Source organism: Phaseolus vulgaris, chromosome 11 (genome assembly GCF_000499845.2).
Source record: "Phaseolus vulgaris cultivar G19833 chromosome 11, P. vulgaris v2.0, whole genome shotgun sequence".
Taxonomy (NCBI): domain Eukaryota; kingdom Viridiplantae; phylum Streptophyta; class Magnoliopsida; order Fabales; family Fabaceae; genus Phaseolus; species Phaseolus vulgaris.
The window spans coordinates 9,665,931-9,792,591 of NC_023749.2; the positions used below are offsets into that span (position 1 = coordinate 9,665,931).

The window sequence follows — 126,661 nt, forward strand, 5'->3', positions numbered from 1 at the left end:
GTTCTGGATCCTTTGGCATGTATACGACTGATTCGGTAAAGCTAGTTAGCACTTGGTTTGGTTGATCTTTTGACCGGCGGTTTTGGGTGTCGAGTTAGGAGTTAAATTGTATGTATGTTTGTAAAAGGGTTGGACCACCCCCGAAGTGATTCTCATTTATTGATATTTTTCTGGAATGTATTATTTTTAATTTTGGATTTTCATTTCCAGAAGAATGTTTTCGAAAATAAAAAACTATGTTGAGTGTAAGTTAAAAATGATTGATTGTAGGAATAACTTGTCAAAGAAAGAAGGTGGATCACATCAATTACACATAAACTTAATTTATATTATATAAATAAAGGTCATTTTTATTTTATACACTAATTTTATAACAATAAAATATAACTTGAAAGAGATATTTTTCTACTACGTGAAAAGATGAAGAATCAGTTTTCTTCATTCTTTCAAAGCTTTTGACAAAACTTATAGTAACCCAGAAAATTCTAGTAGTTGCTAGATTCTAGCTCTTTAACACTAACACTGACTTGGGTGCAGAGGCTTTATTTATTCATACCACATATCCACGTTATGATTGAACACAACAAGTACGATGTCAAAAGTGTGCTTTTCAACGCACCAACTTAATTTGTGGAAAAAATGTGAGTACTTTTACTATTTGTTAATGTTTCATTTTACTTATTTTCTTGCATGAATCATGAACTTGTTTGTTGTCATCAAGAATTAGTCAAAAACAGATCAAATACTTATAAGATAATTTTGACAACAAATAACATAACTTCAATATTTGATACCCTTTTGCTAAATTAGTTATAGTCTTCAAAGCTTCATTTTCATGCAAATTAGCATCACAAATACATAATTTTTTTAAAATGAACTATGTATTTTAATTTTGTAGGTCTTACCATGTCGTGCAAACTTAATCGTTCTATTCAAAAATTTACTTTAATACTAAAATGGTTGGAACAAGTGTTTAAGTTGACCTTATAACTCTTATAATTCACCTTATACATCAATCTATAAATATTTTTTCTATTCATTTATCTACTTGAAGTATAATTTCACTAAAAAAAAATCATTAAATAAAAATAAATTTTAAAAATAAAAAATAATTAGTTGTTATATTGACTAAATTAGAAACTATTTTAAAGACTAAAAAAAATTATTAATTTTTAACTAATTTCTATTATTGATAAATAATTTTTAAATTGGTATCTAATTAGCTACCAAAGTTATAACTACCAATTATTTAGATTCTAAATTTGGTAGAAAAACATTGGTAGTTAATTAGATACTAATTTAGAAATTATTTATCAATAATAGAAACTAATTTAGAAATCAATTTTCTTTTTAATTTCTAAATTGATTTCTAATTTAGTCAATATAGCAACTAATTATCTTTAGTTTTTAAAATTGGTTTCTATTCAATGAAATAACTTTCGTAATCAAATTGGAATTTTCTTTTAACCAAAAGATAAATTATTATACTAAATATTTCGACATGTACAACTTCAATTTTTGCACATATCTTATACCAAAATAAATAACATTCCCAAAATTTCATGTTTGATGTTTTGTTAGTTGTTTAATTAATTAACATAAATTAGATTTGAGGATTAACATAACCCTTTTACTTAAAGTTAATTATTGGATTAACAAATATGAGGATCTTTATACTTAATTGTTTCATCAAGATGATCATTTGGTGCTAAAGAACTTGGTTTCAAACTTACTTTTAAAAATAACTTGGTTTGTGAGTTGGTTTCAGTGGTGGTTGGGTCATCTTAACATGATTTTTTGGTATATTAGAATAGCTAAAAAAACCTATTTAAATAATTTAAAATTTTGCAAACTCGTGAAATCCACACATTAAACCAGATTAGGTAAATTAACCCATGTAAACTCACAATTATAAATTGTCCAAAACTTTACCTAGTACAAGGGACTAAATTAATATGAACAACTTGTGTTCCGTGACTCTATACCTACCTACCCTTAACAACGGTTAACGATTTTTTTTTATATATAGAAATTTGAAAATAAGCCTTTTTTATAATTTTAATATGTTTTGAGTAAAAAATTTATATTTTCAATTCTTTAATTAATTTTCTATAAATGATAATAAAAAAGAATCCAAGTTAATTTTAATTATGTTATTTTGAATATAAAATAAATTGAAAGAGTAATATTTCAGACCTCTCATTAACATTAATAATACTTATATTAATAAAATTAATTTTTATTTAATATTTTTTGAATAGTGAATGAATACCTGTATTCATAAATAATTGGAAAAAAAAAGCATCAACATTTAACAGAGCAAATATCCCTCTATATAGGTAACTCTAAAGAGATTTTCTAAAGGAGTGAGAATTGAATTTTTGTACCTAAAAGACAGTGCTTTTGGGAAGAAATGAAACTGCAGCATGAGCTTGGTTATGTATGTGTGGATTCCAGTGCATGCTATAGCTCTTGTGATATGTTGATAAGCTCTACCAAGGTATCTTAACTACAATCTGTAGACACCAACTACTAATATCAGCCAAGGACCCCTTTCATTTAATGTCCTCACTTCATTGTTTCTTCTATTTATAACCTCCAAACTTACCACTTCCTCTTCAATTTTCCTTTCCCTTTTTCCATATATTTGTCAGCTTCTTCTTCCTCATAGCTCATGGCTTCTGTTCAACTTATCACAGTTCTTCTCCTTGCCTTAGCCCTAGCTAAATTTGACCCCTCAACATGCCAAATACTACAAGGCAAAGTCTCCTGCGTTGACTGCACTCTTAACTATGACTTATCTGGTTTGTCAACTTTCATGCATCATCTTATTTTAGTCTTCTGAAGGTGTTTTTTATTTTGGTGTTTGTGATGTTATGGGGGTTTTAACTGGTTTTGGGTTATGTACATACATAATCTGTATTTTGTATTAGGGTTCAGATATCAATATTTCACCTTTTTTTTTCCTTATAAAAGAAATTACTTGCTTTACTTAGATTTAAACAATTTTTTATCTATTACTCTACTTCTTAGCCAAATAGCACGGCTATGTTTTGTTTATTTTAGTTTTTTACTGTGATGCCAACAGGTTTAAACCAAAAAATCTTTTGCACATTATCCACATTTTCTACTATTAAGGATGCTGATAGGTATTTTTTGTTGGCGTGAATCAAGACTAGTCATGTTTTAATTGCTAGCAGTTTCTTGCAATAACAGGAATAAAATATGCAAAAAAATTAGGCACTCATAATAACCTTTGGTTCTGGTTATTGTGTTCTAGAGTGGTATGTTTCTGGTTTTTAGTAGCAAGTTGGTTAGAATTTGTATAAGGTTGTACAACCCTAGGAATAAAAGATGTGTGAATATATGTGCAGGGATTTCATTCTTTCTTTTCTTATTTAAGGTTTTGGTTCGTCTAGTGTAACTATATAAAAGCCTTTTACACGACATTTGAGTTTTGAAAGTGTGTTCTAGGAATCATATATGGTTGTTTGATGTTTCAGATGTGAAGGTGTCAGTGAAATGTGATGGTGTGAAAAAACTGGGTGTGGCTACTACAGAAAATGATGGTTCCTTCAAGGTTGAGCTTCCCTCAGACAAAGGGAATTGCCTTGCAAAAGTCCTTGGTGGACCAGTTCAGCTTTATGTCTCAGGGAAGGACCAGATATCAGAAATTGTGAAGGGCAAAGAGCAAAACAGCTACACCATTTCCACTCCTCTTATTTTCAGGACATCATGCCCCCCAAGAACAAGTTGCAAGGGTGGGACAAAGGTTGGTTCTTCCAAAACTGTGGATCTTCCTCTCCCTCCAGAGTGGGGTTTGGCACCAAGTAGCTACTATGTTCCTTTCTTCCCTATCATTGGAATACCTTGATCATTATGTGTTCAAGAGACTTCAGGTGATTTGCAGTCACTTTATAGAGAAAAATAGACCATTTCTATGGTCCTGCTTGTTGTTACATATGATTATAGATGTGATATCATATGTAGTGTGAAAGATAATGCCACATATAGTTGTGGTGTGCTATGTAGTGTCTCATAGTTTGTGAGGAAAGTTAGTTTCTCAACTTATGTTACCTTGTTGCTCATCATAAAACTGTTTTCAGTTTTTTTTTCCTTCTCTTCTCTTACAAAATTGTAATTTTTTAGTGCTTATAAATATATCAAATTATAATTTAGTTCTTTACAATTTATATTCATTACTGTCTTTTAAGGAAAGTGCATGTTGTTGCTATCGTAAATCTGTTTCTATTAATGATATTTGCTACCAAATGATACGAAATATCTAATGAAGTGATTATGAGTCAAAAGCTATCATATTTTCCAAAAATAAAATAACGTCTGTTCTGGTTTCTGACACAGCCAGCAAGGCAATACCTTACCATAGAAATGGAATTGTATGAGATGTGAAAATGGGACCACGACCAATAATTAAATTCTAAAGAAGCAACTTTCACTATCCAAACATCTTCTCTAGATTTTAGATTCATTAGAAATAAAGAAACTTTAGGAAATTAATAAATAAATTTTATAAAATATTTTATAATATATAAGTGGATGTATTTTTTATAAAAAAAAATAATTAAATTAAAAATAGATGTGATTGTCATCTTGTATCTTATGAATTGATTTATAATTGATTAAAAATAAAAATATTTCATGATATATATGATATATAAATATGTATAATTTTTCATCTTATAAATCAGTTTATAATTAACTAAAAATAAAAATATTTTATGGTATATAAGTAAATATAATTTTTCATCTAATAAACTAATTTTTTTATAAAAAAAAGTAACTTTGATGTTGTTCCTTTCCCCAGTCGTATTTTGAATGCTTATTTATTAACATATATTTTGAATATGTTTTCTTAATTGTTTTTCAATTCCGAATGCCCAATATTTGACCTTGAGTTTACATTAATTATATGAAGGTACGATAGGTGCGGATTGCATTTCCTGAATCCCACTTCATAAGAACGCATTAATTTCTCCAACTAAAGTATTAAATGAGATTTTATGTACAAGTTTTGGGTAGAACATTACACTTACAATGCCATAACTTAAAATATATACAGAATTTATTAAATTCTTAGATTAAAGAAAAGTCGAGTTGATATTTTTTTTTATCAAGAAAAAAATAAGATAAATAGAAGTTTACTACCGGTTACTGAATGGTCAAATGATCAATGGCCTTCCGGTCAATTTAAGTCCAAAGAGAAACCTTAAACCTTCATTTAATTAATGCTAAATCAGTTTATTAGCAAAGCATGATTAAAGTGTAATTGTCCTCCTTTTTTGACCCAACAAACGGGCTCGTAACAGCAAAGGTCTAAACCAAAAGGTATAAATAGCAGAGACATTCATATGTTAAAGGTAATTTTTCTCTCTCAACTTTTACCTGTATATTCTACTCGGACAAACTTGATCCCCCAATCATTCGATGGGAAGCGTAAGACTTGACTAGAAGACCATTAAACTTGAAGGTCAAGAAGACCAGAAGGTAGAATAAGTTACTTTAAGTAAAAAATAAAAAAATTCATACAAAAATCCTATAACTCCTCAAAATATTTGTACTCCTAGAAAAACAAATCAAGTCTTTCATCCAAAACATGTGTTATTAGGATGCTTTTCGATGAGCTGTAGACAGAGAGTTTATAACAACTACTCAAACATAGTTTGATACAACCCAACTCGACAAGCAGATGACCTAGGACACAACAAACACTTCACAATTAGGTCAGTCATAACAGCATACAAAACCAGGTCCCACCAAACCTCAAGAGAGCCTCAATAGAAGAACCAGACATGGATCGAAATATCAACTGTTCCTCCTTCTAGTCTTTTTACAAGACAAGTTTAAATAAATAATTTGGGCTCACTTTGGGGGTTCCAATAGAAGAATAAGCTAGATTAGGGTGTATTTAGTATTTTTTGGGCTTATAGCCAACCCAACAACACCTCCATGTGCCACCCCATGTACACTCCTTTAACCTAGCTTATAGAAACCTACCATATAGTGCGGTTTTGACCTAGGATTGACCTAGCCACCCCTTATATTTCCCTCCTCTCACTCTTGCCTATCAAGGCACCTTCTCATATAAATAGGGTGTATTGCCTCATGTATTAGACATTTGATTTTAAATATAGAAGAGAAATTATTCTTGAGTGATTAGTGAGCTTTCTCTCCTAAATTGTTCTTGGGTCTTATCTTGTGAGTAGTGCACCTCAAGTGGCGGCTCCTCATCAATCATCTTGAAATTTCCTCACCTTCCAAGTGGCGTGATCATCCCCTTCATCCCTATAAGCTTTCTTATCTTTTCTCTCTATTCCTTTTCTTCATTGCGCCATCATCCTTCATCTTTATGTCTTGTTATCTTCTTTTGCCATTCGATTTTCACTTCTTTTTTCATTTTTTTCATTTAATTCCACGAGTTATCATTATCATATTCACTCTATAATTCTGTTTTTCTTTTTTGCTCTCTAGAAGAGAATCTTCACACTTACTTAACCACTTAGTTAAGTTCGTGTCCAGTGGCAATCTTTGTTGAGCTTATCACCATAATTGATAATCAAAAACTCATACACAAGAGAGTAACCCATAAAATGTGCAATCCTAAATTCAACTCACATCATAGTTGCTACCAAAGACATTTATACTTAATACAATTGAAGGGAGCACAAACGGAAGTTTTTTACACGTGTCACAACCACTTTTTTTTAAATAAAAAATACTGCAAGAGGAAGTTTTACATGTGTCGCTCATACGACCATTCTGAAGGGTTGAGTGGTTCACAACTAGCCCAATGCTCAGAAGGCCTTTCTTCACGCTTTAATGGAAGATAGTTGATCCAATTATGAATGCATTATTAGGGTTTCAATTTGGATGTTTTTCTGCAACTATGTTTGCAGACAAATTTGCAAAACAAGCACAGAGCACATAAACAATGAAATTTTTTGAATTTGAAATTTGAGTCCGGATGAATTGTGGCGTCGTTTTTGTGCTACGTATACCTTTTCTTCTGGATCAATTTGGCACTGCATTTTGCATTTTGCACTATCTTCAACCTTCAATTTTTCTGCTTCTCATTCGTCTCTTGGATGCATTTCATATTGATCTTCATTCGATTTCATTATTTGTTGCGTGCTATTCTCATTCTATTGTTGGGTGCATTTCATATTCATGTTCTTCTGTTATATTCTGTCAAATGTATTCTTTATTGCATTTCATACATTTTTACTTCCTCATTTTTTTCTTCTATTAATTTAGATTATGCACATTGATATGGTCGTGTGCGTTTTTTTTACAGTTAATGATTTTGTCGCATGTATTTTTTTCTGCATTTCATATGGATGTTCATGGTGTTTAGATTATTTAGAAATGCTGTTTAGGATTATTCTAACTGAAACTATTTTGTTATGTGTATGTAGGGGTGGGCAAAAAAATCCAATTATAATAAAACTGCTCTATTTTTACATTGATCCAATCCATTTAATATCCATTTGTTTAAATTTAGTTTTTATATTGATCCACATTTTATCAATTTTCTGGATCAGATATCCATTTTACTTAAATGGATTTTAGAAACTAGAAAATCCAGATTTTCAATCTGTATTTAATTCCTCTACACCGTATGACCTCCAGTAACTCTTTCACGTGCATATACTTCTCCATTCTTCTTCCTTTTTCATTTATACTTTATTATCCTTTTTTTTTTAATTCTTAGAATAATTTATTTCTATTATTGTTATTTTCTTTTGTTAAAACTAAAGTTCTTTCTATAAAAAAAACTTAAAGGTCACAAAATCATATATTAAAATTTAAAAAAAAAATTGTCTGGATTTTTTACTCTTTTTTTTTTCACAGACAAATTTTTTATTTTATTTTCTTCAATTAAGTATTGTATAAATTTGCACTTGTCTCCATGTATATACACTTGAGAGAGACCATATGCAAACAGTAATATACCAAAAAATTTTATCAAAAAATATATTTACATTTAAAGGATATTCTATACAGTAAAATATAAATTCAATGGTTGATTTTTCGCTCATTACTTTAGCAATAAAATTAAAAAAATCACCAATTTTATGTCTAGTTTGTAATTGTATACAATTACTTTTTCTGTATCACTGAAACTGTAATGTTAATTTTTAGTATTATTAAATTATAATTTTATTATATTTTCTTAATATTTATATGATATTAATTTTTTTTACATCTTATTATATTAATATTATAGTAAGTTTTTAGAAAATATAGATTTAATTTAAAAATCCAATTTAATTTATTTTTTTTTATAAAAATATGGATTTAGATTTAAAATCTGATAAAAATATTTGGATTTGGATTGGATATGAATTATATTTTACAAAATCCAATCCATAGTGCAGTTTTGTATTTGTAAGCTTTTAAAGTTTGACAATTTTATATTCAAACATTTATTCCTGTTTTGAGGAGAAGGAAGGATTACTAGAACAGTAGTTATAATTTTTGATATTATTAAATTATAATTTTATGATATTTTTTATATTTATATAATATTTATTTTTTTGCATAATTTTATATTAATATTGTAATTTTTTTTTAAAAATATAAATTTAAAATTTAATTAATTGTTTTTATAAAAGTGTGGATTTGGATTTGATTTGAATTGGATTTGGATTTATAAAAATTCAAATTGATTTATAAAAAAATATGGATTTGGATTTAAAATCTAATCCAAATATTTGGATTTAAAATTAGTTTTATAAAAAATATGGATATGGATTTAAAATCCATTCTAAATATTTGGATTTGGATTGAATTTTGTTGAAGTGAATACTTGCTTTACTACCAAATCCTAAATACAGTACAACCCTAATGAGCTACCTACCAGGTGATCAAGCATACAATCCTAAATTATTTAATGTCCCACTTAAAAAAATTACCTCAAATAAATAAAATTTCTAAATTTTTCAAAATTCTAAATAAATATAAATCCAAAAAAATTTAATGTCATTTTTAAATAAAAATCGAAAATCAATAAAATTCCTAAATTATTCAAAATTATAAATAAATAATATCCTAAATTATTTAATGTCATTCTTAAAAAAAAAAATCTAAATAAAATCAATTTCTAAGTTCTATATTATTACAAATTCTAAATTATTTTATTTCTTACTTGAATAATAATCTAAAATGAATAATATTTCTAATATTTTTAAAATCTTAAATAAATACAAAATTTAAATGATTTAGTGTTCTACTTAAATAAAAATCTGAAATCAATTCAATTCTTAATTTATTTAAAATATTAAATAAATACAAACTCTAAATCATTTAATGTCATATTTAAATAAAATTACAATAAATAAAATTCTTAAACTATTTAAAATTATAAACAAATACAATTATTTTATTATTGAATATCATAATTAAATAAAATTATATAATAAACAAAACTCTTAAATTATTCAAAATTTTAAACAAATACAAATTCTAAATTATTTAATATTCTACGTAAATAACATATTTGAAATAAATAAAATTATTAAATTATAAAAAAACTTAATAAAAAATAATTTTAAATTATTTAATAAAAAATTTAAAATATCCAAAATTTAAGATAAACACAAATTCTAACTTATTTTACTTCATACTTACCTAGAAATCTCAAATAACTAAAATTTTAAGTTTTTTAAAATCCTTAATAAATACAAAAATCTGAAATGATTTTATTTCCAACTAAAATAAAAATCTAAAATAAATAAAAATTTTATGTTTTTAAAAGTCATAAATAAATAAAAATTCAAAAATTTGTAATATTATTTTCTTAAATAAAAATCAAAAGTCAATAAAATTTCTAAATTATTCAAAATTCTAAATAAATTTATATTCTAAATTATTTAATTATATTCTTAAATAAAAATTAAAAATTAAAAAAATTTGTAAGTTTTTCAACATCCTAAATAAATATAAATTCTAAGATATTTTATTTCCTACTTAAATAATAATCCAAAATAATTAAATTTTCAAAAAATTCAAAATTCTAAGTAACTAAAATCCTAAATTATTTAATGTCCTACCTAAATTGAGCAGCCTAACATATTACGGGCCGAATGAGCCACGTCACTTGGTATCATTGGTTGACCGATTGGGTGATCAACCACATTACGGATTGAATGAGCCACATCACTCAACATCATTGACCGATCGACCAGGTGATCAAGCACAGTAAAGAACAAATTGACAAATAAATGACAAGAAAACATCATATAAATCAAGGTAACCTCTCTACAAATCTGAGTCACGCCCCGTCAAATCTTGGTGACACTCTAAGAAATCAGCTAACACTAGTTTATTGAAGATATGTGTTAGATACAACCCATGAATCAAATGGTCATTACCAAACACTATAAATAAACCTTCTACAAAGATTAATGTACGTTTTGATCAATTACGTCATACACTCTTAATACAGAGTACTTACTTGATTGTCGGAGAACCTTCTACAGGTTAACTCTCAAACGAGCACCAAGGAGGAACGACCGAGTACGAGAGAATGAGTACGAAAAGAGTAAGGATAAGCGACCAAGACATCAACGATGATTGTTACTGTTAGTTCCAGTTACAGGTACTATCTATGCCCATTTTAGTTTATACAAGTACACACACATACATACATATATATATATATATAATTATATAAATTATATTACATTTTTATACAAAACAATAAAATAAAATGCACCAAATAAATCAACAAAACTTGAAGAAGGATGAGAGAATTTTTATATGTTAAATGACTTCAAAGAAGACGATAAGATTGTTTTAGAATCAGAGGTTAACATATCAAATAATCAAATTCGAGTTATTTACTTGGTTGAATTTTTTTTTTTACATAATTGTTTATTATTACTTATTTTTCTTAAAATTTGTCTTTAAAAATTTATTTATTTACATGTATTATTCATGTTTATGTATTGTTTATTTAATTTATATTCATTTTAGCATGTTTAATTTTATTTTGTTTATTCATGTTTATGTATTGTTTATTTAATTTATATTCATTTTAGCATGTTTAATTTTATTTTGTTTAGTTGTAAACACGAATGTTTATTCTTATATATTAATATTTGTTTTGTAGTTTTATTTATTTATTTATTTATATATATATAATTATATAAATTACATTTTTACTTTTTTATAATTTATATTGCACGTGCTAATTAATTAGTAATATTTGAAAATTTTTATTTGAAAAAAAAATTAATAAATAAATAATCCTGTATAGTTTAACTTTCGTGCATTGTACGGGTTAAAAAACTAGTTTACTACAAAACACTAGATTACTGGCACAAACCAGAAATCATACACTTTAGATTTGATTTCCTAAGACTGACTCTGCTTCTGTTTACTACAAAAGTTTTTTCTCTGTTTTGCTCCTATGCCACCATCTACCATGCAGATCTTCCCATCTAACTTCCTCCATACTAATTGAGTTGGTATGATATAACTCATTTACATTTAATTCGAAAATTATTGATTTTGTTTGCAAAACAATGGATTCAATAAATTAATTTATTTATAAGTAAACTCATTATTGAAAAAAAATTATAACTAATAAAATATAATATGTAAAATTAAGACTTAATAACTAATAATTTTATATAATTTATTTATTCCGCAAGAAATTAAAGAATTCAAAATATTACATTGATTATCCATTCCAATTTTTTTTAGTTTTTTTTTTCTATTTTTCCATCAACTTTTTAAATGTTCATATAAAACATAGCATATAGTAAATTAAAAAAGATAAAAAAAATTAATTTAATGTTATTTTTATAATTAAATAAAATTTCTTTCAATTTTTATAAGTTATTGATTCGATTGAAAATTAAAAAAAAACTAATTTTAAAAATTAAAAATAATTAGTTATTAACTAAATTAGATATTATTTATAAATTAAAAAAATATTAATATCTATAATAATTTATATTATTAATAAAAAAAATTATAAAATAATTTTTAAATTGATATCTAATTAGTTACTATTTATTTTATTCATAATTCTTTTGATTTATAAAATAATATTTAATTTCATTATAATTAGTTATTTTTTGTTTTAAAAAAAATATTTTTAATTAATAATATCTAGTAGTTGAGTTATCTAAATTCAACCGGATAACCTAAGTAAATAAAGTCTCTTTTTCATCATTATAAAATTTATCTATTTTTTTCCATCCAACTTTATATTCGTTAAAAGTAACTTTTGGGTATATTTTTATTTTTTTATCTCTATGCCTACTCTTGAGGGAAGGAAATATGCCAAACTCTATAAATGTCAAATCTTTAACATTTGTTTATACAAAAATCACTTTTTTGATTGATTTCCACATACAATGCACTTTAATCATTTTCAAACGTTAAATCATTACTTAGTCATAGATACATGATTACGTTTTGTATTAGGCAAAGTGAAACGCCGAATCAAATAGTTGTGTGTTTTGTTCAAAGCAACACACTCAACGACATGTTTATTAGTGCATTTAGTTTGGTTAGGTTTGAAATAATCAGTTTTAACAAATTGATTTCTGTAACACCTAAAAATAACATCATATCATATGTAAACTTTAATAAATTATTTAATTTATGTATAAAATCACTTATTTACAAATGAGAGAAATGAAAAATTATCAATTTTATATTTTACAAATATATGTTTGTCATCACATTTCATACACGGACAAACAGATGCAAACAGATGCAATGATAAGTTATTGAAATAAAGTTTTAACATACAAAATTATAAGTAAAATAAAAGAACTAATTTGATTAGTAATTCATAATTAATTTAGTTTCCTTTTAACTCAAACACAGTCATACAAAATTCAGATACCAACACAATAATTTGATTTTGTATCGATCGGTAAGAAAGAAGAAAATAGATACAATATACATAGACAAGAGAATGATTGGTTCTAATTGTGAAAGTTCAAAAAGTTGAAAATAGAAAGAATTTATTCTTATTGATGAAAAAAAAGAGAAAAAATCATGTTAAAAATCATGAATAAGTGAAAAAAAGAAAATAAGGAAAAGTGTGAAGTCAAAGAAAAATGGTGATTAGATAACATATGTGTTATAATTGGATTGTATGTTCTTCTTTTTTAAAATGTGCATTTTGTTATTTGAAAAATCAATACTTTTTGGAAGTCCAACCTCATTATAACCCTGGAAAAGACCTCAAGATTTATGTTTCTAATATGTTTGTGATTTGAAGATGAAATGAAAAGCAACTGTGATTTGTTATAATTCGGTGAAAATAGAGAAAAACATTTACTTGTGAACATATGAGAATTCCTTAATGAATTGTCATTTATTTGTTTTGATTTGATCTTGGAAGTTGATTGTATCTAGATTTTTTTACATTTGAATTTGGAAGCATCATAAGTTTTTAATTTGATCTGTTATTTAGTTAATTAAGTTGCTTTGATATTTAAATTCAAATATATGAATTTACTTTGTTTGAGGACAAGCAAGATTCTAAGTTGGGGAGAGTGATAACTGCCAAATTTTAGTAATATTTCATATTAAAATATCGAAACTTATGAGTATTAATTGCAAAAATAAATATAAAATAATCCATAACTTATAAATTTATATCTTTTTACATATTTTATGATCTTTATTTAAATAAGAACATTTTATTCCCAAATTTGGTGTTAATTTCAGGTTTCTAGGGAAGAATGAAAATGATTGGGCTAAAGAGGAATAATATAAGCTAGAAGGCCCTGGAACACACAAAGGCATAAAAAGCCCAACTCAGCAACAGAGAATCTCGCTCAAGCGAGCCCATTCTCGCTTGAACGAGAATGCTCTAGAAGCATTGGGGAAAATCGACACTTTGCTCGCTCAAGCGAGTTATATCTCGCTTGAGCGAGAAAGCGCCAAAAACATTGGGTCTTTTTATGTTTTACTCAACAAGCCCATCAACACGAAGCAAGAAGTCGGTTAAATATGGGGCTTGAGGCTCAACCCTTGTGTGCAAGATTGAGAGAAAACATCATTGAGTGACTTGTAACCCAATTGGGAGAATAGAAGGTGCTAGAAGGTGTATGGCTAATTCTACCCTATGAATTTGGAGTAATATGTTCAATCTCTCATGTATGGAGGGGATATTTAAATATGATATAATATTCTATTCTTGATTGATTATTGGTATTGTTGTTTTGTTTCTAATGCTTGATCTAGAATCTTAAATCTGACTGGAAAATATTTTTATGTTTCTGACCTAAACAATAATACTTAACATATTTGAGTGCTAAAAATATACTTGAAATGTTAATTGCTATCAACGTCTAAGATTAATTCTAAGTGTTTTTTATAAATATGTGAGGAATCGATATTTAAGAAACATTCTTAATAACTTTATATGCGAGGAATCAATATAAATGAATTTTATACGGGCATCAATTTCAATAAAAGAACATAATGTTACCATGTTAATCAAAATAAATGTGAGTGAGAAAAATGAAACCTAATCCCTATTTTTCCAATTGAAGCAACAACTCTTTGATTTGTTTTCTTGTTAATTCTTGTTATCGTAACAATTCTCAAACACACTTTTATTATTTTGTTTTTATATTTAGCGATTTTTTTACTTGAATAGTCAATTGTTCCTTGTGGGATCGATATCCGTCCTTAGGAACATATTATTACTTCTAACAACGCGGTGCACTTACATAAAAAGTCATCAACACCTTGGGCCAGCTGCAGTTGTGGACCAAGCATGCTTGGATGACGCGAGGACAATCCCACCTCAGTCCTTTTTTGTGTAGGTTTAGTTGACCGACCTCTTTTCTTGGCACGGTTGTTTTTTGCGGCACCACGTCGACATGAGGGTTTGGGTTTCCTGTCCTAATCATCTCAAAGCTACTTAACTTTCTGGTGGTCGCTTGCCTCCTCAATAGTTTCATGTAGTTTGTTGACTCTAGGTCCACACAAGTCATGATGGCTACAAAACACAAACAAATTAAACACGTCGTCAACATAATGAATACAATCGGGTACACAAGAATGTTAGAAAGGATGGCTTTAAACTAGAGGGGGGTGAATTGTTTAAAGAGGGTTTTCGCAAACTTTTAAGTCAAGAATGAAATTATCTCGAGAAACAAATGATAAAGAATTCAGTTTGCCAAAAACTCAAAACAAAAAACAACAGCACCAGAAAAACAATCGATTATTTCGCAGAAACAATCGGTTGTTTATATCAATTTGCAAATATCAAAACTGAATTTAAAGAGATTAAGGAGAGAAAGAGAGAGAATGCACACAGATGTTTATACTGGTTCACTCTAAACCCAGAGCTACATCCAGTCTTCTCAGAAACCACAGAGGAACACCACTAAGCAATCAAACCTAGATCACTTACAACACAACCAAGAAAGTGACCTTGATCCCCTCAAGACACACACTTCTCTTGGCCAACACACCAACACTAAGAATGTTGATCTTGATCCCCTCAAGAATACACAACACTTCTCACAACCACACAAAGATACTTGTTCAACAGATACAAGGATTACACTTGTTACAGAAGCAATTCTGAAATCAATACAAGAAGAAATCCTATCTCACACTCTTTGATCAATCTCAATCTCTAAGCAATCTCAACTCTTTGAAAAACTCAAAACACTTGTGTAAAACTCCTTAATCTCAAATCTGTTTTTCTGAATATATTCAAAGATGTTGTTTGTTATCAAATCTTAACAAACTATTCATTGCATTTAAGGATTGGTCAAAACATTAAAGACTGGAGCGTAATCAGTTAGAAAAACATTTAATGCTCAATCAAAGTATAAATCATTTTTCTGTTATGGTACCAAAACAAACAATCGGTTGTTTCCACGAATCAATCGGTTGTTTTGGTTTTAACAGCTCAACCATTTGAAAAACAATTTTCAACCTTTTCTAAAAAACACCTAAGTATAAAACAATCGGTTGTTTTGACAAAACAATTGGTTGTTTCGACAAAACAATCGGTTGTTTTTCACTTAGTTTGAAAAACACTTTTCTTTTAAAAAGATTGAGAATGCCTATGCTTTGGATTCAATCAAGAGTGGATTACATAAAAAAAATCTACCACAGATCCTATCTAAGACAGCTCAGCAACAACAAGCACAACCAAGCCTTCAACATCCTTCAAAGGGTTTGGATTCTTCAAAGCTTGAACACCACTTGGTTCAACAAAGAAGTCACATACCAGTAAGATTTCTTCACCTCTTGGATGACACATACAATGCTACCAACTCCCGAGTAGGTAACTTATTTGGGAGTTGGTCAAGAACACAAAAATATTCTTTATCTCGAAGAGTCATCGAAGATCTCGCCCAGGATATAATTCTTGTCAGATTTTGAGTTCAGTGAAAAGGAAATTTTGTTCTCCCTTCCGCGTCATAAAAATAGGGTTTGTTGTCCGGCTCCACAAATTTTTTGAAATAATTTTCTTTGAAATTTATATATAACAAGGTGTAGGGTGAAAATAGAATACTCCCTGATCGACTAGACAAAGACAGCCAACTCATTGGAGTACTCAAATGAGAATTATAATAGAATAAAAAAGATTGAGGAGTGGAGAGTATTTTGAAAATGTCATAGAGAATCCTAAAAGCTTGTAGGGTCGCCCACGAGTTGGGATGAAGTTGGGTCGGTGCCACATTAAGAATTCTTAAGACTCTCATGGTAAACACATCAAGGGGAAGGGTAATTTGTAAATCGGTAAAAAATGTGTTATAAACAAAAAAGAAATCTTGGGGTGCACCTTCCCGACCGTGACATACTCAGTCGGTGTAGTTGCAAATATCGGCAATTACGTCATCCGAGGGCGAGTTAGGTTTCAAGAAGGATACTTTGGATAAAAATTTATCCAAGTCATTTGGACCCCTGAAGCAAGAAGAGATATCCAAGACGCGTGGATAACCCCATGCGTAGCTCGAACTGTCTGACCTAGGGTCAACCGTGTGGTCCGAGACACTCACGTTTGTCGCATCACCAGATGTGGTGTGGGCAAGCTCAGAAGGCTGGATATTTAATATACTATTGCAAAAATTGGTAGAGGAAGACATTACTAACTTTGGTGTAAGAAAAATGAAAGAAAGTTGACAGACTCTGTTGGAGCAAGTTAAGCAAAACTATATTAGCCGTGATCAATACGTAAACCCTGCCTCGTTCAAATGAGGCTTTATTTATAGAAAACCAAAGAGGATAGAGATTATCATGTGTATCGTTCGGCACTGTTGGATCAGCACTCATCCAATGGCTCATATCACTCGGCATGTGAAATGACATGAAATTTCAACTGTTAGATCTTTCTGATTGAACAGTACCCACTAAACGGTGACTATTTTCAAATAAGTAAACATCACATCTTCGCTAAGCATTTAATGCATTCAACAGTCACATCTTGCCTCAGGAACTCCAATAGTCATTTTACGACTCTTCATAAATTAATTTCTTTGAGCATAGGGAGCAAGTGTATCGATCGGTACCAGACAAGCCAGTGTTGGCCTCGGTGACTGAACGCCCGAGTCAAAGAAGATACCAATTTACGCAATAAATGATAGTAACGATAGTTGCAACGACACTTAATGAGTCATAATTTATATTTTGAAATATCTGTAAAATATTTTCGACAAATCAGCTCAATACTGATTAACTGAAAGATGGGATCATGATGCATATCAGTCAATGACTATATCCGGCCCATCATGGCAAGGGCTCATAACCAATGCAATAAATAAATCCCTCCGTGGAGGTATGAGGTACGTTTTTACCAATTACTATTATAGATTTTTTACACATAGTACTTACTTGAGCATCGAAGTACCTTTTTCAGGTCACCCCGACCAACCGAGCATCAACATTTGTGGAAGGAGACTTGAAGGAAGGAATCTGAGGATCATCGACATATAAGCAATTGTACGTACAGTCTCAGGTACTATCTAAGCTATATTTTCCTATACAGGTACAAATTTCATTTCAATCCACACTACTTTGATTTTATTTCAATCATATTGACTTTAGATAGATTCATTTGCCTCATAGTACCTTGATTTCCTTTCAACTCTCAGTACCTTTGATTTCATGTCAATCATAGTGATTACATATGAATCTGTTGTCTTTCGAAAGAATCATTAATCAAATTGTGGTCACATAAATCCATTTGTCTCACGATACCTTGATTTCCTTTCAATCCCTTATACTCTTTGATTTTTGTTCCTGCTAGGGAGATGGGATCTAGAGAACTATTGAAGTCTTCTTCTCCTTCCTTCGGTCGGTCAGGTGACTGGGTGGTGAGCTGAGATTCTTCTCGTCCTCCTGCTTCTCCTTCGGCACTCGACCTCAGTTGAACACCGGATGGTGGGGGTACCTGCGAAGGCACTCCGATGCTCAAGTCAGTAAAGCGGGTGGTCAACTCCCAGGTAGATGAATAGTAATAAATGACATACCTTACTCCTTGGAATGTGTGCTATTTATATTATTCTAATGGACCTACCGTGTTGGGCCCGTTTATCGAGGTGGATACCGCTTAGGGTTGCATTAACTAATTCTTAATGATAGATTAACTTCACTGATCTTGGTTTGAGCGTTAACTGTAATAGGGGTCGGCCGTCGGCCAGGTTCTCTTGGTATGGGTCGGCCATCGGCCAAATCTCAGTGGTCTCGGCCTAGTCTTCTAAGGTCTCGGCCGGGTAGGTCATCAGCCTCGCCACCCCGGCCAAATCTCTTAAGTCTCAGCCAGGTTCCCCTGGTCTCGATCAAGTCGACTCGGCCTCGGGCAGCCAGGTGGACCTCGGCTTCGCCCATACCGGTACAGTTGCCCCCCAGGCTCAAGGGCAAATATGTTGGATGTGCCCGACGAGTCTTTAATGATGGGTGTCGGTCGGTCTCCCTTGCTCGTGCAGCTATTCCATTTCTCGAGGTGTGACGTGACCTAGGGGCGTGACATGACCCTAGGTGACATGACATGACTGGCATTTATGAGGGGTTTTTTGGGTGGGAAACGTAGCGGACTGTTGGATCTCTTGGATCTAACGGTTGAGATTGATGCGTCGGTTCAGAATCTGAGGCCCATGGGCCTTATAAATAAGGGTCTCCAATAGTGTCGAGACCTTGCATTTTCTGAGCGAGTTTTGTTGGGTCTATTAGTGTCTAAGTTCAAGAGGGGAGGGGTGAATTGAACATATAAAATTTTCGCAAATACAAACAGTTTTCAGTATATAAGAGGAAAAAGAACATATTGTTTTTAAACGAAACAGATTGATTCTTCAGAACAGTCTAACACAATTTGAACTTGTTCAAATTAAAATTGCAATCAACAGAGATGTATAACAGAATCAGATTGGTTAAATTTTACCAGTTTGAAGAATACAGATTATGCCAAGAAAACAATCAAGTTCATTCAACACAAGGTTTCAAAGGAAATGAATCTTTGTCGGGATTTAATGAATAAGACTATTTGTCCTTAAATCAATGAAAACCTCATATACCAATACTGTGTTAGTGATTAGAGAACTTTAACAAATCAGGAAGAACAATTTTTTATTAAACCCAGAATTAACAGATTTGATTTCAAATGAACAAATTTCGTTCTTGACGGAATTAAGCAAAAACCATAAACGAGTGCAGGGATGAGAAGAAAGGTACATGCAAGCTTTTATACTGGTTCACTCATAAGGAGCTACATCCAATTTCACCTTACTCCAAGGTGGAATCCACTAAAACCAGTATCAATCACTTACAAACACAACAGTTCTTGGACACTACAAGAACAATACAACCAATGCTGAAAAACCCTATTTCAGCACACCTTGCACTCCAAGAAACCCTATCAAGGAGTGACTAACACTTACACCTTTACAAACCAGAATAAAGGAAAGATAACACCTGAAAAGAAGATGCAAGAACTCAAAACCAGTAGTTCAGTTTGCTGCAGAACTGCACCAGCACCTTCACCAAGATCAAAGTTTTCCTAGAACAAGCACACTTGAAAATCCCTTTGGAAAACCTTTCAAAAACTCTTTTCAATCCTTATTCTCACATAGAAAGTGTTTAATCTCTGTCAAAAACGTGATTGCTCAGCATCCTTTCATGTGAGAGAAGTTTTTCTTTATATAGAAAACAGTTTCTAACTTCTTTTCAAAAAACAATTGAAAAGTTGTTATGAAAACAACAGATTCGGTTTTAAACTAAACAGATTTATTTTTAGGAAAACTGCCAACTCAGCTAACTGAAATAACTGACTGAGTTGTACCTTTGGTGCCCTAACCAACTTTCGAAAATCCTTTCGGCACACCAAAAATAAACCTATTCTTTTACAGAGAAATAGATTTATTTTTGTGCAGTATCCTGATTTTTTGAGAGAACTCTAAAAAGCTTTTGGAAAAACTTTTAACCACTTCAAGTGCTTGATCTATGCTTGGTTAGGCATTTAGGATAGGTCATGTAGCAAAAGGCAACCTTGAATACACACAACCCTAAAGTACAAGATCATCTAAGACACATTGCAACCTACAAAGCAAACTAGCTAACATCTACATCAAACACACTAAGGCTAGGTAGAGATGAGCTTCATCCATCTTCAACAATCTCCCCCTATTTGATGGAGACAAAACCCCTTTGTTTTGCATACTTTGATGATCAAAACCTGCACTGTACTAACTGCCAAAACCTGCACAACAACATTTAGAAATAAAACCAGAATATAGCAGTGTGTGAGTTTTGTGCTACCTCCCTGCAGCTTGAACCAGAACATCAACTTTTGTGAGTTGTTCTTCTGTTCTTCTCCCCCTTTGGATTCATCAAACAAAATAAAGCATGGGATAAAGACATACCATAGACATTCATAACAGTTCAAACAAAAAGCCAGTATAGAGTTCTTTTACAAACCAAAAATAAAACCGACTAAAACCAGTGCAGAATAAAGACAAACAGACTAAAACCAAATTGTTCAACGAGATATAAAAGATAAAGACTATGAAATAGGATCACTTGTTGTGGTAGTAAAGCTTAGCTAGCTGCTCCTGAACTCCTTCAATTTGGTCATCCAAGTGTTGAAACCTGGCTTGAGTAATTTCATAATGTGCCTTTTGGTCATATGTGAGTGTGTCCAGCCTGCTTAGAACTTGTCTTCGAACATGGATAGAGGTTCACATCTATACACAAGTTCCTCATATGCAACCAGTGCATTTTGGCTTGTAGCAGCAACATCCTCCTTTGCAGAAGAGTGGGCTGGTGACTCATCCATGTGCTGCACACCATCAGCATTTTCTTCTTCTTCATCTGCTGGATCAGCTGCTTCATTCTCAGCTCTATTTGCAGCATTCCTTCTAAATATCTAGTTGTCATCCTCCTTTTGGAACCCCATTTTCAAGAGAGTGGAGTTGTCTATTTCACTTGCTGCCTTAATGGTGTCATTTCTCTCATTTGCAGTATCAACTTCAAAATAATCAATTAACTTTGACACAAAAATTGAATATGGAAAACGATAATCGGGAAGCCTTGTGGATTTGAGCATATTCTCTACCATTGTACTCACCCAATTTACCTTGAGTTGGTTCATTATACAGTATAGCAGAATCAAATCCTCTTCATGAAGAGTAGCATGATTGCTTCCTCTAGGAGTGAGTTGCCAAGTAATTATGTAGGCCAGGAGTCTTGGAATTATTGTCAGATTTCCAGCATGAAATCTAGCCATTGGTTCAGCAGGATTTCTAACACAGCTCCTATAAAACTGCATTTTGTTGAACCCTTGAATTCCAGCAGTATTCCCTTTGCTAACCTTCATTCCTGAATACTTGATTCCTCCCACATTGCTCCATATTTCCCTTGTAATTTTCAGCTTCACACCTTTCACATGGGAGACCAGATTTTTGCCATCTTGAACCAGATTGCTGTAGAACACTTTCACCAAGTCTGGATAGACATTTCCAGTCATTTCTAAGAAGTTTTTCAGCTTTTGATGCTTGAGCAGAGTTTTTGCTTCAATCAGATTTTCTTCCCTTAACCATGAGAATTCCAACACCTTGGGCACATTGACTTGCTTTCTGCTTGTCTCATGGATGAACCTTGTCATAGCTTAAGAATCTCCAGCAAACCAGTTTTCCAGAATGCCTTGGCTGCTGTTAGATTGCTCTTTGGATTTCTTCTTTCTGTGTGAAGAGGATGTCATGCTTGATCTATTGTTACCTGCACTTAGTCACCTAAAGATAAACCAGCTAGAAGAAGGGTTAGTAACAGTTCACATGATCATTTCAAGATAGAAACTAAACAAAGTAATTTGTTTGAACCTGGACAGCTCGTAGCAGAGATGAGAAGGTGTGAAAAACAATTGATTAGTGCCAGGTTTATACAGAGCTTTAAATCAGATTTCAAAAATCACAAATTTTAAAGGAAATCAATTTAATCAGATTTCAAGACTTATGGGTTAAAAAAATCAAATCAATCAGATATGCTCCAGATTTTATTCTTGATTCAGGTGTTGATTTACGTAAGAATATATTGGAACCAGATTTCAGTTTGATAAATCAAATCTGTTGCACCTACACAATATCCAATCAGTTAGGATACCCACATGCTAATTATCATAGACCTGCTGGTTAATAACCGTAAAAGCAGTCAAAGATAAAGAGAGCGAGAGAGAAAAACAAATCTTTCTCTTTTCTAGTCACAGCTGTGATTCTGAAACAGAGAACAAAACATGTTAAAATATAAAGTAACAGATTGAAATTTTTACTGCAAAGGACAATTTAAGCTAATGATACCCAATTCATTTAGAAGAAAATAAAACCTATCTTTAGTAAGAGGTTTAGTAAAAAGATCAGCCAATTGAAATTCAGTGCCAATGAATTTGATATCACAAGTTCCATTAGGTATATGTTCTCTTAGAAAGTGATGTCTAATTTCAATATGTTTAGTTCTTGAATGCATGACAGGATTCTTAGACAGATTTATAGCACTAGTATTATCACAATTTATAGGTATCTTGTTTAATAGAATTCCAAAGTCACTTAGTTGCTGCCTTAGCCATAAGGTTTGAGCACAACAACTTCCAGCAGCTATATATTCTGCCTCTGCTGTAGAGAGAGCAACACAAGCCTGTTTCTTGCAATGCCATGAGATTAGACTTGATCCAAGCATGTGACAAGTCCCACTTGTGCTTTTCCTATCAACCTTGCAACCTGCAAAGTCAGAGTCTGAAAAACCAGTTAAGTTTAAAGATACATTGTTAGGATACCATAATCCAACATCCTTAGATCCTTGCAAGTATTTCAGAATTCTCTTTGCTGCATTGTAGTGTGATTCCTTTGGATCAGATTGATATCTAGCACATAAGCACACAACAAACATAATGTCGGGCCTGCTAGCAGTTAAGTATAACAAAGAACCAATTAAACCCCTGTACTTGGATTGATCCACTGATTTTCCTGCACAATCTTGTTCCAGCTGGCAGCTTGTTGAAATAGGAGTGTTGATTACCTTGCATTGATCCATATCAAACCTCTTAAGCAGCTCCTTGCAGTACTTTTCTTGACTTATGAAAATTCCATCCTTGAGTTGTTTCACTTGTAGTCCAAGGAAGAAATTCATTTCCCCTAACATTGACATCTCAAACTCACTCTTCATTGTTTTCACAAAGTCTTCACACATCTCAAACTCATCTCTTCATTGTGATGCTAACCGAGCAAGTGCGCTAGGGCGGTCGGCCGTTACTTGCGATGGTAATCGAGCAAGTTAATTTGGACGATCGAGCCGAGAGAGGTGTTGGCAGGGTATGCCGGTTAAGGCTTCGTCCAGACCAAACCTGGGGGTCGGTCTCGACAGGGTATGCCGGTTAAGGCTTCATCCAGACCGAGCCGAGAGAGGTGTTGGTAGGGTATGCCGGTTAAGGCTTCGTCCAGACCAAACCTGGGAGTTGGTCTCGGCAGAGTATGCCGGTTAAGGCTTCATCCAGACCGAGCCGAGAGAGGTGTTGGCAGGGTATGTCGGTTAAGGTACTGGATAGAGAGGTGTTGGTCGGCCTTGCATATACCGTCCGTAAGGTACTGGATGACGGGTATCATCCAGTTCTCGGCCTCGGCCTCGGTCTCTTCTATAGCCAGGAATTCGGCCTCGCCCTCCGTCACGCTGGGGTGCCTCAACCATATTTGTATGACTGACCTCTGGTGGCTCTTCTTCTTGGTGACCGACAGCTTGGAGAGGATGTCGGCCCTTTTATTGTCCTCCTTCGGTATGTGCTCCAAGGGTGCTTTGCTGAAGCGGACGATACTGCTTTTGGCCGCGTGGTAGTACCGCTGCAGTAAAGGTTCCTTTACTTCGTACTCTCCATTGACTTGGCCAACCATTACCTGGGAGTCGCTTTTGCATGTGACTTCGCGTGCTCCCATGTCGTAGACTAGGTTCAGCCCGGCAAGCAGGGCCTCGTACTCGGCCTGGTTGTTGGTCGCCCGAAATCCAAACTGAAGAGCTTGCTCTAGGAAGAGGTCACCCGATCCCTCCAAGACGACTCCAGCTCCACTCGGTGTGTAGGGTATATCGAACTCGGAGAGTTCAACTGACCAGCCTATCATCCTCCCTGCAAGGTCCGACTTAGATAAAATTTTAAAAATAGCGTAGTCGATTCTTACAATTATGGAGTGATTCTGGAAGTAGGGGCGCATCCGTCTTGCCGTGAGGACCAGGGCGAGGGCCACCTTCTCAATCATTTGGTATCTGGTTTCGGCCGAGTGGAGGGTTCGGCTAATGAAGTACACCGGTCGCTCCTCGCCCTCGATTTCCTGTACCAGTGTAGTGCTGACTGCTTCTTCCGAGACTTCCGGGTATACCAGGATCGAGTGGTCAGGTATCAGCTTCTGGATGACGGCCGGAGATGTCAGGAATTCTTTGAATTGTTTAAAGATTTCCTTAGACGAATTTTTTTCCTTTTCGAAGTAGTTGGACCATCGGCCTCGTCCTCTCGGCCAAGCGGGGGACGAATCGAGAAAGGGCGGTCAGTCGCCCTAAGAGTTGTTATACCTCCTTCACGTTGTTTGGACTCCTCATGCTGAGTATGGCCTGACATTTGTCGAGGTTGGCCTTTATTCCTCGGTGGGTGAGCATGAAACCTAGGAACGTCCCTCCCTCCACCCCGAAAGTGCATTTTTCGGGGTTGAGCTTCATGTTAACTCCCCTAAGGGCCCTGAAGACCTCGTCCAGGTCCTTCAGATGTTGCTCGAACGAGTCAGACTTCACGACTATGTCGTCCACGTATACTTCTACCGCCCGGCCAATTAGGCCTTTGAAGATTTTGTCCATGAGGCGCTGATAGGTTGCCCCTGCATTCTTAAGGCCGAACGGCATGACCTCGTAATAGTAGTTAGCGTCGGCCGTCATGAAGGCTGTTTTTTCCTTGTCCCTGGGGTGCATGCTTATCTGGTTATAGCCAGAGTAAGCGCCCAGGAAGCTCATAATTTTATGGTCGGCCGCCCCGTCCACGAGCCGGTCAATGTTTGGGAGAGGGTAGGCGTCCTTCGGACATGCGCTGTTGATGTTTCTGTAGTCGACGCACATCCTCCAGTTACCGTTCGGTTTGGTGACCATGACAACGTTAGCCAGCCATGTCGTGTATCGGGCCTCCCTTATGAACCCAGCCGAGAGGAGCTTGCCGACCTCCTCCTTCGTCGCGCGTCGCTTTTCGTCGCCCAAGTCCCTTTTCTTCTGGGAGATCGGGCGGGCATCTTTGAATATTGATAACCGGTGGGTGATGACATCCGAGCTCACCCCCGGCATGTCGGCCGGCATCCATGCGAACATGTCGATATTATTTTTCAGCACGGCATGCAGGATCTCGGTCTCGGCCGCTGCCAAGGTTGTTCCTACAGTCGTGTTGTGCCTACAGCCGTGCTGTGCTCTTCGTCGAGGAGGGAGACTCTCCTTAGCTCTTTTCTTGCCTCCAGCCTGTCCTCGGTCTCAGGGATCGAAGTCCACCAAAGCCACGGTTGGCTCGACCTTTCTCGGTCGGTCTTTCTTGGGGGAGCGGTCTTTTCGGGAGAACTTTCTCATCTTGAGAGGAGAGGTGTCGGCCCTCAAAGGCTTCACCCGGAGGCTTTCGGCGTAGCACTCTCATGCTTCTTTCTGGTCTACGTGGACCGTGAGGATGTCCCCTGTCCTCGAAGGGAACTTCATTGCGAGGTGAGGGGTTGATACTATGGCCATCAACCGGTTGATGGATGGTCGGCCGAGAAGGATGTTGTAGGAGGTGTTGGCGTCGATGACCAGGTATCGGATTTTGATGGTCCTGATGTTCTTCCCTTCTCCGAAGATGGTGTATAACTCGATGTAACCCTTGGTACCCACCCTCTCGCCCGATAATCCTACTACGTGGTCGTCGTATGACATCATCTCGGTCTCGGCTATCCTCATGGCCTTGAAAGTTTTTCAGTAGAGGATATCTATCGAACTCCCCTGGTCCACGAGGGTCTTCCGTATGGTGAATCGGTTTATATCGACCGCTATTACCATCGAGTCGTCCTGCTGGCGATAGTCTACACCCTTAAAGTCCTCGTCCGTGAAGGTGATGGGTGGCATCCTCAGTCGGAATGTTACTGTGTTTACGTGATGTACCGCCCAGAGGTGCTTTTTCCGGGCGTTGTTCGTGCTTCCTCTCCCGGCGAAGCCTCCGGCTATAGTGTTGATAACCTCTCGGTTACCTCTCATATCGGCCTCCCTGGGGGGGATCGTCCCTTCGTGGGGGGTTGTCCCTTGCAGGCTGTCGGTCGCCTCTGTTATCTTGGTGATTCCGGCCGTGATGAGACGCCCGACGGGGTGGGTCTCGGCCATTCCTGACGAAACGGCAGAGATGCCCAGCCTGGATAAGTTCCTTGATCTTATCCTTAAGGGCTTGACACTCCTCGGTTGAGTGTCCGGTGTTTTGGTGGTACCGACACTGCTTCCCCCGGTCGGCATTATTTAGGCTGACCATTTTTCTTGGAGGAGGGATCAATTCGGCGTTGAGGGCCTCGTCCAAAATCCTCCCCCTCTCGGTCGTCAGGGGTGTGTATCTTGAGAACCGGATCGGCCGGTCTCGGTTGTCTCGGCGTCGGTCATTTCTTTGACCCGACCGCCCCTGACGGTCTTTTTCTTCCTTTTTTTTCTTCCCGTCGGCCTCAGCACGGGCCTGATTGCGGAATTCTCGGAGCTCTTCCAACTACATATACTTAGCAGCTCTCTTTCTCAACTCGTCCAAGTTGTCGTCCGGCTGCATGCACAGGTTGTCGGCGAAGGGCCCCGGACGAAGGATTGTCAGCATGTGGTGCATGGCAACGTCCGGGCTCGGATTTTGGATGCTCATTGCCACCTTGTTGAACCTATCCACAAAAGTTCTCAGTGATTCGCCCTTCTCCTCGCGAATGCCTACCAGGGCGATGGAGGTCAGATGGTGCGGCGGGCTGGTCGCAAACTAAGTTTCAAACTTTGCGACGAGCGTGGCAAAGCTATCGATGGAGTTGGGTGAGAGCTTGGTGAACCAACTAAGGGTTGCACTCTTCAAGGATGTGGGGAACATTCGGCATAACACGGCGTCGTCCGAGGTGTAGAGACTCATATGGGTGGTGTAGGCGTCCATATGCTCGTCCGGATTGGTCGACCCGTCATATCGGTCTCGGTTGAAACCCTTCCATTTCTCAGGCAGTGGGACTTCGATGATGTTGTTGGTAAAGGGGTGTCGGCGGTTTGAGTCGACCGTTAGGGTCGTCCGGGTGGATCTCATTAAGCACGACTCGTCGCCCATCTCGGTTTCCCGGGGAGGGGGTCGGCCTCTCGTCCCCTCGGCCACATCTGGGTTGTGGGGAGAGGTGTAGGACTTGCCGACAACATTCGTCGGTGGGACAGAGGGTCCTACCTCCCCCAGCTTTTTCTTCATCTCTTCGTTCTCCCTACGGAGAACTTGCAACTCCTACTCGTTTTTCTGAGCAGCCTCCTCGGCTTTTCTTCTCATCTCGGCCATCTCTCTTTGGAGAGACAACAGCAGCATTGTCTGGTCGGCTTCGGTCATTCTTTTCATGCTTCTGGTTGAGACCATCTACTTTTTTCCTTCAACTAGTTTCCCTCGGCCCCACGGTGGGCGCCAATTGTTCCTGCTAGGGAGATGGGACCTAGAGAACTATTGAAGTCTTCTTCTCCTTCCTTCGGTCGGTCAGGTGACTGGGTGGTGAGCTGGGATTCTTCTCGTCCTCTTGCTTCTCCTTCGGCACTCGACCTCAGCTAAACACCGGATGGTGGGGGTACCTGCGAAGGCACTCCGACGCTCAAGTCAGTAAAGCGGGTGGTCAGCTCCCAGGTAGATGAACAGTAATAAATGACATACCTTACTCCTTGGAATGTGTGCTATTTATATTATTCTAATAGACCTACCATGTTGGGCCCGTTTATCGAGGTGGATACCGCTTAGGGTTGCATTATCTAATTCTTAATGATAGATTAACTTCACTGATCTTGGTTTGAACGTTAACTGTAATAGGGGTCGGCCGTCGGCCAGGTTCTCATGGTATGGGTCGGCCATCGGCCAAATCTCAGTGGTCTCGGCCAAGTCTTCTAAGGTCTCGGCCAGGTCTTCTAAGGTCTCGGTCGGGTGGGTCATCGACCTTGTCACCCCGGCCAAATCTCTTAAGTCTCAGCCAGGTTCCCCTGGTCTCGGTCAAGTCGACTCGGCCTCGGGCAGCCAGGTGGACCTCGGCCTCGCCCATACCAGTACAATTTCATTTAAACCATTTATGGCATATGAATTTATTCTCTTCTAAAAGACTCATTAAGTATGTTCCTACTAACATCTAATCCACTCGAATCGGATCAGGGTAAGTCCAAACATTCATACCGTGTGACTATAAGCGGTCACAGTGTGTATGAACTCCCTCTTCAACTTCTCACTAACTGATATCTTAGTTTATGTGACTTGGATCATCAATGAAGTTAGAGGATCTCTGCTCATAGGCTTTTTATACCAAAACACGACATCTCATAAATTATCTCGAATGTATGATATCAAGTTCAAGCAAGTTTTCATCAATCACATACAACACATATCAATCACTCATACATCATTGAAGATTTCTCAAATCAATCACATATATATCTCAAATTCATACTCATATAAACTCATAATCAAATTCAGTTTAACTAACTTTATGAGCTAACATACATACAATTACTAGATTAACTTATTATCTAAATCAGTTATCTAAGGTTTTATTAAAAAAATAAATATAGATAGTTTATTTTATTTGAAATTCTTTATTCTAGTAAAATCTTTAACTTCAATAGAAAAATCATTACATAATCCAGAGACTCTCTTTAAAAAAAATCTGATCGAATAAAAATGTAGTTTGATTCTCCTAATGAAGAATGTGATTAAGTTTAGAAATAAATGAATTATGAGAGAGAAATTAAAGAGAGATAGAAAAGGGAAAGAGAGAGAAAAAGAAATGGTGAGTGGGGTGGGGCGTTTACGATCTCATAGTGCTTCTGTTATAAAATGAATTATACCAAAGGAATAAGTTAGAACTTATTTTTAAGGGTTTCTCGAAAGTCTTTTTAAATAATAAAAACCAATTTCTTGACTATAAAAGTAAAACTATTACCGTTTATAAATCTCGTTTAATCCATAATTATTATCATAACATAAATAAGTTTAAGTTTAAGTTTAAGTATAATGATGAAGGGTTAAGACGGATGAATTTTATTTATTTTTGTTAAATGTCAAAATTTAAAGTTTTCTATTTTTTTAAAGTATTTCTTATGAAACAATAGATAAAGAATGTATTTTTAATTTCATTTTTATACATTGTTGATGGAGAGCACGAAAATAACTTATCATAAAAATCCAAATCAAAGGGTAGAGTATTTGGACAAACAAAAATTATAATATTTTTATTTTATACTGATTTTTAGTTAAATCTCTGCATTATACTTAAGTCTTCTGTATTTATTTGTTCTTACAAAAATCCACTTTACTTATTTAGTTATTGTATTTTAAAAAAAAATTCTCTTTTTAATTAAAATATTAAATTTAAGTTTTGAAGAGTTCACGCCAACTAAAAAAAAAGTATAATATATAAGAAGATATAAAGTTTTATAAGATTTATTTATAAGAATAAATTATATATAAAATCTACTTTATTAATAGTAGTAAAACTATACCAGGAAAAATGTTTAATTATCTTATTGTATATATTAACGTGTATACTGGTGGAGTTGAGATTCCAAAATTATTTTATTATATTCAATATAATTCAGTATTGGATTGGCACAATTGGATTATAAATAGTAAAATAAAAATAAAAATTATAATTTTAAAATATTACTTTATATTTTTTTAATTTTTTAAATTATATTATACTATTAATATTTGAAGAAATTTAATATTTTTAAAAAAATATTTGAGTAATAGAATAATAAATTAAATAAAATAAAAATTATATTACTACTAATATTAATAATATTTAGTTATTTTAATCACATGAGTTAATTAAATTTAATTCAATAAAAAAAAAATTATCTAAGTTGGGAAAATTAATTAAGATTGTCGAATGATAATCTAATAATAATCATGAGTAATGGCGTGAATATTGCATCTTTGTGACATGATCATTAGCATATATATATGGATATAATAATAATATGACCAATATTTTTTAATGAATATTGACAGTGTAAATTAAAAGTAGAAGGTTTAAAAATATTGAAAACGAAAACTAAAAATTTGCAACACGCTTTGAAATTCTTTTACGTACAATGGGGTCTTGGTAACTTGATGACGTATGCAATTACGTATATCCTCGCATGTGCTTACATATGATATACATAGGAAGTAAACAGATAAATTATAATACTAATAATGTTATTAATAATAATTTTATTAATTTTAATAAAAATAATTTTAATAACATAATATTAATTATAATTTATTTAATAATATTAATAGTAATATTATTATTAATGATAATAATTATAATAATATTAAAAATATTTAATAAGGTTAATAGTATTAATAATGTTATTAACAATAATAATGTTATTAATAATATTATTTAAATTATTTAATTAATATTTTTATTTTAATACATATAGTAATATAAAATAAAATTATTATTATTATCTTCATTATTAGGACATCAAATTAATAAATTAATATTTTTATTTTAATATATATTACTATAAAATAGGATTATTAGTATTACTATATATTATCATAAATTATTTATTAATAATAAAAAAGTATTAATATTATTATAATAAATATTTTTATTAGTAGTAGTATCATAATTATTAATATTATTATTATTATCATAATTATTAATATTATTATTATTATCATAACTATTATTATTATTATTATTATTATTATTATTATTATTATGTGAAATTGTTAAATTGATTTTTTCATTTTATTATGTATCTATATAAAATACAATTATTAGTATTATAATTATAAAAAAATATTAAAAGTAAGAAAAATACTATTATTATCGTAATTATTTTTATTATTTTTAGAATTATTATTATTACCTTAATTAATATTATTATTATGGAACTTGTTAGATAGATATTATCATATTGATTAGCAATAAATTATCAATAAATATAAATTAGTGTCAAATTATCAATCAATATTGATTGACGTTCAATTATGATGAATTTTTTGTTGTGCATTTCGTAAAATAAATAAAAAAAACATGTTGGTAAAATTAAAGTACAATCCGATCATAATTTTTCATTGATAAATCTAAATATTTTTGTTGTAATTGATGTAGTGATTGTGTCTCTTCTAACAAGTTTAAAAAATACAAAACACATTCTTTCACGCTAAAATGTAGTTGCATGATCTCATTTGTTCCAGAATTCATGCACTACAACCATAGTATTCACTTGAGTAATTAAATTGTCACTATCCCTTTTGGATGATGAGAGAAATTTGTCCATACACTGCTTTAATTGTATTCGGGATGACAAAATGTGACGGACCAGTTCATTGAAAAAAACGTGAGTTGTCAACCTGATGGTCTGTTTAAGCCCATCTTGCATAATTCACAGCCCGCACGGATCAAGTGTGGGACGGACTGGTTTGCATGACCATGTTACTACTTAAGTGCAATAACATCATAGTACTTAAGTGCAATAACATCATAGAAGACATTTCTTAAACAACAATAAATATATTCATAAATTTAATACCAATTTTATTTCTACATCCTTTCAATGTAACAACTATATGATTAGAAAAGTTCATATTAATTGTAAATACTATATATATACTTTATATTACTTAAAATCACATGCAAAGTTATACCTATAAACTTAACTACCATATATTTCACACGTCATTAAGTGTCAATATTAACTTTCTTTACTTGAAGGTAGTATACAAACTAAAGAAATATTCACTCACTACTTTCAAAAATTATACACCATTATCATCTTTCATTTACAAACATTCAAAGAAAATAAATAAAAAATGAAATCTTTAATAGGGTTTTAACTACCAAGACCACAACTTTGATCAATTTAAATTAATTTTCAACTTTTTATCTTCTCAATTGTATAATCTGTCTACATCACACGGTTTTGTTTATTCTCTAAACTTTTCCATTATTCATTTATATATATATATATATAATTAGTATTTTCTCATGGAAAAAATATTTTTTTATTCTATGCAAATAAAAATTAATTATTTAATAAATTATTAACAATTATACTAATCATTTTCTTAAAATAATATAATTTTTCAAAGCTGTTTCAAATACATCTTATGCTAAAAGATTGTCCATGAGCAAGCATAATTTTTCATGATTTACTAAAAATTTAAATATAGTTAATATTTTTGTGTAAACAAATATATAAAACTTTTTATTTAATACCTAGCTAGTTTATCTTTTATCATATCCAATTTAAATAAAGTGACACTTTTATTACTAATATTTTTTCGAAGTCATAGTTAATAAATATTTGTTAATGTCTTAATTGGCCCTTCCTTCAATACTTGACTCCATCCCTTGTAATGATGTATAATTAATCTTATACTCTTAAAATGTTGAATAAATAATTTTTGTTTTATCTAAAAAAATAAATTTCATGTTTTTGACAAGGTGCCCCCGAATTCAAAACTAGAATCTCAATTGCAAATAAAAAAAGTCAACACACGTGAAGTGGAATTAATGCAAATGTCAACTGTGTTAGATTCAATGTTTTTCAATCTTACATTATTAGTTATGAGGCCAAAAAGAAAAATAAGAGGAAACTTCACACACTGATATATTTTTATTTAATTAAAGAGAAAAAAAATATTCTTAAAGCAAAAATTATGAAATTACCTCAGTGTTTTATTTTTTGCTTTAATTTTTTATAGAAAATAATAAATAATAATTCTCATTAATGATTTAATTTCTCATAAAAAATAAAAAATACTTTTTTAGTATTATCATAATTAGATCAATCATTCACTTGGAAAAAGGTGCTGGATTGACCCGTTACTAATTCAATTAGTTGGTGCGAATTGCATTAATCAATATATATTATTAAATTTTATAAATAATATATCTTTTTTACATAATATTTCGTCAAAAATTAATTTTACTTATCAAACTAAACAATTTATATTATATGTACATGTAGGTCTAGAATAAAAATAGTTAATAAATAAAAGATCGTTATAACAATTATCAAAAAGTAAAAAGAGCAAAAAAACAAATGATCTGATATGAAGATTAAAATCAATTTTTAACATAAACTTGAGATAACAAAAGTATACTTAAACCTTACTTACAATTTATAAAAGTTGCTATTTTCCAATTCCACGCGATGATAAATGTGTTTGGTGCGTCAACTTAGATTTGCGATGTTTATTTAAAAATTAATTATTTTTATACATAATAAGGAAAACCTTTGTGCACGATTTTTTTATTACACTATTTTGTTTTAATGAGTTAAAACTTGATACTTTTATTAATTTTTTTATATTTTTTTAAATGATAATATATTATTAATTTATATTTAAATTTTAAATTTTAATTTGAATGAAAATAATACTAGAGAAATAATATAAATTACATATTTAAACTAAAGAGGAAGAAAGAAAAAGTAACAACATCATGAAATATTGATTTGTGGAGTAATTTTAAGTGGATGAGTAGTTTATTTTTAATATTTTTTTCTTTGTTATGGTTTATACAATAGTGGTAAGGATTTAGAAAATAACTTTAGGGTAGAAGTGATATATTTTAAATTATACTTAAAATATTTTATTATTAAAATGAGAAGAATATATAAATGAAAAATTCAGTTATTCAGATTTATTTAAAAAAAATCACTATCTCTCTAAAAGTTTTCTTTTCTCTTTCTTTGTCTTCTCCCTAAGATTCTAACATTATCGCTCATTAGATCAATGATCGGAGTCTGCGCATTGAACTCCTGACAGTAAACTCTATGATATTATTACCCAATCAAAATTTGAGATAGAGTAAGTTCATTTTGGCTCATTTTCCTTTGAGTTAGTTTTGATCTTATTAGGTTTGCCTTTGGGTCAGACTTGCATGTGATGTTTTTATCTTTAGAATTAGTCTGTGTTGGCTCAAAGTCCTAATGATATACTTAGATTATTTTATCAGGACTCTGTGATGCAAGTTAAGCTACCCTTGAACAATTTTAGGATTTGGAGCTTTTAGTGAGCATCTGCTTAAGTATCTAAGGTTATAAGATCTGGATATGGGGGTGACGTGGTCACCAATTCCAAATTTTGTTTGCGGGATTGATTATTTTTTAGTAATGTAAAGTATTGTTTGAAATCAAATGTGAATATGTTGATTTTGATATGGATGATTCATGGTAGATGTGTTTGTCTGAACATGAAAAAATGGTTGATTTGAATATGATATAGTGTAATTTAATATTGAAGTGAATGAGTTATTGAATTTGTTCTTGTTTGACTCTGAATGATTTAAATTATGTTAAATATAATGATGATATATATATATATATATTTATTGATAAATTTCATTGATGGAAATACTCCTACCATGTTGAATAAGATATTTATGGCTTGAATTGTTAAATTGGATTGTATATATAAGATGAAATTTGGTCGAAATCATGTATTTTTGGTAGAATTACATATTTTTTTACATATCTCGCTCAAGCGATAATAGAGTGAAAGGATGGAGTACTCTCGGGTCCATTCTCGCTCAGGCAAGACCACTTTTCATGCAAAAATTGGATAAATTTTGGATTGCTCTCGGGTTCAATCTCGCTCAAACGAGAGGATTTTCGCTTAGGCAAGACCCATTCTCGCTCAAGCAAGTTAAAAAAAAAACTTAAAGTTTTATTTTGGCTTTTGAGAGCGTAGTTTATTATTGTTTAATGTTTTTAAGTGCAAATTTTAAATTTTATTTAAAAATATGATTAAAGAAACTTAGTTATGTGTTTAAGTGAATTTTGTGATATATTTGAATTGTTTAGAAAATTTAAGATGTGATGTGATTGAATGATGTACTGATGTATTAAATGAAATATGCAATAAGGTGAAAGTGTGATCAAGACAGTATTTTTAGGAAAAGAAATATTGTGTTGAGATTGTTATTATGGTGTATTGATTTGTGAGTATACTATGAAGGAGACTATCTTGACTCTACTGATATAATGAAATCACATATATGAAGTTATTCAGTTGGTGAGAGTTGAAGGAGGTTCATTTAATTGAGTCTGAGATTTGAAAGAACTTATCAGAGCAGATCATATGGATTATCCTGTCATATGAGATGATGATGAGATATTGAGATGATTATGCACATGGTTGTGTGGATTCACAATGTGTATGACAGGTGCAGGTCTCTGGATGTTATTTTCAATACACAAGTCTTCTAGAAGTACAGTTAAATGTCTAAGCATGTGGGTCAGTATGACCTGAATAATGTGAATAATGAATGTTGATAAACATTTTATGACTTTTGTGCAAATTATGAGATTTTATAACATTATGTTTGTTAATTGAAACTAAAATTATATATAAAAAATTAATAGCTACCTTACCCTGTTAGTTGTTGTATTTTGTTTCTTTATTTGTTATGATCGTGAACACGAGAGCAAATGAGATTGCAGGTAAGAGAGTTCCATACGGAAGGACCTCTCTTTTGAAATGTTTTGTTTTAAATATTATATAAATATCAAAATCCCTATAAACATGAATATATTTTGAGACAAACATATATATATATTTATATATATTTATATGTTAAATAGATATTGTATATACTATTTATCAATTATTTTATTCTAAACTTATTTAATAAATAAAAACAATTATGATTACGATAAAATTATAAAAAGTGTTTATCAGAAAAGAACAACAGTTATAAAAATGTATGGTTATTTTTAAGTTTAAGAATATTTTTAACAATTTTTTTTCTTGAATTATCTTCAACTTTTTTACATTTTTATTTTTAACAATTTGATTTTTTTGTAATTTATCGTGCAAATATTTTTGTGTTATTTCCTACACTTAATGCTAGAGATTACTACTTAATGATCCCAAGGTAACCTAGAAAAGAAATCCCACGATATAACAAATGTCAAAATAATTTTATTTATTATAATTTTTTTTCTAATCATAGATTTAGAACTATTGGAAAATTTTGATCATAAGCATTAGTTTAAAACTAAAACTTTAAGAAGATTTATTTGAAATTTTGTAGAAATTAATTTATATGTAAAAAATTATAACTTTTAAAGAAAATTATTTTATTTTATTTTTTCAATAAACTCACTTTAAATATTACAGTAAAACTTTACATTTCAGTACTGAAATCTTATATTAAATAATTTATAAAATAAAATAAAATAAGGATTAGATGTCAAAACGGAACCACAATGAAGATATCTTTAGCTAATTAAGCAAATCTCAAGAACAATTATTTTAGTAGGGTTTACGATTTCAATTCAGAATTAAAGAAGGAAACATAAATAATTTACTTTTTCTTCTTTTGACTCAGAAGACACAGTTTTCTAAGAAAAGAATATTTGAATTTGGTCGGAATAAAATCTAACTAAAATCGAATTGAGTTCTTAAAAGTAATGTCGGGTTAGTTTGATTCAAATTTAAAAAAATTATTTATGAAAATAAATTTTTTAAAAAATAGAAATTCCAAAAGAGTAAAATATTTTTTTATTAAAATACATGAAGATATTTATTTTTAAAATAAAAAATTTAAACAAATACATAAAAAAATAAAAACGCTTCTTTTTTTTAAAAAAAAAGTAAGTACAAATAAACTAAAAAAAAATTATTTGAACTAACTATTACAATTGATACATATTTTTATGTCGATTTTAAATTCAAAACTTTAAACTCTTAAGACATCAACTATATAAAAAGTTTGTATCTTTTATTATGATTATTCAATTTAAAAAGTTTGTATCTTTTATCATGATTATTCAATTTTTATAGAAAATTGACATTTTTTCGAATCTAAAAAATTTATCATAGAAAATTCACTTTTTTTTTTTACTAGTTTGCATTTAATCATCATAAAAAATAATATATTTTATAACGGTTAAAATTAACCCATCATATAATGTATTATTTTTTATCATAATAAAATATGTTATTTTTTAAGATAAATAATATTTTAACCGTAATAAAATATGTTACTTTTTAAATTGTTAAAGATAAATTAATTATAGAAAATATTTTGTTTGCTATTGTTTGTGACGGATCTTCTAACATAGAAAGACACAAAGAAGTGAACTTTCTATAACTATTGAACTATTGAACAAATAATTTTTCCCATAATTACAAATATAACATCATGATGGCTGATTAACCATCATCATAAAAAGTTATCATAAAAATCTCATTTTACACTAATGACTACGCCGAATTACTTTTCAAGTTTTATTCAAATCAAGTATTTAAAAATACATTGAGTTTGTAACAAGAACCAATATCATGTTGTTATAAAAGAAACCGTTTTATACTTGGCATTACTCTTCTCTAAAAATAAAACAAATTCTTAACCTAGAAGCACGTTGAAAAACTATAATTAGAGATTACCGAACCTTTTTTAAAAAAGTTAGACTATTAAATTATGAGTTTGAAGAAAACTTAGGAATATTTCAAATTATTAATTGGTAGAAACATGGATTTTAGAGTAGATACGATAATGAGTCATTAAGGAAGTGTTTAGTTTTAAGTTTAAAAGTTATAGTTGAGGAAGTTAAGAAGTATATTATAATTTTTAGTTAAACTTATATTCTTAAGTTTTATTTAATTATTTTATAATTTAAATGTTTTAACTATGTATATACATAAAAAAAATAAAAAAATTGAGGAGCTTAAACTTAAGAGTTGTGGCAATACTTTATCAAGAAAGTTGGAATGTTGATCCCTACTTAGGTTTATTTTATGTGGAAAATGACATTACCAAGATTTGGATTTTGTGTTAATTGATTAAGAAAGAGAAGCCACTAGCACATGTAGTAATCCTTCTTAATCTTTGGTTTAGATCACTTGATTTGGTCCCTTATACTATTTAGTTATGGAATATAAAAATATAGACAATAATATATTTGTATTCAACTGAAAAGAAAAGAAAAATTAAAAAGATTTGACTATAGAAAAATAAATTTAAAATTCTTTGAATAAAAATCCAATTTCTTTTTTATCTTTTCGTCCTCTTTCTATTAAACTAGAAAAAGATAATTTTTTCTTTCCAAAAACTTTTTTTATATATATTTTTACTTTAAATTACAAAACTATCACGGTAATTCCAAATAACCTTTTTTAACATTCTTACAAATGAATATTGGATAAAATAGTTAAAGATATCTAAAGTATTTTAATTGAATCACAAAGTTGAAAAAACAAAAGTTGTATATAAGCACATACGACATGTTTACGTGAAAATAAAAAGTCAAAATAGAGACCATTACATTTGCAACAATGAAGAGTCAAATTTATACTAGAAGAAATTATTGATAAATTATTTATCTCCATAATAAACCAACGATATATTAATTCTTATCATCTTTACTACGTTTTACTTATATAATTGAATTTTTATGTGTAATGAAACAAAATAATACTTTCTTGGAGTTAAATATAAACAAAAATTTTTTATAGTGTAATTGGCTTAAGTAAACTTTTTTTTAAAAACTTTTTTTAAAAGAATTTCATGTATTGAATGGAACTTAATGATTCTAGGATGTCTCAAGATGTCGATCAATTGATATATTTAAGTGCATCAAGGTAAAAGGATGATTAACAATGCTAGATTGCACGAAAAATTAGGTAATATATCCTTAATAATGATGCACGTACTAATTTTGACATAACATGGTCAATCACAGTCGTATAAATAAACTCAACAATCAAGATAAATGTATGTCATTATGACACATTTATTGTCCTGACTAGACACTTACTTAAGTATATGAACATTTGCAATTACACCCCAACTGAAAGTTGAAAGTAGAAGGTTAGAAGCGGAAAAAAAAATAAAAGTATAACTGAATAAAGAAACTAATTGTTGAACCAATCACGAAATTATCTGATACTAAAAAAACACTTAATGAACACCTTTTATTTAATACTGATCTTATTTTTCAGTGATTACTATTATTTACTATGTAAAGTATCAAAAAGTGGAATTTAAAAAAACTGAGATTAATGAAATTAAATAATATTGATTGACTTGGTTTTGAATTAATTATTTTTTTATTACATGTGGCTTGGGTCAAATTTTAAGTGATTAAAATCGTAAAACAGTTGTTTTCTTTAAAGCAATTATACAATAAAAACTAGGAAAAAGTTATTTTATTAACCGAGAATAATAAACTAGATTATTTTGTGGAGAGGAGAAGAAAACCATAGTGTAGACATATATGACTTGTTCCACTTTGTGAGATTGCCCTGCAAAAGAAATGTTCATTGACATGTTGACAAATATCTCTGCAAAATTAGGCTTCACAAGAATTAATTAGGTTTGGTTACACAACCTAGCTGACTTAAACATAAAATGATTGCATTTGCATATACATATACATATACATATACATATATATACATACAAAATGAGAAAAAAAAAGGTTTTTTTTTCCTGTCTTGTGGTTTTTGTGAGAGGAGGACTTATTCAAAATAACATTTTATTGGATATATAGGTATGTAGCCATCATAAGGTACCCAACATGGATAACATAGACGATTTCTCCTTCCCATAACCGCGTCAAAACTTTCCATCAAAACTTCCCAATTTTCTAAATTTACACGGTGAATCTCTCTGCCCCACCACCACCCTCTCTTTTTCTCTCTCAATTCCCTTGTTCATGCATATATATGTCTGTGTATATATATTTACAGCATTGGAATATGCAAAAAGTAAAGGACACATAATAAGTATCATAGGAGTGCGAGCTATAGTTTCATATGACAAACATCATGGAAGATCATCCACCTGGTTTTCGCTTCTTCCCAACAGAAGAAGAGCTTGTTGGGTTCTACCTGCACAACAAGCTAGAGGGTTTAAGAAATGCTGCTGCCATAGATAGAGTTATCCCAGTTGTTGATATCAATGCTCTGGAGCCCTGGAACCTCCCAAGTATGATACATATATAAAAAATAAACAAACTTGTACACTACTCTAGTCTCTCTTCAATGCTATTTGTTCGAGTTTTGTGCATGATTCACTCATTTTTTATAAAATGGTTGTTTGCAGCGCTTGCTGGGGAGCTTTGTCGTGGGGATACAGAGCAATGGTTTTTCTTTTCACCTGGGCAAGAGAGAGAAGCCAGAGGAGGGAGACCTAGCAGAACAACAGCTTGTGGGTACTGGAAAGCTACTGGTTCCCCTGGCTATGTTTATTCTTCAGATAACAGAGTCATTGGGGTGAAGAAATCCATGGTCTTCTACAAAGGAAAAGCCCCTATGGGAAGAAAAACCAAATGGAAAATGAATGAGTACAAAGCTATCTCAGTTCCTCACCAATCCAACTCTGTCATCCCTGAGGTATATACAATTCGAAATTTTTCATAAACTAGTAACAATTACATTCACATGTGACATGGTATATTACTTTTGATATTGGTTATGACAATCTTTCATATATATGGTGTGCAGTTGAGATGCGAATTCAGCTTATATCGGGTATATATTGTATCTGGAACCTTTCGAGCATTTGATCGACGTCCATCAGAGAGTGAAGGAACAGAGTCACGTGTTCATCAAAGTTCATCTCAAATTTCTCAGCTCCCAGAAGGTGGAGATTCAAGTAGCACAAATTGGAACCAGGTTCAGCTCCAAGAACCCTTATGGGATTTGGAATGGGAACACTTTAATTGGGTCTGACTCAAAACCCTTAGCTGAAACAAGACTCAAGAAATCAATGACTGGTTTAGATACTACATCAACCATAGATAATGAAGCTTCTCCATCTGTTAAGAATAGACAACCATATCCTATTAAGATATTAAGAGGAAGTTTAGTTATTTAACCCCCAATTTGTTTGCAGATAACTTCTACTTATCCAATTTCAAGTTTTCACACCCACTAGCTTTTGTAAATTATCATTATCATAGCAATTAATTAAATATCAACTCTTTGGTTTATATATATTGTTAGCACTTTCCATTTAACAGCTAAACACTCACTTTTATACATAATTCTATATAATTATAAAATAATTTAATACTTTTGCATTATTGTAATTAATTGAAAACTTTATTGTATAAGTTAAAAAGTTTATCATATATATAGTATTTTTATAAAGAAAATTATTAAATATATTAGAGGTTATATATGAAAAAACGTGAGAGCGTATTCACTATTTTTTATATTTACCTACATAGATCCATTTCGCATAACACGCAAACCGTGCGAGTCAGGGGCGGGCATGCCAGTTTGCTAGCCTGCATAATAATGAAAAGGATATTTCTTTTTGCACCCATCAATTTCAGAAATCAATTTTCGAAAGTCAAAATAGTTGTTCTATATTTTGAAAGGTAAAATAGTTGTTCTAGTCTTTCTGGAATGTTTTTTTTTCTCTTATGAATTTTAATTTTTAAAATTTACTTTTATATTATGAAAATTAAATTCAGAAATTGGATGGATGGAAGAAGAAACACCTTAATAAAGAATACAACAAAATTTCTTCCTCCATCTTTTGGTTGCAAACCTACATGTCATGTCATTCTTTATGTGACAGATATAAATCCGACCCATATTTTGGAGACCATACCAAAAAAATCAATACACATACTAAAATATATATAATATTACTAATATAATTTTAAAAATGAAATTAAAAGTAATTTATGAAAGAATTGAGAAAGATAAAAGAAAATATTTATTTATTCCTACTTATCCTATTAAAAACTGAAAATGACCTTTCTCCAACCAGATAACAACACGTGCGTTGAATGCACAACCAACCACCTTCTACGGGTTAGTATGGTCAACCTGATGTATGATTGGAGATACTTTAATTTTGTTTAGTGTTACTATTTTTTTTAAAATTATAAGTTTAAAAAAAAGGTATATGTTAATGATCATTTTAATTTAATAAATAATATTTTATAAGGTATAGTATTATAATTATAATAAATTTAATTATTTTAAATTATTACAAAATATGTTTTAATTTAAGGTTTACGTATTTATTTTCTTAATTTTGATTGCATATAATATTTAATTCATATAACATATTAAATTCATTTTATCTTATATATTAATCCTTAATTGGAATAGATTTAGATTATAATTGAATCAAAATTTAAATTGATATACGAATAACAAATCCATCCAAACTAATGCTTCCTCACAGCAGTACTTATTTCCCTGAACAATCGCTAGCCATCCAATTCAAAATTTTAACTTTACCTAAAAAAATCAAAATAATAATAAGAAGGAGAATTAATGTAAAACAACCATATAAATTAATAACTGACATACATTTAATGTTTTACGTATATTTATCCAATAAATAATTTACAAAATAAAAGTAAATATATGAAATTGAAATATTTTAGGCCCATTCAAAAGTGTTTTTTAGTGTAATCTATGAAATTAAAATGTTTTAAGTCCATTTTAAAATGTTTTCTAATTTTATGTTTTCATATACCACTTTTAGTTACAATAAATACAACAAAGATAAGTTAATAAAAATAAGATAATTATAAGTTAAGTATGACTCAGTTTTTTTAATCTAATTAATTTTAGGATTTTTTTTTACCTTTCATTTAATTTAGAGACTTAAAATAAAGAAGAGTAAAGAAGTGTTATCTTCTTCTCCCATTAATATGTGATTATCATAAAGTATGAAAGACTAGTAAATTGAAAGTCATTTTTTTCTCATAGGTACCATAATAACAATGACAATAATGGTATCCCTTTACTATAATTTTCTCATATTTTTGTTACTTCTTTATATTTTTCTTTTGGTTAATAGAGAAAGTGGAATATATATACTAAAGAAGAATATTGAAGTATTTCGGGTGTATTTGAGCTTTGAGATTTGAGTGTTGTGTGTGATCAATTGCCCTCTTCACGTTATTATTTTGAATTTTACACAATAGTTGTCATTACTTTTGTGGGTGTAAGTTATACGTTATTTGTTGTTACACTTTTTTTTTATGCATGTTTATTATAACAAACTAGTTTTAGAGAGTATAAAACATGTTAGGAAAATTTTGTGTTAAGAATGACAACTACATATTTAACCATTTGATGGAAAAATCAATTTGGGAATGTGGAAGACATATGATGGTTGTGTTAACTTAATAAAACTTGGAAGTAACACTTTTTTTAAAAGAAAATAAACACGTCATGATGACAAATTCAAAATGAAATGAGATTAATGATAATTTTTGTTATTCAATTATGTATAATTGATGATGTGTTATACATCATTACAGTCAAAATTAGAGTTCTTGTATTGTATATAACAAAGACAATGATCACTCATCTTCAACTATTTCAACAATTGTAAGTTCTTTATAAGGATGAAGTGACCTATATTTGTGAGTTTACTTCATGAGTTACATAATTAATAACTATGGAATATAAATTCTTTAGTGAGCAATGAGTAATGATGGTGTTGTACTCTTTACCTCCCTCATACAAGCACTTTTGGGATATTGTAATATATGGGCGTGAATGTTTAGACAACGATGACATGAAATTTTCTCTTTTTAGTTGTTAGAAGATGGAGCACGATAGTAGTAGATGTCATGACTATATTATTAACTTGTAAGGTAGAGTAAGATTTAGAAAGATTGATTTGAGTAGTTCTAATAGAGGCAAGTCTATATCTAAATCTAGAACTTTAAAAGTAGAATGTCCAAGACTCAAAGAAAAGAATGAGACCACTTTAAGTAATACAACAAATATAATTAAATATACTAAAGATGTTTCAACTATTTTAGTTGGTGATGCATGGATTATTTATTATGATTACTCTTACCACATGTGTTTTAAAAAGGATTGATTTACTACTTACCGATCTATTGACAGTAGTGTTTTCCTTATGAGAAATAACATGTCATGTAATTAACCACGTTATAACAAATCTAAAAAAACACAAAAAATAAAAATAAAAAAAGTCTTACATAAAGCATGAATCCCAACAATTTAAAAAAATCAATTTAGTAGATGTAAATACGAAAGAAGTAAAAAAATAATAATTATACCCTGAAACACAGAATATATATAAAAAATAAACATTAAGTCTTTGTTTGGTTGGGATGAGAGTGGAATGGGAAGGAAGAAAGGGGAAAATGAGTGAAAAGTTTAGATATTTGGATGTCGAAAAAGTTAGTTGAAAGCGAGTAAAAATGAGATGAAAACTTGTAAATAATTTGATTGATGTGACTAAAATGTAAAAAAAGATTTAATTGTATAACTAAATTATTTATTGAAATATCCTTGTTTAAAATTAGGTAAGTTTTTGTTTTAAAATAAATATAAAATTTTATATAAAAAGTTTTGTAGTATTTATATAGTTGTGAAGGAAATTTTTAATTGAAGAAAATATTGGGAGATTAATTTTTACATCCAATATTATTACGTAAATGAACAAATATTGGTAATTATAATTTGTAGCAATGTTTATCAAAAAATAAATACTTCATAATAATCGTGCATGAAACATGAAATTTGGTTGATAAACGCGTTTAAACAATAAATTACAACAATAAAAATAAAAGAGTTTGAACAAGAGCACAACGGATAGTTGATTAACTGAAATTTCATAATCAATTACATTCAGAAGTCTAATTGATTATATGTGCACATAATCGATTAAGTGACTGACCTTAATCAATTATGTATTAAAACTTAATCTATTATACATTGTTTAATGTATTGTAATTGTGGAACATTTATGAATTTAATCTATTGTTATGTTTGAGTTAATGTATTCATTGCAACATTTACGTGGCCTTCATTTAAAATATTTTTTTAATTTTTTTCTGTGTAATATTAAAATAATGCAATATAACACAAATAGAGGGTTAATAAATATTTGTGAACACTTCAAATAATGTATGACCATTGAATCACTACTAGGTGACCAAGTTTCTATGCAATGTATCCATTATACACCAAAAAATAGAACAACCCATGTAAGATGTTTTGTAGTGTACCCATTTGCTAAGAATAAAACCAACAACCCGTGCAAGATGTTTTTGTAATGTGACTATTTGCCAAAAATAAAACCAACAATACATGTAAGTAAAAGCTTTTATTTAAAAAGATTCACTCTTACTAGAAACAACATAGTAAAATCATATTTAACACTCAATTTCACTCAATTTATTTCACCTTAGAGGCATGTTTTCCCCATTCTCTTTCATTTTCTTTCAACACAAATCAATCCAAATACACTAAATCAAACCATTACTTATTCATATTTTTTAGCCTCAACTCGATGCAAACAAGAAATAATCCCAAACAAATAGAGGCTAAAAAAAATCGTACTTTAAATAACTGTATTGGTCTGTACTGGACAAGTCATCTCACTCGGTCTCGGTGACCGACCGTATTAAAATACATTTAAGGCACTCAATAAATGACAATTATGAAAACTTCCTACGAATCATGATCATGTCACACCGAATCCATGTGACATCCTCGATAAATCAGCTAATACTATACTGATTCAGTGGAAGATATTGATTTATTAAAGATATTCTTCAAATATACCAATATGCCAACATACCAACATACCAACATATCTCCCTATAAATCAAGGATCATGCTAAAATCAAATTAGTTAACACTGATATTTGATAGATTTGGTCTATTACAACACAGACTCATAACTAAACATTATAAATACACAATCTATAGAGGTGTAAGAGACGTTTTAATGAGTTTTCACTGTACACTTTTAACACACAATACTTACTTGATCGAACACCAACAATTAAAGGAAGATACTTGAAATAAGAAGTAAGAACACAACTGACACATCAACAATTGTACAATCAGTTTCTGATATTATATAGGTTCACTTTGTTTATACCGATACCATAACAATTTATAACAATTTCATGTTATTTGATCTAAAAATTGTACTGTGATATTATATTTTTTTATTGTCATTCGAATTTTTTGTTTTTTTCTTTATTTTACAACATTCATTTGAGTCAGAACAAGTTTCCTTGATTAATTTGAATTCTTAAACCTGAAATCACATTAAAGAAAAATTTTCATCCTAAATTTCACAATTTGGCAAAATAAGCATGAATTGAATCTGAACAAAAAGATAACAAAGAAAAAAAGCGAAAGGCAAAATTAAAAACCATGAATAACTAAGGCAGCCATAATAACACCAAACCAAGATATTCTTAATTGTAAAATAGAGCAAAATAAAATTATTAACGCTAAAGAAGAAAGGTAGAAGTAACAATACCATAAATTTACAGAAACACCAAATTTACAGAAATTGTTTGAAAGAATGTGAGGTAGAAAAAAAAAGTGGATAAGTTGAAGAAATATTTTTACAAGTTACAGATATAATACTTACATTTTAAGAATAAAATACGGTGATAAAAAAGTAATAGTAAGTTAGAAATTTTTGGAAGATGTGACAGTTATATTAATCAAACAAATTATTATTTATTTAAAGTTAAAGTGGTGAATTGGAAAAAATAATATATATACTAAAAGAGAAAAAAAAAACTCAATTACGTGTTATATTATAGATCATAAATTATAAATTTAGAAGTTAAAAGGGGTAAATAGGGAAAAGTAATGTGCTCACCAAAACAGAGATATTTTCTTTACTTATTTTAATATTATGTTATTATAGATTGTATAGAGATAATATAATAATAATAATAATTAAATAATAGTGATAGGTAGGTACGAATTTCCATTTTGAAGCTGTTAAGCATTTGTTTTGTTAACAACAATGTTGTTGTGCTAACTAACCAATTCGAAGATCTAGCTAGAGAGAAAGGGAGGAGCCGCAGAGAACGATCTCCCTGATCTTCTGGATAGCTCTTCGCCGATGGCGATATTCTACGCCTTGGTGGCCAGAGGCACCGTAGTGCTGGCGGAGTTCAGCGCCGTCACCGGCAACACCGGCGCTGTCGCCCGCCGCATCATCGAGAAGCTTCCGGCGGAGTCCGACTCCAGGCTCTGTTTCTCTCAGGATCGCTACATCTTTCACATTCTCCGATCCGACGGCATCACCTATGTCTGTATGGCCAACGACACCTTCGGAAGTGAGTTCTTCTTAATTGTAGTCTTACTTCCATCGTTGTACGATCCGATTCACTTTCAGTTAGAACGTAGGATCTATTTAAGAGACGCGGCGGGTGTTAGATGCTAGTTTGAACTCTTTATGAGTGAGATGCGTTGTTTTGCTTGGACGAAAATTTCCGCATGACCTGTTTTTTAAAGCCAAAGAAAGCAGAAGTGAAATTGAGAACGTGTGTAAGAGAGAAGGAAGAAGTCAAAAACCCTAGGGTTTGACTGAAGAGGAAATAGGCAGGGTTGGCCTTGATATCTTTAATTGTATATAATTGTTCTTTAGAACAGGGAGTGTTTGGATTTCACTGCTTTTGTGTATAAAAATATTGTGAAATTATTAATAATCACCAGCTTTGGTCTAGTAAATTGAACAACGATGTGATTGAAGTCTGCAAGCTTGTTTTTCTTTGTCAGTTCTTCATTGACTTGGAAATTCAATTGTTTTGCTGATTGTCTTTGTTGAGAGGTGTCTGTAGCTTCTTCTGAATATTGAGGATTGACATCCTCTTAGTATGAGTTCCCCTGTTGTTCAAGATTTCCTGATATTGACATGGTAGTGACGTGACGGTTGACAACTAACAATACTACACATTTAATGCCTCTGAAAGACGCTTTGTAACTATAGGATTTAGGAACCATGTGAATTTTTGAATGTGATTCAAAACAGACCATCTAATCCCTACTTTGAGCAACCCTATGACGTCCAATATCTTACCACCTGGACATGATTTAAACTGTTTTTTATGGCTAAGCGACTGAAGAAGGAAATTGAAGAAAATGAGTGAGATTGCATAACTTTAGCTTGTTAGATTAGGGGAGGTCCTGTTGCGGGATAGTCATACACACTAATAATGAACTCCAAAAGAGTGTAGATTCAACCTCAGGCCATGTGCCATGCCATCTCACACGAACAAGTCTTTTACTGCAGCAAATGAACTTTTTCAAAAACCAAGGGCTACCCTCTGTGTTAAGTTTCACAGTTTATGTCTTTTTTAGCTTCCTACTGCTTGAAAATTCCTAATTTGTATGTACTAATGCGCTCTTAGATCACTAAGAAAATTAAGGCTTTGATAATAGTGCTTCTATGGCAATCCTGGTAGGGTCTGTTTTGTAAGTGTTAATAATGGGATATCATCCTCAATGCTTTATTACATTTAACAGTACTCTGTGTTTTATTGTAATTGAATTAACCACTAGTCTTTCTGCATGAAAAACCTTCCTGCCAATGCCTAAAAGGATAGAGTTAATGTTATCTCATAAAGGAAGAGGGGAGGGGTAGGGTTAAATTAGGACCCTTTTAACTACAGATAACATTATTCTTTAGTGCTATATTTACTTTTGAACCAGAAGACGTTCTCAACTATTCTCCTCTCCTTATCAACTAAGTCCAGATTGTCAGATTTGTTCCAACCAAGGAATTGATCAATGATTTCTAAATCTATTGGCAAGAAGTAATCATATGCTTATAGTTGATAGAAAAACATGGATATAATCTTTTTAAATGCATGTTTGATAATTGGTATAGACTATTTTTGGGAAAATCGTCACTTCTTTTTGAAAGCTGTCATGAAGCTGACAAAAATTAAGTGATTATTCCTCCCAAAAGATGCTGAATCAACCACACACTTAAACCTTTCAGCCTACAATTGATAAATTTACACCTCTATTTGAGGCTCCAAATATCTAGAAACGTTTGAGAGAAAATAGATTTTGGTAGTGTTTTTCAAATTTCACCACAGACATAGTTCCTTAATTTAATCATTACTAGTCAAAGTTGTCGATTTCTTTTTATTTTCAAAACCATTAAATGTAAACACTGACTTAGAGGATTAGTATATAATCTGTGTCAACAATAACTATCACTCAATATTAACCAAACCGTAGTCCAAGTTCTACAGTACTGTTTTAGTCTACATCTTTGTTTTCACGTGCTTACTATGATATGACTCATTTTCTCTGTCTCCAGGGAGAATTCCTTTCTCATACTTGGAAGATATCCAAATGAGGTTTATGAAGAACTACAGTAGAGTTGCCAATTATGCACCAGCTTATGCTATGAATGATGAGTTTTCAAGGGTTTTGCATCAGCAAATGGAATTTTTTTCTAGTAATCAGAGTGCCGATACCCTCAATCGTGTGAGGGGGGAAGTTGGTGAGGCAAGTACATTACAAAGAAAACTTTATCCCTCCCTATTTTTGTCTTTCTCCTTTATCCTCTCTTTTTTATTTATCTAGCACCGTAAGAAGGGAGAAATAAAGTTTTAGAATGTCATAGGGGAAGTTGTACTCAGTTTTATATGCATGCATCCATAACTTTGTTCATAATTTTCACTTTTTCCTAGCTATGGAATGTAAGTGACAGATAGTTTTATCCAACATATAATCTGGTTATCTAATAAGTTAACACCCAGGTTTTTGATTCAACAAAGAATAAACTCCATGATGATTTATTACATTTAGGATTTATATTTATAGAAAGTTGGTAAGCCAAGCAGAGTGGTATATACCTCTTGACTTGGAATGCTCTAGTTCCTTTATAAGGTTCTTAAGGAGTGACAGGCTAAATTGCTTATTGGAGAAGTTATCTACCTTTTTTCCTGGAAATTGTAGTGTATTGATTGATTTACAAGTATGTTTCTGAAGAGCATTTGGATTTCAGGATGTATAGATGCTGTAATGTTATTTATTCTATTGATGTTTAACATTATGTGTCTTTGTATGTTCAAGTCCCTTTACTTAGTTTCTCATAGTTGGTGACATTAGAACTTTCAATCAATATTACAGATACGCACTATCATGGTGGACAATATTGAAAAAATATTGGAGAGAGGTGACCGGATTGAGCTTCTTGTGGATAAGACAGCAACCATGCAAGACAGTGCATTTCACTTTAGGAAACAGTCGAAGCGCCTTCGAAGAGCTCTTTGGATGAAAAATTTTAAACTACTGTGAGTAAAATTTCTTTCATATGTTTAATGCACACACACACACAAGAAACTACAATTTGGAAAGTATACATTTGTATCTGGGTGGGATACCAAAAGTTATTTGGATTTAAAAGTAATGGGGCTGAGTTTCTTGACTGTATGGTTTTTTATCTTTGACAGGGCCTTATTGACATGCTTAATTGTTGTTGTTCTTTATTTAATAATCGCTGCTTGTTGTGGAGGCATCTCTCTACCGTCCTGCAGATCCTAATTGTCACCCTGTCAGGTTATTTATTTTCTGAGCTCTGCAACCATTATGGTCGTTCCTGTCAATATGTACATTGGAGGACATTTTAGTATTCCAGAGTCAAATTACGAGCTGAAAGGATAAATTTGATAAAGGATTCACAAACTGTTACATCTATTTTCCTTTTTATGTCTTTCTTGGTTCTGTATTATAGAAGTTCATGCTACGGGCCTGATAAGGTTATCTATGATTATGGACCATCCTTCTGTAAATGTGGATTTTCTATTGTATTTCATAATCTAAGTTCATATTTTTTAAGCATTAAATTTGAGTTGAGAATGATTATTTCCCTCATTTAGTTGTGGACGGTTATAGATTTTGACTGCATAATGCTGATTTTATATCGTAAGGTAATCCATTGCCAAAAAGACACATACACAAACTTATTGATGACGAATGTTGATAAAAGAAATTAAAGCTACTGGAAAGTAATAAATTATAGTTGGGAGTAGCAGTTTTAAGTTTCAAAATAGGCAACAAACTAAAGTATCTGGTGTGATACTTGGTCGATAAGGTACAGGAATTTGTTCGGCCAGATTATCAAGAATATTTGTCAAATCATGCACTTGTTTTGAGTGCTTTTTTATTTTCTATAGGTATCTATAGATTGATCACGAGCCGAAATATGGTTAGAGCCCTTATGTATCTTGAACTTTTACTGAATGCAGTGAATATAAATCTTGTAACCTCTTCTGATTTTTTAATAGGCGGCAGTTTAAAGGAAATATTTTTTCAATTTTTGTTATAGCTGTTGCAGCCGCCGAAGCAGCTTTCGGACCGGCTATTGTTTAAAATCAACCCGTATCAATAAATGGTATTATGTACAATGCACTGCATTTTGACTAGGCTCCTGCAGGACAAAACTACAACATAAATGATTGATGGTGTGGCAAAATTGAGTTAGATTTACAAATGTGTGGCAAATCGAGCATCGGATAATTCTGTGCGATGATTTGGATGAGTTGAAAAGATGTGCAATTTTTGGTGCCAAGGGCTTTGTTAGGACTTTACCTTTTGAAGTACTATAAACCAATATAACTTTCAGAAGCTGCTAATGCTATTTTGCCGAAAGTAGTTGATCATCCTTTTATTTGGACAAGACAGTTTTCATGGATTGGACACACTTCCCATCTGGGAATTAAGTCTTCCCTGCCTTGTTCACGATTCTAGTTTTCCTATTTTATAGTATAAATAGCATTCAATTCCAACCAGCTATTTCTGAAAGAAAACATTGTTAGACGTCAATATTTATCTTGCATAGAGTTAAATAGAAAGAAGGACGACTTCAAAGAAGCTTGCTTACTTTTTCACTCGGGAGATGCCACGAATCTTGCCATGTTTGATATTGTAAAAAATTGTTACAAAGCCAACAACAAGCTTGTTCCAAAATATGTTGGATGATGGCTAGACGGGAGGTTGGGAAATACACCTATGACCACATTTTCTTTAACTGCTGAAGTTGCATGATTAGCGGGATTATAATTTGTCAACAGTAATGGTTCTAGCCTTTGAGATATTATTTCAGTTGAATGTGAATTAAGATCAATCCTGATAGAAATAACGTCACCTATCTTTTACATTTTAACAATCATCCATTAAGCCTCATTACCGACATCTCATTAATACCAATTATTATTTCTCTCCATTTTCATCTTATCAATATTTATCATTTTTTCCCTCCAGGTGTCATTTTTTTTTATTTTGAATGTTTAACTATAATTTTTGTTTTATGGTGTGACATTTTTTAGAAAATTCATGTTATGAGTGTAATTTTATCAATCATAATTTTTAATACATATATAGGTAATTTATGTTATTTTGACATGACTTTACTCTTTAAAAAGGTCTTTAAAAAGGTGTCACAAGTTTGTTTAAAGAGATAAATGAAAAAATGACACCACTTTGATTAGAATAGTAAAGTAGACTTTATGACTTTATTTAAGTTTAGTATAGATTTTTTTTTTTTAAAGTTAAAAATTATATTCAATTGAAACATATATTGATAAATTTTACATACATTTAAGTAGAATCGTTAACTATATTTTGATATATTGCACAATAATATTTCTTATATATTTGTTTTGCATATTACAAAATAAATCGTGATACCATACGAACTTAAAAATTTACCTTTATGATTGATTTTCATAAGGAAAGGTATGACAGCAGACTGACGTAACAAATATTATGCTATTTTTATAATTTTGTCATGCTATTGTTATAACCTTGTCGTCCCTCAAAAATTTCCATATATCAAATATAGAACTACTTTTTAAAAATTCAATAATTATAAATATAACCAAAATTTATTAAATATAACTCAAACAATAGTTATTTATTTATTTTCAATTAAACAATCCTTAACTATTTCATTTTCCATTTCTTTTACTCCTTTTACTTAACTATTTGGTTCTTGACTATGTAATTGTTTATTTTTTCTTCTTTAAAACACACACAATAATTTTATAATTCAATTCTATATAATACAAAAATTAAATACATGAATAAAACCTTAGCAAAGAATCAATTAGGTATAAACAAATAAAACAAAAATATTTAGCAAAAGTTATTCTAATCTTGTGTGACTTTTGATATAAATCAAATTCAACTGAAATCGTTTTTACATGTGTGCAACTATCACAACTTCTTTATTAATCTCCCTCAAGTCATCTCATGGTTGCACTAGTACAAAATTTGAAAACAACGACTATTTATTTAGTGCGGCTTTGCGTTTAAACGCATTTGTAAAAAACGCGGTGGCATTTTTGTAATTAAATTGATTTACAAATGCGGTTCTAGGGTAAGACCGCATTTGTAAATCAATTAAAATGAATTACAACTGCGGTCATAGTAAAGACCGCATTTGTAATTCATTCTGAATTGAATTACAACTGCGGTCATACTAACGCATTTGTAATTCAATTCAGAATGAATTACAAATGCGGTCTTTACTATGACCGCAGTTGTAATTCATTTTAATTGATTTACAAATGCGGTCTTACCCTAGAACCGCATTTGTAAATCAATTTTACCCTAAAAATAGAAGCGCGCCACTGGTTTTCACTTTCACTTTCGTCTTCTCCGCTCTTCGTTTCAACGTTCTCAGCTCTCTCCGCTTTGCATTGTAAGTTTCAGCTCTCTCTGCTTCAACGTTTGTTTTCGTTTTCGTTTTTGTCATTGTCATTATTCACTTCCTTGGCATTGTCATTTCGTTTCCTTACTCGTTTTCTGCATATAGGTGGTTACTGTTCTATTGGTTCGCTGGTTTTTTCTGCTCCGCCACCGCCACTACTTCCGTCACCGCCACTGCTTCCGCCACCGCCTTCGCCTACGCCTTCGTCTTCGTCTCCGATCACCATCAACCTAAAGGTTGGTGTTGTATTTATTTAATATTTTGAATTTATATTTAAAATTTTGAATTCATATTTAATATTTTGAATTTTTATTTTTCTGTATTATAATATATATTTAATTAATAACTAATACAACTTGGAATGTATAACTAATAACTAATAATTTATATATTTGTGTGTATTTTGAATTTTTGTATTATATAATTTCTATTTTCTTAAATTTATATTATATATAAATTCTATTTTTGTAATTATTTTTATTTTTTGCACTTTCTCTTTGCATATCTTTCTTTTTTTCCCTGGCATCATTTATTTTTTATAATTGTCACTTTAAACTACTTTTACTTAAATAAAAATGAATATGATATTAATCTTTATGGAATTATAATTCTATAGTGTATTAAACTTTGTTCTAGAATTTTAATTTTAGAAGTGAAATATTTAGTTAGTTGTTAATTACATTTTAATAAAAGTTTTATGTTATGTTAGTTATTGTTACTTTTAGAATAGAAATATCGTGTTTGGATTGAGTCCGGGGGTGTTCGACCCTCGGCAAATGTGTGAGATTGAAGAGAATACTAATTATTAGAAAATCCTAACTATATTCCAGAATATATAATGGATCGAAGTTGGATTAATGTTGTTCGTATAAGTGATGAGTACGAAAGGGGAGTAGAGGAATTTATACAATTTGCGCAGCGTAACGCGATTATTAGTGGTCATGATGGAGCAAAGATCAGGTGTCCGTGCGTTAACTGTTTGAATGGAAGGATACTGGATGTGAATATCATGAGGGAACACCTGCTATGTGATGGATTTCTTCGATCTTATACAACTTGGACATGGCATGGTGAATTATTAAATTTACCACGTGTTTCCGTAACTGAAGAATATGTGGGTTCTACCATGGATGAAGCAGTACACGATGATGGAGATGATGATCGATTGGAGGACATGATTCGTGATGTGGGAGCTGAGTGTTTTGCAAAAGCACATGGATATGAAAGTATGTCAAAAGATGCAGAGACTCCTTTGTATCCTGGATCAACTAACTTCACACGGTTGTCGGCGGTGTTAAGATTGATGAATTTGAAGGCAATAAACGGATGGACTGATAAAAACTTCACCTATTATTCAATTTACTTTATGTTAAATTATTATTGATTATGCTTTAACTAAAAACTTGTAGGTTTTTGCATAGAGTCTGTATCACTGAGGGGAAGGAAAATATGTATGGATTCGTAGATCATGCATATACTAATCCCGTTGGACCAAACTCAACTGAGACTCAAGCATACATCACTAACATCCTGGAAAAAGAGGGAAAACAAATTTATTTATGCCCTTACATTAATGAGTAAGTTTAATTATATGTCATCAATTATTATTATTTCATGTTTTAAATATTTACTAACTCTTTTCAATGATCATATAGGCATCATTGGCAGTTACTTGTCTTATCAATGGTTGATAAGACTGCTGTGTGGTTCTGTTCCCTACACAAGAAGATGCCCACAAAATTTAAGGATATCATTGATACGTAAGTATAGTATAAACTTAACTTTGTATATGTTACTAATTAACCATCTACTAACGAGGTTTTTTGTATTAACCAGTTCATGGCGTGGATATAACATCCTAAAAGGTCGATCCAGTTCAAATAATTTGAACTACATAAGAGTAAAGGTTTGTAATTTTTTTCTTTCTCTATTATCATTGTTTATCAATATACTAACATATTACTTTTTATTGAATTATATAGTGTAATAAACAACCAGGAAGCTATGAGTGTGGCTATTACATTATGCAATGGATGATTACCATTATAAGACTAGGTGTTAAAACTGGTTGGAAGGAGGTATATGTTAAATCATTTTTATAATTCTTGAACATATATATATCTAGAAACTAATTTATGTCAACTTTGCAATGCAGTTATTCACAGAAGAAACACCAATGAGTGAGGAAGGCATTTCATATGTTAGAGATTCTTGGTCCACATACTTCATTAATTTTTATAACTCTAGCATAAGTAAACAACATTAGTGGTTTTATTATATGTAATTTGATCACTTGTAAATGTACATTTTGATGATTTCAATTGGTTACTACATTTTTGTATTTGTCTGGCTGGGTTTAATCATTATGCAGGTTATTTAAATATATGGTTTATGCACAAAACAGGATGTACCAAAAAAAAAAAGCACTATTTACAAATGCGGTCATTTACCAAGACCGCATTTGTAAATAGTGAATTCGCATTTACAAATGCGGTCTTAGTAAATGACCGCATTTGTAAATAGTGATTTATGAATGCGGTTTTTACCAAGACCGCATTCATAAATCCTAAACCCCAAACCCACTCCCTAATTCAGAATAATATACAAATGCGGTTACCTAAAATGACCGCATTTGTAAATGTGATTTATGAATGCGGTCATAGGACCGCATTTGTAAATTCCAGATTTACAAATGCGTGTTGATCAAATGCGGTTCTATGACCGCATTTGTAAATTTAAAATAGCCGCATTTGTTTAACTTATCTGCACTAGTTGCAAATCTAATCATGCACAATTCAAGCACAATACAAGTAGTTCATTGTCATTGTTGCCGATAAATACTTTAGTTTAACCATGCACAATACAAGTCGTTCATCATTGTCACGACTTCAATTAAGATTATAACAAATTAATGCTGAACTTAAATAAAGTCGAGCTAGCCCTAGATAATTTCACTACTTTAATCAAAATTGTCTCACCTTCACTCGTGAGATTCTATAACGATTTCAAAAGAAGCAAGATAATTAGATTTACCTATGTAATTATTTTTTTTACTTATTTTCGTAATAATATAGTAAAGTTACACTCCTAACATAAATTTTGCCTAGCATAAACTTTTCCAGTTTTGGCTTTCATCATAAGATGTGATATAAATATATCATAGATAATATTATATTTTTATAGATAATATGATGTGATATGAAGAAAAATTATAAATGTAGTTTAGGTACCTAAAACTGTTCCTGTTGCAACTAAAAGTAATAAACAATGTGACCACTCCTTCTGGGTAAAAACACTTGTTCACTTGCCACTTACTCTCAGCTACATCAGAAATCTTAAATACTGCACTATGTCTGTATGCATCCGTATACATTTTGCTTAATCTTTAGAGACATTTTGTTTAACTACAACAAAAAGCAACAAACGAAGGAGACATGTCCATAAAAAACCCAACAAAACTGGAATATCATATGTTGCAAAGTGAACCCAAACACCATTGTGGAGATGAAATGACAATGAATTATGAATAATTATTATTTCCATGTATTAGAGACGGACCTAATGGGGTTACCTGCAAACAATGAAAGACACGGTATAGCAACACTGAGGGTAGTTTGTACACATTATGAAAGAGTTATTGAGTTGATGGAGTCGATAAATGAGAAACTGTAGTAACAAACAGTAAAAGGGGTGGTAGCCACCACAATGATGCAGAAAGTTACGGTGGGTTTCATAGGTGGGTGGTGAAAATGTCCAGGATATTCATGCTTTGGTGGTAGCGTATGAGCTGGTCAGGTTGGTAGAAAACAAGGTACTGGCGGAGGGGCCTTATGCAGTGCCGGATTCTGGTGAGTGACTCCCGGAGCTGGTGCTGGTGGATCCTTCGAAGCTCCACGAACTGGTGGTGAAGTTGAAGAACGTTGTTGCTGTGGTTGAGAGCACGACGAGGACGGTGAACCGTGAGGGTGGGGAGGAGCCTGTGGCGGGTTATATAATCTTGGAGCTGATCAATGTGGCGGAAGAGTCTCTCCACCTGGTTGCGACTCTGGGGATGTGGGTGGTAGCGGTGGAGGTGGGTTAGCCAGGTGGACTGGCGAAGATGGCGGAGCACCACCGTGATGCGGTGGAGTGGATAAAACGGTGGGCACCCTGACGCCATAAGCATGGTGGGTATGGTAGTGAGATATATAAAAGATGATGGGGCATTTAGTAAAGTATTAAATGCAGGAAAAGTAGAAAAAACAGAAGAGGGTTTGCAGTGTTTGATGGCAGCTTAAGTTGCGGCAAGGTGGGTGGAACTAATAATATCTTTCAACGATGTATATTTATGGCTCACTTCTACTTTGGTGGCTGATTCATGCTTTGGCGGCTACAGCATCATCTCTCAAAGCTAAATCTAAACTCTAGATCTCTCAACGCTAAATCTAACCTCTAGATGTTAATTTAGTAGGAGTATAAAGATGGTAAGTTCTTAATCGTAAAGACTTCAAGAGTATCAGATAAGATAAATTGTACTAAAAGAGTAGATGTTTATAGATCTTTTAGGTAGTATCCTCTGAGTTGATAGTTATGAGTCATTTGAATTGATCATGTACTGCTACTGATTGTTTTATAAATAGTGGTTCATCATTTAAAGCTCATTGATTATATTGATGACAATAAAAACTCGATTAGGGAAGACATGTAGTCGTCCCGGACTCTTAAATGTTTTCGACCTTAAGACGGATAGGTACAATTGGTTATGGGACTCTCAAGTTAATTGTAATTTAAAAGTAATCATGTCATCGATTATCTAGATAACAAAAAGTATTATATTGTATTTAGTTGTGAGGAAGAAAATAGTGTTATTGAAAACTGAAATATTGGAAAGGTTTCAAGTCATTATGTTCCATAAATATGGAGTTGTTGTAGAGGAGACAAGTTTTGTGATTGATTCCCAATTGCTTCAAGGATAATGTGTATGTTTATTGTCCTCGAATGCATCCATATTCAATGCGTTCAAATTTTGTATCGTCATGACCAAGAAGTTTCACACATTTTCTGTTTTTTTTTCTCTTCTAATAAAGAAATTCTTTTAAGAAGTCTTGTGACTCCTTAATGACTTAAGTTACAATCGTGTCATTGTGTAGCGACTTTTAAGTTAACGAAGAAGTCTTCCACACCTTTAACTATTTCATTGAAATCATAGCTCACTTAACACTATTAAGAACTTTTTAAAAAAAATAGTGCTAGCCGGTGACATGTTTAACTTTGATTATTTTCAACCAAAGTCGTCTAATCCTGACGTGATTTTGGTGATCCTCCATATCTAGTCAGAAGTCGTTTGTTTGTGAATTGACATATTCATACTATGTCATGACTCCATGACACGACCAAATTTCATAACTTTTTTTTCCATTTACATAATATACACTTTGAATTGCACCATTCTCTTGAAAAAACCAATATAATTATAATAATAACACAATTTTTCTTTAACTATTTTGGTTAACCTTAATGATTAAGTTATGGGTGTTTCTTCCTCTACCTTATATTTGTCTTCTTGCACCTCTACATTTTTTAAAGTACCAAAACTAACCTTGTTATTTTTATTTGAAAAGATACCAGGTTTAGGAGTTTCCAAAAATTTGGTTTCGTGGCATCTATGAAATGGTGGAATCAAAATGCATTTTTTTGACTTATGGATTGAGGGATTCATGATGTATTTTTTAACTTATGGATTAGTGAATCCATATGCATTTTTGACTTTTAGAGTAGTGAATCTGAAATGCATTTTTTAACTTTTGATGTTTGATTATGATTTTCAATAATTTCTTGAAATTTTATGGTAAGATGTTAATTTGTTTGGCATGCTTTCTTGTCAAGCTGAAGTGCAATGTGGATCTGCATTAGGCCAAACAATACCACATTAGGCAGAAGGTGTGTGAATGTCACACAAGACTCAATTGTGCTAGTTCATGACATCAAATAATGGTTCTTAGCAACTTAGATTTTTGTGTTTGTTAAGTTTTCTTTTTAGTTCTTTATAAGGGTTGAGATATCCCTGAAGTACCCCTTTTAATTCATTCTTTTTTTACTGATTCAAAAAAATCAAATAATAGTTTTGTCAACCATCTAACTGGGGAGGTCATACTTTTGTTTTTTACTTGTTTTTTTTTATAAAAAAATCTAATCACGTAAATAATCATATAAAAAACAATGAAATCCATAACTACAAAGTGATCAAATCAATAACCAATAAAATGATTAACTCAAAGAAGCATAAGTATTAGCTTTTATTCACGTGATTAGATTTTCTTACAATGAAAAAAAATAAAATAAGAAAACACAAAAATTGAATTACAGACCCTTAGCATTACGGATTTGGAATTCCGTTATGCTTCTACGGATTGGTCAATCAGATAAACGAACTATAATATTAGATGAGTCCATAAAAAAGGGATTAGTGTTTCTAGAAATAAAAAATTACAAATGCACCTTTAAGGGTGTGTTTGGATTAGAGGGTGTGGGAGAGTGGAAAGTTAAAGGTGAGTGGGAGTGGAAGTGGAAGTGTGAAGAAAGTTGAAGTTGTTTGGATTGAGGTATATTAGAGTGGATGTGTGAGGAAAATTTATTAAAAATTGTGAGTGATGCGTTGTAAGAATATTATAAATTATTTTGAATAGTAAAGTTTGTGAGATTACAATTTTATCCTTGTATATAAAAAAATGAATAAATAATAATTAATCCTATTTCATATTTTAGTTAATTATAATTTAAAATTAAAGTATAATTATATTATTTAACATTTTATTAATTAAGAATTATTTTTTATTTAAGTTAATTTATTTACATAATTTTAATATTATAAATGATTTTATAAATTATGTTATGTTATATATATATATACAAATATATATAAAATTAATTTTAATAATAATTTTCATTATTATGAATAGCAAAATGAATATATTTTAAAAAGAAAATAGAAATTTAGAATATAACATGAATATTAAGTAGGTGTCAAAATATATAATATAAAGTCATTACATGAAGAACATAATAATGTTAATTAGAAAAAGAAAAGACATTCCCAGTAATAACATTTGAATCCTTCTTGTGGAGACCTTCAAACGGTTTTCTAGAAGACATATCTTATTCTGTTGTATGATAATAATTTCATCTTTTTCATCGGCAACGTCTTCAATGCACCATTTGAAAAAATTACAGCATAGAACCATGCCACTTCTAATCTGTTTTGAAGAAAACAATAAAATTGAACAATGAATAAGTTTAAAATAACATTCTTAAGTTTGTTTGAAACCTAATTGAATAAGTTTTACCTTGTAGTTGGGACAACCCCAAAATATTTTTCCAGCATTTTTTTGTGTTGTTGCTATTCTCAAAACAACAAATTGTCCACAATCACAAATAGGATCAACGAAGGCACTTGTACTCCCAGTAGCATGGGTAAAAGTACCACGTTTTTGAACACTACAACCAGTACAACTAGATGACGACGTGTTGTGATACACATACATTAATGACACTTAACCAATGTTGTCGAAGTAATAAGACGGTAAAAAAGTTGCATTAAAAACAATATGATTATGTAAATAAGTAGCATGAAAAGTAGCATAAAACCTTAACAATAACAATGTCAACGTAAAAAATAACAAACACAATTCATCAATGTTCAACATGAAACTTAGAAATAAAAATAACAATGACGACGTGTTGTGATACACATACATTAATGACACTTAACCAATGTTGTCGAAGTAATAAGATGGTAAAAAAGTTGCATTAAAAACAATATGATTATGTAAAAGCATGAAAAGTAGCATAAAACCTTAACAATAACAATGTCAACGTCAAAAATAACAAACACAATTCATCAATGTTCAACATGAAACTTAGAAATAAAAATAACAATGACAATAACATAATAATAACACACTCAATGGCCTTGATGACGTCGAATGTCAGCCAGAGTAACCTCCATTCTGTCCATTCGGGTATTCATGTTTTGTATGCTGGATAAAATTTGATTTAACAATTCCCTTTGAGTGGGGTTTTCCTCCTCAGGTTGACCACCTTCAACATCTTGTGCTGGCAATTCATCATCTTCATCATCTTCTTCGTTTGCATGTTGGGGTCTACCAAGTTGCCATATGCCATTGACCTGGAATATATTTAATTTTGTCATACTTTTTTTGCCAAAGTAATGATTCCAGCCTAGCATTATTGCTTGTTCATTGGACAAGTCAAAGTCATACACTTGCAAGATCCTCGTTATCAAATTTGCATATGGGAGAGGCATCTTGTTATCCCGGCATTTGATGATGTGTTGCATTATGTAAGGAGGCCAATTAATGAGTACATTATTCTTGATTAACCACATCATGAAAATATCTTCATTAAGCAGTTGTGCATAGTTGCTTCCTCGAGGGCACAAGATATGCACCCATGTGTAATGCAACAGTCGGTCATTCATTTTCAGACTACCGACATTTTTCAGATTTTGACCTTCAACATCTTCACGAATCATGGACGATAATGCTAAACCTCGATCAAAATTCAGTTCCTCAGGTATCGTCCCAGGGGTTAACTTAAGACCGTCATACTGTAGATGAGCAATGCTCATCCAATCTATTTCTTTAATGTGTATCATTTTTCCGCAAATCTCAATGGCAAGGTGACCAGCAGGTGTGAATTTTGCATTTGTATAAAATACTCTTACCAAATCCTCATAATACGGAAGATTAATTCCAAGGAAAGGTTGTAAACCTTGCCAATTCAAAAGATTTTGGAATTCAAATCCTAGACCAGCAAAAAATGGAGTATGCATAATACTGCTCTTGCGTGAAAGTTCTTTTCAAAAACCACCATTTGACGCCTGGTACTGAAGTATCTTGAATAATCAAGAACTTCTGGAATCCTCGTTGGTGGAGGAGGAACGTCAACATCTTCTGCTGGAGATTTACCCTTACGGGTTCTGTTACGTTTGTGGGATGATGATGCCATCTATAATGCAATTACTACAATAAATAACTAAACAGAAGTTAACATAATATCATAAAGCAATAATGCAAGTTCAAAAACCAAAATATTACATTGCTAATGAAAGTAGAAGTTCACAAAGCAAAATATTACATGTCCAATAACTAACACAAACAGTCAAATATTACATGCCCAATAACTAAGAAAGACAGTCAAATATTACATGTCCAGCTACTAACAAAGACAGTCGAATATTAGATTAATAATAATTAAATGTAACCCCCACGCAGAGATATGAAATCAATGCCTAATCATAAATCCAAACAATTTTGTCATTCGACGCTCATATGGCATCCCAAATAGTTGCTTAACTCTTCCGGGATGGTCACATAAAAACTCATAGCATTGATCCATGAGTTGTTCATCTTGAATGTTTAGCTCCACGAGCATTGCCCAAATATCAGACTCTGAGTACTGGTATGAGGCATGGCGTCGATGGTGGTGTACATGCTCAGCATATAGGTCGTTTCTTCGTCTAGTTTCGGCAGCTATATCTTGAGCTGTCGTTGCCTGTGCACGAGCAATATTAACCAACTGAGAGGCATTTTCATTTCCATCCTTCATTGATGACACGCATTGTTGAAGATTAGTATTCAACATTGCAAATTGTTCATCAATGTCGTACATAGTGGGGCCTTTTCTCTTTGATCCTCGGGATGAGGATGTGCCCGCAGAGCCAGCAGACGGCATAGAAGGAGTGTTTGATGGTGTGTCTGAAGGAGTGTCACTAGATTGGAATTGAGCAGCAGGTGATCATGGGACGTAGTCATCTGCCTCCTCAAAGTTCGGTTGTTCGGGGATATAATCCATATTATTCTCCCCAAGGTTGACACTGAAATTGGTCATGTCAGGAGGTGAATTCATGTCACGAGCTGTCCTCACCCGACTTCCCGTGGCTCTATCATTAAACCACAACTCCTCCATGAGGTCATAATGGCGAATGGGATTGAAACGCCATTTTGCCGCAGATGGTTTGACCTACATACATTTCACATATTAGTATATCATTCGAAATGTGAAGTTAAATGTAATTGTTACGTAAAAAAGTACTTATCATTGTACCTTAATTAGCTCACTCCAAACTTCGTCCTCGGCTTCAAAAAGTTTGGTGGTCTGGTTCCATGCGAAACCACTCAATCCACCAAACAAATCATGGATTTCCATCCACCTGTCCTTCAGGCTTTTCTTAAGACCCGATAAACCAACCTCATTTAAAGCCATAACTATGTTAGTGTATCCTTGAGTGGTCCAGCTACCATCAATTCCACACCCTTTTCGTACCTCGTCAATCATTGCATTGAGCAAAATTTGGTCCATCTCCACCGTCCACTTGGTGAACTCTCGATAAGAACCTGATGAATTTGAAGCCACATTTTTTCCGCGATCCATCTAATTAACTTAAATAAAGTTAGGATGACAAACATTGAAAAATGGTAGAAAATATATTATTTCATTAAATTAATTGTTTACATAATCTTGCCACATTTCGTTTGCTATAGCGTCCCTAATATCACACCCTATCATGTAATCATGTTCACGAGCATGGGTGGTGCTTGGTTGGACATCTTGTTCTAACAATTCATTATCTACTTATTATCGATCCCGCGTAGAAAGTTATGCACAATACAACAATCTAACACAATTTTTGTCATAGTATCCACATCATAATGTGGCTCAGTCCCACTGGCTATAATTGGAAAACGTTTTTTAAGCACCCCAAAGGTTCTCTCAATTACGTTCCTAAGTGATGAATGTTGATGATTAAACAACTCTTTTGCATTTTGTGGCCCTCTTCGCGAATATTCTTTCAAATGGTATCTCACCCCGCGATAAGGTGTTATTATATTTCGTTTTAACATAAAACCTGCATCACCAAGATAGTATTTTCCTACAAAGATTGTGGAAAACTGGGTTAGTATATATTACTACAACCTTTTAATTTTTCTGCACACCCAATCCCCTATAACTAACCTTCTGGAATAACCAAAGGATCGCCTCGTACCAAAGCATCTTTCAATATCCTTGAATCGAAGGCAGTTCCTTTCCAACCGGCTAAGACATATGTGAACTTCATGTCAAAGTCACAGGCTGCAAATATGTTTTGGGTTGGCCAATCTTTTCTCCCTCGAAAACGAGGCGCATCAGCACGTGCAACCTTAGCACGTACATGACTCCCATTTATGGCCCCTAAACAATCCTAATGTAAACAAAAATTCATAACTTTAATTAACCACAAACTAAAGAAGACATTACACATAATTTCAAGTAATGTTTTTATCAACAAACCTTAAAGTAGGGGAAAAATCGACTGTTTTTAAGGATGTGTGGTTCTACAACCGTTCCATTTGGTTGGATTAAGAATTCCCCCTCCAACCTTAAAATTGCACTCAAAACATTATGAAAGTGACGGGAAACTGTTTCTCCAGACCGATGAAAAAAGAATGACACACTTCAATTCTTCACATTATGCCTAATAATGTGCAAAAATTTCGCTACTTGTTCTTCCACGGTTGATCGATATGCATCTTTAACAAGTCCAATTCCCCGTATTCGTTCACATAATTTAATGAAAGCTTCTGGTCCCATGCGAATAATGTGACGAGATTGTTCAGTGTAAACCAAGTACTCCATCAATTCTTGTCTGCGACGCTCTTTTTGTGCTTGAGACTCACTGATACAGTTGCTTGTAGTAGGCATCGTGCGTAAAATTTTTAATCCAAAAGCAATCATACAAAGAATCATGACTGATGCACCTTCATTATTATTTTTTATTTGTTCTTCGATTTGTGAAATTAAATTCATGTTCGCCGCAACAAGATCGTCATAAATTGCAACTGTTTCCTCAAAATGTACCATCTCTGCCTCGTCATAATTTCTTTCTGAATTCATACCGAATGCGGTTACCCTAAAACGTACTTTTAATTAATTTTAATAAAAAAAATTCATAAAAAGTACTATATCATTCAATAACATAATTTAATCAAACAACAAATAAATATAAACAAACCAAATAATTTATGTACAATCTCAAAAAATATTAACTAAACATCAACAAATCTTATGTAAAAAATTTCTGACTTTTTAAATTACTATAACATTTTTTTATAACATTTAATTTTAACACCAATAATTAATGTGAAATACAAATTAAAAAAAATTAAGTCAAAATCATATTTTTACTCAAAACTTTGACTGTTTTTTTAAATTACTACAAATCTTTTTTAATGTTTTTAATTATAACATTAATAAATTATGTTAAATCTACAAAAATGAAAACCCTATAAAAATATTTTTAAAATTTTTAATTTCATTCTGTCTAAATTAAATTTTGTAAATCTTTTTTATGAACAATTCATTTTTAAATAAATAATAACTTTGTACATTTATTATTAAAATATCAATTAAAAATACAACTTCTAAAGTATCAATTACTTTTTAAAAAACCTACGAATTACAAATTTCTATTTTAAATTGTAAAAATATTGATTGTACCTTAATCATTAATTTTATTCTTTAATCACTACAACATTATGTAAAAATATTATTTCTTATAAACAATTTAATTTTGAAACACTAATAACTATCTAAAATTATTATTAAAAATTCATATTTCTTATGTAATGTTTTTCTGACTTTTTAAATTACTATAACATTTTTTTTATAATATTTAATTCTAACACCAATAATTAATGTGAAATATAAATTAAAAAAAATTAAGTCAAAATCATATTTTTACTCAACACTTTGACTGTTTTTTTTAGTTACTACAACATTTTTTTTATTTTTTTAATTATAACATTAATAAATTATGTTAAATCTACAAAAATGAAAACCCTATAAAAATATTTTTAAAATTTTGAATTTTATTCTGTCTAAATTAAATTTTGTAAATTTTTTTATAAACAATTCATTTTTAAATAAATAATAACTTTGTACATTTATTATTAAAATATCAATTAAAAATACAACTTCTAAAAATATCAATTACTTTTTAAAAAACCTACGAATTAAAAATTTCTATTTCAAATTGTAAAAATATTCATTTTAAAAACATTAATTTTATTCTTATAAACAATTAAATCTTATAACAAAAATAACTAAAACAATTTTTTTAATACTTTTAATGATAATATTAATAATTTTTGTCCAATCATTTTAAATAAATAAATCTATTCTCTTATAAACAATATTTAACTAAACTTTTTCACTTCTCTTTAATCACCTAAACTTTAAAAAATTTTGTTTCCAAAATCATTCATTTCATACAAATAAATATTTTTTTAAAATCTTACAAAAATTATAACTATCTACAAAAATTAAAACAATAAATCAAATAATAACATTAATTTACTAACTCCTTAACATAATTAACTAAACTAAAGTCTAAACAAATTATATTACAACCAACATTAATTTACTAACTCCTTAACATAATTAACTAAATTAAATTCTAAACAAACTATATTACAAAACCATAATCATCCAAACATAAATATAAAACAGAAATAAAAAAAAATAACTTTACATAAAAAAAATTAAAAACCTGAAGATAAGCAAGAACAACACAATAGGATGACTGATAGGATGAAGAACAGTGCCTGAAAATCACATAAAAAAAATTAAGAAACACAGAATTCCAAAAAAATTTAGAACATAATCGATTATGCTCTCAGTTATACACATAGGATAATCTATTATCCATGGATAATCGATTATGTTGGTAGGCAAAAATCCAGCATAATCGATTATGGCACTCAATCATCGATTATGGCCCTTTTTCAACACTACAAATAATCAATTATGCCTGTAAATTTTTACAGATAATCAATTACTAACTTTGAAAAATCAATTATCTGCACCATAATCGATTATCTGACTGGTTCTAATTGAGGCATAATCGATTATGCACCATTCCAAAAAAAGCTCTCACCTCAGACGAACCCAGATGAACCCAAATGAATCACACATATCAACCCAGGACGTGAGATGAACAAGGTATCCTAACACAAACTATGATGGCTTATAGGAATCTCTCCAACCACACTACACTGCACTCTCTGATGGCTCGGTTTCTTTGGTTTTCTGTGAATGGAGGAACCACCTTCATGCTGTTATATAGCCAGCTTCACGCCCACCTACCTCACCCACTGCATTCACTCTCCTTTCACAGTTTCACACAGAGTCAAACGATTCCTGAGCCAAGTCAGAAATCTCATGGCTTCATGTGGCATGCATGCAGGGCCACTGTTCCTCTTGATTCCAGCAAAAGCAAGGGCAACTTTGTAACTTCCTTCGAATGACTTGGCACTCCCACTCTACAGTGCAACTTTCTCTTCATCTTTGAGCAGAAGGAGAATTCACTCAACTTTCTCCTTCCTTCCACACTCACCCGCAACCATGCATGGATCCAAACGGGGTGCTGTTGTAACTTCCGTCGTCGACAACAGTACCACCCCTGGATCCAAACGGGGCCTAATAAAATTAAATCTCACTGTGAATATGACAAATAACCATCACATAGTTCTCGAAAACCAATCTTCTGTACAAAACAATGCACAAAGCAATAAAATTTTTTTTTCAAAACTCTAGGGATAATTTAGTTAGTATACATGATTGTAGGGGTGCAGGAAGAAAAAACAGGGAAGCAAGAAGAAAACTCTTATTTTTTTATGCTTGTTTAAATAGTCCGTTGTTTAATTCTATTGATATTTTTATTTTTTCTCTTAAATTTGATCATTTTATATTTATCTTTCTCCAATCTTATTTAACTCGTCATCAATTCATTCTTAAAAAGGAAAAAAACCACTCTCAAAGGAGATTAGAGAAGAAAAAAACGAGTAGATCGATAAATTAAAGTCGATAAAATAAAAATAATATTCATATAGTCGACAAAAATTAAATGTAAAAAAATATTTTAAACACTTGATAAAATGATTTTTTTAATAAAAAATTATTTAAAAATATCAATATTTATAAAGTTTAATTAACTTTTATTATTTTATATATACCATTATATAAAGATAATATTGGTGTCATAATTTGATAACTTTCTTTGTGTCATCTTTTAATTGGATAATTTTACTTTTTAATAAATAAATGATTAATAACTGTTTTTTTATTTCAAAATACTAAATATATTTTTTTTTAAAATAACTACTATATAATTTTGTTAATACTATTTTTATAAAACTACATATATTTAAAATTGTATTAATTAGTTGATTATAAAATTAATAAAATTATATATTTTAGTCTAATAAAAATATAAATACATATGTTATCAATCTAATAAAAATATAAATACATGTACTTACTCACATTGTATTTAGGTTTAAGTAGGAAATTAGTGTAATTTAAAATTATTATTATCAATTTAAGTAAATTATTTTTTTGTTATTCATTTGGCTAAGTTATGGGAAAGGGGACTGATATTAAGAGAGAAGTCGTGGGAGTGGTAAACGATGTTCGTGAGTCATTGCAAACAAATATGAAGTCGCGACGATGGTCTATGATGTTTTTTACATGTTAGGTTGAAGTCTTATGATATTTGCATAACTTTGCTTAATTATGTTAATTAAAGTTAATTATGTTAATTAAAGTTGTGTTAATGTGACACAACTTCAGTTTTGGCTATTTTTTTTAAAAAGAAAAGAATTAGGTTAAGTTTTTAAAAAAAATAAGAATTAGTTTTAAATTGATGATTTATAAAGTTTATATAGTTATTTGTTACTTTGATCATGACACCTCCATTAACGTACTGTCAACTTTCACCATTGTATCTCGACCATAAACTCTATAAACCAATAATATAAAACCAATTCTTAATCTTTTTAAAAATCTTTAACTTAATTCTCTCAATTTTTTTTTTTAAAAAAAACTTATTCACGAGTGACACAATTTCAGTTATATCATTTTGCAGTGAAGTTGTCAGGTTATCATGGCTTTAATTAACATAACTATTTCAAGATGATGCAAATAGTACACAATTTCAAGACAACTCGAAAGAAAAAATCATAAACAATAACAACGATCTTATATTTATTTTCACTAACATAAAATAGTTTATCATTTCCACCATTTTTTCTCTTAAAACGAGTTTCCTCATTGATGACTTAACCAAATCAGTAATAAAAAATAAAATTTGTCCAAATAGATGATAATGATTTTAAATTAGAGTAATTTCGTCCTTAAACCTAGCATCTTTTAGTGTATAAGTTAGCATATAACCATTCTCATTCCATAAGTAATAAAGCAGAAACTATCACCTCGAAGTCTATTTAGAACTGTGTGATGCAAAAAGAAGAAAACAGTGGGCTTTCGGCCCATGGGCCTTCAACTTTCGGATTCGTGTTTTTTTGCCGGGAACGTGTTTTTTAGACAAAACCTGCAAACTTCCAATTTACGACTCTGGCACTGCAGGAATCAAAATTTTTGTTTCGCTTTCTGCAGAAAATTCATGCTCCGTATTCTTGAACTGAAACCAGTGTTCATATTTTGCCGTGCGCGTTCGAAGTCGAGTCGATGAGACGAATTCAGCTTCCGGAGCCGCCGAGCCCTACCTCCCGGAGAGGAACTCCGGACATCTTCGAGTCCGGAGTTCACACGTTCGTGCGACGCGCCGTCGTAATCGGCAACGGCTTCGCCGCATCGGAGAATCAGAGCATCGGATTGGTTCGTGCCCTTGGCCTCGCCGATAAGCACGTTTTACATGTAAGAAGAATGCAGAACCTTTCCTTTTCATTTTTGTTTCTCCGCAACTATTTCTTCGCAGTCCTAAGGTAACAACTAAGTAGAATTATTTGTCTAGTTCTTAACTTGGCGTTTGACTTGATTGAGAAATGGCGTGACTGTGGATGACGGTATAGCTTTTAGAAGAGTTAGTATCGGAATTATTGACTGAAAAAATGTAGCTTTAGTTGTAGTGATCCCTCAAAGATAAAATTACCAATTCAGTCTCTGATGCTTGCAATTGTGCATTACGGCGAGATTAGTGTTGTGTTGATGATTGACAGGGAATAATTGACCGAGGGAGGACTGAATTGGTGGTTTAGGTTACCCTTCTTAATATTGGATCTACAAACTATTCAGGCATAGGGGATAGAATTTTGTTGTTAGAAGATGTGTTGTGGAAGAAGTTTGTACAATGTACAAATATTAAATGTAGTTAAAGCATTTTACTTGATTCGCTCAATAACCCTAGGTATTGCATACTGAATTCGTTGTATCATGTGCCTTGTAGCATGTTGCTTTTATAGAAGGTATTGTAATAGTAATGTAAGAAATGGATGAATCACTAACCTGTACAATGAGCATACCTAACGTTCTCATTCTGCATGCTTGGTATCTGTGTTTAAAAGGGAAAGTAAATTATTGAAGGGAAAACATCTCTGTATGGATTTATGTATAAGTGATATTAGGTAATGGGTGTAGTTTAGAAACACACTAAATTGAGAAAGAAGATTTTTTTTTTGGTTGTCAGTTCCTGCCAAATGAATATTTCCTAAGGCTGAGATTTCCACCTGTTTTGTTATGGTAAACTGTATATTTGTTTACCTTTGTTAGTGTAGCATCTGAATTTGATACACTTTTGTATCCTTACTTGCCTTGTATCACTGTTAGGTGTTTTTATATTAGGTTATGTTTGGAGGAAATGGAGACAAGGTTAAGTAAATTTTCTCTTATTTGAGATTTTTTTAACTGAAGGGAAATAAGAATTGATTGAGATATTACCATGGCAAGAAGCATTTCTCAATGACTCATGCTGATTACCATTGCAATAAGCATTTCTAATTCCTTAATGTCATTGTCACATGACTGTATGCAACTAACACATCTTATTGGGCCTATAATTACGAGCTTAATATTAAGGCTATTATTAATAATTTTTAGGCATCTAATTTGTCTTCTTTATAAAGCATTAGTGCATTATATTTTGTCATGTTCAAATTGAAAGTGCCTCTTAACAGCTGAATGAGTTCACTTATCCTTTTATGACTGACTTTTGGCAGCGTGTTACCAGACCAAAAGGGGGAATTAATGAATGGCTTCAATGGCTTCCAGTCTCTCTCCATAAAAAAATAGATTATATAGTAAGAATGATCCAAGGTTATTCTCAAGAAAAGAAGCTTATGCCTTTACCTTCAGAAAATGGTGTCAGTTCAGGATTGTTAGCTGTCTTGGAAGCTGATGTAAAGCAGATAGTTAGTTTTGCTCGTGAAACTTATGAGAAGTAACTTCCTGTTCTTTTCTCTGTAAACTAATGTCATTAATGTGTGTTGTGTGTTATTTATAGATTGCCTAACCAATTTTGTCGTTCATTTCTTGATGGAGACTGATTCAAATGTCTGAGTAACCTTGCCATTAATAATCTTACTCGCTCAGAGCAGTGTACTTCTTTGAACATTAGAAATATACCTAATATGAGGTGTGATAGGAATTATTTGATAATTTGTTTCTTGTAACTTGTAATAATTATTTTATACAACTAAGACATCTACTAGATTTACATGATTTCCAGTGCATTAATGTTAAGACATGCTTGTCTCTTCCTGTTGTGCTGCTCGGCATAAAACTTAATCTTGTGAGTTGTTATTTAATTTACTCCGCAAATCCAATCAGTATTATGGTTCTGATATTGATGTAATATTAGTCTCTGAATTCATGTTTCTTAACTTTCTTGTATCTTCATCTGCAACTTATTCTTTGGCAATTTACAAAGAATGATATGATTGGTATTTTATCCAGGGAGGGACCATTGTTGGTTGTTGCATGTGGAAGAGATACCATCTCTACTGCAAGTTCCATAAAACGTTTAGCATCTGAGAATGTTTTTGTCATCCAGGTTTGTAGACTTCATGCATACTAATCTTCAATTTAATTTTGATAAGATATCTTGTAAATTATGCAATTTGTTAGTTTGTAGATTAAAATTTGGAAGAACAACTTATAACGTAAACATAATACTATTTCAATGGCACTAATGCTATGTAAGTCCATGTCTGGGCAGGGATGTATAAGGCATGCTCTTTATAGTTTGGTTGGTTTTGTGATGATGAAAACCTAAAGGGGAGACAAAACTAGGCTCAGTGGCTTAAATTAACAAAGAATGGAATTAAGCTGGTGATTGACGAAAGAGGGAATTGTGAAAGCAATTGAAAACACTAGGAGTAATGATTGGAATTTTTTCATGTCAACTTTAATCTTTTGAAATGGTCTTGGTTTACAATTCTTTGACACGATCCTGCCAGGAAATCCAAATATCTCTTACTTCTATGATTTCTTTCCCTTATGAACTCTTATTCAGTCTGCTTTATTTTCTTTACTTTTTTATGTATTACATTCAGGTCTAAAATTATAGTTGTGGTCTTTTTTGTGGTAGCATTCTGTCATTTCAGGTTGATGTTGGTCTATGTAGCCTGTAATTTCAAATTGATGATTGCTACAAAAACACACTATTATGATTACATATTATCTGATGTAGTTAACAATTTAAAACCTTGGTTATGTTGCTTCCAAAATGTGGGCTTTATATTGTATATATGCAGTGTCTATTATCTGGTCAAAATTTCATTGTCCTATGGTGCAGTGTTATTTATTGTTCTTGTATTTTGCTTTGGTGTTCATTACTATGTGAGATGTTAAAAACATCTAATCTTATTTTTTTATCTTGGTCTCTCTGATTGTATTTGTCTCATGACCAGATACAACATCCCAGATCTCTTTTGAATAGGTTTGACATGGTGATTACTCCTAAGCATGATTATTATCCTTTGACTCCTGAAGGACGAAAACAGGTTCCTCGGATTCTGCGAAGTTGGATAACTCCACGTGATCCTCCCGATAGTCATGTGGTATGCATATATTGTACTTGTGTTAGACAGTAACTAGCTTTTTACTTTGATGTTGATTACGGTCAAATCCTGGTTGAGGATTATTATGTGGAATTATATGTTCAGGTACTTACTATGGGGGCATTACATCAAGTAGATTTCAGTTCAATACGCAGTGCTGCTGCCACTTGGCATGAAGAGTTTTCACATTTTCCCAGGCCCTTGCTTGTGGTCAACATTGGAGGACCAACAAGTAATTACTACTGTGAATTTAATTATTTGAAATGTCATTAAGACCTAAGAAGGATTTTCAGTGTGGCTAAAAATTTGGGTATTGACTGATGTCTACAATTGATTTAGGAAACTGTCGATATGGTGTAGACCTTGCCAAGCAATTAGCAGCTTCTTTGCTCAGTGTTCTAGCTAGTTGTGGCAGTGTTAGGATATTGTTTTCAGAGAGGACACCGCAGAAGGTATAGTCCTTCATTCCTTGAAGTTTCTTAGAATAATAACACCCACCAACTTGTCCGTCTCTTCATTCTATTTCTCTCTTTGGTGTTTAAACAGGTGTCCAATATCATAGTAAAAGAACTTGGGAACAACCCAAAAGTTTGTATCTGTGACGGGCAAGGTAAACATATGTTCCAGTTTTGATTCCAACATTTAAAATTTCGTTCAACAGATGAACTTAGACTGTAACACAACTTTCAGGACCTGACCTGCACATGGGCCATTTAGCTTGGGCCGACACATTTGTTGTCACTGCAGATTCAGTTAGCATGATAAGTGAAGCTTGCAGCACTGGGTATGCTTGTACAAGTATTTCTATTATTAGAATAATGATTTTATTTAGTTGTTCTTGATAAAAGTATTTCATGTTATCAAATTATTCTGTTCTATCCCCAGGAAGCCTGTTTATGTTATGGGCGTTGAGCGATGCAGATGGAAGTTCAATGAATTTCACAAATCTTTGAGAGAGATGGGAGTTGTTCGTCCTTTTACAGGTTCCGAGGATGTAAGTTATATAATGATTTTTTTACCAAACAAAAGGGTTGAAGATTATTGTGGAAGGTTTCTGTTCTGGAATCAACCTTATTGTATTTATTTTGTAATGGATATGTGTTTTACTTAAATTTCAGATATCAGAAAGTTGGAGTTATCCACCCCTTGCCGATACTGCTGATGCCGCCAAAAAGGTTCATGAAGCGCTTGCTGCTCGAGGGTGGAAATTGAAGGTATAGAATGCAATTGGAAGTTGACAATATACTTTTTGCGGAATTATTTTTGTCTAAATGGGGTAACCATTTTGTTTGATTGTAAGATTTTGTTGATAGATAATATTTTATTCATACCATAATAGGAAATACATATGGTATGCATGTAATCATTTTCACCATAGCAATTTTGAATGTGTCATGTAAAGTAATAAACACGTTTTTTTTTTTCATTTTAAAGAATGAGACAAACAAAAAAGGCAGGAAAGAAAGTCTCTTTACCCGTTCTCTTTATATTATTTGGTGTTATCTTTGGTAAAGAAAAGCCGCCAATATGTTGGTATTCAGGCAAGATAATATATAATCTGAGGTTTGGTTCACTCTAAAATGGGAAATTACTTAATTATATGATTTAACTAAACTAGCTTGGAATCACCAAGTTGCTGACAGAATTTAATGTGATTATGTTTGAACTAAACACCAGGTTCATGTTTATTCCTTTCTTATACTTTTAACATGCAAATGACCTAAACTATTGGTAAATTGAGACGAACTCGCCCTACCGATGAACTTACAAATCTTATGATTCTGGTTCAGTTGCCTCAACCTGGCAATTGGTTATAGTGACGCAAGGTAAGATTTGTGGGTTCTAACAACAGTAGTTTTTACTCAACAAAGGCAACAGAGAATCACTGAGAAGAGAGATGGATTTCCTTTCCGGTTTTCAAGCCAATTGCACTACACCAATTGGAGATATATGCTGTGTTAGCACCTAAAACTATAAGGTTGAAGTGTTAGCCAAGATCAGGGAAATAGGGTGTCATGAAATATATTCTCTATGTTAATCCATTCTTATACGAACATGATGTCGTTATCAAAACTTTCGCGGACATTGAGCAGTAAAACGAGGAGAGCCAATTCTTTTCTTTTATTTTTATTTTCGTGCAAGGTGGAGCAAGTGTCAACAACTCCTTCATACTAATGCTTTGTTTGGATTCTTCTATACTAGTTCGATATCACTCAAATCAATGTCAGGCTATTACTTTAAAAGATACTTTTAAATGAATGATTAAGTATTTTTAAAATTATTTTTTTGAATTAAGACAATTACATTATCTTTTGTTATTTTTAGATGTATGACCTTTTTCAATGTTGATATGACTAATAGTGAAAATATTTTAAATTAAGATAATATAATTAATTTATATCAGCAACTAAATTGAGTAGTGTGTATATTATTTTATATGGATAAGGTAATTACCTTATAATGTATAACGTACTTTTTATAATTAACTTAGCACATGTGAGTTTTGCACGCAGAATCTAGACACATATAGAAATATGTATAATCTCTAGAATGTAGTATACGGATACACAAGTTTATATATAATTATATAAATTGACAATAAATATTTATATATACGAGTTTTTTTTTTAAAAGATGTTTTTTATGACTGGTTTAAAATGATTTTTTTTCTTATTTTTATAATTATAATAAAAAAATTATATAATAAGTTTAAGTTTTTAGAAAATTAATTTCTGTTCAGTTTTAAAATTGTGTCCATGATAGAATTGTTATAAATTTAATAAATATTTTTTTGAATTGAACATTTCACCAATACATGTTCTACAAATACATGTTCTACAAGTGTCGATATCCAATATATGATCGATAGACACGTTATCTATGAGGAGTGTCGAGTCATGTCTAATATATTTTTATGAAAAAGAATTATTGTTATACTTTTAAAAAAAGGAGAGTAGTGAAAAATAAGAATATATTTGTTTAATGAGTTGGTATAGGTATTATTTTATCTTAGGGAAGAAGAAAAGAATTTACATTGCATAAGAAAAGACAAAGGAAGTAAAAGTGGCACGTGGGATCAAGTGTGGGTGGGTGGCCAGGTGTAAGGTGGTGAGGGAGGGGACGTTGGTGTTGAAACTCACCGTTCCTTCACCGTTAAAACCTTTCCACACTTTTCTCCTTTCTCTATTCTTCTCTTCAAAAACCCTAATCAATCCTTCTTTTCAGGTCAGTCACTCAACCACTCCATCTCGCATTATTCCCTTTCTTTCTTTTTCTCAATTTTCACATAATCACCATATCCATTTACCCTCTTCGTAATAATTACATTTGCAATTACATTTTTCCTTTCTTATCTTTCATTTCTACCACCGAGACGCCAATTTTTTGGTTTCGATGCGTGCAGGTTGGGGTCGCGGAGGGTTTTGATTTTTCGGCGGCGGAAAATCTTGGTAAAATTCGTCTTCTTAACAAAAAAAGAAAGGTTTTCTTCTTTAAAGTTGGAGGGTTGGGTCTGATGAGAATTGTTAGGGGAATGCAGAGATCGCTTTGCGAGGACCACTACTGCTGTAACGACTCTTTCTTCCAAGGGATTGGCATCACTACGCCCAAGGCCAGGACCCGCGACAAACCAATGATCCAAACCCTCTGAAAATCCAAGATTAGGGTTTGTGTTGCGTTGCCAATTACAATGACTCGTGTGTTGGTCCAGAGAGGTTCTTCCGGTGGTGGTTCTTCCTCAAACGCCAGCCGGAGTGGTGGGTCTTCTTCCAATGCCTCGGTGCGTGCAGAGGCACAGGTTTTGGTTGCGCCGGAGAATACCGACGAGGTTGTTGTTGTTGTGCCAGATGACGTTTTGGAGAGTGGCGATAAGGGGAAGAGTGAGGAGAGTGTTCATTTTGAGCATGGTGATGGGTCGTGTGATGATGACGTGGCTGCTGCTGCTGTTGTTGAGAGTGATGTAAGGGAGGAGTTTGTGAAGAGTGGGCAGAGAGTTGGTGAAAGGGTTGTTGCAGAGAGTGAGGGTGCGAGTGGGGATTCTTCTTCCCCCCCTGTTGGTGGTGGTTCGTGTCCCCCGCCACCTCCGGTGCCGCCTCCCAAGCCTTCTTTGGCGGGGAACATGAATCCAAGGAGGAGTATAGCCGGGAGTTTGAATTCGGGTAGTGGTGGATCGTCGAGGAGGACATCTGCATGGCCGGTTGTTCCGGCCAGGACTTCGCCTGCTGGGTCTAGGCCGTCTTCTCCCAGGTCACATAATGAAAGTGAGGGGTACAATAGTGCTGATGAACAGAAGCCTTGCCTGGTTTCATCTTATGATGATTTTGTAAGTTGATGACTCCCTTTGTACTGAATTTCAGTGTTGCTATGGGTGTTGCTATATGATTCTCTTTAGGCCATATTGGTAAGGAATGGTATTGATAATTTAGCCAATTCCTCTTTCTTTTATAAGAGAATAATCATGATTAAGCAACTATTTAGCTATACCCTTGGCATTTCTTCCTTGTCATGGATACAAAGTAATTGAAATAACATGATGACATATTTAACACGGTTTATATCTTTTTAGGATTAAGTTATATAGTGCTTCAGGGAATGTGTTTAATTTGTATAGAGCACTTGCCATTATTGATCATTCATACATCGCATTTCTTTATGCCGGCAATCCTATGGTGGGTTGTATATCGATACTTGCATAGGGATATCTTTATGTATTTTGTTACAATCTTTTTTGCTAAGTTTCTCTATGTGAATTTGAAGATGATATGACCGTTTTGTTTCTTGACAGCCTTTTCCGAGATCCTTTATGTCAACATATGTATTTAATAAATTGGACTTTTATTGACATCTATTCCAGGAAAGGGAGCGGCAGTTTGAAATTGATATCAGAAGGGCAAAAGGTTACGAAGTAAAAAAAATGCTGGAGGATGGAAATTGTCTTTTCCGAGCTGTTGCAGATCAGGTGTATGGGGACCCTGAACTGTATGATTTGGTCAGACAGATGTGCATAGATTATATGGTATGATAATGTTGTATTAATTTGTATTTATGGCAACTATCCGCACTGTATATGCTTCTGCTCACTATAACTGATAGTATGTTTCTCATTATCTTCTCATGATCAGAAGCTGATTTAATTTCAATGGGTTTCAGTTATCTTAACAGTGTTGATTTTTTGAAAGGATTTAGTTCTTTTTAGCTTTTGTCAACCATGTCTTTTTAGAACATTGGATTTTAGGTTGCTCGTTTTTGGGTGAAGAGGGCATTGAGAGAATTGGCACTATGGTTGGGGAAAAATCATATGGGCAATGGTAACTTGGTCGGCAGTTGATAAAATGAGAAGAGCAAGCCTAAACTCACAATTTTTTAGGGAATGTTTTACAATTTTGGTGCCCATAAGGGATTCAGGAAAGTCCAGTAACTTTATTTTATTTAATTTTTTTATTTGTCAGTGGCTAATACATGTATATTTGCACAATCGGATTGAATTTCCTTAAATTATTGTTCCTTGTCCTGCTTTCTTGCTTTTAGTTTGGTTGGAATTTATTTTTCCTGTTTGAATTTTCATTAATATGCTGTCTCTAATTCAAGTGACAAATTGTTTTAAGTATGTACATTCAACTGAATGGTGGCACATTTTTGTATATGCATAATTCCTAGATTTTTCTCATTTACATACGTTGGTAGAGTTTTATTGAACTTCAGAGGATGAAGTATTTCTGGTTTTATCTTCAGGAGCAAGAGAGAGATCATTTTTCTCAGTTTATAACTGAAGGGTTCACATCTTACTGCAAGAGAAAAAGAAGAGATAAGGTATTTGGCAGTACAATTGGAAGACATTTTATTTCTTGGTTCAACGGAAAACTTTAAGTTATTATTGGGATTTAAGGTCTTTGTGTTTGGATATAATTGCTTTATTTCCCTCTCTTTTCATTTGCTATATTATATGGAGCTTTGCAGGAAACTGTTTAGTTTTTATTTATTGTAAATATATTTTTGGCAAACTGCAGTTTACGATGTTATATACTATCAAAGCTGTATGCCTGTGATAGAAACTGGTTCAGATTAAGCACACAAAAAGTGTACTGGTTAGTAATAATCAGAATTTGAGAGATCAAGGAACTCCCCTACAATACCAACTACCAACTGATTAACTCCTCTCAACCCCTCTTCCTATTTATGGGGGGGGGTGCATGCATTTATTTGCCCATGAAACTTGATCTCTTGTTCCATTGTGAACTGTATTGTTGCACAAGATTGCAGATCATGTGGGTGGTAAGATGCCAACTTTTTCCTTGATACTCACTGCGATTCTTGATCTCAAGATTTTTATTATTGTTTTAGTTGTCGAGAATGATGTTGGGTAGCTTTTGTTGTGTTTCTCCCGTTAATTTTTTAGATTTTTTTTGTATTTTTTCTTTTCCTTGAGCTGCTGGTTCTATTCTCTCCAAACATCATATTCTGTTATATTGTTTCTGTCTTCGTCATTAGGTCCTACCTTTTCACTCCATTGGTTCATAATGCTTCATTCATTCATTCGGTGTTGCATTTTGCTTTCTCTCCTTCCAGGAAACTCTATCTGAGAGCTCCTCTCAATGAAACCATGATTGTTTCATGTCTTCTTCAGGTACTAATGTTGTCCTCAAAACTCTGGTCTGCATTGGTCAGCCCCGAACTGGTCCCCCTTCCATCATAACTGGAATCAATCTTGAAGTCATTTTCTAGACAATTTCCCCATTCAACTAGGGCTCTCATACCAGATGTTAGAACTGTTTCAGATTATGCACATAAAGACTGTACTGTGATGAACTGAAAGAATGCACAAGTTCCCTGAATTTAAGAGATCCAGGACTCTCCCTAGCCACAATACTAATGTAATGGGTGGTTTGAGAACTATCTATTTGAATAATTGGTTAGAATTTTTCTTTCTTCGTTCTTTGTATCTACAATAAAATGTGATGGTTTAGTTGTAAGAGAGTTAAACCCCCTTTCACTAACATGACGTTACCCTAATGTTATGGAATTTTGGTGTGTTGTCATAACTGAAACATTCCTTGAATGACGTGGGGACAATGAGTTAGGTGAATTGAAGCTTGACTTCTGGTTAACCTATTTTGTGGTGGCATAGATTAACAACACAATAAGAGAAAATCTAGAAATGTGATAGAACTGTCATCTTTTAATATTTTCCTCTGCCTCACTTGACATAATAAATGTCTGTTAGTTCTCTTAATTTTTTGGCATGCCTCACATCAGTGTTTCAAATACGAGGAATTTAAGTTGGAACCAGTAAGTTCTGTTATAAGTAATCTAATCTAGTACTTGCGTGTTGAGACTGTTTTCTGTCTGTCATGAATAATTTAATCTAGAACTTAAATGTGTCGAGACTAGTTTTTCTGTCTGTCAGTTGTGCAAAAAACTTAATTTCTTTAAAGGAAGTGGACATCAATATTTACACGTCATTGCAAACCTAATATAATCTCTGGATTTTTTTCTGTATTTTCAATAATGTGGATGTGGATTTTCCTTTTAAAGGAAGTGGGCATCAATATTTACATGTGGCTCTTAGACAATATTCTCATAATTAAATCAATCTGTCTTCTTTCTCTGACCGTATTTACCTTATTTGGATTAGTGCCATTGTGGATTGTAACCATTCCTTGGCATTCAATTTATGAGATTAACAGTATTTAATTTTCTGCACTTACTCATAGCTAGTGGTGAGCTTGTCCATTATAGAATGACATTTGTATATCAATTTCTTGGAAAAAAGATCGTGTGCATTAATACTGTGGTAATATTATCTGAGTAGTATTTTCATTTGGAATATGGTTCTTTGGACAGATCCCTTGTCTCTTGGTGTTTTGTGTTTCCATTTCTTTTTTTTTTTCAAAGTAAATTGTGTATACCTTCTCTATACCTAGAAATTGTCCCAAAAAAACTAATTGTTGGTTAAGAGTAAAGCATATCAGTAGTATCTTTAATAGAATTTATGTTGTCAACAGTCATAGATATTAGTGTTGATGGATGTAATAATGAATGCTTTAATTAGCCTGTGTCATGTTCTTGAAACGTAGTTTGTTGTAAGGAGTTGAAGCTGGCAGTAATCTCTCATAAGGGGCACTGAAAACATAATTTTAGCTTCTACCAGCTATATATGGGGCACCGAAATTGCATGATTGTTTATGCAACTCATATGACCCTTACTTTTTTAATACCGTTTGTCTGTTAGAAAGTGTTTCGAGCTATTTTGAATTTAGGCAAAACTTATGTTCATCCTTTTTGGCAACAGGTTTATGGAAACAATGTTGAGATCCAAGCCATGTGTGAAATGTATAATCGTCCAATTCACATATACTCCTACAGCATAGGTGAGCCTCTGAAACTTTGATGTCTGATTGTTTATGTAACCATTCTATAACATCAATCATTGTGCAGAACCTATCAATATCTTTCATGGAAGCTACAACACTGATACGCCACCAATTCGATTGAGTTTTCATCATGGGAATCATTACAACTCCCTTGTTGACCCACGGCGCTTATCAATTGGTGCTGGGCTTGGGTTCAGCAGTCTTCGTGGAGTAAGTACCATTGCCTATTATTTCATAAGTTGCTGTCATTCTTCTCCTTTGTCATGATTTTAATTTTCTATACTGCTGTGAGACATCGAGAGTTTAGGTTTATCTGACAACGGATAATTAAACTTCGTATTGTACTCTGGAATAAATGATTATATGAAACCTCATAACAATTTTAGGGCTCAGAACTCTGGAAGTTGTGACATTAATAAATTGGTTTGCTAATAGTTGATGGCCCTTGTGTGTTTCATGATGATACGCAGACAAATGTTGACAAAGATCAAGTCAAGGCTGCTATTAAATCTCAACAGGAACAACAGATAAATAATGTAAGTATTTCAAATTGAAATGGTGAGGATGGCAGTTTCTTTCTTAACTCGGTTGCAACAATAATTTTTATATTGTTTTCAACAGGCACTTTTAGCTGAGGGTAGGTTTTACTCTGATCTTGAGCTGACAGAAAAGGAAATTGAACGCATGGTCATAGAAGTTTCTCGAGCTGAGTACCTTTCAGATAGTGGTACATTTAAGCAACAGCTTGGTGACAGAGAGTCCTCTACCTCAAACGCTGAACCATCGTCTTCTGGAGCAACAGGATCATCCGGCACTGGTGGTGGAAAAGAGCATGGTTGTGATCTGAGTAGTGGAATGCAAATTTTACTATCGATGGGATTCACATACATTCAAGCGATTGAGGCTTACAGCATATTTGGAGACGATGTTGATTCTATGGTTTGTTACCTCTTAGAAACTGGCAGTAGCAGCAGACGAAAGGGCAAGGCCACTGAATGATGCCTTCTTCGACTTTAATAAATAACTATCTTTACTTTTTAAATTCACTTTAATAAATATAAATACCCTGTATCAACCTACTAATCATCCTTTTACTTCAATTTCCTATCTCCCATATTCATCACTATATAGCATATAAATACAAATTTTATTTGCCTAATCATCATCCAATGTAGCATTTATCTATCTTACTTTTATAGCAAATATTTCAATAACGTCTGCTCTTTATATAAAATCTTTTGCAATAATTTTTTATTACATTTTTTATTGCATTTAACTTGCATTAGTACCCTTCATATATTCATCTATAGTATTAATTTTGGATATGATTGGCAAGGCATTATTTTGATAAGGAAGTATTTTTTTCTCACTAGTTCAGGGTTTTTTTAAAACTCTAGTTTTAAATGTTAATCTTTTATGATTATTTCCATTTTATCTTTCAAGAATTTATTCACCCTTTCTATTAATATTACCTATGAAAGGTATGTTTACAAACACATGTATATATATAAATTTTTTACTTTGTACTTTTTAATAATTAAAATATCCATATTATTAGTTAACATTAAATTTTAAATATTGATATATAATGTCTTTCAGTAATATATTCATCTACCATTATATTAATTAACATAATGGAAATATGATGTCTGCTTAATGTTATTTAATTTTAAATTTGAATCAGGAGTATTTTAAAGATAATCTGGAATAGTAAAATACATATATTTTTAAAATAATTGAAAAATACATTATTAAAATAATTGGTTTAAAAAGATTAGTTTTTAAATAAAAAGCAACAAATTATATTTGGTGTATTTATTTTTGTCACTTTATATTTAGAATTTATTTTTTATATAAGTATACCCAATATTTATAAGATATTGGCTTGCTTTTTATGTTACATTCTTTTTAACTATTACATCAGTTAACATAAAAAATTTTATATATATATATATATATATATATATATATATATATATATATATCAATTTTTGGTGTGTGTATGAATATATAAAAGTTCCTGAAAAAGTTTTCAATTTTTTTTTCAAATACTATGAAGTCCTAGCATTGTATTAATTATTTTTATTTTTAAAATATTTATATGAAAAGATGGGTGAGTTAAAGGGTCCAATTGGCTTAAAAGGATTTTTTTTATTGTTGACTTTTTTTAAGAGATTTATAATGGTTAACGGGTAATCTTTTTTAATGTTAAATTGATGTATTAGATTGGTTTGCTTTTGTATATAATTTATTTTAGTAATGCCATGATATATGACATATTTGAATAAAATTTAAATTTTATAAATTTATGTATGTTATTTTTTTTATAAATGTATTAAAAAAAATTTAAAAATTATTGAAACCAGTTTGACCTCAGTTAAATCTTTGAATTTCGCAATTATCATCCTGCTTTGATTTATTTTCACTAAAAAACATAGAACAAGTGTGTTTTTTAAGACTAGAAATCTTAAAATTTTCAATTCAAATAAATAAATACGAACTAATTAAGCTACAGAAAAATTATATAAAGTACTATTTTTTTTTCTTTAACAATCGCAATTTTAGAAACAAATATGTTGACTTTTATTATCGCTTAATTATCAGTTTCTAACATGTAAAAATATAATTTATATATTTTTAGTGATTTTCATTATTGATTTTCAAATAATTTTTCCAATGCTTACATAAATTTATAAAATAACTAGTTTAATTTGAATTTTCAAATTAGTTTAAATGATAAAAAGAAATATGAATAACATTAATTTATTTTTAATATTAAATTACAGTAAGTGGAAATCCAATAAATGTTTAAAGTGAAATATAAGAAATAAATACATAAAAGATTAAGTCAATTGGTGTAAGGCAACTTCTTCCTGCACCTCTACAAATTTCTCCCTGTACCTCCACACTTACGGAAGACTATTTTGCCCCCTTTAAAAAATGATTTTCAGATTGATCTTTCTGAAATATTTTCAGAACGTCTTTTCCAGAACATGTTTTATGAATTTCGGATTTATAAATGTGGAAATTAAAAAAAATGTGTTCAAAAAATAATTATTTGTCTTCCAGATTTTTTATTCCGAAAATATCTTTTGCTAACGGAACTACTATTTTGGAAACACCTAAAACTATAAAGGGTAATTTCAGTCTTTTCGAAAAATGTAGGGGTGCAGGAAGAAAAGTGTAGAGGTGCAGGAAGAAACACCCTTGGTGTAATTATTAGACAGTAGAGAACCTGTGTAACTAGTAACCTTCTCTCTAACATCTCTATATTGTAAACTTGTCTTGTGATAACTTCTTCCATAATATTTATAATTTTTTCAAACAAGTTTACTCTTTTATCCTATTTTTCACTCATCTAATTCTATACAGAAAAAAACTTCTTAAATGACTATTTTTCTCCTAAAATAATTAACAAGATTCTATTAATCAATTTATTTCAAAATTGATGTTTACTGACATTTTTTTCTATCTTCATCTGTTAACCGTAACTAGTCTTCTTTTCAGAAAACCCACAAAAGTAAATTAAATTCAGTTTGGCTTATTCTCACTCAACTTGACCAATTTTTTTATCCAGAATAAACTAATTTAAAAATAAATTATTCAAATAAACTTTTCACTATTTAATTCCTAAACTACACACGTTTATTAGTCGCTATGAAAAATTAGCTCCTAATGTAAAACAGTTGCCGCGTAATACAGACCAAAATTTGGTTCTTAGGAAGTCAAATTCTGGCATAATTTTTTTAAAATTTATTTTGAAATATGGAAAAAAAAGTAGGGAGAATCTGTTATTCAGGGACTGAATTCTGAATGTATCAAAAGTGAATGATATAATTGCATAAATAATATTGGGAAGAGTTTATTTGGATAATTTTTAAAGAAACTTTAATCTAGAAAATAAAAATCAGCATGAGCAAAGAAAAATACAAAATGTACAAATTAACCATTACCCTTATGGAACCTATGAGGAGCATAATAAATAGTCATAGAATCCTAGCAACTCAGATAAACAAATAGTTGTTGAAGAAAGACCAAATAAAATAAATATATTCTATAATATATATATGGCAAATTTTACAATTAATTTTGTAAAATTAAATTATACTTAAAATTTATTTTTAAATATTATATTAAAATTATATAAAATTTATTATAATAATAAAAAAGAATTTGTTGAACTTATCAAATTATTAATTAACTTTTTATTATAATCTTACATATGAGTTGTGAGGTTTAAGAAAAGTATGTTTGAACACATTTATAAAAAAATTATAATAATTAAGAATAATAATCAACAATAAATGTGATTTTTTTTACTTCATAACTTTTTTTTTATACTTCTCCTTCTTTTGGAGTTAAATCTCAACATAAAAAATACATTCTGAAAAGGCTTTTGCTTCCTGCACCCCCACAATTCTTAATATTCCTAAAGTATCCTTGACCTATAATTTGAAAAGGGCACTCTCCTGGACTTGCATTGTAGCAGTTCATCTTCGTCACTGAAATATCAATTACTGTTGGGTGTCTTTGCAATTCTTCGGAGCAAGGTGGAGCAATACAGAACGTTGCCGAAGTATTGTTCGGGTGTTAGAGGTAAGACTATAGTTTTTTTTAAAGGCATGACGGTTATGGGGATTTCGAGGTTACCGGATATCGGGATCTGGTAATATATTCCGGATTTAAGAATCCGCAATTAATTACATTGTGTTTTCCAGATGAGGGGTGTTCCGGAAGTAAAATTATCATAGATTGTTGTTTTCCGGAAGCCTGAATTGTATTACGGATTGGTGAATCCGGAAGCTTAAATTGCATTATGGATTGGTGAATCTGGAAGCTTAAATTGCATTATGGATTTCTGAATCCGGAATGGTTTTTTTTGGTTATGGATTCCTGAATCCAGAATGGTTTTTTTGAGTTATGGATTGGTGGATCTGGAATGATTTTTTTGACTTATGGATTCATGGATCCGAAATGCAATGATTTAGTTTTTTTTTGTTTTGTTTGTAGAAGCATGGACAGTAGTCAAGAAATTGAACAAGAATTATATGATGGGGTTGATGTGTGAGATGATGATGAATGTATAAATGCGTTCACTACAGATGAGGTAAGGTTAAGTTTGTAAAGTATGTTTAAGTTGTTTGTTAATTAGTAAATGAAATAATTTGTTATGATAACTTTTGTAGATATTTCGTACTCGGGATGAGCTCCTAAAGTGAGTTAGAAAAGTTGCATTTCACTTTGGTTTTGTTATTGTGATATTGAGATCGGATACTTCAACTGGCCAATGAGGAAGAAAGACATTTGTATTATTAGGTTGTGAGAGAGGTGGTAAATACAGACAATATAAGAAGGATTTAAAGGTTACTGAGAGTGGAACTAGGAAATGTGGTTGTCCTTTCAGATTACGAGGGTATCCAATAAAGAGTGGTCAATGATGGATATTGAAATTAATTTGTGGGTCTCATAATCATGAGTTGGCAAATACATTGGTTGGTCATCCATATGCTGGTTCACATGTAGTGAGAAGTCAATGCTTATGGACATGACAAAGAGTTCGGTGAAGCCTAGAAATATTTTGCTAACAATGAAAGAGCATAATGAGAAAAATGTCAGCATAATAAAACAAGTTTATAATGCACGATATATGTACAAAAGATCAGTACGAGGTGATAGAACTGAAATGCAACAATTGATGATGTTACTTAAGCGAGATATGTATATCTATTGGTCTAGGTTTGAAGAAGGGACGAATGTTGTGCAAGATTTATTTTGGACACACCCTGATTCAGTGAAGTTATTGAATGCCTTTAACATTGTATTGATGATGGACAATACGTATAAAACTAATAGGTATAGGATGCCCTTGTTTGAAGTTGTTGGTGTAACCTCAACGGGATTGACCTTCAGTGCTGCATTTATGTTACTCGCATCAGAACGTCATCATAACTTTGTATGGGCCCTCAAGAAGCTAAAAGGTTTGTTTTTGAGAGTTGATTCATACCCAAAGGTTGTGGTTAGTGATAGAGATATTGCTTTAATGAATGCAATAAATGTTGTGTTTCCCGAAGCTGCTAATTTGTTATGTCGTTTTCACATTGATAAAAATGTTAAAGCAAAATGTAAAATGATTGTTTATCCAAAAGAGGCATGGGATCAAGTGATGGAATCTTGGGGAGCAATTGTTGATTGTGAAAATGTAGAGTCCTATGAACATCGTGTGGAGGCTTTTAATGTTGTTTGTTCACCATGGCCTATATTTACTGAATATGTGATTAGTACTTGGTTAAATCCACATAAAGAGAAGTTTGTTAAGGCTTGGACGGATAAAGTCATGCACTTAGGCAACATGACAAGTAACAGGGTTGAGGCTGCACATTGGAGTTTAAAGAGGATCCCTTGAGAAGTCAATGGGGGACTTATGCTTTTGTTGGGATTCCATTAATAAGATGATCATCTTGCAACATAATGCAATTAAATCTTCATTTGAAAAGAGTTTGCATGTAGTGAGTCATGTCTTCAATGTAACAAGATATAAGAAATTGGTTGGCTTCGTTTCAAAATATGCCTTGCAGTATATTGCAGAAGAGAGTGATCGAGTTGAATATGTTGGTTTAGATAAATCTCATTGTGGGTGCACCATTAGATCTACTCATGGCCTTCCTTGTGCTTGTGAATTGACTTCCTTTGGTGTTGGTAGCATACCATTGCATTCAGTGCATTTCATTTGGACACGATTAAGCTTTTTAGATATTTCAAATGATGATACTTTAGCAGAGTTGTCCATCCAACAAGAGTGGGTTGTCATCATGAATCGGTTCAATGAGGTTGACATGGCTGGTAAGATTAACATCAAAGTCCAAATTACGTGAGATTGCCTATCCAGATAAGACATCTTTATGTCCACCAACGGAGAAAGTCAAAACAAAAGGTGCACAAAAAGGGCGTCAGAGTAAATTTGGTAGATCAACGAAGCGAATTCCTTCTTACTTTGAACATGTTGATGCCATTCTTTCACAACATGATAGTTCATCTAGTTTGAAATGTAGCAAGGGATTTATTTCAGAGACTCCTCTGACCAAATCAATACCAATGCTACAACAATTTCCAGTGCGAATTCATCCTTACATTGTTGATATTGTTGATGTTAAGGCTGACGGTCATTGTGGTTATCATGCGGTTGGTGCATTATTGGGTATGGGAGAGGAGTCCTGGGCTATTGTACGCATGAACTTGCATAAAGAACTTTGTCAATGGCGTCAAGAATATATTGATTTGTTTGGCGGTGATGAACGATATGAATTTCTGAAAAATTCACTTCTAGTTGACCACATGGTAATTCTATAAATTTTGAATGATGTTATTAATTGTAAAATGGTGTATGAGTTGGATTAACTTGTTACATTTTCTTATGTTTGCAGATAAGTACAGATAAGTGGATGACAATACCGGATATGGGATACGTTATTGCGAATCGATATAATGTGATTGTTGTGTGTTTATCTCTTAAACAATCATTGACTATTTTTCCATTAAGATCCCAACCTCCAACAGATTTTAATCATCACCGCATCATCTGTATTGGACATGTTCATGGAAATCATTTTGTTCAGGTTTGTTCAACTTCATTGTTAATGAATTTTAGGAATCATAGAAAAACATAATTCATAATTAATGACATTGTTTACAATTTTTAACAGGTTTAGTTGCAACAAGGTTGCCCGATTCCACCAACAGATATTTTATGGTCTACTCATTGTTATCCAATTGCCAAAACTTGGTGTTCATATTATACTAGTCGGATGCAAATGTTTACACAAATTATGTCCATTAGGCGACATTTATAGTTTTAATTGCATTGATAAATGAATATGTTAACATTCTTACTGTTATAAATGCGGAAGAAGAATTGTCTAATTTCATAACCAAAATGTTCATTCATCAAATTTAGAAATTTAGAAATAATTGTAAACTAAGTCTTTCTTCACGAAATTACAAAACATAACAACAACTAAAATGATCATCATCGTCGTCCGTGTCGTCGTCTGCGAACATACACAAACATGTCCTCGGTGGCTGATCGGGCTAGCATCAAGGCTGTTTGTGTCCCTTCCCATGCAGGTGAATCCTCGGTTAAATGACCATCATCTATAATCAATTGCAAGGTGGATGCTATTCTTCTACAAAGACCCTACAATTATAAACAAATTACATTGATTGCAATTGAGAATGTATTATTTAAATAAACAAGTAATAAGTTCTTACCACTGCGGGATGCTCAGAGATAGTATCATTCCCGTCCTGACGTCGTCCATCAGGGGTAATCACCGGAGGTCGATTATCCTCAGCCATCTGAATGATATATGGATGTGATATAGACCGAAACCACTCCAAATATGCAGGAACACAGGTTCCAACATCAGCTGCTAATACGACACCCTGTACGAGGTTAGCATTAAAATCTAACCATCGATGGTCGATCTCAGATGTGGAGGGATCACCATTGGCTGGGTGACGAGGGATACACTGTATATATCCATACTGTCTAAGTACACGTTCAGGCAAATGCATCTGCCTACAAGCCCTCAATTGAATGTACCCTGAAAATAAAGAAATCCACTCAAAAGGACGCACCGCTCTATGCTCTTCATAGGGCATCCATTGAACAACACTTATACAAAGACTATCTAATTGCATCCGAACAGATGCAAGTGTGGACAACCTACTCCCGACCACATATTTCATACACCGCGGCTCATCCTCAACATAGTCATCCCGAACTTGTCGATGCCCAATACTCGAAAAGTGCTCATATATCCACGATGCCAATAACATGACATACCAGCTAACTGTCTAGTATTTGCATAAGAACCATCTCCCAACTGCTCATACATGTGGGTCAAAGCAGCTGCTGCCCATGAGTATCCTCCGGTGTGCCTTAAATCTACAAATAATCCTAAGTAGGATACACTAATCGATGTAGCACTCTTATCTGCAAAGATGGTGCAACCTACTAGGTGTAACAAATATGCCCGTGCAGCCACAGTCCATTGTCTCCTGCTACATGCGTCCTCATACATCTCCCTCAACCAGCTTAGACGCACATGTCCACCCCGACAATGGCGAGTCTCAGCAACTGCTACTCCCCGTTCTACACGAAGTGAATCAACAAGCAAATCGGTCGCCGCAGCTACATTCAAGCTCGGGTACGTGTAAAACTGACCGATAATTGGGAGGTGCAACAAATTCGACACATCATCCAATGTGATGGTCAACTCACCTACAGGAAGATGAAAAGAATTTGTCTCTGGGTGCCACCTTTCTACAAAGGCACACAACAATCCTTTGTCTATTGTGTCATAGCTTGCCCCAACAAGTCCAACTAAACCTGACAACTCCACTGTAGGTAGTATCCGAGGATGAGGAGCACCCATCTTATTCATTTTTCGGCCATGAGACACCAATTTTAACTCTCCTCGATCCTAATTTAACCAACCAAAATCATATAAAATATTGGCGGTGATGAACGAAAATCATATCAAATTAACAATGAACAAGTATCATAATACAACATATTTACTTACCACACCATTCCATAATTGCATGGCCACATGGTCTTCATAACTTGTCAATAATGTCCCATCTCGTGGACCTCCAGGATAACCTTCACCTTCTACTTCAGGTGCATCTTCGTCCTCCACCTCCATTTGGGGTTCAGCTTCTTCAAGTTCAACATGTTCTTCATCTCCATTAACATGTCTTCTTCTTCTTCTAACAGAGGTTGTGGGACGTAGACGATCACCTTGTGAACCTCCTCCCCTAGTCTTCACCATTTCTATTCAATTACACCATTCCAGTTAAACCAAATTACAAACTAATGAATAAGATGTTGAACCAATACAAGCACAAAACAACAAATATAAAATTCTATTGAAACCAAAAGAGATAAAAAAAAAAGCATTGTATCATTTCTACTAAACAAACATTGTTATCTAAGATCATAAAAACACAGGTCCGGATCTTCCTTTTATTATATATGTGACTTTGTCTGATCCTTGTTAATGTAACACGAGTTAAATATTTTCAGGAGATTGATTGCAATATACTGGGATTACTGTATCATAGATAAAACATTGCAGTTATACATCTTTCCCATTTTACTTATGATGTATTTCTTATTCATCTATGTAATTTAACTATTTTTCAAATGCAGATTCTGACAATGGAGTATGTTCCGGGGATTAAAATAAATAAAATACAAGCTTTAGATGAACTTAGTGTTTGGGTGGGTCCCGTAAAGATCTCCCATGTTGGATTCCAAGTACACACTTTGCATGCTATATACTTAACTTTTGGTTTAATCATATCATATTGCATAAAATAAGAGAACAAGTAAGAACTTGCACAGTAGAAGGGTGGCAAAGAAGTTTTGCATAAAATATTGTTACATTCCCTTTTCAGCTCAAATAGAAATTGATTTGATCTTTGGCTGTTTTTGGTACTGCACTTAGCATTGGAAAACATTATGATAATTGTGAAGTTTAAAAAAGATTAATAAACAGGGAGTTCTAATAATTTGTTTTACCAGTTAACATTCATATTATTTCAACTAATTTATATGGATTTCATGAGCAGAGGGGAATAAAAATTCAAAACTTTCCCGGATCCAAAATTTTAAACGTTCCCGGATTCAAAAATTTGAAACTTTTTTGGATCAAAAAATTCGGAACTTTCCCGGAACTATAAATTCGGGATTTTACCGCAAGCATAAATTCGGGACTCAAGCGGATTCTATGATTTGGAATGCTATAAAACACTTACAGAAACAAAAATCCATAAAAAAAACCGGATGTGCAGATCCGAAAGCAACGAAATTAACTTACCTTGATTAAAAACACTCTATATCAGCAAGAGAAAATGTCTAAGATTGTAAGGATGGCGATTTGTAGGTGCGGCTGCTGCTAGAAAATGAAACCCACGGCTGCGCACTGAGAGAATGGTTGCCTGCGCCTTTTAGGGTTTTTTTTAAGTGAAGGGTATTTTTGGAATTTGAAAAACTATTAAGGACGATTTAGTCTTTGCATAAGACTGTGGGAGTGCAGGAAGAAAAACATGGGGGTGCAGGAAGCAATTGCCTTCTGAAAATTGTGTTTTAAAACAAATGAGGGTGGTCGAGTATTTATGGAGGCGACTAAAGAAGACAGCTTCTTCCTGCACCTCCATCATTTCTTTGGGCACCTCCGTAAAGTTTAAAAATACCAAAATTATCCTTCAGTAAAAAGATAAAAATGAGAAAGGAAGTTACTTCGTGTGGTGGGGTGCATCTGGAGCTTGAGTGGTGGTGGTCCTTGTAGTGGTGTTGGAAGTGGTGCTGAAGGTGGTTGAGGTGGTGCACGGTGGTAGGTAGCAGCGGTGGTAGGTGGTGTTGGCATTGGCACTGTTGATGAGGTACATTCTCATTCTCATTCTCATTCTTCTGCCTTAAATAAATATTTCCACATTAGTTAATCCGGTGGATCCACGGATCACATAATTCGGTGCTTAAGTAAAGCGTTTCGGATTAGATAACTTTTGTGCATACCGGATCTGGAACCTGCCAAAGTCATATTTCCAGATTGTGTAATCTGGTACCAAATGAACTATGGATTACGCAATCCGGAAGTGATTTTAGAACTTTCAATATGTCTTGCGTATTACGTAGTCCGATACTCATTTTGCTATATGAATTTCAATTACGCATTACATTACATAATTTGGAACATCAAACATGACTTACGAATTACATAATCCGGTAGTCATTTTGCTGTGAAAATTTTGACTTATGGATTACACAATCCGAAAGTCACCTGAAATGACTTATGGATTACGTAATCCGGAATTCATTATGCTGTTAAAATTTGACTTATGGATTATACTATCCGGAAGTCAAGTTGCCAATTACAAAATCTTATGCTATTTTTGTTTTGCATATGTGAATTTATGGAAATTATAATAAAATGAAAATTTATGTTTTATGAATGAAGGTGTAAGTATGGAAGAATTAATGAATTTTGTGCATCAACATGGATTGTTTGAAGGGGACTATGGTATCCATTTTACAACAGATGAGGTGAATACAATTTCATTTCATTTATGTTTATTGCATTATAATTTGAAGAAGTGATTTTGTAATATTGTTAGAATAACTTTGTGTAGCCTTCGCGAGAAGACTTACTTGAATGGGTCCGTAGGGTTGGTTATGGTACTCATAATCATGATTTGTATGATACCTTAGTTGGTCATCCATATGCAGGCAGATTAAAAATGAATGAACATTCAATGCTTGTTGATATGACTAAAAGCATGGTTAAGCCAGGTAACATTCTACGTACTTTGAAGGAGAATAATGAGGATAATATGACAACAATAAAGCAAATATACAATGCAAGATAATCGTACAAGAGATCAGTTAGAGGACCAAGAACTGAATTACAACAGTTAATAATGTTGTTAGACCGTGACAACTATCTTCACTGGAGTACATGTCATGAGTCTTCAAATATTGTTAGTGATATTTTTTGGACTCATTCTGATGCTGTGAAACTCTTGAATGCATTTAACATTGTATTCTTAATGGATACAACTTACAAAACAAACAAATATCGACTGCCTTTGCTTGAGATTGTTGGTGTAACTTGTACAGGTTTGTCCTTTTCTGCTGGTTTTGCATTCTTATCTAGCGAGAAAGAAAAGAACTTCATATGGGCATTACAAAAATTTAGAGGGTCACTTTTGACATCGCATGTGGGGCCTGAAGTCATTATTTGCGATAGAGATCTTGCTTTGATGAATGCCATCAATATTGTATTTCCTAAAACAAGAAATCTTCTTTGTCGGTTTCACATCAATAAGAATGTTAAAGCAAAGTGTAAAATGTTGGTAGATTCTGTCGAGGCTTGGGAAGTTGTGATGGATTCATGGAAGACTATCATTGACTGTACAGAGATTGGTAAATTTGATGAGTTTGTGAAAAATTTTGAAACTATTTGTTCACCGTGGCCATTACTTTTTGAATATGTGAAGAACACTTGGATTATTCCGCACAAAGAAAAGTTTGTCAAGTGTTGGACAAATTTGTTAATGCATTTGGGAAATACAACATCAAACAGGTATATGAATGCCTTTAGTTTGTTTAGAACGTGTATAACGTGTAATTGTTTTATTATGTTTTATACTTATACAGGGTTGAATCAGCTCATTGGTCTTTGAAACGAATATTAGAAAATAGCATGGGAGACCTGTGCTCGTGTTGGGATGCTATCAAGCATGTTATTATACTTCAACATAACGAGATTAAGGCATCATTTCAAATGAGTCTACATGTGATAGGACACACATTCAATGTGCAATTGTATAAAATGTTCGTTGGCTCTATATCTAAACATGCTTTAATTCTCATTGCTGGGCAACGACGTGGTACAACACTGGGTCGATCTCCAAGTTCACCTCTGTGAATGTATGGGTGTGATACTGTCCTAAACCAAGACATGTACTCAGGAACACATGCAGATGGACTGGAAGCAACTCTCAAACCTGTCACCACGTGGTGATCAAACTGCAACCACCTTTGATCAATGACATGTGCATTAGGAGCCTCAGCCACCATCGGTGATGATGGAATGCTCTGCTTGTACCCAAATTGGCGCAAAACACGCTCGGGCATATATCTATATGATAAGCTGCCCAATCGCAAGTGACCCGAGAATAAATAGATGGTCTCAAATGGTCTACTCAATCTATGGTCCTCATACGGAGTCCAGATGATGTCATCGTGTGTGACCCCATCCAACTGCACCCGCATATCACCAACTGTGCAAATCTGAAGGGCAACAATATACCGTGCTGCCCGCGGGTGTACATCGTCATATGAGGGATTAATATCCCTTCTTCCCATGCCCGAGAAGTGCTCATAAATCCATGCATACATAATTCAATCATATTAATTATAAAATATTTAATACAAAACATTATGGAATGTAACATGTGATTGTTAATTATTTGTATGGTTTCATACCTGAACCAGTGTCGTATAACTGGCCAACTGCTTCGTGTTAAAATAAGATGCATCCCCCAACTGCTCATATAGATATGTAAGTGTTGCTGCTCCCCATGCATATCCATGACCCATATGTAGATTGCTGAATAACAATAAGTACGATATAGATACATAGGTGGCACTTTTATCTGCAAAAATAATGCATCCAAGCAGATACAACAAGTAAGCCCTGACAGCACACTCCCAAGCCTCTTGAGCGCAACATTCCTCATATATATCTTGAAGCCAACTCAATCGTACGTGGACGCCTCGACACTGCCTCATCTCAGCCTTCCCCCGAGTCTCATCCACCCCTAGTAACTCAGTTAAAATTGTTGCAGCTCTGTTGTACTCTAAGGGCACATATGTTGGGAATTGACCCAAAATGGGGAGGTGTAAAAGAGATGACACATCATCAAGTGTGATGGTCATCTCACCTACGGGAAGGTGGAAGGAGTTTGTCTCCCGATGCCACCTTTCGACAAAGGCTGAAATCAATCCCTTGTCACCCACTTCATAACTTATATTGCACAAACTAAACAATCCGGAATTTTGTACAAGTAGCTCAATATTAGCATGAGGCATCCCAAATTTACGTAATTTCCTACCGTGAGATACCAATTTAAGTTCTCCCTTATCCTAATATAAATTTTGTATATATTAAATATAATTAAATAAATTTAAACAATAATTAATAAAGATAATTTAATTGAAGGTTTTTTCGTTCTTAGCTCACCCTCCCAAAGCTTAACAACAACATGGTCAGCAAAATTTACCAGTAAAGACATATCAGAAGGTCCTCCAGGAAACCCTTCTCCCTGGTCTACATGGTCATCATTCTGTAAACCTTGTTCATTGTCATTATCAATATGAACATCATCATCAATCCTTTCCTCGACACCACCTCGGTCTCTTCTACGGACGGATGCCGTCGGTCTTCTGCGATCCACCACCTCTAGTTTTAGCCATATCTATCCACAACACAATTTAAATTTCAATTATTTACAAATAATAAATAATATAATCATGAATTTGTGTACATAATATAAAATTTTAAAAAAGTTTTTAACAAGTGGGTTGGAAACTAAATATATAACAAAAACGCAAAATCACAAAAATCAAACTTTGTAAGAACACTACCAGATTACATAATCCGAAACACACACAATGTAAACCTAAACCGGATTACATAATCCGAAACACACACAATGTAAACCTAAACCGGATTACCTAATTCGGAATTACTAAAATAACCTAAACCGGATTAAGTAATCCGGTATTACTTTACATTCACAACTATACCGGATTACATAATCCGGTGCCTATTATGAAAAAATGCAGAGAGTACTGGATTACACAACAAACGGATTACACAGCAGCAGGTTTCAAAAGCAATGCAAAATTTGGAAAATTCAACTTACTAACATGAGAAGAGAGCACTTTGGATGTGTGAGTGATAGAGAATGTGGGGTTTAGAGAGATTTGAGAGATGAAGAGAAAAAAACCTTCGAATAGGAGTGTGGAGCGGTGCCGCTGGAAGGAACAGAGAGAAAACGCACGAAAGTGAAAGTGAAAGTGAAGGTTAAGTAGGTTAAAGGTATATTAAACTATTATTTTAATTTTTTAATATTTTTACTGAGGAATATATTAGTAAATGTACTTTTAGTATGGGAGTGGGAGAAGAAGTCATGGAGGTGCAGGAAGAAGCTGTCCTAAAGAAAAGGGCTAATTAATGTTGGCAAACAGGGTAATCCATAAACACATTTACAAAAGGAATTTATTCTTCACTCATATTTTCAAGCTACACATCCATAAACTTTAAAATTTCAATTTTACCTTTTTAAAATTTATATTTTAAATTGTACAATTTAAAATATAATTTTTTATTTTAAATATACAATTCAAAAATATAAATATGTATTATAAAATATACATTCTAAAAAAATTACATTCCAAATATACAAATTGTATTTTAGATTATACATTTTATGATTTTTTAATATTTAAAAGAAATATATATATATTTTAGTATTCCAAATATATAATCTAAAATATATTAATACATATGGTAAATTTTACGAATTGCAGCAGTGCCCCTGTACAAATTAGGGTGAAAAAAAGTACATGAATAAAAAAAAACATAAAAAGATGGAGAATCAAAAGGCTTTCAAAACCCTGTCGAATAAGACTTACTCACGAGCCTTAAATTTTAATAATTCGACATACGTTTATATAGAAAAATATAAAATATAAATTCTAAAAATGAATTGCTAACAAAGGAGATGAGAACAAGCACCGCCTCAAAAAGGGAAGTTTGGGTGCAAAGAGAAGAATGCATAGGTGACAAAGAGTTTTTCTTTCTGCACCCCATAATTTATTCTCTTTTCCTTACATAATATAGAAAATAAGTTTAAACAAAACTCTAGTATTAATCAATAAGTTCATCAAATTAATTAGGTAATTGAAAGGGTAAATTACCTATCTAGCACCATTTTGTTTTTATTTTCCTATCTAGCACTTTTTTATTTTTTATTTTCCTATCTAGCACCATTTCAAAAATAAATCAATAAATAATAATTTATTTATTTTTTGATAATTTTAATTTTGAATGCATTAAAAAATAAATATTTTTAATGTTTAAAATAGTTAGAAATATAATTAATGAATAAAGAAATGAGTTTTTATAAAATAAAATAAAATAAATTAAAATTTTTAGTTTTAAATTATTTTTTTTTAAGAATGAAGAAAATAAAAAAATTAAACCCTACAACAACATAAAAGTTGAATCTATAAACATAAATTACTATTTATTTTTATTATTATTGACATAATTACAAAAAAATACATGACATAATTAAAAAAAATCAAAGTCAATTAGTATTAATTAATAGTGGATACATAAGTAATATTGAAGTGTCTACCCTAAATGCAAAATCCTAAAAAAAAACTAATGCAAATGTTACACTTAATGCTTAAAAATGAGAAGCAAAAAATGAAAAAAAAAGTCTAGAAAATAAAAACAGCAACAATAAAAAAAAAGAATGGTAGAAAAAAAATAATAACTAAAAACATAAAAGATATAAAATAAAGGCAAAACAAATTAAGATAAAGATAAAAGATATAAAAATAAATCCAAATAAGATAAATATAAGAGATATAAGGTTATGCTAAATAAGTATATGTTGATCATAAAAATGAAAATAAATGAAAGATGATAATTCATTTAATATTTTCTTCAATGGTACATTAAATAGTTTGTATGAAATGAAACATAATTAATTATGAGAAGTGCACAATCTAGTAATGTTGGGACATATTCTTTATGTGTTTGACAATATGAACATTTTTTTCCGATCATGTTGTTCTTTTATGTCTATATCAGTCCTTATTTAACTTTGTTTTTTATAATTATGTCCTATATTTTTTACTTAAAATTAACATAATTACATCATCAATAATAATAAAAATAAATACTAATTTATGTTTATATATTCAACTTTTATGTTGTTGTAGACTTTAATTTTTTATTATTCATTCTTAAAAAAATAATTTTAAACTAAACATTTTAAATTTATTAATTTTTTATTTTTATTTTGTAAAAATACATTTCTTTATTCATTAATTATATTTCTAACTATTTTAAACATTAAAAATATTTATTTTTTAATGCATTCAAAATTAAAATTATAAAAAAAAAATTTAATTTATTATTTTTTAATTTATTTTTGAAATGGTGCTAGATAGGAAAATAAAAGGGTGCTAGATAGGAAATAAAAACAAAAGGATACTAGATAGAAAAATAAAAACAAAAAGATGTTAATTAGGAAAATAAAAGTGTAAATGGTGCTAGATAGAAAATTCACCCTAATTGAAAAGTAAACATGACATAATAAGCATTACATGATAAAAAGTAAACCGGTTGCATTTGTTTAATATATTTAGTAAATTAAGGTGTTGCTAATGTTAAAGAAAATGTGTTTCTTGGATGAATGATATAGAAGATAATTCGTTAACATAGAAGATACAAAAATTATTGATGGAAAAATTATAATCACTTCTATTTTTTCCATTTTCGAGAAAGACTTAATATACTATCATTTCCGTTCAAACAAATGGAATATATATTGTACAGATAATTTGCGTTTCCACAATCAACTTGTTTATTATGTTTGGGTATTAGATATGTTACTTGTGATGCACCTCCATTACTTCTTCATCCACCTTCATATAATTTTTAAATATAAAAAAAATGAATATTGGATTAACCACATCAGAACCTCGAACTGGATCTGGAATTTCTGGAATGTATATTGTGTACATTCCGATTTGTAAATTTAAAACACAAATTGGTACGCAATCTTAAATCCGGTTTGAGATTTTGAATTGACCATTTCAAAAAAGAAAGGTGACGATTGAAATTGGATTTGCGATTTGCAATTTGTGTGAAGAAAGAGGAGGTGCCAGTGCCTGTCATGTGATTTGGAATTTAAGAAGATAAAGAAGCATTTTAATGTTCCTATCAAACTGCTAAGTAAATGATCGAATGAATATTTTTTTAAATGAATACTGAATTGAACAATCCAAAATCTTAAACTAATGGTAGATTTGATATTTAAAAAATATATGGAGATGGAGGATGAACCAATGGAGGTAAAAAGAGAACTTGTCCAATTTTTTTACCCCCGACATGCACAGCCTCTAGCATTATACATTTGTTATAACTATACCAATTAACCTTTATTCGTGTTCTCCTAAAAGTCCTTTTTACCTCTTTAATCCAAAATTTACGCTTTCTTTCAACCTTTGCACCTCATTGAAAAGTTTAAAAAGTATTTTTCAACCATTATTTAATATCATGATTATGTTCAAAGTTTTCTCCTTCTTCATCCTTAAAGCACCTTACTGCATCTAGCAGATAAAAAAAAAAACTTCATCAAGATCTTGCCTTTTTTTCTCTTATAACTTTTGCTCTCCGAGATATTTTGTAATCAGACTTCTAATCATGTTTCATTCACTGTTTTTCTTTTCTTATTTCTAGCATTTTGATACCTACTCTACTTTTCAACATATAAAAGGCTTAGATAATTCCTTTTGCGTGTTACCATGTCTTGCAATATCTTCATTTCACCACCAGAATTTCTTATTTTATGTACCACCCTCCTCAACTCCAGGCTTCCATAAAGTTGTAAAGACTTTCCCCAATTCAATTACCCCCATTTTAGTAAAAGATATAGATTAACTTTTCAAATTCCTCAAACAAATCCTCACTTTAAAAACGTAAATACGTGATCATTTAGCAAGGTGACAGGTTACACGATCCGAACAGATTAATTTAGTTTAGTAGGTCTTTCCAATTGCAACCTTATGCAATATGAATTTACTTAAGCAAGCAGTTAAGTTATATTTGAAAAATTATAACCAAATGGATCCTTTATTGAGCCGAAACAAAGTAACGTGAATAAGCCTTGTTTATAACAACCCGGATAACCTTTCTGTTAACAAGGCATAAATTAGTAAACAATTTTTACACTACAAAAATGCGCCAAAGGAAAAGGGGCGAAAAAATATCAAAATTTTGGGGTTGTTAACTTCGCACAGCCAATATCTTACTGTTTTTAACCACTAAAGCAACCAACTTCAGGCAATCAGGAAAAAAATCCGCTACAGAACTTTTCATTAGAAACTGGCATCCTAAGATACTATTTAAATATTGAGAACAACGTAGGCAAAATCCTGCCAGCTACTCACTATGCAGTTTTCACTTTTCGAGATGGAGGCCGCCGAAATAGACTGATTAGATCATCAAGACCCTGTCAAACACCATCAGTTAGATTGAGTCCATACAAATTGGATACCTAAAATTTTGCAAAAGGATTAAAGATAGATAATAAAAAGATACCCTAGTGGTGATGACCAAGAAACAGAAGAGCACAATTAAATACGATCCCAATACTAGAAGCAACAGCAAGTCAAATGTCACACTTGCAACCTGTAAAACCACAACAATTTCTTTCAGGGCAACATGAAACTCCAAAGCTAAAAGTTAAATACTTCAGAGCATGTTTGGATTTAACTTATTTTGTAGCATTAAAGAATTTCTTGGACAAGCTTCTTCAAAGAAATTTTGAATAGACTTATTTCCTAAGAATAGCAACCAAACATGCATTTATTGGAAAAATATTATAGAATTTGTTTATGGTGAAAATTCCCTCCTTTTAATCAGGAAAAGATGTCTTTCAAAACAAATATGGGCAAACAGGTCAGTCAAATAACCAAAAGAATGTTGCGCCCTCAAGAAATTGAAAAAAACTAAATTACAAACATGGTCAGGGCTCGGGACTGAAGATAAGATCGTCTACGAAGCAGGACTCTATCAATGATTCATTAGGTAGATTCAGCTGCTCAAACTGCCAAGCTTTATATACAGAACATGGTGCAAAGAAAATAACTTCAAATACCTGATATATATTCAGCTTTGCCCTGGTTGAATCATAGAAAGTAAACACCCCCTCTAGCACATCTCTATGCAGATTTACCTCGTCAGTGTGATCTTCTAATTCCTATATACGTGTATAAAAAACACTAGGTAAGTACAGGAGTGAAACTCCAGGTATCGAGAATTGAGGAATAAGCAGCCTGAACTTAACTCGAATCCAGTTTCGTTATAACTTTCTAGTAAAAAACAAGTAAATTTTAGGCCTTTTTTCTCCAGAAACATTATACAATATTGGCATATGTAATCTCCCTTATCAACCCAAATTAAAACTGCATACATTTGAATATTGCCACAAATTAAATTGCCGACAATCTGTGTTTACTGTTCTCACTGTATACGTCATGTTGGACATTGCAAGGACGCTTGTAATAATTGCAGTTGTTTTCTTATTATTTTATTTTACATCAATACAAATTGAAACACCGTGATAATTATATAAATCAAAAAGCATTTTACTATATTTACAATGTAGCTCATATTTTTAGAACATGAATTATTTCTTGTGATTTAAGATTTTTTTTTATTTACATTAATTTTAGACTAATTTTGTATGTTCTATGGTAGTCTTGTTGTATCTTCATCATTATTTATAAATTTATCACATCTGTATCATGTCATATTGGTGTCTCGTGTCATATCTGTGCTTCTTAAGCTACAGAGATTCACTCAGCTGATCCACATCGAAACCATAGTATTAGGGGTGATCCTTTAACTTGAAAAAAGATAAAAAATTATGCGTCACAATGGCACTTCCACAAAATAAACAAAAGTAGAAGCATGCAACAATACCTTTCTTAGTGCCATGACAAAAGGATCATCTTTAGAGAGAAATGGAGCTACTCGAGGTGTTTGGGACAAAACATCTAACCATGATCGAACATAAGAAGGATTAACAGCCAAGTTAGTGTTGTCAGCAAATATTTGAATGTTCTTTCCTTGATGTCCATAAATATGCCTCTGCAAAAAGTAGAACAGAAGACTGTTTAAAACAACAAAGTTGGCTTCTCATAAAAATAAAAGATACTGAGAATCAAATGCATGTCTAACGTGACTTTTATTACTGGGCAAATTCTTTAAGAGGATCATTCAAAGAGCATCTATTAAATAATCTAGCTTTAGTCTCGCTGATCAAGCCAGTTTGCAATAATCAACAAAGGCAGTGTTTGACCCTTTTTTATGTTTTTATTCTTGAAAGGTACACGTAGACCAGACATATTTTCTGAAAATCTCTTTAGAAAAAGTAACTTAATTTTATGTTTAGAGCTCTTATTTTGAACTATAATTTGACAGTAGGTTTAAACGCAATAATTAAAAAAAGAAAATTGACAAATAATAGGTTCACACAAAATCAAGGATTATCTTTCAGTAAGGATTACCCAAAATGTCAATGAAATGAGCACTTCGAATTTCAAAAAATATTTTTATGATACTAAACACCATCTTTCATATGTACAACTGACATTGTCACAATTCCTATATAATTAAAACAAATATCAATCCAACAATGTTCAAATTTACAAACTTCATGCCTTTACTTAAAAGATGGACAATGAAAGATAAGGTGGAACACTTGAATCCAGGATGGAAGGAGAAAGGAAGCAAAATCTGTGCCAAGAGTGATTAGTTTTGTAAGTTTGAATGAATCAAACTACACTAGAGTGTAAACTTTGCAAATCCAAGGAATTAACTAAGCAAAATCTCATCACAAACTTTTAATGCAAAATGATATTATGCGCAATAAACAGCACGTCATTAATGGAAGAGTTTCATCCACATGCACAGTGCTAAACAGGCATTAATTAGCTCGATTCAAGGGGGTTTGTTGGATAAGACGAAGTGGAAGGGCCACATATTCATCCAAGGGTAAATAACTGAGTAAAATTATTCTGGCTCAGTATGTTTTTCTTAACCATATAATGAAGCAAAGTAATGTCACCATGCAGGAAGTCAAATGGTCCCAATAGAAGCATCAGCAGATGCAAATGACCAAGTGCATATAAACAAATATCTACCAAACAAATTCACATGAAACATTATGCACAAAATCATAAAAAATATTAGTTTTGAAATTAATAGAAATGCACACTCACTACAACAAATATGATGAATAATACTAGATTTTCCAAGTATATTAAGAACTAGTGCCCAGGACAAACAAACAAACAAAACATTCCCTTGTGATTCTTCTTATGCCAAATGATTGGAAGGAAAATTAATTACAAGTACATTGATAGGTTAGATTCCTAATATTTTTTTTCGGGAGGGGGAATGTACATTGACTTCTAGTTTTTTGAGGTAAACTTAGTCTTACCGCAAGACTTTCAGCAATTAATTTCACACTTCTGACAATAGTCGCTTCATTAACAAAATGCCTGCAGAAGCTCAGTCAGCAAAAAATTACAGAAATAATAAAATTCTGGCATTTAGGTCTAGATATGAACCTGCCGTCAACCAAACCACCAGTCTTTTCTAGCAATTCAGGTGCTGTAGAGAGTCCAGATAGAGTGGCAGCAGTAACTCTCAGCCTTGAAAACTGTTCATGCTCCCAAGCTACCTACAGCAGATGACCATCTTTAATAACTAATATTAGAAGTAGCATTTAGACAAAATGCAGGAAGCATGTGCTTCCTATCAGGAAATATTTCATCCAGATATGAAGCACTAAGATGATTAGGAGCAGTAAGTGTGGTTCAATAGGAAAGCTAAGAAATAAAATACAATGGTTTGACATCAGATTAAAATGAAAATTAGAAGAACAGATACATCTTAGTTTCCAGACCTTTTTTTTATAAACATGTAAACCATATATAAGGTGATTGTACATGGTATGGTAGTGCCACTGTACTAAAATAATGTGCCGAAGGCAATTGTCTGAAAATACATACAATCAAATTGAGATTGAGCAAAAGCTAAGTATAAATTACCAAAGATCTAGGCAAGTGAAACAGAACACTGAGAATGTATCACTTACTCGAGGATTGGAAATGTTTATTTTCTTATGCTTCAAATTCACTTTAAAGCCTAATTCTTCTGCAACACTTGAAAAATCCTACACCAATATTTTCCATTAGAAATCAAAAAGATAAAACTGCAAGTCAATCCATTATAGTAAAGCCTGCGCCACTGTGACCATTCACTTACTTCCACAATTTTCTTAATGAAGGCATTTTCTGGGGGCTTAGACACATGAATCCACAATTCATTTTCCCAAGAGCCAATACTATCTAAGCAAATAGCATAGTCAATGCTCTCACGCATACGTTGATCAAAGCTCCGAAGCCACTGAAAAAACGTAGAATTATGTAACAAATCCATAACAGAAGGGGAGGTTGATCACGTGTTACAGAACTGTCAGCAAATAAATGAACTCTCAAATATGATATATCACCTTCCGAGTTCCATTGTAGTTGTAAGGCCCACCAGATGTTAGCCCAAACAGCAGATTGTATTGTCCTCTTGTCTTTGGATTAGAATACAAGAGAGAAAACAGCCTAGCTATTTCAAGAAGAGCCACAATGCCACTTCCATTACTATCGCTTCCCACTGATAATGCCTGCAATTACAGATATTTTAACATAATAATCATATGATTTCGAACAGTTTGGCTTTATAGGTAAAATTCATAAACATACAGGAGCAGCCCCAAAGGTGTCATATGATGCCACTATCGCAATGGTGGGTAATTGATGAGCATCATCATCTGTCTTCAGTCCTGCCAACCATCCCTGCAACCATATAAAAAGTACATCCACAAAAGTTCTATTTAAAGAACACCAATTTTAAAAGACTAATGAGATTGAAGACAGATTGTGTGTATTTTTTGTGTAATAGAGAATCGTACATAGAAGGGAAATCATTTGTGGATATACATAAGCTGTGATAACCATGCGTGTGGAACATGTTTTCAACTGTTATAATTTATCAAGATGTATTTCTCCATGCTTAAATATAACTCATAACTTTACATTTCAATATCTATAACTAATCTGCTACTTGCACAAGCTTTAGAATATCATAATTTAAGCAATTAAAAAAAGTAGACCTGGTTTGGGTATAAGAAGTCAGAAAATTAGATCAATGCAAGAAATAATCCATCAGGAAGGAACTTGCAAATCATAGGGCTGGTTTGGGTAAATTTCTCCATAAGCACTTACAGGAGAATAAAATAAGAAGGAAAGATGAAATAAAACTCTCCATAAGCTAAAGTTAGTTTATGCATGAGTTAAAAATCATCTTTTAAAGAAGATAACGAGAGAGGTTATATAAATTAGTTTATTCGTAAGCTAATTTCATGTGGAGAAGCTCATTTCATATTTTTTTCTCTTAAAAGTGTTGATAGACCCACAATCATATAGTTGATTATTAAACAGGTTACTATAAGTTTACAAAATGCAATCAACCTTTGAAGTGGTAACTAACTATAATGCATGCAGAAAATTATATTCATCTTGGAAAAAGAATACCACAAGAAGCAGATTATATTTATATTTATACTTCATTATTTAAATGAGTTATTAATACTGTAAGTTAATAATGTTATCAAACACTGAAGTGGCAACTAAAATGCATGAAAAAAAGAATGATACAAGAAGATTATCCAATTAAGATTAATCAGTTTTGCTGACACATGCAGCTACACTGTTACTCAACGCAATTTATACCTGTTATCCAGTTATATTTGCACTTCTATGTGAGAATTCCTAAGGGAAACACACTAAAACACAAAAAGTAGCAGATTCTTTCCCATATTGATTGACCCCTATAAAACAATTGAGACACAACATCCGTGTAGCAAGTGAGATCTCCAGTTCAATCTTCCAAGTGAACCATTTCCTTGTAACTTAGTCCAAAACTTGGATAGTGAGGTTTTAAAAAATAATCTTCCACAGTAGGCTTCCCCAGCCAAGGTTCTTCAAAATTTTCTAGATCTTTTCTCAAGGCTTCCTAGAATGATTATAGCAGCAAGCTGGGGGTTTTGTAACTATAACTAACACTGAACCAGTTGTAGTAGAATTTAAACAAAAGAACAGAAAAAAGAAGGCAACAAATTTATGGTATACAACGTAAGTTTGATTTAGCGTTCCAATCACATTGCATTTATATAAATAAAAGGTTGAACAAACACCTGAATATTTGTAATGGGTGGAGAAACAACTTTCCTTGGTTCTGCGGCTGAAACAACAAATTTGTATCTGCAACATCCAAAAAAAAATGAAAGAAATCATTCAAACTGTTACTTCCAAGAGAAAAATAAACTTGGTAATACAATAACTCTAACATACATGCAAATTAAGTGACTACAATAATAAGTCCAGAAAAGAGAATTAAAAATATAAGACAAAAGCAGCAATTATGAAATGAATTAGACAATTGAAACATAATCCAAACAAATAGAACATAAGGTATTCAATAACACAAAATGTAACACCTAGAAGTTGGAAATATAAAAGGTAATTCCATTTTGCGATCCAATCAGTCAAGCCATTAAGTTCCATATCACTTGCTTTGACCATCTAGAGAATTTTGCGAAATATAGTTAAAGCAATGAATTCTTCATTCAAGATTTGTACTCACCCGCCAGTTGTTGCAGTAGCAGGTTGACCAGTAACATCATTCTTCTTGATATCAGCTAACACAGCATCAATATTGTCATCCTCAAATGCAAAATAAACAGGATACTGCAACAAGATGCAGCACCATAAAAGTTACATCTCTCACAAAATGACACGAGTGTACATGGTTTATAAAGGAGGGGGGGAACAAAAAAATAACTGAAGGGGACATACTTCCTCACATTACTATGTCATGTCACACATACTAAAGAAAAAAATAGTTCGAAATCTTTTCACTTAAGAGAAATGGGAAAAACATTGATTAATGGAAGAACAATTAAATTCAAAGATGTGGGCCTTTTATTTTCTCTCACACATAAAAAATAATAATAAGAAGAAGAAGAAGAATAAATTACACTAACACCCTAGTATTAAAAAAATTACATTTTCACACATTTTACATTACATGTGCATCGCATTAAATTCTAGAAACACTCCCCTTAGACTCACTGATAAGGGAGGCCATTATAAAGGTAAAAAAGGCAGAAGGAGCAAATGTAATTTGAAAAAATCTACGAGGTTGTCATTGTAATTTACTTTTAAATCTACGAGGGTCTCCCTAGACTTAACCCCAGGTGCTGAGGTTTACCCAACTCGGACTTATCCTGAAGCTGTCAGCCGCACACCACATAACATCATGGGCCTCCTCTTAATGCCGATTAGGACCAGGACGGCATACTAATGATTGACGGCACACTAATGATTGACAGAGTAAAAATATTTTGCACTAGGTGTATGAAGATTAAACTCAATAAATAAACCATCTGCTACAAGTGAATGTTAAAGTTATATGGAACACCACTGTATGCATGTGATGATATTTGAAACCCAAACAAGTTTAACATGCACATTATGAGGCTATCCAAAGTCTTTAATCATCGTCACATTGGTGGAACTCTTACAAAGCCAATTGCCTTTTTCATCAAACAAACCACCGAATGACAGAAACAATAAATTTATTTATAAGTGATTGAAGGATAATACAGCTTAATTGGTTAATCACTGCATAAAACACTATAAAGATATAAATTAACTTGAGAACATAGTAGTAGCTGAATAAAATCACAAAATCACCAACAACTACGTGAAAAAAGAATTCACAATTCACAAACAAATTAGTTAACTGTCGCTTCCTCATTTCCAGTTGGCAAATATTTTATTTTCTACAAAATTCCAGAAGAAAAAAGACAAGAAAAAGTCTACAAAAAGGAAAAGCTGTTTGGAATTTACTTACCGGTAAGTTGGCGTGTATGAGTATTTGTTCAAGTTCCACCAGTACATTCTTCAGTGGCCCATCACGATGGTTATTTCCCATACCATCTTTGCTTTCAAAACTGAACATCCGGGGAAGCAAAAATATTAAACCCCCAAGAGGCTTGCTTTCTGAAATATATTCTGCCATATTGCAGTCACAAGATTTTGATCTTGTTAAATAACAAGTGAGACAAAATGGCATTCTTCAAATAAAGATCTCAATATAAATTACAAGGACAAGAAATGTTAAGCATTCAACTAGAAAAAATAAAACAGATCAAGTTATTAACGAAATGGATAACATCAGGGCAAACACAGCAATAACTAATCAATTTTATAAAAACAATAAACATATAACTTTTCTTGCTTAACTAGAGAACAAGAGCTTCTCCATATCTAAACCTACAACATATAAGCTACTACGGATGCCTTTGGAAGAGCTTATTTACAGCTTGTTTGGGCTTATCTTACGACAGAATCACTAGAGTAAGTGTTTCAATACAAAATAGTTTATGATATGTTTGTAAGCTGATTTTTAGCTCATTTCCACAACTCTTCAGGATAGTTTATGAAAATAGCTATACATAAATGATTGCACATTAAAAACACTCATTTAGCAAGTGCTTAATTAATTCGTTTACCCAAACGCACCCTAGGACATTTTCACAGGTATGCATGTCTACTTCCAACCAGACTACTAAGCCTAACATCTTAACCAATTTAAAGTGACACTGAAATAACACTTCTGCCACTTCTCAAACACCGTTCCTAACTTCCGCAACTCCGAATTACGTCATGCGCAACAATTAAGTCTGAGCAGAATCAACCGAAAATAAATAATAATAAAACCTAAAATTACAATTTGAAAAAAGGAAAAATAAAACAGAGAGAAGAAGAACCTTGAACAAAAGACATGTTAAGTTCGCGAAGAGGTATGAGGAGGACGGTGCGAGAGAGATCAGCGTGCGGAGAGAAGTGGAGTGAGGCGGCGTGATGATTGAGGCTGGCAAGTCGAGATCCGAAGGGAACGCCGGACATGTCGTACTGGATGAGGCGGTAGACGTCGACGACGGTGGCACCGTCGCAGAGGTCGACGCAGGCGACGAGAATGAAGACGAGCGCGATGAGGGAGTCGAACAGCATTTCACGCTCGCGAGGTTTGCGAGGCGCCATAGCCATGGAGCAAAGTGAGATCAGATCTGCGAGCTAGGGTTTCCAAATTCGCGATCGACAAGTGGATAGAAGAAGACGATTTGGATCTACGCTTAAATATGTCTGTTTGTATCGATCAATATAATATTAATAATTATTTAGTTTTGATTTGATTTGAGCAGAAGGTAGCTACAATACAAAATGATGCAAGAGAAAGCGATGCTGATGAAGATGGGAGAAACCAGGTCACTTACGCTGAAATCATTAGAAGCATAGCACGGTAGCACACTGTACTATAGCAGCAGTAGTAGTAGTAGCAATGACTAAGTGGTTTTTCTTTTTCTTTTTCTTTTTAACATTTTAATTCTTCTTTTTCTTTCAGGTGAGTCTCGGGAAAAAATTATTAGTCCAACAATCATATTTTTCACTTGATTTTTAAATTCCAGTTCATAATTTTTATCTTTAACTTTTCAAAAAATTTAAAATATAATTTTTATTCTAATTCTCAAATTGATATGTATTTTATTTATTTTTTCAACCAAACTCTAATCATATTCATTCAAGATATCAAAAAATAATTTAACTAAATAAAATGAAATAAGATACGTATATGCAAAATTAAAAATTAGAAAATACTAGGTTATAGGTTAAAATTATAAAAATAGGATTTTAAAATGCGCAAAAATTTAAATAAGCGTAAAATTAGAATTAATATTTTTTAAAATTTGGGTAATCTTAGTAGGTGGCAACATGGCTTCTTTTGGCATGTGAAAAATGGTGCGGAGACTTGTTGTCATGGTTAGATATACTCATAGCTCCAATTTGTCAGTTTTTTTATAATTTTATTTTTATTTTAATATATATATTTTTAAACTCTATCTAATTATAAAATATTTAATTGAGTAACTGATTTCTCTCATTAAATAAATTCAAAAATCAGATTAAATTAATTATTTACAATTAATAATTAGAGTTTAGTTTGTAATTAATTAAATTACAATATTACTATATATATGTATATACACAAAATTTAATTTTTTAAATTATTTTTTAATTTAATTTTTTAAATTATTTTTTAATTTAATTTTTTAAATTATTTTTTAATTTAAATTTTAACTGAAAGAATAAGTTGACAAATCCATGTTAAAGTGAAAATACCAACCTAATTTGTAAAATTGTGGCGAGCTTATAAATTAATTAAACCTAATCTATTTTATCATCCTAATCTCTCGATAAGGAGATGAAATTTTTAATTAAAATTTATTTTTATTAGTAATTAAGTTTCATTTAAGTAATATATTTGTTAAGCTAGTGAATAAAATATGTTTCAATATTGTTTTTGAGTTTTAAATATGAGTTGAAAAAATATATACCAATTGACAGGGAGGATGAATAGTTAAGTGAAACACTTCATATTTTTAAAATAAAAATAATGAAGAGTTTTTATAAAATGTTAAATAATTTAGCTATGAGAATTTATGTATCTCAGAAGTTTGTACCAAGCTTGTCCCTCCCTAAATTGACACCATCGACGTTATCTACAAGAGAGCGTGGTGGGTTTGAAGAAGAATATTTATAGTAAATAGTACGAGAATGACATGGGTGTGAGTTTTGAAGGTTAATGAGTGTTTCTTCCTACAAATACTGCATCTAATTTGTTTTCATTTAACTCTTTCCAGAAACACACTCTGAAAAGTTATTTTGAAAAATACAGAAATATATTATGTACGTTTTGAAAATTTTATCTACGTTTTCCAAAATACATTTTATAAATTCTGAAAAATATGTTTTGGAAAAAGATAATTTGAAAGTCATTAAAAAAAATATAAAATAGTATTTTTTTAAAATTGATGGGGTGCTAGAAGAATTTTAAGGGAAAAAGACCCTACCATTTGATAACATAATTTACACTGTAAACACTAAAGAACCTTGGAAAGTTGGGTCTTCATACGTCTCCATGTCCAAAATAAATTACAATTTAAAAATATACTATAAATTATATAATTCAAAATACATTATAAATTACATTTCAAAATTATTTCAAATAATATGTTTTTTAATTTTTCTTTTTAAATTATAAAATCTAAAATACTTTTTAAAGAAATATCGGTTACAGAAATTGTCTAAAATTAAATAGTTGGATTTTGCTGCATAATACTATAAAACTACACTTCTTTATATGCTTTTTCTTTTATTTTTCATTTTTTTATTTTGATTTAGTATAAATCAAATAACACTTTACACAATACAAGGCTGTGCTAGTAGATTGTAATTGTACAAAAACTTTGCTAAAGTTAGCATCAAAAGTTTAAATAACGAAATCGTTAATTTTTCGTTAATATCGTTTGCTAGAGGGTTAACTTCTTACAAAAGTAAAAGAGAATGAAAAAAAAAAATTAAGCATTATTTATTTTTACTCTTTTTTTAGAAAAGTGGATATATGACATGAAGTTGGAGATATGTATAATTTAAAGTAAACGTGTATTGGATAGTTGAGTAACATATTTTAGATCGAGTGAGTTTAATTATGGGTGAAATTATGTTAACCTATTATTTGAAAAGTCATTAACAGCACAAGATAGTTTCATGGGCTACTTCCTTCTTTAAGATATACAAAATTTAAAATTATAAACTTCATGCAATAAATAATAAATCGATCACTCTAAACCAAAAATTATCAAAATACATTGTCATCTATAATATAAAATAACAATAAAATATGGTGCTTCTTTTATGGTTACAAATAAGTGTCATAAATTAAAAATAAAACCCAAGGGATATATAATATTAAATTTACAATTGACATTAACATTTGTGATTTACCTAAAAAATATAAACTAGGCAAACCAGTAAACGTTTGGATTGGACAAAATAATATTATAAAAATTTTAAGTCAAACTCAAATTTCTAGTTCATAAAATAAGGTTTTCATATACTATGAAATATCTTTATTATTAGTTGATGTCCAACAATAATAAACAATAAAAAAAAGGGAAAAGGGGAAAAGAATAATTGCATAAGAGAAGAGTTATAGTATGGATATTAGAGAATGGTTGAGTTATGGATTTGCATTGATTACTAACTCTAATGAGTTGGTAGTTATCAATAATTGAAACTTGATGTGAAAAGTAGTAGATGCAAGATGTTTATTACTATATCAAAGATCAATGATTAAGGATGTTCCTTCCATTCTTTTAGACTGTTTAGTGTGACAAGACAACATCATATGATATGATGAATAAAAGTGCATGTAATATTTTAAGAACACTTGATCTCTTAAATGGAATTAAATTAGCTTATAACTTTCAACAGTCAACAAATGTTGGTTTCAAAGACATGATATTAATACACTCTTTATTATTTACTGTGATAAAATAGCATCGTTCTAAATTCAACATAAGATGAATGTAGTGAAGGGTTGTAACCTGTGATCAGTGCTCAGCTATGGGTGCAGCTAAGCATTTCAAATGTTCCAAGATATAGTGAGTACTGAGTCAGGTACTCTGCTAAGTGCTGAGCATAGGAAAATACTTCAATTGTTTGATCCATCTTCACTTTCTGGAAATACCAACAGCAAGCCTTCGTTGTCTCTATAAACTTGCACCAGAGCAGCAGCCTTGTAGACAAACATTCCGAACATGGCTGGCACAAGCTAGGGTGAACAAGAGACAAGTATAAATAAATGACCAATGAATTTGATGAAAGTTTAATAGTAAGACTATGATTATTGGATAAACCACTCTATAAATACAAATAGAGGGAAAAAAAGATAAAATGAATTGAGCTTTCTTATAAGCTTATATCAAGTTATGTACTTGAGTTTTTAGAAAAATTAAATGAGATAACTTTTATAAAAGTTAAGTGTACAAGTTTATTTTAGCTTATATGAGAAGTTCAATTCATTTTACTTTCTTTTTTCTTCTTCTATAAGTGTTTATGCTGAAATTTATTCAAATGGAAAATGCTTAGTGGCTGAAGAAACATTTTTTGATACACATGCTGCCAAGGATTACCTGGAAATCAAAAAAGTCATTGGCAAAATGTTGATGAAACAGGGCCCAAAGTCCATATATTGTTGCTGGAATAACAAGCCTGGGAGAGGAAAGTGATATACTGATACCCTTGATTGACCTCTCCAAGAAATCTTCAAGGTCCTCACTTCTTATACCAATTCTGGTTAAGAAATATTTTTTTGCCCAAAACAAGGGATAAGAAAATGTCAACAACAGAGAATGTTAACTGGCACAATTACATCAAACTCAAAGCACAAGTTTTCATGTGTACTTCTTAGACTTCTTTTTCTTGAATATTTGAGGAACATTTTCCCTGGATATGTTGTCTGCATGTTGATACAAGAGTTGAAGGTACAAGCAACTGCATTGAAATGATATATCAGTTAAGTATAATAATAAGGAATGATAAGAACAGTTACATCTTCTTTTTTCTCTCCCACAAAGAGAAACAGTGATGAATAAATATCAACTAAGGCTCTAAGGTTATCTCCAATGCAAGAATCATACTATGAGATCTTATTTTACTTTATGTGGGTCATACCATGTCACATCATTTTTAAGATATTTTGCAAGTTTTGCTCCAATGCAAGAGTTTTATAGTACTCACTTTTATAATTTTTTGTTTACACTTCAATGCAAGTACAACCTTTATAAGATGAAAATATTTTTTTATTACCATGATCCAGGGTCTTAAATTTAAGACTCTTTCATGCCACATTAACATGCTCCAATGAAGGTTTCTTATAAGACTCAATTCTTAAACTTAAGACCTTATGCTCTAATAGTCTCACTAGAGTATCTTAAAGCATTAACAATTACTTCAATGAGACATAACCAATATGATAAAAGGCAATAACAAACCTGAAAAGTACACCGATCACATAACTTATAGCAGCCTACAAATTTAAGAGACAGGCACACATCAGTGAAGGAAATAATTAGAAACTTACACCTTGGGATAGTGTTTGAAGTTAAATCATTATGGTATAAGACACTGACATCCATCTAAAATTAGACTTGTCATGAAGAAAGAGAACAAAATTCAATGGTAAGAAGCACAAAAATGATCTGGTAATTACAATAGAAAATTGATGAGACTTTTTTTTGAGACAGCATGCAAATTAAAGTTTACCTGTACTGAAAAAATTACCAAGCAATATCCACTACATGCGAATCCAATACCCACAGATAGAAGTAGTAATTCCCTCTTGAGCTACAATTAAGAATAAAATTGAAAGAATAAGAAGCTTACACAACATCAGAACTTCTAATTGATCAAAACCTACAGCCTTGAGGTAAGAAAACACTGATGTCACTAACTTGAGCTAAAAAAGAACAATATCAAGGTCAAGAGAGGTATTGTACAGATTCATATTCGAGCATGTTCAGTTTCTTGCGCCTCGCGCTGCTGTCCTGCAAACTCTGTTGATATATGAAGTGAAGCATCCAACATTATTGGATGACTGAGTTATTATTTATTTACCCGAGAGAAGGTGAATTTGAAAAACATTTGAAAGAATAAAATGAGTTGCAACATATCAATTTCATAGTTCATATACAGTTTCCCACTTCCTGTCAATGGGATGTAAATGAAAAACTACTCCAAAGCATACCTTAGCAGTCACCTTCTTGTTTATTGGTGGAGAATTATCACCTGTTAACCACTCTTGGGTTCTTGTAAGTTTCAAAAAACCACCATCATTGTCAGTTTCTGTGATCTACAAATATTAGAAAAAGCAGACCAAATTGAATTACGTGACCAATGAATCAACATACAAAATTTGCAATGGATCAGTACAAGGCAAAAACCAGCCAAAACTGATACAATTGATCAAATGTATTAAATTGGATCGGATGATTTGAAATTAGAAACGAAGAGTCTACTGCACCTGCACTGTTTGTTGAGAAGTGTCATCAGTGAGTATGTTAATATCATTATCAGCAGAGTTTCTGAAATTTCTTCTCCATAATAAGTCAGAAGTTCTTGATATAAAATCGCCATTTAATTCTCTCTCCTTAAAAAATATTTGCAGGACATCCTCATCGGCACCACTCACTAAAAATATAAGTTTCAACCAATTAGATTTCAAAGAAACAAGGTCTACAGGTGACAAGAAAAAAGGATAAATTCCAAGATTAAATATTAATTGTACTGGGGCTAAAAGGATAGAAATAAACATGTATTTTTAATAAATATAGTAGCTACAAGGATGAGATATCTGCCAATGAATAATTAAGCCGCGACTGATTAGCAGTTTTTTTGTCCCATGTTCCCTCATGCAAGAGCCTTTTAGGTCTTCAGGAGTAGGCAATGCTTATACTTAGCTCTTGTCTTCAAATTTAATTTTTATTTACACCCTTTCATGAAAGGGCTCTATTTTTGGCTTGAGGATAGAACATTGTGTCAATTCTTATGCTTAGCTACCATGTACTGAAATTCAACGGATAACTAGGATTGAAGTCTTGCTTACTTTATCAAAGGAACTCCGATAGATACCATATCAATGACCAATTCTCCAAACAGCTTAAGCTATTAGGTTTTAAATCGCATGAATTGTTTTTAATATATCTAACAGAACATCAATGGAAAGAAGGACATAGATTTATAAAGTAAGTTGTGAAAAGAACATCCAACCACAATAGCTTTTTAATTAAGAGCTGGGGAGAAAATTTGCAAGTGTAATATAAATCTACAATATAACACATGTTTTAATAGAATAATAGTCAAAATGAATAACAATATTAAACATAAGAAAGGAAGCCATTAAATTCCCCCACAAATAACTGAAACAATTGTTTCACAACAGTCGTTTACTTGATTTGATGCACCCTCAAATTGAATGTATCAACAAACTACAAGTTCAAGAAAACTACACTTCAAATTTCTCTTCTTTCTAACGGTCCAACCTCATTCTCCTGCTATCCAAACTCCAAAAAGATACATTTACTTACATGAGATAATGTTTTCAGTCAATCTTAAACCTAGCTATCATGCAATGTAACAAAAAAAATGGATTTTTTTTAAATGATCCAACCACGGTAATATATTTTCTAAGTTTTCCCAGACAAAATATTCAATGAGGAGCTAGCAAGTCAGAATTATTATTTTTAAAAACCAAATGTTCTTAATAGCAAAGATTAGAGTGTCTTCAATTAATCTTTACAATCCAGAATCTAAGTTAACAAACTGTAATACAGAGTATCTCCAAATTAAAACTCAAGATGGTGTTTCTCCAGCAGAGGGAAACACTGTTCAGAGTTCAGACAAATGATATGTGTATACAAGTACTTACAACCATGAGAATTGTGGCAGTGCACAGTTTCCATTCTGAGTTTGAAACAGCATGTCCAATTGCCTATTACCCATTTCCCCAAACCCCTTATCCTCTCAAAAGATGCTAACTTTCTCAGCAAAGGATAAAAAGAAGTAATGAAACAAGTCCAATCGGGACCCAAGAAACAGAGTGGCTAACCTGAAGGAGGACCAGCTCTTACAGTTAGCACTGAAACCAGGGGAGTGGTTGTGGAAGAAGCATATGGGAAACGAGAAAATGCAGAGACTTTTGGGAACTGAAGGCTGTAACAAGTGGGGGGTAATGTAATCTTCGAAAGGGTCTCCATGGCCTAGATGGAATGGAACCCCCACAATCTGAACCACCTTACCCGCAACAGCACCACCTTTGAAAAAATAGATTCTAACAAAAGTGTACCAAATTTTAATCATTATTATAATTTTGGACTCTGATTTTTATGTATATTGGCTTTGGTTCTTGTTTTTCCACTCCTTCGATTGTAAACCAAGGATTCAGTGAATATAAATTGACAGATTATGTGAGATAAAAATTTGATAATTTTCAATTATTGCAATTGGTTTGGAAAGTAAAATTTCATTTTTTTTCCTCTAAATTTAATGCAGTATGTTATTATAAGAGTAAGTTATTCTTTAGAAATGTTAATCTTTCATAGGTTGAATCATGGTAATTTCTAATTTAAATAATTAGCTTATGATTAACATTATTATTTTTATGCTTTTAATTTTTAATATGTTAATTATTAAACATCTTTTTCAAAGTAATAACTATTGTCCCTTGTGTTTCAATTCAATTTCACCCCCTGCTTTCGAGTTGCTATGCAAATTGTAATTTTTATTTTATTTTAAGTTCAAATTCTATGTTTAAGTTTTAACAGATTTTTTCAAGGAATCTAATTTTAAAAAAAAATGGGCATTCCAAGTTAGAATTTATTCTGATTTTGTCGAGGTTCCAGTTTTACTTTTTTGCAGTATTTCTCGTGCTGTATTCAGAAATAGTACGTGAAACTAACTAGTTGTACTGTGCACCAATTTTGCTGTTGGTGATGCCAATTCTGGCCAATACCTAAATGTTTTGAGGCGATTACTTCTTGCACCATACCGTATAAGCACCCAATTTTAGTATGAATAGAGAAAAAACCTTTAAATAAAATGGAATACATATAAAAATACACTCTAGACTTCCTTTTTCAGAATTTTTTGTATTAGAAATTTTCTTATCTAGAATGAGATTTTGATTTTGTTTCTGAAATTTTATTTTCATAACACAATAATCTCTTCCAAAAAAAATTTTAAAATGTATTATTTTTAATTTTAGATTTTTATTTCTGGAATGAAGGACAATTTTTTGAAATTTAAAACTATGTAAAGTGCATGTTGAAAAAGGTTGGGTGTAGGAAGAATTTGCCATGTTGATGGATTTTGAAAGAATATGAGCTGCTTCTTCCTGCCCCCGCATGACTTATTCTGACACCCATACTAAATGGAATTTACTATTATATCCTTCGGAAAATAATTTAAAAAAACTCTAAACATTTTACCATTACTTTACCCTTTGCTCTCTATCTCTCTCCTCTCTTCTATCACCTCACGACACCTCCCTCCACGGCTTTTGTATTCCGACACACTTTCTGTAGCAAAATTGGCTTTAAAACGAACAAAAATTGGTTTTCTAAGGCGAGAGTAATCACTGTCCGTAAGGACTTATTCGCGATATATTGCGCAAGTCCTCTCAGGATACAACAGGAACTTCTTGGTAATTTCCGATGACCAGAACTAGCAAGGTACTTTCTAGGAGTAAAACACAATAAACCCATATCTATTATAATGGAATGTTATAATTTAAAAAGAAAGAAAAGAGAAGAGGAAGAAGAATGCACGGTGGTGAGTGTTGTGAGGAAGAAGAAGAGAAGGATGTGCAGAGTAAGCCAGTGTGTTTGAGCATTCTCGTGCCTCTTATTTATAGGCAAGGAGAGAAGCTCAAAACCCACGAAAAAGGGGATATGGAGAATTTTGTTCCGGCAGTTCGGAGGTGACGCCGGAGACGCGCCGGAAATGGTGGAAGGCCACCACAACAGAAGGAAACGTTCCAAAAAACACTTTCAAACTCAAAGGCACGAACTTGAAACAAAAAGCGAGTGGAGAAACAGATCGCAGGAAAAAATGGAGGAGATCCCGCGGTGTATGTCAATCTGCAACGACTCTGAATGTGCACTGCAACGGTTCACTTTCTTCTTCAATATATATATAACGCATATTGTGCTCTGCAAGTGTTCACTTTCTTCTTCAATATATGTAACACATATTTACAACACCTCATCTACAGTTCTTGCATTTTTGTGGTGATTTTTCTCAAGTTTTTAAAGCGTTTCATTCTTTGCTTGCGATTATGTGGTTGTAGAGGTGAATTTTTGCATTTTTTTAGTATTTTGTTGCAAAGTTTAATGTTATTTGGTTCCTATTTTTTGCATTTAGAACTACAAATTATGTAAATCAAGAGCATTTTTTTAAAAAAACATCTATCGACATAATTTAAAATTAATTTAAAAATTAAATAATACTTAATTCATTTGATAATTAAAAAATAATTTTTAAATTGAATAATCCATGACTCATTTGATAATTCAAAAGTAGCTATTAGATTAAATAATTCATAACTCTGATTGTGTAATCCATAACTCATACTTTAAAATATTATCGATATTATAAGTTATCGTTACCATTGGCGACTGCATGTTTCAGATAATATTAGGAAATGGCCAGGTTTAGAACAAATGGGATATGGCCAGGTCTAGAACAAATGGGATCGCGTAGTATTATCCGAAATGGCTAATAATAGGACTTCCATCATGTGAGTTTGTGTGTTAGGTATGCAAGATATTTTCAGCCTGCAACGTGAGATAAAGCAACAAAAGCTTAAATGATAAGGTAATGGTGTCTACACTCTCCCTCTTCTTCCTTCAGGTCGTCATGGAGACTTTAATATTTTCATCTAAAGTGCTGTTTATGTTGTTTAGTGGAATTCACGGATATCACCAAAAAAGTCTTAAAAAGAAAGTCTCAAAATGTGATTCGAATCCCTCTGTCCCTCTTTAATCAAACTAAAAGCAAATCAAAACTAGTTACATTAACATGAATTTGTGTTCACTAGTATATCATAGTACGGTCTAAACCAGTTTTCAGAGTTACCATACTATCCCTGTGTTACTGATTCTAAGTTGTAATATTATAAACTAGTTTTGAAAGCTGCCAAGTACCCCATCAACAAAATTCAACCATCTAATTATAAATATACAAGATCAAATGATTAAAAGCTGTGATAATAAATTTGGCATTAATGTGTGGATGTCGGAGCCTGAGTAATTTTGATTCACTCGATACACAATTCGTTTTTGTACTGGTAGTCTCCGAATTCTTCAAAGTTCTTTTTCTTCTACGCGCATGTTCCGCCAGTTGGTGGGATACCTGCGATTGCACTCCGACGCTTAAGTCAGTGCTAGTGATTGGTCTATTCTCTTAGGATCTGAAAAACGTACATTCCCCCCCCCCCCTTCATAAGTCTTATTTATAGGTTGACTTGGGTCTCTTCCCGCGTGGGCTAGATAATCAATTCACTAAGACGTGTGTAGTGGTCTCCAGGTCGTGTGTAGTGGCTTCCTGATATCACGGGAGTGTCTTTTGCAGTGTGCCCTTGATTCATTCAAAGTTAGTTGTAACTGCTTTCTTGTCACGTATTTATCATGTTATATTATTAATTCATATCTTCGGTTGTTCGGAGTCCGACTGATACAAGTATCATATTTAAAAAAGAGTAATCTATGCAGCTTACATATAACACAACAGACCTAAATATCACGTTTAATAGACAGGGAAAAGAGGGATGATACTAATGGTGATCACCTCCGCAATGGTGGTACATAAGCAGAAATTGGAGTTGCGCAACATGTTACTTTGGCAGGTACTACCAGCAGATTGAACATGTTACTTTGGCAGGTATGACCATAAACTTGAGACCTTCTATATCACATCAAAGCACTAACAGAAAATGCAATCTACAATTATCGAATTGCGAATTGCCAAACAAACTTTTGAATTCTGATCATAATTAGATTCAAAGATTATGAAAAGGAGCCTTCAAATAAATCACATAGAGCTGACCATATAAGTGTAGTTAAATAGGCTTTAAAACGAACAAAAAATGGTTTCCTGAGGCATGAGTAATCATTGTCCGTAAGGACTTATCCGCAGTGTATTGTGCAAGTCCCCCAGAATACAACAGAAACTTTCCGGATATTTCTGAGGATCAGAACTAGCAAGTTACTCTTTAAAAGAGTAATACCCAATGGAACCCAAGGTTTTATAATATTAAAATAATCTAATAAAGATGAGAGAGAAAACTAAAAATTAAAGGTGATAGGAAGAGGAGTTTCAGGTGGTGTTGGGTGAAGAAGATGAGTGAGAGTTGTGTCTTCTGAGGCAAAGGGTTGCGGCTTTTATAAATGAAGAAAGTAACCGCATCCCACTACATGAGCAACTCTGCTTCCATGGTCAAGGCGGTTCCGAGCATTTTGCGGAGAGAAAGACTACGTCTTCCCGGAGAGTGCGGAGCAGATTGGATCTATTGAGAGCACACACGTTCTGAAAGACCCATTCAAGGTAGGAACCGTTACTGGAGGTCCCCTTAGGTTGCGGAACGTTGGGACTCTATCCCACGTTCAACCTTTGAGAAACGAGGGTTCCGAGCGTTGGTCCTCTACGAACGAGGGTATCGGAGGTTTGTTCGCTCACTCAGATTTCCGTTTCTGCACATGCTCTGTTTCTAGGTTTTCTGTTTTGCAATATTATAGAATCTGTTTTACAAAAAGAGATTTTGTTTTACAACAATCCCCCACATATTGCAAAAGATAAAGAGAAAAAGAAAATAAATTTCTGGGTTCATCTAAGATGTAATGCATCAGATCTGGTATAGCAAGCTATATGAACCAGTCTTAGATTGATGAACGTAACACATAGTGTAGTTGGTATAGCGAGCTATATGAACCAAGACACTTAGTATGTGTTAGAGGTTTATCAGTCACAATACACCCCCACATTACTTGTTGTTATCACTGTGTTGCGCTACTAGGCCTTGCGCGTGCCCGGTATTCATGAGTGTTATAGAGATCTTGCCAAGATCTCATGCAAGTGGCCCCACTTGACACTCATATAGGTGATTTCGTCAAGTGTATGCTGCAAATTATACACCACCCATAAGGGATATGAAAATCATTAAAACTTTGTAAATCGTTAAAACTCTTTTACCTCTGAATTTTAACCACAAAGTTTATCCTCTCGATATGCAGTATCTAACACTTTCACACACACCATAGGAATGGACAAAATTGATTTTAAATCAATATCAGTGCTAGCAGAACTAATAAGTTACTTGTTTTTACCCATATGAACCTTATTCATGGGATCTCCAATCACAAAGGTTGGGTTTCCATCACTTGTTTGTTTGCAAGTGGCTTAAGTCCCATTTTCCTCGATGTTTCTAAAATCATTTTTCTCCCTAGGGGTTTTGTCAGAGGATCTGCCAGATTCCGTTCTGACTTGACATAGTCAATAGAAATTGTTCCACTCTTTAACAACTGTTTCACCAAATTATGTCTCAATTGTATATGTCTATTCTTTCCATTGCAGCTTTTATTTTTAGCTATAGCTATTGCCGATTGGCAATCACAATGCATTGATACAGATGGGGTTGGTTTCATTCCTAAAGGAATGTTTGCTAAGAAGTTTTTCAACCACTCAGCTTCACTACCAGCCATTTCTAGAGTAACAAACTCAAATTCCATTGTTGATCTTGCAATAATAGTTTGCCTGGCTGATCTCCATGTAACTGCACCACCCCCAAGTGTAAATACATAACCACTAGTGGATTTTGTCTCATCTGAATCAGAGATCCAGTTAGCATCACTGTACCCTTCTAACACAACGGGAAATCCACTATATTCAATGGCATAATCCATTGTACCTCTCAAGTATTTCATGAGTCTCGCAAGTGCTTCCCAATGATCCTGACTAGGACATTGAGTGTATCTACTCAATCTACCTACTGCATAAGCAATATCTGGTCTAGAAAAGCTCATTAAATGCAATAAGCTCCCAATTATCTGGGCATACTTAGTTTGAGAAATAGATTCTCCTCTGTTCTTCTTTAATTTAGAGTTAGCATCATAAGGGGTACTCACTGACTTAAAGTCATAGTAACCAAACTTCTTTAGAAGTTTCTCAGTGTATTTTTCTTGGGATAGTAATATACTATCTCCCTTCCTTATGATTTTAACTCCTAGAATCACACTTGCTTCACCCATGTCTTTCATCTCAAACTTAGATCCAAGAAACAATTTTGTTTTAAAAACTATATCATTGCATGTACCAAAAATTAGCATGTTATCCACATACAAACATATAATGACATATTCACCATTTTTCAGATCTAGAATACACACATTTATCAGCATCATTGGTAGAAAAACCTTCACAAAGTAAAACATTATCAAGTTTTTCATGCCATTGTTTTGGTGCTTGTTTCAAACCATACAAAGATTTTAAAAGTTTGCATACTTTTTCCTTTTGACCTGAGACTACACAACCTTCAGGTTGAGTCATATAAATTTCCTCTTCTAATTCACCATTCAAAAAAGTTGTTTTAACATCCATTTGGTGAATTACTAACTTATGGATAGATGTTAAGGCTAGCAATACACAGATAGAGGAAATCCTAGTAACAGGTGCAAAAGTATCAAAGTAATCTATGTTATGTTTTTGAGTAAACCCTTTAGCTACTAATCTTGCTTTATATTTCTCTATGGATCCATCAGGATGGTACTTCTTCTTAAAGATCCACTTACAACCAATGGGTTTTGCTCCTTTAGGCGGATCTACTAAGGTCCACGTATTATTTTTCTTTATTGAATCAAGCTCAGTTTTAATGGCCTTATCCCAATGTTTAGCATCAGGAGCACTAGTAGCTTCTACAAAACTTATTGGATCATTCTCAACTAGATAAGTATAAAAGTCATCTCCAAAAGATGTTTCCTTTCTCTGTCTTTTACTTCTTCTAACATCCTCACTCAAGGTATCACTAACACTATCTATAGGTTGTTCAGATGTACCACTACTCTTTAGCGGAAAGATGTGTTCAAAGAACTTAGCGTTTTTTGTCTTTACTATAGTGTAGCGTTCAATTATATCACTATTAAGAACTAGAAACCTATAGGTAGCACTATGTTCTGCATATCCTAAGAACATACAATCAGATGTTTTAGAGCCTATTTTCCTTTTCTTAGGATAAGGTAACATCACTTTAGCTAAACTCCCCCACACTCTTAGGTATTTCAGATTAGGTTGATAACCTTTCCACAACTCATAGGGTGTTTTACCAATTTTCCTATGTGGTATCCTATTTTGTTAAAAACACGCAGTAAGCAAAGATTCACCCCATAAATTATCAGGAGCATTAGAACTAATAAGCATGGCATTCATCATTTCTTTAAGAGTCCTATTTTCCCTTTCAGCTACTCCATTAGACTCAGGTGAATATGGTGGGGTTACTTCATGAATAATACCTTCTTTTACACAATAGTCATTAAATAAAACATAGTCACCACCTCTATCTGATCTAATTCTCTTAATTTTCTTATTAAGTTGATTTTCTACTTCCGCTTTATAAGTTAAAAATATGTCAAAAGCTTCATCCTTATGTTTAATTAAATACACTTTGGTGTATCTAAAAAAATCATCTATAAAGGTTACAAAATGATTTTTACCACCTCTAGACATGGTTTGTTTTAAATCAGCAAGGTCGGTATGAATTAAACCAAGAATTTCAGTTTGACGTTCTATAGAGTGACATGTTTTCTTCGTTATTTTAGATTCTACGCATACATCACATTTACTACTTTGTTTGTCATGCATGTTGATTAATCCTAGTCGTTGCAATTTTATAACATACGAAGAATTCACATGTCCTAATCTAGCATGCCATATATCATACGAGTCAACAATATAAGCAGAAGATTTAGATTCATTCATAATTTCAAAAATGTTTAATACAAAAAGGCCTTGATCACAATATCCCTTTCCCACAAAAACATTGTTTTTTGTCATAACAATCTTGTCATATTCAAATGACACTTTAACCCCAACTTTGCTTAGTAATGCCACAGAGACCAAATTAACTCTAATTGATGGCACATGTAGCACATCATTCAAAGCTAGAGTTTTACCAGATGTGAGCTTCAGAAGAACTTTTCCTTTTCCTAG

At 32.2% G+C, this 126,661-nt stretch overlaps 12 protein-coding genes across 15 annotated transcripts; 7 read left to right on the forward strand and 5 right to left on the reverse strand.

Moving 5' to 3' along the window:
- Positions 1-2,360: 2,360 nt before the first annotated feature.
- On the forward strand, positions 2,361-4,189 carry LOC137826424 (uncharacterized). Its single transcript, XM_068632383.1, has 2 exons — positions 2,361-2,804; positions 3,504-4,189. The coding sequence occupies exons 1-2, from the start codon at positions 2,675-2,677 to the stop codon at positions 3,872-3,874; spliced, it is 501 nt and encodes a 166-aa protein (XP_068488484.1). The 5' UTR covers positions 2,361-2,674; the 3' UTR covers positions 3,875-4,189.
- A 36,056-nt stretch (positions 4,190-40,245) lies between these two features.
- On the forward strand, positions 40,246-41,666 carry LOC137830484 (NAC domain-containing protein 90-like). Its single transcript, XM_068637861.1, has 3 exons — positions 40,246-40,658; positions 40,776-41,065; positions 41,177-41,666. The coding sequence occupies exons 1-3, from the start codon at positions 40,487-40,489 to the stop codon at positions 41,402-41,404; spliced, it is 690 nt and encodes a 229-aa protein (XP_068493962.1). The 5' UTR covers positions 40,246-40,486; the 3' UTR covers positions 41,405-41,666.
- Positions 41,667-47,374: 5,708 nt separating this feature from the next.
- LOC137839192 (vesicle-associated membrane protein 714) lies at positions 47,375-51,312 on the forward strand. The gene is made up of 4 exons (XM_068648333.1): positions 47,375-47,784; positions 49,779-49,969; positions 50,597-50,760; positions 50,920-51,312. Exons 1-4 carry the CDS (start codon positions 47,568-47,570, stop codon positions 51,008-51,010), a joined length of 663 nt encoding a protein of 220 aa, XP_068504434.1. The 5' UTR covers positions 47,375-47,567; the 3' UTR covers positions 51,011-51,312.
- Positions 51,313-70,600: 19,288 nt separating this feature from the next.
- On the forward strand, positions 70,601-75,558 carry LOC137827105 (mitochondrial fission protein ELM1-like). Its single transcript, XM_068633318.1, has 10 exons — positions 70,601-70,931; positions 72,230-72,450; positions 72,966-73,062; positions 73,922-74,071; positions 74,177-74,303; positions 74,411-74,523; positions 74,618-74,681; positions 74,762-74,855; positions 74,957-75,065; positions 75,190-75,558. Exons 1-10 carry the CDS (start codon positions 70,743-70,745, stop codon positions 75,289-75,291), a joined length of 1,266 nt encoding a protein of 421 aa, XP_068489419.1. The 5' UTR covers positions 70,601-70,742; the 3' UTR covers positions 75,292-75,558.
- Positions 75,559-77,135: 1,577 nt separating this feature from the next.
- Positions 77,136-83,599, forward strand: LOC137836510 (OVARIAN TUMOR DOMAIN-containing deubiquitinating enzyme 6). 3 transcript variants are annotated; one of them, XM_068645270.1, is made up of 9 exons: positions 77,136-77,296; positions 77,475-77,520; positions 77,610-78,392; positions 78,924-79,085; positions 79,802-79,879; positions 82,359-82,437; positions 82,505-82,650; positions 82,911-82,976; positions 83,062-83,599. In XM_068645270.1, the coding sequence occupies exons 3-9, from the start codon at positions 77,760-77,762 to the stop codon at positions 83,437-83,439; spliced, it is 1,542 nt and encodes a 513-aa protein (XP_068501371.1). In that variant the 5' UTR covers positions 77,136-77,296; positions 77,475-77,520; positions 77,610-77,759; the 3' UTR covers positions 83,440-83,599. The 3 variants fall into 3 exon arrangements, with proteins under 3 accessions (XP_068501371.1, XP_068501317.1, XP_068501436.1); XM_068645335.1 differs by lacking the exon at positions 77,136-77,296 and adding an exon at positions 77,305-77,385; XM_068645216.1 differs by lacking the exon at positions 77,136-77,296 and adding an exon at positions 77,304-77,385 and having other exon boundaries at positions 77,475-78,392.
- Positions 83,600-87,985: 4,386 nt separating this feature from the next.
- LOC137833895 (protein FAR1-RELATED SEQUENCE 5-like) lies at positions 87,986-88,843 on the forward strand. Its single transcript, XM_068641967.1, has one exon. The coding sequence runs from the start codon at positions 87,986-87,988 to the stop codon at positions 88,841-88,843; it is 858 nt and encodes a 285-aa protein (XP_068498068.1).
- Positions 88,844-88,850: 7 nt separating this feature from the next.
- LOC137833901 (uncharacterized) lies at positions 88,851-90,146 on the forward strand. The gene is made up of 4 exons (XM_068641970.1): positions 88,851-89,280; positions 89,327-89,775; positions 89,862-90,053; positions 90,141-90,146. The coding sequence occupies exons 1-4, from the start codon at positions 88,851-88,853 to the stop codon at positions 90,144-90,146; spliced, it is 1,077 nt and encodes a 358-aa protein (XP_068498071.1).
- Positions 90,147-90,335: 189 nt separating this feature from the next.
- LOC137827210 (protein MAIN-LIKE 2-like) lies at positions 90,336-92,273 on the reverse strand. The gene is made up of 3 exons (XM_068633459.1): positions 92,025-92,273; positions 90,706-91,922; positions 90,336-90,631 (listed from the first exon to the last, which is right to left on the reverse strand). Exons 1-2 carry the CDS (start codon positions 92,271-92,273, stop codon positions 91,182-91,184), a joined length of 990 nt encoding a protein of 329 aa, XP_068489560.1. The 3' UTR covers positions 90,336-90,631; positions 90,706-91,181.
- Positions 92,274-95,785: 3,512 nt separating this feature from the next.
- Positions 95,786-96,373, reverse strand: LOC137833903 (uncharacterized). Its single transcript, XM_068641973.1, has one exon. The coding sequence runs from the start codon at positions 96,371-96,373 to the stop codon at positions 95,786-95,788; it is 588 nt and encodes a 195-aa protein (XP_068498074.1).
- A 114-nt stretch (positions 96,374-96,487) lies between these two features.
- On the reverse strand, positions 96,488-100,834 carry LOC137833911 (protein MAIN-LIKE 2-like). Its single transcript, XM_068641981.1, has 3 exons — positions 100,781-100,834; positions 97,291-97,485; positions 96,488-97,153 (listed from the first exon to the last, which is right to left on the reverse strand). Exons 1-3 carry the CDS (start codon positions 100,832-100,834, stop codon positions 96,488-96,490), a joined length of 915 nt encoding a protein of 304 aa, XP_068498082.1.
- Positions 100,835-101,926: 1,092 nt separating this feature from the next.
- LOC137829921 (uncharacterized) lies at positions 101,927-111,395 on the reverse strand. 2 transcript variants are annotated; one of them, XM_068636983.1, is made up of 15 exons: positions 111,283-111,395; positions 110,776-111,151; positions 109,857-110,017; positions 108,585-108,688; positions 108,136-108,202; positions 106,643-106,735; positions 106,399-106,563; positions 106,152-106,292; positions 105,982-106,059; positions 105,452-105,564; positions 105,322-105,382; positions 103,800-103,967; positions 102,973-103,074; positions 102,414-102,503; positions 101,927-102,324 (listed from the first exon to the last, which is right to left on the reverse strand). In XM_068636983.1, exons 2-15 carry the CDS (start codon positions 111,053-111,055, stop codon positions 102,262-102,264), a joined length of 1,686 nt encoding a protein of 561 aa, XP_068493084.1. In that variant the 5' UTR covers positions 111,056-111,151; positions 111,283-111,395; the 3' UTR covers positions 101,927-102,261. The 2 variants fall into 2 exon arrangements, with proteins under 2 accessions (XP_068493084.1, XP_068493164.1); XM_068637063.1 differs by lacking the exon at positions 111,283-111,395 and having other exon boundaries at positions 110,776-111,276.
- Positions 111,396-114,302: 2,907 nt separating this feature from the next.
- On the reverse strand, positions 114,303-118,758 carry LOC137825364 (uncharacterized). The gene is made up of 9 exons (XM_068631038.1): positions 118,515-118,758; positions 116,931-117,097; positions 116,655-116,759; positions 116,407-116,463; positions 116,174-116,254; positions 115,903-115,937; positions 115,313-115,402; positions 115,042-115,201; positions 114,303-114,680 (listed from the first exon to the last, which is right to left on the reverse strand). The coding sequence occupies exons 1-9, from the start codon at positions 118,660-118,662 to the stop codon at positions 114,561-114,563; spliced, it is 963 nt and encodes a 320-aa protein (XP_068487139.1). The 5' UTR covers positions 118,663-118,758; the 3' UTR covers positions 114,303-114,560.
- Between the last annotated feature and the right edge of the window lie 7,903 nt (positions 118,759-126,661).

Excerpts from the sequence above, each read along its gene's own strand:
- LOC137833911 (XM_068641981.1), bottom strand. The coding sequence starts at position 100,834 with ATGTACACAATATACATTCCAGAAATTCCAGATCCAGTTCGAGGTTCT. Across the intron at positions 97,486-100,780 it reads CAGTTCGAGGTTCTGATGTG|ATATGGCTAAAACTAGAGGT; the intron begins GTTAATCCAATA and ends TGTTGTGGATAG. Across the intron at positions 97,154-97,290 it reads CTTCTGATATGTCTTTACTG|GATAAGGGAGAACTTAAATT; the intron begins GTAAATTTTGCT and ends AATTTATATTAG.
- LOC137833895 (XM_068641967.1), top strand. The coding sequence starts at position 87,986 with ATGACAAAGAGTTCGGTGAAGCCTAGAAATATTTTGCTAACAATGAAA.
- LOC137829921 (XM_068636983.1), bottom strand. The coding sequence starts at position 111,055 with ATGGCTATGGCGCCTCGCAAACCTCGCGAGCGTGAAATGCTGTTCGAC. Across the intron at positions 106,293-106,398 it reads ACTACAATGGAACTCGGAAG|TGGCTTCGGAGCTTTGATCA; the intron begins GTGATATATCAT and ends ACGTTTTTTCAG. Across the intron at positions 103,968-105,321 it reads TAATTGCTGAAAGTCTTGCG|AGGCATATTTATGGACATCA; the intron begins GTAAGACTAAGT and ends TACTTTTTGCAG.
- LOC137839192 (XM_068648333.1), top strand. The coding sequence starts at position 47,568 with ATGGCGATATTCTACGCCTTGGTGGCCAGAGGCACCGTAGTGCTGGCG. Across the intron at positions 49,970-50,596 it reads TGAGGGGGGAAGTTGGTGAG|ATACGCACTATCATGGTGGA; the intron begins GCAAGTACATTA and ends TCAATATTACAG. Across the intron at positions 50,761-50,919 it reads ATGAAAAATTTTAAACTACT|GGCCTTATTGACATGCTTAA; the intron begins GTGAGTAAAATT and ends TATCTTTGACAG.
- LOC137830484 (XM_068637861.1), top strand. The coding sequence starts at position 40,487 with ATGACAAACATCATGGAAGATCATCCACCTGGTTTTCGCTTCTTCCCA. Across the intron at positions 40,659-40,775 it reads GGAGCCCTGGAACCTCCCAA|CGCTTGCTGGGGAGCTTTGT; the intron begins GTATGATACATA and ends GGTTGTTTGCAG. Across the intron at positions 41,066-41,176 it reads CCAACTCTGTCATCCCTGAG|TTGAGATGCGAATTCAGCTT; the intron begins GTATATACAATT and ends TATGGTGTGCAG.
- LOC137833901 (XM_068641970.1), top strand. The coding sequence starts at position 88,851 with ATGGGGGACTTATGCTTTTGTTGGGATTCCATTAATAAGATGATCATC. Across the intron at positions 89,281-89,326 it reads CAATGAGGTTGACATGGCTG|ATAAGACATCTTTATGTCCA; the intron begins GTAAGATTAACA and ends TTGCCTATCCAG. Across the intron at positions 89,776-89,861 it reads CACTTCTAGTTGACCACATG|ATAAGTACAGATAAGTGGAT; the intron begins GTAATTCTATAA and ends TTATGTTTGCAG.
- LOC137827105 (XM_068633318.1), top strand. The coding sequence starts at position 70,743 with ATGAGACGAATTCAGCTTCCGGAGCCGCCGAGCCCTACCTCCCGGAGA. Across the intron at positions 72,451-72,965 it reads GCTCGTGAAACTTATGAGAA|GGAGGGACCATTGTTGGTTG; the intron begins GTAACTTCCTGT and ends TATTTTATCCAG. Across the intron at positions 73,063-73,921 it reads AGAATGTTTTTGTCATCCAG|ATACAACATCCCAGATCTCT; the intron begins GTTTGTAGACTT and ends TCTCATGACCAG.
- LOC137827210 (XM_068633459.1), bottom strand. The coding sequence starts at position 92,273 with ATGGTGAAGACTAGGGGAGGAGGTTCACAAGGTGATCGTCTACGTCCC. Across the intron at positions 91,923-92,024 it reads TGCAATTATGGAATGGTGTG|GATCGAGGAGAGTTAAAATT; the intron begins GTAAGTAAATAT and ends TGGTTAAATTAG.
- LOC137825364 (XM_068631038.1), bottom strand. The coding sequence starts at position 118,662 with ATGGAGACCCTTTCGAAGATTACATTACCCCCCACTTGTTACAGCCTT. Across the intron at positions 116,255-116,406 it reads ACATGCTCGAATATGAATCT|CTCAAGAGGGAATTACTACT; the intron begins GTACAATACCTC and ends TCTTAATTGTAG. Across the intron at positions 115,202-115,312 it reads AAGAAAAAGAAGTCTAAGAA|AATTGGTATAAGAAGTGAGG; the intron begins GTACACATGAAA and ends TTTCTTAACCAG.
- LOC137833903 (XM_068641973.1), bottom strand. The coding sequence starts at position 96,373 with ATGGGAAGAAGGGATATTAATCCCTCATATGACGATGTACACCCGCGG.
- LOC137836510 (XM_068645270.1), top strand. The coding sequence starts at position 77,760 with ATGACTCGTGTGTTGGTCCAGAGAGGTTCTTCCGGTGGTGGTTCTTCC. Across the intron at positions 82,438-82,504 it reads CATATACTCCTACAGCATAG|AACCTATCAATATCTTTCAT; the intron begins GTGAGCCTCTGA and ends ATCATTGTGCAG. Across the intron at positions 82,977-83,061 it reads AGGAACAACAGATAAATAAT|GCACTTTTAGCTGAGGGTAG; the intron begins GTAAGTATTTCA and ends TGTTTTCAACAG.
- LOC137826424 (XM_068632383.1), top strand. The coding sequence starts at position 2,675 with ATGGCTTCTGTTCAACTTATCACAGTTCTTCTCCTTGCCTTAGCCCTA. Across the intron at positions 2,805-3,503 it reads TCTTAACTATGACTTATCTG|ATGTGAAGGTGTCAGTGAAA; the intron begins GTTTGTCAACTT and ends TTGATGTTTCAG.